Raw genomic sequence first — 144,179 nt, 5'->3', positions numbered from 1 at the left:
AAAAGAGTAGAGCACTAATTGAAAAATCATCACATTTCATGTGTTGCCTCCACTCAGAACATGCGCCCATTCATTAAGATGGAGAAATAGATGGGGGAGGGGATGGTAAAGCAAATAGCACAAGGCCAAGGATGAGAGAGTGAGAAGGCCTCCTCCTAGGCATGAGGAAGTGAGCCCAATGTATATAATCAATTTGGTGTAATAACTAAGGACCAGGGAGGGTCTGCATTTGTGTGTGTGTGTGTGTGTGTGTGTGTGTGTATGTGAGAGAGAGAGAGAGAGAGAGAGAGAGAGAGAGAGAGAGAGAGAGAGAGAGATGGGACAAAGGTAGCAATGCCACATCAGACTTACCGTGTGCAGTGATGATCTGATCATACAGGAACAAACATGCAAGCTTATCACACCCTTCAGGGCTCTTTTCAGTTTTCCTTATTGATTGAGATATTTGGCCTTCTGATGGTTTAATTTTAGCACTGTGACATTCAGCTCACTGCTGATTTGATATTATTTCAAGTTTACCACCACTCTGGGTTGCAATGCTAGTCTTGACTTCCAGGAGGACCAAACTGGTCCATGATTGTTAACACATTGAAGTATCAATTGATGTGTTCACTCTTTCCCTTCCCTGGTCTAAAGCTCCAGTGGCATATTATAGTGATCCAAGAAAGGCTTTAAAAACAACAACAACTTTGGGGAAATGGAAGGGTACACATGACCTCATGGGGTAAATGGGAAGCTTCTAATTAAGGAGGGGAACAAGTGAGACAAATACAGAAGATGGAAGGAAGAGGGTAAAATAACAGAAAGGGAGTGGGAAAAGGTCATAAGGAATCATACTATTAAATATATACCTAAAGATACCTATGATACATTATAGTCAGTGTATAAACATACAAAAATACATATATACATACATACATACATACTTACTTACTTACTTACTTACTTACTTACATAGTTTAAGTAAAACTTTCCTACATCAGCTAATGATGATCCCTCTATGAGCCAAAAATCATCTACCAAAAACCCCAACACTAGGCATGAAAAGCCCTCTTTTGAGTCATTGGCCAGGGTTCTCCAAGAGAGTCCTAAAATGTTATAGGTTATTGTTATTGTTCATGGTCACCCCCAGAAATGGAAGTTAAGTCCGTATAGCTGAAGACACCATGAATGTCATTGGGACAAAGGCAACTGAACTGAACCTGAGCTGAATACATCTTCCTCCAAGGATCAACTTTCATGAGACCTACCTGAAGGTGCCATACAAGCTTACAAAGGTTGGAGGCCACCAACAGTCCTACATAGCTATGCTGTCCATTAACATCAATGACCAGCATGTCACAAAATCCCTAAAGGTGTAATAGTGGCACATATACCTTGGCTGTAACCAACAGTACTCTAATTGGACTTAAGATCCACTGATTGAGATTGAAACCATTTTATGAAGCCAAGATGGTAACTCAAGGCAGGAAATGAAGCAGAGATCACACAGGGATGCTGCTTAATGTCTTCTTCTTCTTCATTCACTCAGCTTTCTTTCTTATACAGCCCAGGGCCATCTACACAGGAGACGCATGTACAACAGTAGACTGGGCCCTTCTAGATCAATTGTTAATCAAAAAAATGTTCTAGAGACATGCCCACAGGCCAATCTGAAGAGGGAATCTTTTCTATTCTCAGATTGCTTTACTCTGAATAAAAAACTCACCAGCATATTTTGCAAGCACAAGAAACCAATCTTAGTCTCCAGAATATACTTCAAAATCTATGTGATGTCACCATGAATACCTCTGGAGCTCACTGGACAAAAAAGGAAGCAAGAAAATAAAAGAATGAAAGAATGAAAAAGTGTGGATGATACCTGAGGAATAATACCCAAGATTATTCTCTCGCCTCTTCACATGTGCTTATTCAAACTCTCTCTCTCTCTCTCTCTCTCTCTCTCTCTCTCTCTCTCTCTCTGTGTGTGTGTGTGTGTGTGTGTGTGTGTGTGTGTGTGTCTGTCTGTCTCTCTCTCTCTGTGTCTCTCTCTCTCTCTCTGTGTGTGTGTGTGTGTCTGTTTGTCTCTCTCTCTGTCTCTCTGTCTCTCTCTCTCTCTCTCTCTCTCTCTCTCTCTCCTGCCTGGCACACAGTATGCCAACTCTAGCATTGTTGTTTCCCTAAGGAGACACCTGCACTCACACTCACTGCAGTAAGACCTTCAACTGTCATACCGGAGTGCCACCAACTAATAAAGAAGGCTGGCCATGTGACCTTGACTATTATTCAGCTGAAAACAGAACACAACCCTATCATTTACAACAGGATAGATGGGGGAGTTTTTGGATTAAATGAGTCAACCCAGATGCAGAAAGAGGCAAACACAGAATGATCCCATCACATGAATTTTGGAAGCTGAGCTCAGGGAGCCTGAGGGTAGAGTAGAGGAAGAAGCGGGGAAAGGCTGAATGATGGGTAGCAATTGCAGTCAGAGTGGGGTACCACCAGAAGTGGGGTACAGTCAGAAGATGTGGGTACCACCATGCAGCGGGGTAACTACAGACAACAGCTATTTACTGGCACCTCAGAACCAGCAGAGGGGACTTGAGACTGTCTCACCATAAGAAATGATAAATATTGGAGAAGAAAACTATGTTGGATTGGTCTAAATTATATAGGGTATATTAACATGCACAACTTTTATGTTTTAGCCCAGATTATAGGGATGTGGTCAGCTACTCAAATTGGTCTTAGTTCTGAAGTATTACTTAGAGCAACATTTTTAGTATTAACTTCCCATCTAGCAAAGTGTCTAAATACAGACAAGATTTTTCATCCAGTCATCAAATGGAACAAGATGTGCTACAATGCCTGAGGAAGGAGACTCCAGAGTGAGGCAGATCTACCAGAACTTTCCTTCTGGCCCTTACCTATGCCTTAATCCAGACAAATATCAAAGAAACACCTCTTGTGTCTAAGCAACATACAAAGTGGAGGAAAGACTCTAAAACATATAAGCTTTTATAATAAAAATCAAAACCATTATTGAGAACAAAAGATAAAGAAGAATCTAGCTATTGAAAACCACATGTCAGCTTAGCCAATATCAAGTTACAGTAATAAAATGAAGTAATTCATGAGAGACTATCAAAAGCACATATTCTGAGCCAATACACCCTCACAGCATACTCAGACCCCTATGCCACCTCCCTGTACATGTGCACACCCCTCTACACGAGAAGGAGCATTGGAAACCTTAAAGCAGCCATACTAGAATGTCTGCACCCACCCAGGGTGAAAGGTTCCCCAAGGATATGTAGATGAAGCCCATCCCCCTCATCCTTATTCATCTATATCCCCTAGTTGTTCCCCCAAGACCACATGCAGTTAGGGCAGAATTGCATACAGCAGGTTGGATAGGTGCCTGATACTCAGGGAAGAGTCCCATGATCCTCTCTGCCTACTTCTTCTATGAAGGAAGATCAAGGGTCAGCATTTCAAATGTGATGATCACTTGAAAGCAGGAACAGCCTGATCTACAGAATAGGTTTGGGGGCTATACAGAGAAACCCTGTCTCAAATAATCATCACCAACAAAAAAATGATACTTCTCTTTTGAATGTATTCTACCTGTGTGTGGGTATCCATGGATGCCAGAAGACGGTGTCAAACCCCTTAAGTTGGAGTTAAACTGGTCTAACATGGATGCTGGGAATTGAACTTGGGTCCTCCAGAATTGTGGCAAGCCTCTTGACTGCTGTACCATCTCTCCAGAACCAGATCACATTTACAAGCCCCTTGCAGAACACCCCTAACCTCTCCATCACAATAGTTTAACAGTAGGAATGCTAGTTTCTCTTCTGTCTTCACCACTGCCAGCACAAGGTCCCATTTCAGCACATATTACTAACCTGGACAAAGGTCAGAGTTCTAAACTCAGTACGATTTCTGATGGAGGCAAACTGCCTTCACACCATCATAAAGTCGAACTTCCCCCAGGCAAGACATTATAACTTGGGGTGACCCACACATGCTCACAAATGGTTGATTCTTCTCCAGTTGATATGGTTTCTGTCTCAGGGGTCCATTCCAAGTAAGATGGTCTGACAGCTAAAAGGAACAATATACCTCCTTGTAAGAGAAACTCTGAATAAAGGTCAGATGCATTTTCAACAGGACTGGGGGGCACTCTGGAAAGTACTGTAGTTTTTTATCCTGCTGTAGAGAATTCTGGGTGTTGTTTTTTTTTTTTTTTTCATGAAGAGATTTTTACACTGACATTATTTTACCATTTATGCAAATAGGCACTTGAAGTGTGATCATTTCAATTTGTGTAGCATTTCCAATGTTAATAACAAGCTTTTAGAACTGAGTAATAACATCTGTCCTTTGATTTTTATGAACAACAAGATGATTAAAAAAATAATAAGAGACAGTCCAGGCTGTTCTTCTAGAGCATTTTAGCACATTCTCATACTTCAAACATAAGAGCTATACAAGTATGCCCAGCTCTGAGGACCCACGGCCACCATGTTCTGCATTAGCATTTAAGTATAAAAAACAGGTGTGACTGTTACAACTGTTTTACAAACAGTGAAACTGAGGCACGGAAACACAGTGGGAACCATAGCAAAGGCTGTCTGCAAATAAGAGGAAATTTATAACTGATAATGCTTAAGTGATCTAAAGCCACTTCAGATTTCTTCACAACTGTTCTTCATGCTTAAAAAACATGGTTTCCCAACAATAGGGGCCACCACACCATTTGGTTCATCTTAGAGCAGGTTTCTCTATTCTGTGTATGTATTTTTAACAATGCTCTACTGCTGGTATTCCCTTGACAGGTGAGGTTTTAAAGGCCACTTCATAAATAGACGCTGATTTCAGGTGCTCGCTTTATGGATAAAATAAAATAAAAATAATTAAGAAGCCCTGTTTTCTTGTCTGTGCTTGCTTTCTTACTCAGTGAGTAATTACCCCTCCTTCACAGCCATCTCTCATGTTGTGACCACAGGGTAGTGAGCTTTATTGGATGACAAATATATATATAAATCACTAATAATTGTAAGCTGGAATTCTTTTGTATTAGTTAGCAAATTGATTTTAGATTTTGAATTAATAAAGCACTGAAGTAGAACTGTATCCTCCCAAGGCTGTAGACTCTCAGTCTACAACAGCACTTCCTTTTTTTTTTTTTATTACTGTGTTTTGTTTTTTGTTGGATATGCGTTATTTACATTTCAAATGTTATCCTCTTTCCCAGATTCCCCTCCATACACCCTATCCCATCCTTCCTCCCCCTGCTTCTATGAGGGTGCTCCCCCGCCCCCCACCCACCCCACTTTCTAACTGACATGCAGACTGTGCAGGACTTCTCACTCTGTGTATGTAAACGCACTCCTTAGGAAGGGCTAACTGAAAATACCCAAGTTGTAAGAGCTCTGAAAAGTTAGAAATTGATAGTTTCTTGGCCATTGGCCTAAATCCAAAGTTGTTAGAGACCTGGGTAGGAGACATTTTCATCTCCTGTATGCTGACAGGAGTATGTTTCACACTTCTGAAAAGATAAACACAAACAAAAACTTATTTTATATACCCACACCCTCCAGTGTTTCCATAAAAAAAAAACACCTAAATCTTGAAAATTATACAAAGAAATTGAAAAACAGTTCTGAAGAGACTTAGGAACATTGTAAGCCCACACATCCACCTATGTGATTGATCAACCCTCTGCTAATAACCCCTGTTGTTTTGTTCTTCCCTGAGATGACCTAGCCTTTAGAAGAAAAAAAAGGTTAAGAAAAATCCAGTTTCACTGGAAAATAGATACTTTGGCAATTCCTGTATCCATGCAGGGATAATCCAACGGAGGCAGAGGATGTCTACCCCTTTCCCAATGACACCAGTGCCAATGCTGGCGCTGTGGTTACTGTCATTAGTCCATCTGATGATTCTGACGTGAACTCCAGGACTTGTAGGATTAACAAAGTTGTCAGCGGGACCTGCCAGCGAGTCTGTGTCTGGACTGTTCCACAACTGATACTTGACAATTTAATAGTTTTTGAGACAGCCCAGACATATTGCAAGCTACCTTTGTCTGGTTATCGGAACTAAGCCCTTCCTCATGCTTCATGGGGCAGGACTCTGTCCTGTGGGTGTTCCAGTATGCTCTGTGGAAGTCCCTGTATGCAGTCCTGGCTTTCTCCTCTTTCTTCGGTCTCCTGACACTGCTCCACTTTGCCAGATAGGTCTCCAGATTTTCTTTCACAGAATGTTTCTAAAGCAAGAGCAGCGGGCCTTTGGGCAGACATCCTCCTGCAAACCTATACCCACCACCAGCTCAGTGGTTCTCAACCTGTGGGATTGCCCCTTTGGCAAACCTCTGTCTCCAAAATTATTTATGTTGCAATTCCTAACAGTAGCAAAATTACAATTATGAAGTAGCGACAAAAATAACGTATGGCTGGGGGTCGCCACCACACAAGAAACTGTATTAAAGGGTCCCAGCATTTAGAGGGTTGAGAACCGCTGCTCACCTTTGTTCATTTCAATGTCAGTTAGAACCAGTTAACTCCGTGTGTTTCCTGCTATGCTTCTTCAGGCATTTGAATTTCTGACCTCTTCTGATAAAGAGGCTTCTATTTTACCTCATTAACACGTATACTGGCTAGATTGATGTCAACTTGATACCATCTAGAATCATTTTTGAAAAAGGGAAAACCAATTGAGAAAGTCTTCTCACCAAATTGTCCTATGGGCATGCCTGTGGTACATTTTCTTGATTGACAATTGAAGTGCAAGTGCCCAGTGCATTGTGAGTGGCGTCACCTCTGGGCAGGTTGTCCTGGTGCTATTAGGAAGCAGGCTGAGCAAGCCATGAAGAGCAATTCAGTGAGCAGCACCCCTCTGTGGCCTCTGAATCAGTTCCTGCCTCCACGTTCCCATCTTGAGTTCCTGCCCTAACTTCCCCAGAAGAATAAGATGAAAATAAACCTTTTTCTGCCCAAGTTGCTTTTGGTGACGGTAATTGATCATATCAATAGAAAAGAAACACCAAGGCAGCATGTATTCTACATCCACTGAATCTGTGTGTGGAGAGCAAGACAGGGTCTCACTGTGTGTCCTGTCTGACATGGAACACACTATGTATGCTAAACTAGTCTGGAACTTAAAGAGTTTTGCTTGCTTCTGCCTAAGTTCTGTGATTAAAGGCATGGACTCAGGGACACCAGTGTATAAGTGAATATGGAAAGGTGTCTGACCCCAGAGCATGTCAGTGGGACAGCAGGAACTGATGTACTCATGGTGATGGTTCAGGGTGATTAGAGTTGAGTCCCCTGTCATGGATTAAAGTAGGGCTGTCCAATAACATTCCAATAGTGTGAGCCCATATTTAATTTTAATTCTATAATAGTCGTATTGAGGGGACTTTAACGTAAAATTAATCTAACAATATGATCTGGGTAAAGTAGTATAAGCAAATTAGTCCCTTTACCATATAATCAATATTAAAAACCACTATGAGATATTTATAATCTGTACTACGCCTTTAAACCAGTTTCTAACTCACATTGACAGAGTGCTTCAACTTAGCGACCCATAGTTTAAGTGTCCAAGGTCCATATGACTAGTGGCAACAAGGAAATCTAAAAGGTCCTAAAGTCCCAGAGGCAATAGATGTTAATTAAACTTGAATGCTATAGAATCATTAGAAATAAATAAATAAAACATATGTGGATTCATGGAGTTGGGATGGCTAGAAAGCCATGGGCATACCTTGATGGGGCCTAGCCTTCTCTGATTTGGGAAGCTAAGCAGGGCTAGGCTTGGTTAGTATCTAGATGAGGGAAAAACACACATTGTAGGATGAAGAAAACTAAAGCAGAACACACGTTTATAGGGTGGACAAGAGGCAGGTGGAAGAAGGGAAAGCTAAAGGCAGTGTTTGAACAGACTTATCAAGGACACTGGAAGCGTCTCTCCTCTGGGCAATAGGGAACCAGTGAAAATGTCAATCAAGAGTATTCTATCAGATCTCTGTTTAAGATGGATAGTTTACAAGGCTATAACTCAAATGAAATTAGCCAGGTCTGAACTCACGTAAATAGAGTTAGAACTCAAAGAGGGAGTCTGGAGAAAGCTGATGTCAGCTCCGCACAAAGAATACTTTTGTGAATTGTCAGTATTGCCTAAAGCCCTGTGTTCTTGCTGGGAGGCTGGAAATCCAACTATGGGAATGTAGACACAGATGCCAGATAACCACTGTCAGGAATCAGGCAGGGGAGCGGGAGCTCCTTTGTCCTCTGAGACACACAGATAGCACCCCGTGCCCGGTTCCTTTTGAGCAAGCTGTAACGTCTCGGCTTCCACTCCCATTCAACAGCATATTGGAATGCAAGGGAGAGAGACAGGGCTATTATTACCAAGATAACCTTGAGCCTGTTCTAATTTATTTTTTTAAAAGAAAATAAATCGCTCTCAATCTCTGTTGCTTTATTATTAGGGGGTGGTTAGAAGAACACTTTATTCCCTTAGTAGCTAGTATAAGAATCCGTTCCAGTGAGAGAATTGCCTTAGCTGGGAAAATGCTTTATAGCAGGCTAGCTTGGGGTAGGTGAATGCTTTGGGGCAGGAGTGTCACAGGAGGCCAAAGATTCAGGGGACAGGATGAAACCACAAGGCAGGCAGGAGGATGGGCACAAGTCCTTGATGACAAAGCTAACATTCTGGTTTCACATAAGGGAAGGATCTGGATTCTGCAGCCATGTTGACAGCAGAGGAAAGTCCTGCATAAAGCAATGTAATGGAAGACACCAAAAGACTGACCAACACTGACCATGCAGAGAAGCCACAGGGGGCCCTACTCAGGTCAGGCAGCACAGTCCCCTTAGCAGCACGTGGAATTGTGTCACTGCCAAAAGAGTTCACAGAGCTGGCACACATGGGGACATGACCCTAACTATCCAAGGTAGTCACAAAGGGCAGCCATATGGTCATCTTACTGATGATATCTCATTGCTGCGACAAAATATTTTGACAAAATACAGCTTAAAGAAGGCCATGTCTTAAGAACATAGCAACAGAAAGGCATGGTAGCCAGTTGCATCTCACCTCGGGAAGCAGAAAGACAGATGAATGTTGCTGCTGGCTTATTTCTCCTTTCTATGTAATCTAGGACCTGAGGTCATGGAGTGGTGCAGTCTACATGCAAAGTCTGCCTTGCCCTCAGTGATACCGTTCCAGGTGCCTCCCCGAACAGACCCAGGCATGCCTCCCAGCTGATTCTACATTCAGTGCAGTTGACTCTGAAGACGAGCCATCACCAGGTTGATGCCTACCTTGGCAGGTCCTCCCATCCATTCCAGACTTTAAGTGGTCAGGGCTTGAATATTCTGAACCTTGTCAGTTTCTGTCAACCAGATGTTCTCTAAGTGAAAGGCGCTGGGATGCTGAACCAGCAGGCCCTTGGGACTGCAGAAAGCAATGCCATTCTCCTGTGAAGGCTTTCACTAGATAGGAAATGGTTGATACCTTGTCACACTGAAGTAACTGTAAGTCATGTGATTTGTTGTTGTTTGCATGGTACAGAGGTCAGAGGACAAGGCTGGTTGTCATTCTTTAGGTGAGGTCAACCTTTTATGACACAGAGTCTCTCAGCAGCCCTGAGCTCACGAATTTGACTAGACTTGCTGGCCAGCAAGTCTGTGGGACTCTGCTTCTGCCTCCCTGGTGATGGGATTACAAGGACATACCACCTCACACCCAACTTTCTCAAAATTATGGCTTCTGAGGATAAGCTCAGTTCTTCTGGCTTGCAAAACTAGCCCTTCACTGATTGAGCACGCTCTCTCCCTCTCCAACTCAGATTATTAGCTATTTTTGTTAAGACTATTAAAATAAATGTTCACTGTAAAACTTGGAGACTTGGATGAATGGTGAGTGCTGGTCACTCCGTGCTATGCCATCAGACTGCCAACTTATGTGTTTGCTGTCAGGACAGGAATCATGGTGACATTTAGGAAGACATGGTGCTGGAGAAGGAGTTGAGAGTTCTACATCCTGATCCACAGGCACCAAAAGCAACTTCATCCCATACTAGGTAGAGCTTGAGTATATGGGGCCTTAAAGCCTACCCCACAGTGACATTTCCTCCAACAAAGCCACACCTACTCCAACAAGGCCACCCCTCCTCATAGTGCAACTCCCTGGGCCAAATATTCAAACACATGAGTCTATGGAAGGTCATTTCAATTCAAACCACCACTGGACAGTTTTGAGAAAAGCTAGCAGACAGATAACAGCAGTAGAGCACTTACCCAAGGAATGTGCTCCATAAATAATATCCCCCGGTCCTTCCTCTTTTCCTCCCTCCTCCTGTTCTTTTTCTTTTTCCTCTCTTCTTCCCTCTCAAATAGCTTAGCAACACACACATCCATGGACACTGCAAATAGCCATGGGCACACACATGAGCAAACCTCAGGCTAGAGATGGCCAGTCACACCAGGGAGCCTGTGGTTACCTCGAGGCAGCCTGTCACAACATTTAAAAAGTCCTGATCTGAATGACCAGGTCCCACTCATCTTCATGGTTCAGCATAGTATAGCAAATATTCAACGTAAAATCACCCCACCACACCAGGCCGCAGGAGATAGATGATCTACAAGGAAGTGGGGGGGGAGTAATAGGAAAGGTATCTGAGGAAGATGGGAGGGGCTGCGGAGAGGATTTCAGGAGAGTTTGAAGAAGGGATAGGGAGAGAGAGGCATCAGAGAAATGGAGAGAAAGAAGGAAAAATGAAAGGTTGTGTTTGTTGCACACTCCAATCCAGCCGTGGTGGTTAAAACAAAACAAAGCTATCACTGGCCTTGATCATCTTTCCCAAGCTCCTGAGTTGAGAGAAATTCCACAGGCAAACCAACTCCAGAATATCTCTGCCTGACGATATCTGTTGGGAAGGACTCAATTCAGAGACATCCTCTCTGGAAAGCCGTGTTTGCCCTTTCCACGGACTACAAAGGGCCACCCCATTCTGTGCTCCTCTAGAAACCCCAACTTGCCATTTATTACCCTGAATTGCCATCACTCACTCACTGGAGTAACTCCCCCTCACATTTTGAACTTTTTGGTTAATTATTAATCAGGGATGAAGTCGAAATCCCATCAAATTGCAAACCACAGAGGTTGAAGCAGTGCCACAGCCGTCTTGTGAGCAGACTCTGTAACCCAACTCCAGCTGAGGCTTCTTACTAATTACCATCTGATGGATCGTGCAGCCAATGACACTTTTCCAAATACAGCCAGCACTCCGCATAGGTCTGTAGTCTCAGCTTCAGGAGGCAGAGACCAGAGAATGGCAAGCTCAAGGTCCAGCCAGGCTGCACAGTAAGTTCCAGACCAGTCTAGGCTGCATAGTGAGACCCTGTCTCAGTAAACCTAAAAGGGAGATGGGCAGGGAGAGAGGGTGGGTAAAGGAAAGGAGGACAGCCTCTACTAGCACATGGCTCAATGCTTGGATGGGCCTCACTCCATTCTCAGAGTTCTAAGCCATCTGGATCCCAACTCCATCTGTTCTAGGGAATTCTCACAGGTGCAAATCCTTTTATTAGTAAAAAGGGCAACTGAAGCTTGACTCAGTACAGCACGAGGTTATAAGGAAGAGGAGGCAGGTAAGCGCAGATCAGCCTATCTGAACATACAAGAATTCATCAAGAAGATGGAAGCTGGGCATACGGCACACCCCTTTGATCCTAGGTCTCCAGAGACAATCATGCAAGTCTCTGTGAGTTTGAAGCAATTCTGGTTCCAGGCTATTAAAGAATTCAAAAGGATTCAACCCCCACACCCTACAAAAAGAGAGAAAATGGTGGTGCCTATGTATACAAAGTCACGGGTGCTGGGCTAAGACCACTTAGAATGAAAATGCCAGCTACCAAGCCTAAGAACCTGAGTTATATTCTCCGGAACACACATGATGAAAAGAGACAACTGCTTCTTGCCCATTGTTCTCTGACTCTGCACACACCATGCTGTGGTATATGTGCATACAATATAAACATAGATTAGATACATACATACATACATAGAAAAATAGTTGATAGAAAGATACATACATGCATACATACATACATACATACATACATACATACATACATATATACAAAGAGAAAGAAAGAAAGAAAGAAAGAAAGAAAGAAAGAAAGAAAGAAAGAAAGAAAGAGAAAGATATGTAGAAAAATGTGCCTTTTTAAAAAGTCATGAATGTACAAAGTCCTTTCTGCCCTGGTTATTGAATATTTTTTTAACTGTTAAGAAATAAAATTTACAATGTTGACCTTTTAAAAGTATATTCATTTTACTCTGTGTGTGATTTGTGCACATGGATGCAGGTGCCCATGGCGTCCAGAAGTGGAAGCTCCATCCCCAAGGTCTGGAGCTGCTGGTGGTTGTGAGCTGCTGGGCATGAGTGTGGAATCTGAACTCTGGTCCTCTGCAGAGCAGGGCATGCTCTTAGCTGTTGCGCCATCTCTCCAGTCCCAGTGATGGTATTTCTAAGTGTTCGACTAATGTCACTAATTACGTCCTCATTATTACATGGCCTTCAACACTATATATTTTTTCTTTCTTTCTTTCTTTCTTTCTTTCTTTCTTTTTCTTTCTTTCTTTATTTCATCTTCCCTTGGAAGAATTCTTTCCTTGTCAAACAGAGGACCTCTGGCCTCCTGGGCAGCCTCTGGCAGCCATTGTTTCCCTCCTATTCCTGCGAAGAGCATATTTGCTTTTCTTAATACTCTGTAAGATTTCGTTGTTGTTTTCAGACGGGGTCTCACTGTGTAGCCCTGCCTGGGCTGGAACTTGTTATGCAGAGGAGGCTAGTTTTGAACTTGGGGCCATCTTCTTGCCTCTGCCCACCAAGTGTTGGAATTACAGGCGTATGCCACCACATCCAGCTTGTGCCTCGTGCAACTACAACACTTAATATGTCTTCATGGCTCATGCAGATGAGAACGTGTTCACATCTGCTTCCTGTTCCGGGCTGAATATCTTATTGATTCACAGATCGAATGATGCCGATTCATACAGGATGCTGTCTGTAACGCTGCTGTGAGCACCAGCAGACATGCCATAAAGCCTGTGAATCCCTCCCATAAAGCCTTCCGGGCAGTCACATATCTACAGACAAAAGTGCTGGATCACACAGTAACTCATTGTCTTTTGAGGAATCGCCAGCTTCCTACAGTGGCTGCAGCATTTCACATTTTGACTACCCCTGCAAGAGTGCACTGACATCTCTAAATAAGAGGCAAGATCGAAAGCAACCTAAGCATCCAATAGCATCTGCTTCCGTGATGTGTGGAGCATCCTCAGTGAAATCCGTAAACACAGAACAGTGGGTCCTTTTAATTTATTTATCAATTCCTATGAAGAACAGTTTCATATACTACTTGAGAAAACAAGGTGCTGGGAGAGCAGACATGTGAGGCTGCCATTTTCGTAAAGGAGAAGAATAAATTTTTGATATAGGGTTTGGGGAGTAAAGTGGCTGCCCCTTGAACAGGGAGGCCTACGTTGAGATCTCAGCACGCACATAAGTGCCAGATGTGCCAGTGTGTACCCGAAACCCCAGCTTGCTTGGATTCTTGAAGCTCACTGGCCAGACTCTGAGCTCTGGATTCAGTGAGAGACTCTGTCTCAAAATCAAGATGAAGCGTGACTGAGGAGGACAAATGATGTTGCCCCCTGGCCTCAAGGCACACATGTGTGCAAGCACACTAAAAGTACATATACAACACACATCACCCGAGGTTAAAGTGTATTGATACATAGCAATGTACCTGGAAACATTAACACTTGGAAACTAGGAAACAGCCCTGAACCTTGGGTCGGTCTGTTACTGGGGTTAATTAAGGCAAATACAACATTCACCATAGCTAGCATTTCTTTAATGGCACCCAGTACGTTGAAGGACAAAGGGTTTTATAATTTGAAGAATATAATCTACTTGGCAATTAAACTTAAAATGAAATAAGATGCACAGAATTTCTGAGCACTATACATGTGAGCTTTCTCCACCGTGGGCATGACTACAGGGTGGTCACCCTCGGGGTGTAGAAAATCTTTCCCCTCTGTACCTCAGAAACCTCCTGAAAAGGTATTTTCTTTTTTAATTATCCACACATATTCCCTTTCTTCCTGTTTCCTAAAACAAATACCAGAGGCCCCTCTTTCCTTCCCCATAGTGAGGCATATCCTCATAAACCCTGAACCCCACTCCAAGCCTCCCGCCATAACTGTCTCCCCAAAGCCATGATATGAACTAAAATACACCAATCAAACACACATAAAATATTCACCTCTCCTAACACCACAAAATTGCAGTGGGGAAACAGAAGCCCAAGACCAAGCTTTCCTGCACCCCTAACAGCTCTTGCAGGCTGTGAGTATTTGTGGCCCTGCCCCTGTAGCACTCAGACCAGGAAGTGAGACTAACACTTTATTCATTGCCTTTGGACAAATGTAGAAAAGCCCAGTAGCTCATCTGCATAGAAAAGGCCACAGTGGTGTCAAGGAACAAATGCCAAATGCCTGTCTTTGCATTCCCTACCTAGACCAACGAATTCTGCAGACACAAATATTAAATGATCACTTCCCACAGTTCTACTGAGTCCTTAGTGAGGCCCTAACTTCCACCCCTTGCCACTGCAGGTCCTGAGTGACAAGTACCTTTGTTCAGTCTGTGCTGCTTTCTTGAGACTCCACAGATGATCATCCCACGATTCCAGAGGAGGCAAAGTATTATCAGTACTTTGAAGCACCATGTGGGCAAACACACTGCTTAGGGACATACACACTGGTGAGTCATGGACTGTAGAGGTTATTTTGAGCTTTACTGCCCACCATAGCCCAGCCACATCTGGTCCCTTGTCTAGATAGTAACTCATTAGAAGGACACTCAGCACTGACTTCCAAAGCCATCGCCCACACCCAAGCCTCCAGCTCCTCCCCCAGAGCACACAGAAGCAGGGAGAAAGCAGCCGCATAAACACCAATGTGAAGAGCCCGTGTTCTCAGCACCCAACGCAAGGTCCTGGATATTTTTCTATTTAGTGACTTTAATCCATAAGAAATGCCAATGCAGTTTTTAAAATCTATAGATTTAAATTCTTTTGTTGATGTCATGCTCCAAGTTTCCAAGATGAAGGAAACTGGTGACGCTGAGGGAAAGGGAGATAATGGAATGGTAATTGAAGCAAGAAATGTACACTAAGGGTCTGCCCTGCTTGCCTGTGTGCCCAGGATCCCTGCTGATCTACTCAGCTGCTATTCAGCTGAATTTACCCTGTGCAGCCAGTGTACTACCTGACAGCAGAAAATACATGTCCATTTCTCCCCAGCATCTTCCTACCCTTCATATGCTGGACATCCCTGCAGTCCGAGGACTTTCTGTATGCCCAGTAAAATCACTCCGGGCACACCCCACCAGTGAGCCAACGGCCATGTGCTCTGTGCTGTGATTCAGCCCACTTCTCCTGTTCTCCATCCCATAATTCTAATCCTGAACCATTTGTGGTGGATTCAAACCTTGTTTTTAAATACAAATATAATTCAAATCCTATTTTTTAAATTGGTCATTAACATTAAATGTAAATGAACGCGAGCCGCCATTTATAATTAATTTGACTCCCTACACCCATTCAGTTCAGTGTTGGGCATTTTTACTGCCAAATGTTCAGAATTAAATCCCAGGAATTCCACTATCCCTTTTAAAGGAAGCCAAATATTACACTAAGAGGTGTTTTTATTCTCTTTTAGAAAAATAGTGATAAAGTCAATTGTTGCTAACACCACGCTTTGATAAGGAGCCGAGAGAAAACATGTTCATGTCTGTGGTGCTTCCAGTGCATTTGACACCATCATTAGAATATCCTCTGGGAGCATTCCACAGAATCCGTGGTTGGAACTCACTGTCTTAACTCTGATATCTGGTGAGAAAAAGTTTCTAGGCATTTTGAAGTAATCAATATGTAACTTTAAAAAAAATGTAAATGTTATAGACCTCCGGCTTGCTTTAAGGAAAACAATAAATAAAGCCAAAGTGACCAGAGCCTCGGCTTGAGGTCAGATGTGCTGAAAATAACACATTCACAGGTGAGGTGACAGGTCACCTCTTCCTTTGTGTTAACCAAATTCAAAGCTGTGAAACGCAAGCAGAGCACTGGCCAGAGCAGTTTCTTACATTTGCATAAGCAAATCACCTTTCCACCTCAGATGCAGTTTAACTGTCCTGCCATCAGAGCAGGAACACACTCCTTCTAAAGAACAGAGGTTCGGCCGGCTACATGCCAAATAACTTACACAGACATATAAATCAAAGGCACAGCTGAGGTGGAAAAGGATCCATTCAAGGAGGAAACCCCAGCAACTGTCAGCGGAGTTTGAAGGTCGGAGTCATCAGTTTGGTGCTCTTTACGGCTTGATTTCTTTGGTTTTGTTTGCTTGCTATTGTTATTTCTTTCTGGCCAGGGAATTAGTACTTGATCACTATGGTATCTCTCACCCAGGGAAAAACACCTTTTATACAAACCACCTTCTCCCCAGAGACACTAGCATGCTTAATTCTTACCAAAACACAAAACAACTTATGTGCTTATATTATATAGGTAACATGAGATATAAATTGCATTTTACATAGGCATGCATTACATCTCTACCCTGCGCCTGATCCCAGGTGGACGAACCCACTCTAAACACACAAAGCCTCAGTAGCTATCGGAGACCACACTTAGGAAACACAAATTATTACAAAGGCTGCTACCCTTTATGGAATATGTCTTTGTAAACCAGCCTGTCACATTTTTAACTTATAAATCATCAAAATATATTCCTTTCACTTCAAAGTTCATAATTTCTAACATGGCTTGATGTTTTCTGTATAAAGTTTAATGATTTGGCATTGTCAACCAAAGACATTTCCCTGTATCCTACCGAAGGCTAAGTTTGAACCCCGACTTAAACAGTCCTCGTTAAACACCGCATTGAACACACTCTTTATACTAATCGGAGGGAAGGCAAAGAGCACAGTTAGACTTATTGAGAGTTTGCCTCCCTTCAGTGGTGCCTGTGACTTGAGAAATTTGCTTACTAATGAGGGGAAACCTTACAAGGTAAAAAAAAAAATTAAGCTCTATTCCTAACATTCAATTATTGCTCCCCATTTTTTTTTGGAGTGGTACAAACTATTAATTTACAAATACGGAGCCTTTCTCAGTGGCACGCTTCCAAAAGGCACCAGGTGTCTGATTGTATTCAAAAATCACAACCCAGGGAACACTTAGTACAGTAAATACACAAAGGAAAAGCCAAATGAATTCTGATGTTGTTTCAAACCCATCTGCAATCAAGCATTCTCACAACCGAGCATAAATTTCACCTACAAACAGGAAAGGTGCTATGTGCATACAGACACGCAACAGGCAACAGCCCTCAGAGGGATCACGATTCTCTCCATAATGCCGGGACCTGGGATGGAAAGGCAAAGTTACAGAGCAGAGATTTCGGTTCTTATCATTTCCCAGGTTTTCTGTGTAAGCAGCAGACCCTAAGAGGATCAGTCGTATTGCATGCCATCAGCGTTTTCTGAGTGCTATGTTTAAGTACTTCTCTGAAGATGCGTGAGTGTGCATGAAGATGAAAAGGCTTATGCATACCAATAAACCCAAGAGTCCAACTGCAGACCTTATCATTTTCTAAAATGCATCCTGCTAGAAACAGCTAAAGGATACTGGAATTTGGCTTTCTGGGTTCATACTCTTAAGGTACAAATACCAAAATACGCATTAAAGACTTCAGCATGCGATAGGCTAAGGAAGAGGAGGATCAATAAGTAGCCCCAATTCTAAACAACACAAAGGTCACTTGGCGCTGCAGCCTAACTGGACAGCTTCAACCCTCAAAACAAAAGTCGTCACTACCAACCTTGGTTTCTGAGCAGGAAACGAGCTATGAAACTCAGACTGCTGTACAACAAGCCTAAACTTTCAAAACTGAGGTCTGGCTGCCCTTGAGGGTTCACCTTTATCTCCCCTGAAAAATGCCAATATAAAAATTCTAAAATACCTTCATAAGCCCCAAGGAAAGCCTGTGGACAGAGAGATGATGTGATAGAATCCTTCCTTCCTCTCCTCAGCCGATTCTCCTCTGTGCGGCTGAGAGCAAATGCGTGGAGAGTCAGCCGCATATTTAATTAGAAGCAAGCTGCCTCGCTATCAGTGTAGGGATCTACCTCTCCAATCTCTTGTGAGTCAATCTTTCCCATCTCTGATTTTCTTTTATATTTATGCTAGAATATTTAATTGTAGACAAAAGGTTACTCTGGCTGTATTCACTGCACAGAGGCACAATAATCTGCTTTAAAAGGCTTGACATTTCAGGCTTTTCAAAAAGGCTGAAAAAATTATATCCCTGCTTTTGTTAATCAATGAAGTAGAACTCTCCTGAACAAAAGAATTAAATTGCTTGGTTGGTTTAATAAAACCAACAGAAATAGCTGCTTCCTCTGGGCTTTATTGTGTAGGCATGGCACACGCACCCAGCACTGTAATTCCATATGATTCAGGGCAAAACTCTAATTTCTGCACACAGTTGGGTTTTTAAATCCTATTCAGACCCTATCCATTCTGGCTGGCTCTCTAAGGCCAGATTTATCATTACGCTTGACTCTTTCTCTGAAGTGTGGCAACCATATAGCAATTTTAATTTTGTTCCTGTGCCTGTAGCCCTCCAGAAAAAAAATGTCTATTAAAATATATTAATCTAAATATCGCCTTTTTGTTCTGTTTAGTCTGGAGCTAATGGTTTTACACATCTCTCCAGTTATTTAATTTAGGGGGGAAAAGGATTGGAGGGAATAAAAATGTGGCAGGAACTTAGATGTGAACATATAAAATAGTTAAAAAAAAAAAAAAAAAACACCCCACGATCAAACCGGAAAATAACAATTTTGTTAAATTCATATTCGCAGCCTAGGTTTGCAAATAATGCCAAGTAGAATTTGGCAAAAGACCTCAAAGGTTCCAGGATAACCAAGGTGATTGCAAAAGATGATGAAGACAACCATTGTTTTATCTAATCACAAGGCAGGTCACAATTTTACTGAGAAGCCACCAGACTGTCTAGGGAGGTGGCCCTTTCTCACGTGCTTTCAGATGGGTCCTTTTGTTCTGTTTGTGTCAAACACACTGAGAAGGGATCGTGTTCTTCCAGGGTTCTAGGTGGAAGTAGCTAAGAGTTCAGACGGCTCATGACAAACTCTCAACGATGTGGGAGAAGAGCAAGGCAAGGGAGCACTGGCTGGTGAGCCACTCCACCCAACCCCAAGCTGTATGCTTTGAGAGCTACAGTGAGCATTTTTCCAAGATAATGATGGAGATTAGGGCCAACAGGCATATTTATGCCAGACACTTTGCCTAATGCTACTTCTGCCTTAGTCCTGGGGCTGAAGGTCACACAGAGGTCATCCAATCCAGTGCCCTATTGGTTTTGTCAGCCCCCGCTCCCCGTGGAGATAATGAACGGCTCGAACAAACCTAGCCATAGTAAGTGCTCAATAAATGGAGACTACCATTGTGCTTACAACCCCTGTCTAATCCATTTCACATTGGCAGGGATTTGCAATAGCTGGTCTCATTACCAATCAGTAGAAATGCCAATAAGCACGACTGGAGACACTGGTTTTCTCTAACAAAGACATTCACTGCTGCCAACATGGGGTGGGAGATTACATTGCTGCCAACATGGGGTGGGCAGGTGTAGGGAGGTGGGTGTCAGGGATTACCTATCTCAGACTTAGAAAACTACCTCCTCACACTTTCTGGCCTCAGTACAATAGATGAGGTTTTAGACTACTTGTTAAGTTATTGCAAAGTGCCAGCTTTCTTCATGAGATCTCCCCTCTGCATCTTTCCCTCCCTCCCTCCCTCCCTCTCTCCCTCTTTTGTTCCTCCCTTTAAAGAAACAGTGGTTCCTAAGCTGACTAAAGTGTCAGATACCTAAGTTCCAGCACTTAGGAGGCCAAGGCAAAAGGTGAAGAGCCGCGGACCACCTCGGAGGCATGGCATAGCATTGGAAGAGGTGGGCAGATGTGCCATGGACCCTTGGTCACATATGTTTGAACTCTCAACTTCTCATCAAATGCACTTAACTCAAAGAGCCCAGCACCATAAAAGGTTCCACTGGTTTCAGCATTCAGGCCACTCTGGTGTTAAACCTGGGGCTGCCTTTGAAGAACACGCTCAGGCCTGTGAATGGTCTGTTTCAGGACTCTCAAAACTAGGTTCCCATGACTAGCCTTCTGAACCCAGCAACCCTCCATAGGTTCTTTTCAGCCACTTGTTTAACCAACACTGTGGCTGCAGACCTTCTGGTGGTCAGAGCTACAGCAGAACTGATGGAGGCCGTCAGGAGCATACTCAGGCCCAGAAGCAAGTGTTCTGACAGTCAGCTGCTCCTCTGATTTCTTCTCTCTCCTAAGTGAGTTCTGAGTGAGTTTAGGATTCTGCAGGGTTGATGTTGACATTTGTCAGTGTAGACGTTGCTCTTATAGTAAACCGAGCTTTTAGAGGTCTCTGAAGAACAGGTTACCATTACCTCAAAATGTCAATCAAACACATGCCCACTACACAAATAAGGACATTTCTATGCCATACGTAAATCTAAAAAACAAAAATAAAGCAAACAAAAAGAAAAAATGTGCAGTCGTTCATAGCAACAGCATCTTTAAAAGTCCCAAACCACATGTTTCTCACTGAGGAGTGGCAAAAGTGGGGGGAGAGAAAAAAAAAAAAAGGAAGGAAAAGCATGTGGTATTCCCACACAATGGAGTACTATAACACAATAAAAAGGATGTTTTGACTTGTGTTACAGCATGGTGGTCCTTAGAAACACTTCACTAAGAAGCAAGTCACTGAAAACCACAACTTTATATAATTTCATTCGTCTAAAATACCCAGAATATGCAAAGTGAAAGTATATTAGTGACACCTAAGATGTGGGGAGATGGGTTGTTAAATGTGTCCTATTTTGTCATGGTCTTATTGCTGTGAAGAGACACTATGACCAAGGCAAAAGCACTTTAGGTGGGTGGGGGACTGGCAGGGGGAAGATGGTTCAGAGGGTGGGTCCATGAGCAATGGTGGGAAGCAGATAGGCACGGTGCTGGAGCAGAAGCTGAGAGCTTCACATCCTGACCCACAGGCAGCAGGCAGAGAATGAGATGCTGGTGTGAGTGTTTGAAACCTCAAAGCCCACCCCAGCAACACACCTCCTCCAACATGGACTTCCTTCCAAATAGTTCATCAGCTTGGGACTAAACATGCAAACATATAAGCCTACAGGGCAGGGAAACATTCACATTCAAACCACCACAGGTGCATGGCTTCCTTTGAAGTTGGAGAAGGACTGTGTTCTGGTATGAGGCTGGTGATGCTTTAGAACTGGGCTCCTAAAGGACTGATGTAGGCCAGGTGGATTCCATCTCAGTAAAGCCACCACACCTTCTTCTGCGTGTCTGTCTTTGTGTCTTTGTGTGTGTGTGTGTGTGTGTGTGTGTGTGTGTGTGTGTGCGCACGCGCATGTGCATGTTTTTGTGTGTTCCACACAAGAAACCACCAGGTTGCCTTGGTTTCTCCTCCCAGTACTGAACCGCTCCTTAAGAAAGAACTACCAATCACCCTCAACTCTTTTCTTTCTGCCACAGACCAAAGTCTTATACTTTTAAGTAACATTTAGGGCTGGAAAGATGGTTCAGCTGGTTAGAGCCCTGGCTACTCTCCAAGAGAACCTGGGCTTGACTCCTAGCACCCACATGGTGGTTCATAATTGTCTTAGTCAGGGTTTCTATTCCTGAATAAAATATCATGACCAAGAAACAAGTTGGGGAAGAAAGAATTTATTCAGCTTACACTTCCACATTGCTGTTTATCACCAGAGGAAGTCAGGACTGGAACTCAAGCAGGTCAGGAAGCAGGAGCTGATGCAGAGGCCATGGAGGGATGTCACTTACTGGCTTGCTTCCCATGGCTTGCTCAGCCTGCTTTCTTATAGAACCCAGGTCTACCAGCCCAGGGATGGCACCACCCATAATGGACTGGGCCCTCCCCCTTGATCACTAGTTGAGAAAATGCCTTACAGCTGGATCTCATGGAGGCATTTCCTCAGCTGAGGCTCCTTTCTCTGTGATAACTCCAGCTTGTGTCAAGTTGACACAAAACCAGTCAGTACAATAGACCCCTTGCCAACTTGACACACAAACAAATCAATATTAAGCTTCAACCCTTACTTTCTGGTTCATCCCCAAGATCTAGATAACCTTAAGAGTCCCACAGTCTTTACCAATACTTACATAAAATTGCAATACCTTTAAAATGTTCAGTCGCTTTTAAAAACCAAAATCTTTTTACAATTTAAAGTCTCTAAACTGTGGGCTCCTCTTCTTCCTTCAAGAGGGAAAGATATCAGGACACAGTCACAGTCAAAGCAAAATCAATCTCTAGCCATCCAGTATCTGGGAATCCACTTACGAACTTCTGGGCTCCTCCAAGGGCTTAAGTCACTTCTCCAGCACTGCCCTTTGTAGAACACACTTTGCCTTCTAGGCTCCAGCTGCCTGTTCTCCACTGCCACTGCTGTTCTTGGTGGTCATCTCTTGGTACTGGCATCTCCAAAACACTACTGTCAGTCCTTGGGCACTAACTGCCTCTGAGGCTGCACCTTCACTGATGGCCTTCCATGGCCTCTCACAGTGCCAAACCTCAGCTGCTCTCCATGACCCCTTCATTCCTTCAAAACCAGTACCACCTGAGTGACTCTTACATGTTACCAAGTCCAGTCACAGCACGAGGTACAACCTTGGATCTCTCTGGAATACACACATCCTTTGTGCTCTCAGAAAACACTTCCCAGAAGATTTCACCTCAATGACGCTGGTCTCTTCTTAATCACCACCAATCTCCCAGCTCCAGACGACCAGCACCAATAGTCCCAGAAAAGTTTTTGCTTTAATAGTTTTGGTATCTTGTTAATCACAGCTGATTCTTCAGCCCCAGCTAACCAAAACCACAGAATCTTCACAACCAAAACAGCAACAGCCCTGATCAAAGAGTCTTTAATCTTCCCTCTGAAATTTCACAAGCCAGGCCTCCATCTTCTGCACTGTTCTCAACATTATCTTCCAAGCTCCTACTAAACATCCCACAGAGCTCTTAATATGCCAATGGTTCTTCTAACTCAAAGTTCCAGAGTCCTTCCACAGTCCTCCCCAAAACATGGTCAGGTTGTCACTGGAATACCCCACTATGCTGGTACCAATTTGTCTTAGTCAGGGTTTCTATTCCTGAATAAAATATCATGACCAAGAAACAAGTTGGGGAGGAAAGGGTTTATTCAGCTTACAGTTCCATATCGCTGTTCACCAGAGGAACTCAGGACTGGAACTCAAGCAGGTCAGGAAGCAGGAGCTGATGCAGAGGCCATGGAGGGATGTCACTTGCTGGCTTGCTTCCCATGGCTTGCTCAGCCTGCTTTCTTATAGAACCCAGGTCTACCAGCCCAGGGATGGCACCACCCACAATGGACTGGGCCCTCCCCCCTTGATCACTAGTTGAGAAAATGCCTTACAGCTGGATCTCATGGAGGCATTTCCTCAGCTGAGGCTCCTTTCTCTGTGATAACTCCAGCTTGTGTCAAGTTGACAGAAAACCAGTCAGTACAATAATCATCTACAACTCCAGTGCCAGGGGATCTGATGGTTTTTATTCTGATTTTGTTGAATCTCTGAAGATAGTTGCTTGATTTCCTAGTGATGTACAATGTGAAGAAAGTTTCCACAGCTGCTAATTCTATGGGAAGGAAGTCAATCTGTTTAATTATTTAATTAATTTAATTTAATTATTTAATAATAAATTAATATTATTTAATGGCAAATCAAAATTACATGTCCATTTGGTGTTATGTCCAGCACAGCTTACAGAGGGACCTGTCTAGGGTGGAAGAAATGCAAACACATACAGATACCCAAACAAAAGGGATAAGGGATACAGGGATAAGGTTGAGTGGGCTTTCAGATGAAGAAACTGAAGCACCCTGGGATCTCAAGGTGTTCATTACACAGGGGAACGCAGAGAGTGGCTCTACTGCATACATACACGGAAGCAGTGTGGATCATGGAGGCAGGTTAGTAGGATGCATCTTAGTAGGAGCGGTCTCTGCAGGAGAGCAGTCTTTTAGCTATAAACATCCATGGAGGCAAAAGCTATGGTGGACATTTACTGCGCACACCATCAAGTTCCACACAAGGCCCAGAGGGAGGCTTTGTAAATTCTTTCTGAGCCTCACCTCCAGGAAGAAGGCTTGCCATTACTCCATGGATCTGAGGATTTAGTGTCTTTGGCACTGGTGATTCCAATCTGTACACATCACTCAGGACTGTACTCACTGGGTTTTTCTCTGCTTCCTACAACTTGGGAAGTACAAAGTGACATCCTGAGGTTCATGAGGGACCTGTACCAGGATGGTTCCTAACACATAGTATATATGCAGGGACACATGTATGCATGTGCAGAAGCCAAAGGCCACCTTATTTTTGAAAAAGGGTCTCTCAGTGGTATCTGTGCCATGGCTAATTTAGCTGGGCTGGGTGGCCAGAAAGTTCCAGGGTCCTCTAATTCTGCCTTCACATGTCAGAAACACATGCTTATAACACATCCAGTGATCTTTCTCTTCTTTCTCTTCTTCCATCTTCCTTCTTTCTGTTTTTTAAAGTGAACAACTTTATTTTAAAAAACAAAGATAAATGTACAGATTTTAAAAGCATTTTTGCATAACAGTATATGAATACATTTTGTCAGTATTGATTTTTTCTTTTTTTTAATTGAACAACTTTATTTTAAAATACAAAGATAAATGTACAAATTTTAAGCATTTTTGCATAAAAGTATACAAATACATTTTTGTCAGTACTTGATTTTTTTAAAGGTTTGATAGTATGCATTAAAATCTTACCAGTTACAATGAGCATAAAGTACATGTAAAAAAAGATGTAACCTGGAAAAAGTCAAAGTTTTCTTGATGTGTAAAGATTAAGCATAGTGGTTTTTTATTTTATTTTATTTTATTTTGGCCTTTGTTTTTCTTGAACTTCATATAATCTGTGAGTTGTTTCTGGGGTGTTCAGAGCTTTCTGGGGTTAGTATCCAATTATCAGTGACTGCATATTATGTCTGTTCTTTTGTGACTGTGTTATCTCAATCAGGATAATATTCTCTAGATGCATCCATTGTCTTAAGAATTTCATAAAGTCATTGTTTCTGATAGCTGAGTAGTACTCCATTGTGTAAATATACCACAATTTTTGTATCTATTCATCTACTGAAGGACATCTGGGTTCTTTCCAGCTTCTGGCTATTATAAAAAGGGCTGCTATGAACATTGTGGTGCATGTGTCTTTGTTGTATGTTGGAGCTTCTCTGGGGTATATGCCCAGAAGTGGAATAACTGGGTCTTCAGGTAGTACTATGTCCAATTTTCTGAGGAACTGCCAGACTGATTTCCAGAGTGGTTGTACCAGTTTAGAACGCCACCAACAGTGGAGAAATGTTCCTCTTTCTCCACATCCTCGCCAGCATCTGCTGTTATCTGAATTTTTGATCTTAGCCATTCTGGATGGTGTGAGGTGGAATCTCAGGGTTGTTTTGATTTGCATTTCCCTGATGGCAAATAATGCCGAGCACTTCCTTAGATGCTTGTCAGCCATTCGATATTCCTCAATTGAGAACTTTTTGTTTAGCTCCGTACCCCATTTTTAATAGGGTTGTTTGATTCTCTGGTGTCTAGCTTTTTGAGTTCTTTGTATACCTTGAATATTAGGCCTCTATCTGATGTGGGGTTGGTAAAGATATTTCCCAATTTGTTTGCTGCCATTTTGTTTTCTTGACAGTGTCCTTAGCGTTACAGAAACTTTGCAATCTCATTAGGTCCAATTTGTCGATATTTGACCTTAGAGCATGGGCCACTGGTGTTCTCTTCAGGAAATTTTCTCCTATGCCTATGTGTTCTAAGGGTTTCCCTACTTTCTCTTCTAATAATGTCAGTGTACCTGGTTTAATGTGGAAATCTTTGATCCACTTGCACTTGAGCTTTGTACGGGATATAAGAAAGGGTCTATTTTCATTCTTCTGCATGCTGAGTGTCAGTTGGACCAACACCATTTATTGAAGAGGCTGTCCTTTTCCCATTGAATGTTTACAGCTCCTTTGTCAAAAATCAGGTGACCATATATGTGAGGGTTCATTTCTGGATCTTCTATTCTACTCCATTGATCCATGTGCCTATCTCTGTACCAATACCATGAAGTTTTTAACACAATTGCCTGGTAATACAGCTTGAGGTCAGGGATAGTGATTCTCTCAGATGGTTTCTTGTTGTTGAGGATGAATTTTGATATTCTATGTTTTTTGTTATTCCAGAAGAAATTGCACATTGCTCTTTCCAACTCTATGAAGAATTGGGTTGGAATTTTGATGGGTTGAAATTTTGATGGGGATTGCATTGAATCTGTAGATTGCTTTTGGTAAGATGGCCATTTTTACAATGTTGATCCTTCCAATCCATGAACATGGGAGATCTTTCCATTTTCTGAGATCTTCCTCGATTTCCTTCTTTAGAGAATTGAAGTTCTTGTCATCCAGGTCCTTCACGTGCTTAGCTAGAGTCACACCAAGGTACTTCATATTGTTTGTGACTATTGTAAAGGGTATCTTTTCCCCAACTTCTTTCTCCGCATGTTTGTCCTTTGAGTAGAGGAAGGTTACTGATTTGTTTGAGTTAATTTTATATCTAGCCACTTTGCTGAACTTGTTTATCAGCTGTAGAAGTTCTCTGGTGGAATTTGTGGGGTCACTTACATACATTATCATGTCATCTGCAAACAGTGATGTTTTTAATTCTTTCTTTACAGTTTGTATCCCTTTGATTTTCTTTTGCTGTCTAATTGCTCTGGCCAGGACTTCCAGTACTATATTGAATAGGTAGGCGGAGAGTGGGCAGCTTTGTCTAGTCCCTGATTTTAGTGTGATTGCTTCAAGTTTCTCACCATTAAGTTTGATGTTGGGTATTGATTTGCTGTATATTTCTTTTATTATGTTTAGGTATGGGCCTTGAATTCCTGTTCTTTCCAAGACATTTAACATCAAGGGGTGTTGAATTTTGTCAAATGCTTTCTCAGCATCTAGTGAGATGACCATGTGGTTTTTTCTTTGAGTTTGTTTATATGGATTTCCATATATTAAACCATCCCTGCATCCCAGGGATGAACCCTACTTGATCATGGTGAATGATCGTTTTGATGTGTTCTTGGATTTGGTTTGCAAGGATTTTGTTGAGTATTTTTGCATCAATATTCATAAGTGAGATTCATATGAAGTTCTCTTTCCTTGGAGGGTCTTTGTGTGGTTTAGGAATGAGAATTATTGTGGCTTTGAAGAATGAGTTGGGTAGTGTTTCATCTGACTCTATTTTGTGGAATAGTTTGGAGAATATTGGTATTAGGTCATCAATAAATGTCCGATAGAATTCTGCACTGAACCCATCTGGACCTGGGCTTTTTTTGGTTGGGAGGCTTTTGATGACTGCTTCTATTTCTTTAGGTGTTGTGGGATTATTTAGTTGGTTTACCTGGTCCTGGTTTAACTTTAGTATCTGGTATCTGTCTAGGAATTCATCCATTTCCTACAGATTTTCCAGCTTTGTTGAGTATAGGCTTTTGTAGTAGGACCTGATGATTTCTTGAATTTCCTCAGTTTCAGTTATTATGTCTCCACTTTCATTTCTGATTTTGTTAATTTGGATAATCTCTCTTTGCTCTCTAGTTAGTCTGGCAAAGGGTTTATTAATCTTGTTAATTTTCTCAAAGAACCAGCTCTTGGTTTTGTTGATTCTTTCAATGGTTCTTTTTGTTTCTATTTGATCAATTTCTGCGCTAAGTTTGATTATTTCTTGCCATCTACTCCTCTTGGGTGTATCTGCTTCCTTTGTTCTAGAGCTTTCAACTGTGCTGTCAGGATGCTAGTGTATGCTCTCTTCAGTTTCTTTTTGGAAGCACTCAGAGCTATGAGTTTTCCTCTCAGTACTGCTTTCATTGCATCCCATAGGTTTGGGTATGTTGTGTTTTTCATTTTCATTGAATTCTAGAAGATCCTTAATTTCTTTATTTATTTCTTCTTTCACCATACTATCATTTAATTGATCATCATTTAGTTTCGATGTGTATATGGGCTTTTTGTTGTCTTTGTTGTTATTAAAGACCAGCCTTAGACCATGGTGATCTGATAGGATGCATGGGATTATTTCAATCTTCTTATATGTATTGAGGCTTGTTTTGTGACCAACTATATAGTCAATTTTGGAGCAGGTGCCATGAGGTGCTGAGAAGAAAGTGTATTTTTTGTTTTAGAATGATATGTTCTGTAGATGTCTGTTAATTTCAATTAGTTCATAACCTCTGCTAGTTTTACTGTGTCCTTGTTCAGTTTCTGTTTCCATGATCTTTCCATTGATGAGAGTGGGGTGTTGAGGTCTCCCACTATTATTGTGTGGGGTACAATGTATTTTTTGAGCTTTAGTAGGGTTTCTTTTATGAATATGGGTGTTCTTGTATTTGGAGCATATATGTGAAGGATTGAGAGTTCCTCCCGACAAATTTTCCCTGTAATGAGTAAAAAGGTGTCCTTTCTTATCTTTTTTGATAACTTTTGGTTGAAAATCTACTTTATTCGATATTAGAATGGCCACTCCAGCTTGCTTCTTGGGGCTGTTTGTTTGGAAGGTTTATTCCCAACCTTTTATTCTGAGATAGTGTCTGTCTTTGTCTCTGAGATGAGTTTCCTGTATGCAGCAAAATGCTGGATTCTGTTTATGTATCCAGTCTGATAGCCTATATCTTTTTATTTTTATTGGGGAATTGAGTCCATTTATGTTAACAGATATTAAGGAATAGTGATTGCTGTTTCCTGCTTTTTTTTTTTTTTTTTGCTCTTTGGTTCTGTTTTCCTCTAGTTCTTTGACTCCTTTGAGTGTTTTTCTTGTTTCCTCTTTAAAAGCTTCTATTTCTCTATGCTTTTCCTCCTGTTCTTGTTTAAGGATCTCTATCATCATCTTGATGTATGATTCGGATCCGAGTCTTTTTTTCTGGAGTGTTTGGCATTCTGCTGTTTGCTGTGACGGGAGAACTGGGTTCTGGTGTTGCCAGGTTGTCTTGGTTTCCCTGGGGTAAGTTCTTTCACTTTCCTCTTTGCCATCTTTTTGTTTGTGATTATACATGGTCTTGTTGTCAGTGATTGGTTCTCGTTTCTCCCTTGTACCTGGCCTGTATCTCTGCATCTCCACTGTTCCTGATGGCAGATGGCCTGAACGCCTGTTCTGCACTCACGGGCCCTCTGGTTGGAAACCAAGTCCCTAACGCAGAGTCCTGCTCCCTTGATCCAATCAGGGTGGGGCGCTTTCTGGGCACTTGACCCAGACCTCTCTGCACCCTGGCTACTCACAGCCCAGTCTCACCAGGCCTGTGTCCCTGGATCTCTGCTGTTCCTGGTGGCAGATGGCCTGAGTGCCTGTTTTCTCCTTCTTTCTTTTCATCTTTTTTGTTCTTTCCTTTCATTGTATTTTGTTTGTTTGATTGGTTGGTTTAGCTTGGTTTTGTTATGGGTTTTGTTTCTTTGGGGAGAAAGAGTGTTTTTTTTTTAGACAGGGCCTCTGTATAGCCCTGGTTGTCCTTGGACTCACCATGTAAAACAGGCTTTCCTTAAACTCACAGAGATCTGCCTGCCTCTGTGTCCCAAATCCTGGCATTAGGGTTATTTGCCACTAAACCTGGATCAATAGGTTCAAAAAATTAAATAATTCTTCATGCTTGCATGGCAAATTCTTTACCACTGGCTGAGCCATCTCACCTGCTTGCTGATGCATTTTTATAGCAGGTAGACTTCTCAGTCTCGTCTCCATCTTTTCTCCATCTGGTTTTGAAGCCAGAAGGAATTCTGGAGACTAAGGAGCCATAAGCATTCAGGATTCTGCCCGTGGCAGCAGGTAGTGACTGTGCCCTCCTACCTCTACCCAACACAGATGGCATCCCCTGGTCCACGTCCATACTTTCTGAATTATTTTGTGTTTCCAGTTCCTGTTTCTCAAGTCTCCCCCTCAAATCTGTATTTGATAATGCTGCATCTTTTACTCTATCCCAGTAGCTGTTGTAAAGCAGTCTCCTCTAGAATTAAAAATTGCTATCTTGGAAGCAACCTTGTTAAAACACTGAATGTTAAAGGTGAGATGAAATTACAGGATGTTTTAAGGGATGGTAAAATTCTTCACCTTGTAGGGAAACCCATGAGAATAAGGAAGTAAATAATTCAATGGCTTCAGAAAAGCCCTAAATATGGCCAGGTTTATAAGCAGTAAGGGCTGCTGAAAGACGCTCTCAGACAACCTGAGCTGCCTGGAAGAAGCAGACACCAGCCAAGGTGCCTGAAAGAAACTCAGACCAATAAGCTACCTGGAAGGACACTCTCCAACATGTTGAGCTGTCTGCAGGTTGTTCAGTGAATTCCACATTTTCAGCCTTCATAGGCTGTCACTAATGTGGGTGGGTTTTGAGGATGTAGCTATCTTTGAGTCCTTTCTGTTCTAGTAATCCTTCACTCTTGTTCCTTTAAGAAACCTCAATAAAACTCACAGATTCACCATGTTGGGCTTTGTGGTATCTATATTTTGGTCTCTCATTGGCTTACTACCTGAGGTGAGTAGACATGTGTTTATTCCAGGAATAGTGACACATAATATAAATGATGCCTGATCGTGGACAACAGAACTGATGATGAGTTGGGGTAGTGATTGCAAAATCCTGGTTATGGACGACAGGGCAACTCATGAAACGGAGGCCAAACAGCTTCTGGTTGAGTCATCTATAAGGTGGAGTCTACCTTGTCTTGCACTGCTTGGTTCTGAAAACTTAATGCGGGCAACAATGGAATGAAAAAAAGACAGACACATGTACAGAAAGCTGAGATAAGGATGATCTGTATGCTCTGAAAAAGCCACATCAATCGTGAAACAACCCAGAACCCATTTTGTGCATCATGTACTGCACAGGGAGGACGAGGTAGTTAGTTTCAGTATGAGGACCGCTCTTAAGCTGTTAAGATATGGGAAGAGGAAGCTGCAGTGGCCGTTTTTTGCACACACATAGATCAGACATCTTAGCCTATTTCCTAAACCTGACCAAAGGGAAGCTATGTCAACTCCCAAAGGTCTGAGACATGGTTCTTTGTTAATAACACACATTCCCTTGGGACATCATCCACTCCAATCTTTCTCAGTTCCCAAGAAGGATTCTAAAATGGCTACTTTTTCCTATATGGTATGAGATGATGTGCATGCTTGTTATGTTAGTGTGGCTGCTGAGACACACAACTAAGGCTGAGTTCTCCACGTAAAAGAAAAGTCATGGGGAGACCATGAGGAAAATACCAGAGAAGCTTTTTTCTTTTATGTGGTGCAGGGTGGCATGTATGATTGAGGACCAGTACTCAGTGTGTGAGTACAGAGATGTTGGTATCTAAGCCCAAGAAGGCTACTCAGTGTGGCCACTGCTATGTATAATGGACATATGTCTAAGGCCAAAATGGTTGCTCTGTATGGCCACTGTTATTTACAGTGGACATATGTCTAAGGCCAAGATGGCTGCTCTGTGTGGCCACTGCTGTACACAGTGGATATGTGTCTAAATCCAAAATATGCCAAAGGCTCAATGGTAATTTGCTTGTTTAAGAATATGAAATGAAGATGATGTCATGCTGTGGTGGTTTGAATAGGTATGGCTCCTGTAGACTCATGTGTTTGAATGGTTGACCCAGGAATAGCACTGTTACGAGGTGTGGCCTTGTTGGAGTATGTATGGCCTTGTTGGAGGAAGTGTGTCACTATGGAGTCAATTTTTGAGGTCTCAGAAGTCCAAGTCTGGTTAGCATGTCACAGTCCCTTTCTGTTGCCTGCAGATCCAGATGTAAAACTCTTAGCTACCTCTCCAGTACCATATCTGCCATCAAACTGCCATGCTTCCCACCATGATGATAATCTACTAAACCTCTGTAAAACACCTCTAATGAAATGTTTTCCTTTATAAGAGTTTTTGTGGTCATGGTGTCTCTTCACAGCAAGAAAGCAATAACCAAGACACATGCTAAGTCTTAGAGTTGGAAGGATACATGAAAGATTACCAGTTAAATCTGTACTAAAGAGCTCTCCCTGAATCCAAATCTTAGAACCCATGGAAAGAGTTTGATAGTAAAGAAAAAAAATAAGATAAAGATAATATCAAAAACAAAACATAAAAAGATCGGTGTTTGATGCTCAGTCCACAGTGTCAGAGAAGATTTCATCCATACAAAAATTGAGAAAGTGGTAAATTTATCAGGGACCTTGGGACAAGAAAAGAGTGTTTGTGTCTTTGTTGAGTCCCATGGCCTTTGAAAAGTGAGATAGCTTTCTGCAGAATTACTAGGTCAGTATATAAACAGATCTCTGTACAGTGCTAAAACAAGTAAAAGTGTTAAAAAGGAAAAAGCCAAGTGTATCACTTGGAGACTAACAAGGACAGATTTTCAGCAAACCAGAGTCTCTAGGAAATAAGCATATAACAGATCAAATTTGGTGCTGGGGAGTCTTAGAAGACCTTCAGGACTAACAGTTCACTGTAGTTGTAAAAAACAAAAACCTGGGGAAATTACAGGTGATTTCTACTACACTTCTCCATGGAGCAGGATTTCCCAACCTTCCTGATGCTGCCATCTTTTAATACAGTTCCTGTTGCTGTGTTGACCCCCAACTATAAAATTACCTCACTACTACTTCATAACTGCAATGTTGGTACTGTTATGAATCAAAACGTAAATATCTGATATGCAGGATATTTGATATGTGATCCCTGTGGTAGGGCCATTCTACCCCAAAGGGGTCATGACCCAGAGGTTGAAAACTGATGCCGTAGAGAAAGAAGGTCTCCTGGTGAGAACCTTCTTGACTCCTTTCCTAACAGTGACCGGGGCAGTCACTGAGGACCATGAAGGGTGACTGAATGATCCAGGTTAGGTTGTAGATGTATTGATCCTTGGTTAATGTTAAAAAATATTTAGTGGCTGGAGAGACTGTTCAGTGGTTGATCAGTTGTTGGTCTTGCAGAGGACCTAGAGATTCAGTTCCCAGCACCAAATGGAAGTTCACTATTATCTGTAACTCCACTTCCTGTAGATCCAATGCCTTCTTCTGAACCCTATGGAGATCATGCATCACATTGTACAAACATGTACAAACATGAAAGGAAAAAAAAACTGGATTCAGTTGATGCTAGAAGCAGGCATTCCTTACATCCTGGGGCCCTCAAAAAGTATCAAAGGCAATAAGCACCCGTTAGTAAACATCTGTATAAAACAGTACAGGCAAAAGAGATTAAGTGTGAGAATGGGCAGAGATGGGTGACTAGTCCTCTGTTGACCTAGGCTAGACTAAGCAGCCAATGCCTACTACATCAAGTTCTTCATAGTAAACAAAAAACAGAGGTCTTACACAAATACTCCAGGCTAAAACAACTGGATAATTGATACCAATAAGCAAAGTATGTTTATGCTGTGCTTGACCTCGCTAACAGTTTAGTGTATTCTTAGCAAACTTCTATGATGACCGACACTTGCTCAGAACAGATGACAAAAAGCTGAAAGAAGTGTTTCACCAAAGTTACCTCCATAATCTTAACACAGTTCCTTATGGGATGGTAGTTCAGGACTTTGCATCATTGTCCTGTCCACTCTGTGAAAAGATTTCTACATTTTATCCAGCCCACAGACCCCTGCCCAGAGAATGGCACAGACGGAAGTTTCCATGGGTCTTCCCACATCAATTAGCATAATCAATATAAACCCCACAGGGATACCAAATATCCTACTTAAGAGTTTTTATTGCTGTGATTTAAACACACACATACACACACACACACACACACACACACACACACACACACACACACACACCATCACCAAAAGCAACTTGAGAGAGAAATAGTTTACTTCATAGCTTGTAGTCCACCATCCATGAAAGTCAGGACAGAAACTCAAGGCAAGAACATGGAGACAGGTACTGATGGAGAGGTCATGAAGAATGATGCTTACTGGCTCACTCCCAATAGCTTGCTCAACCTAATTGCTTATAGCACCCAGTACCCTGGGCTCAGGAGTGGTACTGCCCACAAAGTCCTGGACATTCTCACATCAATTACTAATTAAGAGAATGCCCCACACAGACTTACCTACAGGCCAACATTTTCCCAACTGATATTCCCTCCTCTCAAATGACTGTAGCCTATGTCAAGTTGACGTAAAAATTATATAGCACACTGAAGGACCTCTCTCAGTCCTCTCTGGTAATTCTAGTCTAGGTTCTGTCAAGCTGACCCTTAACTCTAAGCATCACATTGAACACTGATGCTCTGTGCTCTCTCAGCTTTATTTTCTGAAATTCAAAGTCTATTGTATATTACTCAAGTCTGGCCCCATTCCCAACAAACATTTATGGGTCCAATATATTTAGAAAGAGAATAAAGTAAATAATATATTGGAAATAAATATATTTTGTGACCTTATTTCTCTATATGAACTAAATAATGATATTGCACTTTTAATTAAACATGCCAAAGTAGAAGGTGGATATATGATATATATACCCCTTATCTTAGTCAAAATCAAATGCAAATTTCAACAGGCAATTCAGTTTCAACAAAAAATATTGGCCACTTTTAAAATAGAGTTGCATATATATTTGTTTCTTCTGTATAATATTTTCCTGGTTTCACGTTTTTATATTTGAATAATTTTCCACTAATAAAATGTCAGCATCAAAACTCTAGGACTAGAGGTGCTGACTAAGCATATGCAAGGCCCTGGGTCTTATCCTCAGCACTGCCCAACTCAAAAATCCATATTTAGTTGTATAAGTGTGTATCAAGTAATTTTATTTCTTTAAAGATTTACTGTGTGATTCTGTATTTATTTGGTAGGTGATGTTTAAAATATTTAAAGATTTGATGATTTCCTTATGGTCTGCTTCCCCACCCATGCCAGATTAGAGGCCTGACAACCTACCATACCCTACAGGCTGTGTGTCTCCCAGGAGGTATGTAGTAACCAAAGACACAGGAAAGACTAGCTCCCAAATACTCATGCCAGCTGGGAAAACCCACAGACCCCAGATGTGGGTCCTAGATTGACCTTCCTTCTGGTCTGCTTCCCCAACTGGGCTAAATCAGCAGGTCTAATGTCCTCCACATCCCACAGCCTGTCTGCCTGCCTGCCTCCCAGGAGGTCTGAAGTAGCCAGGGACACAGGTAGCCTGCTCTAACCAGAGGCACAGGAGGCCCACCCTAACCAGACAGCACTCCCTGCCTCCCAGGATATCAGCTCTAACACAGCACAGAAAGCCCTACCTGCTTTCAAGGAGGCTAGCTCAAGTCAGAAACTCCCAGGCCACTTCACACCAGAGATAGCCAGATGGCAAGAGGCAAGGTCAAGATCATAATCAATAGAACCCAGTGCAATTCAACACCATCAGAAACCAGTTCTTCCACCACAGCAAGCCCTGGATACCCTAACACACTTGAAAAACAAGATAATGACCTAAAATCCCACTTCATTAAGATGATAGAAGCCTATAAGGAGAATATAAATAACTTCCTTAAAGAAATACAGGAAAACACAGCCAAACAGGTAGAAGCCCTTAAAAATGAAACAAACAAGTTCCTTAAAGAAGTACAAGAAAATACAATCAAGCAGGAAAAGAAATTGAACAAAACAATCCAAGAACTAAAAATGAAACTAGAAACAAAGAAAACACAAATGGAAACAACCCTAGAAATGGACAACTTACAAAAGAGATCAAGAGCTATAGATGCAAGCATCACCAATAGAATACCAGAGATGGAAGAGAGAATCTCAGGCATAGAAGATACCATAGAAGATATTGACACATCAGCTAAAGAAAACAAAGTGTGAAAAGCTCCTGTCCCAAAATATATAGAATATCCAGGACACAATGAAAAGATCAAAACTAAGAATAATAAGAATAGAAGAGGGAGAAGATTTCCAGTTCAAAAGGCCAGAAAATATCCTTAACAAAATTATAAAAGAAAACTTACCTAACCTAAAAGAAAGAGATGGCCATAAATGTACAAGAAGCCTACAGAACACCAAATAGATTGGACAAAAAGAAAAAAGAAAAAGAAAATCCTCCTGTCACATAATAATCAAAATACCAAATGCACAGACAAGGAATATTAAAAAGCTGTAAGGGGGAAAAAGCCAAATAATAAATAAAGGCAGACATATCAGAATTACACTAGACTGCTCAACAGAGACTCTGAAAGCTAGAAGATTTTTGACATATGTCATCCAGACCCTAAGAGAACACAAATGCCAGCCTAGGCTACTATACCCAGAAGAACTCTCAGTCACCATAGACAAATAAACCAAGATATTCCATAACAAAATCAAATTGAAACAATACCTTTCTACTATTTCATCCATACAGAGGATACTAGAAGGAAATTTCCAGCAAAAGGAGGATAACTATACTAAGGAAACACAAGAAGTTAACATTTCACAATAAACCCAAAAGAAATCATACACACATAATACCACCTCCAGCAGCAAAAATAACAGGAACTAATCATCTGTCCTTAATATCTCTCAACACCAATGGACTCAATTTCCCAATAAAAAAGGTGCGGGCCAACAAACTGGATACATAAACAGGATCCAGCATTTTGCTACATACAAGAAACACACCTCGGTGACAAAGACAGACACTACCACAGAGTAAAAGGCTGGCAAAACGTTTTCCAAACAAATGATCCCAAGAAACAAGCTGGAGTTGCCATTCTAATATCTAATAAGACAGAGTTTCAACCAAAAGTTATAAAACAAAATGGGGAAGAACATTTTATATTTATCAAAGAAAAATTACACCAAGAGGAAATTTCTGTTCTGTAGATCTATGCCTCAAATGCAAGCATACTCACACTTATAACAGAAACTTTATTAAAGCTCAAAACTTACAATGAACCTCACACAATAATAATGGGAGACTTCACACCCCACTCTCACCAATGTACAGGTGATAGGAACAGAAACTAAATAGAGACACAGTTGAACTAACAGAAGTTATGGACCAAATGAATTTAACAGGTATCTATAGAACATTTTACCTCAAAACAAGAGAGTATATCTTTTTTTCAGCACCTCTTAGAACCTTCTCCAAAAATGACTGTATAATCAAGCCTCAGCAGATATAAGAAGATTGAAATAATCCCATGTATTCTATCAGATCACCATGAATTAAGGCTGGACTTCAATATCAACAGAAACAACACAAAGCCCATACACTCATGAAAACTGAACTCAATGATAACTTGGTCAGGGAATAAATAAAGAAAAAAAAATCAAAGACTTTATAGAATTCAATGAAAATGAATACACACCATACTCAGACTTATGGAACACAATGAAAGCAGTATTAAGGGGAAAATTCATAATACTGAGTGCCTTCATAAAGAAACTGGAGAGATACCATGCAAGCAACTTAATAGCACATCTAAACACTCTAGAACAGAAATAAGCAAACACATACAAGTGGAGTAGATGGCAGGAAATAGTCAAACTCAAGGCTGAAATCAACCAGTTAGAAACAAAGAGAATGATTCAAAAAAAGGACATGCATGGTATGTACTCACTAGTAAGTGGATATTAGCCAAAATGTAAGAGGAAGGGAGGCATCTGGGTAGGAGAGGTGAGTGGAAGGATAAAAGTAGGTCAGAATCAGGTATGCGGTTGGGGAACAAGAAAGAAGCCCAGAGGGCCAGGAGAAGAAATGGGAATAAGCAGCTTCAGGGCTGGGGGAAGTGAGTTGGTATCTTTAGACAGTATCAGAATCCTGGGAGGTGACTCATCAGACTCAAAGAGGGTGACATTAGCCAAAATGCCCAACATCGGGGAGAGAGAACTCAAAAGAGTCTTCCTCCAGTAGGTAGACCCAAGTGGAGGGACTGAGATAGTAACCACAGTCATAATTCCTGACCCAGAATAGTTCCTGTCCAAAAGAACTGCAGAGACAAAGATGGAGAAGAGATCAAAGAAAGGGCAGTCTAGAGACAAGCCCAACTTGGGATCCATCTCATTGGGGGACACCAATTTGTGACAGTATTACTGATGCCATGAATGATGTGCTTACTTACAGACAGGAGCCTAGCATGGCTGTCTTCTGAAAGTCCCTACTCACAGCTGACTGAGGCAGCTTACTTACACCCAACCATTGGACTAAAGTAGGGGACCACTATGGTAGAAATAGGGAAAGGATCAAAGAAGCTGAAGGGGAGGGAGACCCTATAGGAAGACCAGCAGTCTCAACTAACCCAAATCCCAGGGAGCTCCCAGAGACTGAGCCACCAACCAGGATCATACATGGCCAGTCTGAGTTCCCTGGCACATATACAGCAGAGGTCTGCCTGGTCTGACCTCAGTGTGCTTAATATTTAAGAGACTTGAGACCCCAGAGAGAGCCCCTCTTAGAAGCAAATGGAAGAAAGGGATGAGAAACTGGGAGAAGGGGACTGGGAGGGGGCAATGACTGGAATAAATAAAATAATTAAAAAAATAAAGATTTGATGCCTTTGTACATGTTCATATTGTTAAATGGCTGATACCACCAAATTAATTGAGGTATCCATCAAGTAACATGACTACCACAAATGTGTTGAAAACACATATTTCACTCCCACATTGGTTACTTTTTGTTGTGTGATAAAATATCATGACCAAGGTAACTTATAGAAGAAAGAACTCATTTGAGCTTATGGTTACATCATGGTGGAGAAGCCTGGCGGTAAGCGGCAGGCACAGCTGTAGGATCTGAAAGCTGAGAGCTCAAGGCTTTAATAGCAAACACAAAGCAGAGTGGAAGTAGGCTTTATGTTGTCAAATCTGGCCCCTGATGACACTAGCAAGGGCATGCCTTCTAAATCTCTTCAAACAGCACCACCAACTGTGGATTGAGTATTCAAGTGCCCAAGACTATGAGGGGCACCTCATTCAAACCACAGCTGTCCTAGTAAGTAGCCAGCATACTATATAGGATTAGAAGCCACAGTCACCAGAGTACACACTGCACTCTCAGAACTTTTCCATCTTCTATTCCTGAAACTGTACCCATGACCAGAATCTCTCCATTTTCACCTGCCTCAGCACCTGGGAATCACCATTCTACTCCCTGCTTTGTGCACATTCATGGCATGCAGCATTTGCCTTGCCTCTGGCTGACTCCACTTAAAGTAATATATCCTTTACAAAGACTGGCCCCAGATGCATAGCCATCTCCCTGCCTCCAGATCCCATATGTACCACCATGAAAAGCTAACTTATGGTTTTAGAAGTTGATAATTTATCAAGAAACCACATCTGTTTAGCCATATGATTGATGGCATCACAATGATGGGAACAAGTACTAGTGAAATCCTATGAAAAGACAGGAAGCTAGAGGAATCCAAAGGAATCCAGGAGCCAAGTTTGCCAACATTATAGTAACCCATTCTTGAGGAAATTCATCAGAGCCCTGCCAAACTATATTAGTCACCTGTAGGGTGGGCCACCAACAACCTAATTCTATTGTAATGATTTCCACTTCTTAGACTCTCAACATTACCACACTTTAGACCAATCTTGAATCATATAAATCTTAGGGAACACAAACCTTATCCAGACCATAACAAGGTTCAGGTATATAGCTTGTAGTCCTGTTTCCATCCTTTAGGCTGCTCTTCATTTTGCTGTTCTTTGCTGTGCAGAACATTGCACTTTAGTGTTAACCTAGCTCTTTCTTTGCTTTTGCTTCCTGTGTTTGGAAGTAACATCTCAAGTATAACTGACCAATCCAATGTCAAGTAGTGTTCCCTCTACATTTCCTATAGTTTTACATATCATGGTTTTACCTCTATTTTAATCACTTTTGTACCCAGTTTCTTTCACTATTCTCTGCAGAACTGGATTCTTAGTCATGTATTTCCCTTAATTTTTTCTTTAATCATGAAAAGTTCTTATTTCTTAATTTTTGATGGATACTTTTGCTGGGTATAATAGTCTGGGTTGATGTGGTAATCTTTTAGAACTTGGAATATATCTTTCTATATCCTTTCGGCTTTAAAGATTTCTGTTGGATAATAAGGTGTCTAATTACAAGTGACTTAATGTTTCTCTCTTGCAGCTTTTAATACCCCTTCTTTAAAAATTTTGTGGGTTTTTTTTTAATGCTTTAACTAAACTACATTATAGAGAATTTATCTTCTGGCCTTGACTATTTGGTGTTCTATAGACTTTCTGTACCTGAATGGGCCTCTCTTTCTCTAGGTTTGGGAAGTTTTCTTCTATGATTTTACTGAAGATAATTTCTATGTCTTCACTGTGGCATTCTTTTCCTATTTCTATGTTCACAGCTACAAGGTTGGGTCTTTGCATGGTGTACCCGAAGTAGCTCATATTTCATTATTTTGCTTTCACTTTTTCATTGCCTCACACAGACTAAACCAGTTCCTCTACTTTGTCTTTCATCCCTGACTGTTTTGTCAAGATCCAATAAATTGGTAAGACTTTTCCCTGTGGGTTTTACTTGCCTTGTTTAGTTTTTTTCAGTTTGGGTTTCCTTCAACAATTTGAACTCTATTTTATTCTTGGGTTTGACTTATATCATTTGGGGTTTTTTTCTTTGTTATCTTTGAGTTATTGTTGTTGCCTTTCCGCATTTATAATTGTTTTAAAAAATATTTTCAGGGGAAATTATTCCATGTCATTTATTTGTGCATCTGGAGTTCTTTCTTTTATGTACCTTTCTTCTATCAGCTGAGGTCTTTACATTGTTCAAGGAGAAATTAATTCATAGAAGAGCTGAGATTTCCACCTCCTCTGTTTGTCTGGTATTTAAGGCTTAGCCTTTTTTTTCTTTCATTTTCTGCTTGTCACTTATAGTCTGGTGCCTTCAGTATCTTGGTCACGGAGAATGGAATACATTCCCCCTGGTACTGTGATCTAATTTATAGCATAGATTGACTGGGGTGTCTGAATCAGGGAGCTGGTGGGACTCTAGTTAGTCCCAAAGAGAAGAAAATGAGCCAGGAGTAGGCATTGGTCTTTGGCAAGTAGCTAACTGGGCTTTGAGGCAACCTAAATGGTGGGAGCTATAAATTGGAGTGAGGCAGCCTACCTGGGTCTCTGGGCCACTTAGGAAGGCTGACATATTTTTACTTGTGTGTGTGTGTGTGTATGTATCTGTCATATATTGACAAGTACCCACTGTAGTCAGGAAATGGCATTAGATTCCCCCCTCAGCACTCTCCTTTGGAGCTGCTGCTTTTGGACATGGTTAGCAGAAAGCCCCATTCTCTGTTAAATCCCTGGACCCAGTTGCCATGACTCTCTCTGTCTTGACTGCCTGATGCTTACTGCCTATAAATCTACTGCCTACAAACACCTTATTGCTGCCAAACCCCTCCGTATTGCAAGTGAGATGAGAAGTTGGTAAGCCTCTTAGGAAATGTTCCCATCACTGAGGACACCAACTCACTACAGTCTTAGCTTTTCCCATAGAAGAAATTTAGGGCTAGCATTAGGTCTTGTGGCACTAAGCAATGCAGCCCTGGAAGAGGGGATGTCTTTAGCCCGTTTAGTGTACCTGAACATTTGTTCATGTTCTTTTCCCATCTTGCCCTCTTTTCTCCTCTATACTCCTTGTCTCATCCAGAGGAACTCTCATCTGTGAGTGACAATAAAAATTGGCATTCCTGTGGGGAATGGGAACTAAAGACTATTCAATTTTGCTGGCACCATTCCTGGGCTCTAATACAATCATAATTCCATTTCCATTTATCAACGTGTGGCTAACTCAAACCAAAGTGTTCTACACAATTATCTTGTTCAAAAACACAGTTTCAGAAAATACAAGAATTTTGCAGGCTCAATTCGATCTCAAAGGTAGATTATTTGTCTAATATGTGTGAAACTTTGGTTTCAACCCCCAGAAGAAGAATAAGAAGAAAGATGGTGTCTTGGGGTTTTACTACTTCAAATAGACACCATGACCAAGGCAAGTCTTACAAAGGACATTTAATTGGAGCTGGCTAACAGATTCAGAGGTTCAGTCCTTATCATTAAGATGGGAGCAGAGCAGCATCTAGGCAGGCATAGTGCAGGCAGAGCTGAGAGTTCTACATCTTCATCTGAAGACTTCTAGTGAAAGACTAGCTTCCAGGAAGCTGATATCAGGGTCTTAAACCCATGCCCATAGTGACACACTTCCTCCAATAAGGCCACACCTCTTACTACTGCCACTCCTTGGGCTGAGCATATGCAAGCTATCACAGAAGGGTAGAGACAATGGAAGAAGGCTAAGGAAAAGGAAAAGGGGGGGGGAGATAAAATGAGAGGAGGAAATAACAATAGTGGTTGAGAAAAGATCCATTTCAACATCTTCTTTAACAAATGAGACTTCGAGGCAGAAGAGAAGCTTGGTCATCATTGCCAGATGTGTCATGGCAGCAGGAGCCTGCCAACCCTGCTCTCATCATCACATCAACTGAAAAAAAAAAATCAAGCCTATGGAAACCTCTCCACGACAGTACTGCTATTGCTCCTAAATTGATTCCTGGGTGTTACTCATGTCTCATTCTCTAAGTAGAAGAAAAGAAAAGTGGCAAATGGTGTTCAACTGTACTGGCTGGTTTTGTGTCAACTTGACACAAGCTGGAGTTATCACAGAGAAAGGAGCCTCAGTTGAAGAAATGCCTCCATGAGATCCAGCTGTAAGGCATTTTCTCAACTAGTGATCAAGGGGGGAGGGCCCAGCCCATTGTGGGTGGTGCCATCCCTGGGCTGGTAGACCTGGGTTCTATAAGAAAGCAGGCTGAGCAAGCCATGGGAAGCAAGCCAGTAAGTGACACCCCTCCATGACCTCTGCATCAGCTCCTGCTTCCTGACCTGCTTGGGTTCCAGTCCTGACTTCCTTTAGTGATGAACAGTGATATGGAAGTATAAGCTGAACAAACCCTTTCCTCCCCAACTTGCTTCTTGGTCATGATGTTTTGCACAGGAATAGAAACCCTGACTAAGACATCGACCTACAGAATCAGATCTGAAGACTGGCAAAGCTGTATCTGCTGAAGTCAGCTGGCAGCATATCAGCCATTAAAATCAGAGTTGGATAAGGATGTAGGCAGATTGTGGCAAAGCTTAAATGTATTTAGAGAAAAAGTCAAATTTGAACTCATCACCCTTGGTTCACACATCACCCTTTAAAGGAACACACAGATGAGTCTCAGTGACTATGGAAATCAAAACTTTGTTCTCAATAAGCTAGGGACAGACTAGCAAGCAGTCACTGCTTCTATATACCAATAGGGTTTTAAAGACACACTTGGGGTTCCATGGAATGGCTGAGGCACTGGAGCAAACAGATAAGACCAAAGCATAAGAATAATTCTCTTATGCAGATCAAACAGTGTGTTGTGCATGAACTTACGTTTAAATGTAAAATTCAAAACTAATTACAATTTCCAAGTGGCAGATGGTAATTCAGTTAGACGCACAATCAGAGGAGAGATCTATGTAATTCACTAAGCACTGTTTGAGAAAAGTGAGCAGAGCATAGCTCATCCCGCTGCATGTGCCAGAGTGTATGTGCACTTGTATGTGCACTGTGGGTTCCCAGCCTCTCTGATTCGCCCGAAGTCCTAACCCAACCACAGAACTCTTGTTTCTTCCTGAATCTGTACCAAATGATTTCAGAACTCCAAGAACCAACCCATTCCGAAAGAGGTTTCGCTCTAGAAATAGGCCAGGCCAAAAGAAGGGAACTTCTCACTGCCGTGTCCCTTGAGAGACATCTTAGGCCACCCTAACATCAAGTGACACAACATTTTATCAGAATCTCCTGACCATTTTTTCTTTTTAATTTCAACTAGATAAATATCCTCACAACACAGCATGAATGTGAACCAAGGGGGCTACAGTTTTGCAAAACAGACTTAGAATCTGGCATTAAAGATGAGCCCTGGCTAGCATTACCTGGGGGCGGGGGTTCTTAGATGCTATTTAACTTCTGCTATCACTTCTTTGCTTGTAAACCAAACAAATGATCAGTTGGAAATATTCAGTTTGCTGCTTCCATGAGATGAGGACCTGCTTTCAGTAGTGGGAAAGCAAAGCCAAAAGCAATTCTGACATATAGCTGTCACTCAGCCAGACAAATAGCCACAGGTAAAGTGTTTCCTTTGAGAAGATAATTTTAAGTTTTCCATTTTTCTTTCTCGTTTTTAAATTTTACAAGTTGCTCAGGAGAGAAACTCCTACCAGTGTCCTGATCTTACATGTCTGGCCTCTAGAATTAAAAACAAAACAAAGCAATTCTATTGTGTGAGCATCCCTGCCTGCATCCTAGAGATCCTACACATCTGCACAAGGTGGTTTCTGAAGTCTCACCTTCACCTCTACCGTTTAAGAACAAAGTGCTATCTCTAAAGTGCTGTGTCCACAAACAGTGCTTGGGACACTACTCACATGCATGGAAAATGAGGGAGCCATTTTCCCAGTGTTGAACAGAAAAGGCAGTTCCCATTGGATCACAGACTGAAAAGTACACAATCCCTAAAAGAAAACCTAGGGCAAATCATCCATGACATGGCTTCGTGTGTGACTCACAGGCTCAGGTAAAAACAAATAAGAATCAAAAAGCCAGAGAGTTGGATTTTATAAAAGTTTTAGCATGCACTACCAGCAGAGTAAAACAGCATCACACAGATGGGGAAAATAATACTACATTATATAATTAATAGGAGATACCCAGAATACATAGGGAATTCCTGAATCTGAACAAATAAAATCTCAACCCAAAATGAGCAAGGGCAAAAGACTTGAATAAACATTTTCCCAAAGAGGTACATACATATTTATTAAGCATATAAAAAGGCACTCCATATTACTGATCAGAAGAAACGCAAGTCAAAGTACCATCTCATACTCATTAGGTTGACCACAATTAAATAAGAAACAGAAAATATCAAATGTGTGCAAGGATGTGATTCGAAGATCTCATCTTCCAACTACCTTTTTTTCCAGGAATGTGAGAGTAACTATATTGATCATCTTTTATTTTCTGTGGCAAATGACTGACAGAATTAACTGACATGGAAAAAAAAAACTGGCTGGCTCACAGTCGCAGAGCTGACAATCTGTGGTCATTTGATTCCACTGTCTCTGGATGTGCAGTGAAGCAAAACTTTGAGATCGGGGAACACAGGGACTTACAGCAGAGATGAACGATGACCAAGAAGCAAGAAAAGGAGAAACCAGAGTCAAGACCCGCTTTACATAACTATGACTCAGCTAAGTCTCCATCACCTCTCAACCATGCACCAAGACAAGACCCATAACTGATCAATCCATCGATCTTCTTAGAGCCCTCATGATCCAGTTACCTTCCCAAAACCTCTAACACATCCGGCCATGAGTTTTCAATACATGCACATCCGTATTCAAGCCTCTGAGAGACAGTTAATATTCAAGCCATAACAGCAAGTAAAAGTATAATTCTCACAGGATGCATGGATTTCATTTCTGCCCACCTAGCCAATAAGTCTCAGCCTAGTTCCTGTGTGTCCATGCCCACAGGAATGACATTCCCAACAGCTACACCACAGAAACAGCCCATAAGAAATACATTCACATCAAGGACTTTTGGCTACAAAGGGGAGAAGCTTGGGAAGGCAGCAGGCAAAGACAGCCAAGATAAAATAAAATGGAGAGTCGGGAATTCTTTGGCAAAGAACAGCTGTTTAAGCTATCTTAGTTTCTAGCTTCCCCTGAGATCACATAAAGCTTTTATATCCTCACAACATGGGGCCTTTATGCAGAAAGACAGCTCCTAGTCACTTTCATTCTGGTCAAGTGCCTTTGCCATCCTTGGGACAACCAACCACATGCTGTGAGCAATACAGGTAAAAGCAGTTCTTTTAATTAGAAAAATAGTAAGCAGGCTAAAACATGAGAAAAAAACTAAACAATGAACACACAGCAAGAGCTGTATTTTTAGCAAACAAAACTACATAGCCCGAAGCAGACATCAGGAAGAAAGATGAAATAAATTAAGACTTGAAAAAAATAATCTTCCACGTAGTTTCTGATTTGTTTATAGATCTAACTACATTCCAATCCAGAAGATATCTCTGCAGGCCAAGATCAGTCTTGTGGCGTCTTGACATTTACTGACACAAAAGACAAAATAAATGTCTCATCCGAAAAACGCTACTTTCACAGGGTGGACGAGATAACCTATATAAAGCAAAGTTAGGAAGATACGTTTTAGCTGCAAAACCTGTTTTGGGGCCAGGTATCAGACTGCTAAGTCAGTTCAGAGCAGAGGGCATGACAAGTCCCGCCCCAGTCCGACCTATCAGTCAACCCGAGTTGCTAGGGCCCTTTTTGCAGCACTTTGTGCGACAGTTCCGACACACTTTACGGCGTCCCTGCCGTGTTGCGCAGCGCTGGTGGAAGTGGCGGCAGTGCTGGCTTCGCTCAGTGGTTCTACACAGACGTACTGTGGCTGTGAGCTCGAGCTGGGATGAGCGCGCGGTGCCAAGCCGCGGATTGGAGTCATGGTGAGTGGTCGGCACAGACGGGCTCCGGAAGAGCGCTGTCCGGCCTGGGCGGGTGCGGAAACAGACCTTTGCTCCGGCCTCCGGTGGCTCCCGCTAACACCTATCTGCACTGCTTACAGGCAAATGTTTATGCCTCCTGGGGAGGTCGGGCTGTTACCCCACTTCCACCACCACCGCACTCCTTCCCTCCTGCCTTAATGGGAATCTTTCAAGGACCCTTTGCAAGCACCGTTTCCTAATCCAACAGAAACCTTATTTTCACCGGTCTTGTTTAAACTAGAAAGAGGTTCAAGAGCCTGTCAGTTCTCTTCGACGACTGAAAAATCACCCTCTTACTGTTGTGGGTGAAACATACTTAACCTTCTTAGTGAAAAAACCCTTACCCGACAATAAATTGTGGGTAAAAATTGCAGTAGTTTATGAATTTTTTATTGAAACAGGGTTTCATTTTGTAGTCCTGGCTGTCGCAGAATGTACAGAAATTCACCTGCCAGTGTCTCCCAAGTGCTGGAATTAAATGCAGGCCACCAATGTGCACAGCGGCAATTTGCAGTAGTTTTAAAGGCACAATATTTCTACCAGGAAAATGTTTCTTACAGCTGCACTCTGTATAGTCCCAGCTGCTAAGAGAACTAATCGAAAGTTCGTGGGCAGCCTGGACAGTGGACAGTTTAGCAAGACTCCACCTCAGAATAAGTGTAACTTTTGACAAAGGCTGGAGTTGGAGGCACCTTCCTAACTTGTGTGACACACTAGGTTCCATGTATAGTCCTGCTAAAAAGGAGGAAAAGAACCTACCTTTCACCAAAATGAAGGTTGCAATGAATTTGGATGCAGAATGGACAGACATTTAGTAGATTTACTCTTTTCTTCCATTACCAGGCCAGTACAGTGGTAGCAGTTGGATTGACCATTGCCGCTGCAGGATTTGCAGGTTTGTTTATGATTTGGAGGTGGAAGAGACTGGTAGACTGGTTATAGATTAATTTGCTTATGCTGTTGCTTTTGGTTTTAGGACGTTATGTTTTACAAGCCATGAAGCATGTGGAACCTCAAGTAAAACAAGTTTTTCAGAGCCTACCAAAATCTGTAAGACAACCTTCTTAACTAAACCTGTATTTGAAGCCAGAAACTTCCCTATAATCTGAATTGCACAGGTCCATGAAGTTCAGGGGAGTTGTAAACTTTATAATGGTCCACACTGGGAATTGGTTTTCACACATGACAATTGGGGGTGGGTGACCTTCACAGGTTTAGTACTATAATAGTTAAAAATTAACTTTAATACATGTTGACCTTAGTATCTGTTCATCTGCCTTCCCTTGTCTGTTTTGTCACATAGGATAGCACTGTAGTGACGTTAGATGTAACTTGCACTCAAAAATCATACCCGTTGTGATTAATACCGAATCTGAACTGGATGTAATGCACACAGCTGCTGCTACTCAGGACTTCGAGAGGCCATGTGACAGATAGCATAAGACCGTGGGTTCTGGTGGCATAATTTTCCCCATTATAAAGTCCTCTTTTAGTGGTTGCCTTAAATCTTGGAGAGAAAAGAACTCTAGGTCTTCTTTTGATTTTGCTGTTTTATGAGGATCAAGTTTTTATCTGGAATATGGATTTGAGAATATTCTCAAGACATTGTTCCAGTTCAGTTGCAAGCAATGGATGTTTAACACTTCCTAATATAGTTGGATGCCACCTATCAAACTAAAATGCCTTGATAGGAGAACTTCTAGTTCTCTGAAATGCACCGTTTTCTTTCTGATTTAACCAACCTTCCATTTACATCATTAATCTTTCCTTCTCAATCAATTTCTCTTTCAGGCCTTCAGTGGTGGGTACTATAGAGGTGGGTTTGAACCCAAAATGACAAAACGGGAAGCAGCATTAATACTAGGTGTAAGGTAAGGCTTCTACTCAATTATGAGATGTAGAGTAAGGTAATTCCTATTAGTATTTGAGAACTGCAGTTGAATGAAGTACTGGGGATTGTTGTCCCGAGATTAATTTTGTTGGTCAGTGGAGCTTAATGTCATTTCCATGAACATCTTTAGGCCTAACACTCATACAGAACTCACATATGTAACAGAGCTGCCTCTATCTATTTATATGGAAATTAAGTTGGATGAAGATGGTCTTGTCAACTACATTTTTTTTTTTTTTAAAGCACGTTTAGGTCTTAGAAAATGCATTTTACATGTCTTTTATATACAGCTTTTCATACTGTTTTGTCGCTTGACTAGTTTCACAGTGTTTAATTTGGCCCTTCTATATAGTTCATTTTCAAGTAAACTAAAGCCCAAGTATGTTTTTCTTTTCAAATTAGCCCTACTGCCAATAAAGGAAAGATCAGGGATGCTCATCGACGGATTATGCTCTTAAACCACCCAGACAAAGGTAAGTAAACTTTTATTAATATGTTGGACTGCTTACTAATGGAATATCTAATTCTTGGCATTGTTAATATTTAAGTGTGTATGAACAGTCTCCCAGTTAGTTATAAATCATTGTAGTGTCTTAAATGAAATCCACCACATATGCTGACATTTTCTGCAGTGACATCTTGTCTCACCAAAACAAATGTATAATGAATAACGTAAGAACTACTGTGATTTGTAGTAACAAACATTAATACTGTTTTAGGTTTTGTGTTTATGACAGAATGTCTTCCAATAATGGAGGTTACAAGTACTACTAGATATTTTGGTTGATTTGTTTTTAGGACATCTTGGTATGTATCCAAGATTGGACTAAACTGTACAGGCACTGTGCCTCATCCCCAAAAATGGGGCTTAAAAGTACACCCCAACTTGGCCGTTTTGAATTTGTGCTCTATTTTTTGAGTTCTGCATTATTTATTTTTGTGTAGACTCATAAACAACCAAGTCTAAATTTTAATTAAGAAAAACTAAGGGGCATCTATTTATTGTGGTGTGGACACATAACAGTACCTATTTGGAAACCTAAGCTATATTTGCTTTTGATACACTTCAAAGTAGCTTTAACTGCTAAAAACAGATTCCTTGAGTGGACCACAAAAATGTGTTGTCATGCACAAATCATTTTGCTTGTGGAAAGAGGGTATTGACAAAGTTAAATACAACTTTTTAATATGTGATTTCAGTGCAAGGAACTTAGCTTGCATTCTGTTCTGGATGGTGGAGTCTACATACACACAATTCTACTAGAATCCTCTTGATGATCTTTGATAGGGTTAGGACCATATAACTCCATCACATTTGTAAACATAGAAGTCAGCTAATACTGAGAGGAAAACTGAAGCATTAAAGTATACAATGCAGACAGTCTTTTCAACATAAGCTTAGAAGCCTATGAGACAATCAGTGAATAATCCCCACATGCAGTAGTAATGAGTAGGCTTAGAGTTCCAGAAGTGTATATGTGGGAGGGGCCAAATCCCATTCTAGACTTTAAGATTTCTTAAAAATGGTAAACCTTTGTGTGAAAGTAATTCATTTCCCATTGATCTGATATTTTACCCTGTAATTTTGTGACTTACAGTATATTTGTGTTTTAGAAAATGAAGATATTTGTTATGTCCTGGGATCCTTGAAATGTTTGACAAGATTTAGAATCTGTGCTCTAAACTGTGTCTCCCCCATCCCCTTTCTTCTATAGGAGGATCTCCTTACATAGCAGCCAAAATCAATGAAGCTAAAGACTTACTAGAAGGACAAGCTAAAAAATAAAGTAATCTGATGAATTTTAAGTCCATTAGTCTACTTATGAGCATGTTTTATAATAAAATGCCTCAGAGCTGTAACTCATGAAAATTGCCTGGCAAAAGCTCAGTGTCTTGGTATATTTTGTTCAAACTTGAGGATTTCAAGACTAGTATCAGAAATTAAGATTACAGACACACACATTAGACTATAAATACGGTTCATTACTGACTTAGCAAAGAAATTTGGCACTTGTTATTTTCAAGGCCACGACTTGCTCTTAGAATACCCCACTGCAGTCAATAGAGACAGGCAGCGTAACTACTGGAAGAGGGATTCTTACCTTTGGAAGGTAAAACTCCTAAAGGAACAACTGGCCCAGGTATTTAAATGCTCTACTTTTAGCCATTTAAGATTTTGATACATTAAAACATTTTTTTTTTTAAAGACAGTCTCCATTAAATAGCTCTAGCTGTCTTGCAACTTGCTATGTAGACCATTCTACATAAAACTGTAATAGAAACCTTTCAGTGTATAGGTCCTGTTAATTTTACTACTTAGCCAGTCCCTTGAAAATACTTTAAAAGATATTCCTTTATTTTAATTTTCAGTTATGACCAAGCTTCTTTGTGAATGTAAAATTCCCTCAATTTTAAAACTTAGAATCCTAGCTATTAAGTGCTTTTGATTTTCAATCTCAACTGTTAATATTTTACATGCTATAAACCACCCAAGTTCATTTGAAGGCAAATATTAAAGTATGTAATGACCTGTACAGATCAGGAGGCAAAATCCCTAGCCAGCAGTCCCTGTAGCATTTAACCTGTCAGCACTTTAGACTGTGGACTTTCAGCCAATGAGAGGGCTTTCAGAGGTAATCAAGGTGCTTTAATTTGCTCAAAGTCACTAAGGGTTACTTTCTATCTTGCACCCTTTCGTAAAATCCTTATAGTTTGAGTGTGATGAAAACTAGGTTCTAAAGATTTTATGTAGCATTAACTCTCTCAATTCCCCTCATGCTAGGGAGAAAAAGAGGTCCAAAGGTACAACTCATTCACAGAAATACAGGAAAAAAAACTGTTCAAACTTCTGTTTGAACATGGCTTATTTAATATGTTAGACTTAGAAGCGGTGTAGCCCAATGTTGTCATATACAGCCTTCCTCGTTTTGAGAAACACAGTACTCAACCACTATAGTTAGCAAGATTAGATAAATTACAAATAGGAACAAGCACACACTCCAGTGCCTCATCTGAACACATGGCATTAGAGATGATCAGCAAAGCATATTGAGTATTGAAATGGATTTTACGTTAGCAAGCAAGTAAATGCACTTAAGGAGTCCAGAGATGAAGGTATCCAAATCATTATAGCTAACTATAATACCCCTTATTTGCCCCTTTTAACTAATAAAAAGTTTCAGTACTACAAACCTTGCCTGCTCACAGGACCCTACCATCCATATAGCACCTCAAAATCATCTGTAACCAGTTCAAGGGGAGCTGATACCATCTTCTGCCCTCCCTGGGTACAGACAGACAGACAGACAGACACACACACACACAGAAAACTAAAACTTTAAATATTTCTATGAAAAATAATATGGTAGAATTGGTTGCAAATTAAAAGCAGGCTCCTGAAAATACATTATAATAAAATGCCCACAAAGGAGTCACCGATTAACTGCAGAAAGGAATGCACTGTGGACATAAGTACCTCTGACTAAATGCTATGCATGCCTGTTAGAAGACAGGTGTGTCTAAACATTGGAAACCTTTCTTATTAAGAAGCACAGCCAATCATTCTTTGATAGCAATTTTTATTTTCTCTAGGCTTACCTTTTTCAATTGAAGACTGTATTTCATTAAAAACTACTAATCGTAACATTTAAGTGCTACATATTTAAATTAAGGGCAATTAAGATAATTTGTAAAAAGCCTTCTTAATTCTATTTTCTCAAGTGCTTAAAGTCTCTTGTATTGTGCTAAGCAACTTTTATGTTTACCACAGGAGACAAGGCCCAGTGGGAAAATACGATTCTTTTCAGATCTAGAATTCTGCACTTCCTAATTTTTGTAGTTAACCTTTGAAATCCTGACGTGATTCCTAAGCGTGTTCTTGGTCATGCACATTAAGCATCTAGTTGGTTTTTGCTGAGGATGAACTAAGCAAGCACTTGCTACAACTGCTACCAAAAATTGGAGACAATAATAAAGGGAGACAAAAAGCAGATCAGTAGCACAACAGCCCCAGCACAGCTAGAGGTCATAGGCTTCAGAGGAACAGTAAGGCTAAGGTGTGGGACTGAATAAATTCAGGAAAACCCCTAAACCTGTGAACTGCCATCCTTTGAATATACCCTGTATCTTACATGGTAAACGATGGAAATAAAATTAGACAATGTTTCACTTCAAATAACTGTTAGTAATTTGGAACCAGACCACAGAGTACTCTCCAATATGAGAATTTATAACATCTTCTGGTGATGACTTATGAAGGCTGTGTTCTAGTTCAGAGACCAAACATTAAATGTCATCATACAGGAATTATGAAAAATTTACAACTTCACTCAAGTTCAAATAGCAAACAAGACAATAGCATATGAAGCAAATCACAGGCTAGGTTTTAAAGATATTTAATATGCTCTGTGGCTAAGAACACTAGAGCAAGTAACCCTGAGTGTAGGAGACATCAATGCCTTCTATCTGCTTAGAGCAGACTGTTGCCTGAGATGGGATGCTAGTGTTTCTCTCAGTCCCTCTAACCCAACGGCAGGCTGAGTTACCTTAGCTATTAATAAGTGCTGTAGCAGTAGCCCTTGATGATAGATTTAAAATAAGTTCTTCTTTTTTTTTTTTTTGTAAAGTAACAAATAAAGGCAAGATGGCTCAATGGTGAAGTACTTACCGTCAAGCCTGACAACCTGAAGTACCTCAAGTCTAAATGAATATAAGTTTTGAGCAATAAATAGTAATTAGCTTGTAACTAGTTTTTGTTAAAAACTACAAGATTATTAAACAGATCAATTTTTATAAATTATTAGTACAACTACCAATACAGAATTAAAAATTCTGTGGCAGTGGGGCTGAAGCCAACTGATATACTTGCTACAATGGCTGCCAACCTAAGAAAGCAGGGAGCCATCTTCTGTTTGGAGCCTAACTGGAAATATCAGGGATAGACATACCCAACACATTCCTATGAATACTTTCATACTCACAAGGTTATGGGAACATATGGCTAAAATGTTACTTAGTTTTCTTATACTAATATCTGAACAGCAAGAAGCTAGCTAGTACAGTCCTCCTGAATATAGAGAATAACTGACAGAAGTATGTGGGTTTTATCTATAACATCTCAAATTTTCAAAAGGAAGAATTAGACTGGACTTTGGGAAATCACCGTCACATCTGTTTGTACTCTCAGGTACACAGAAGATTTAAAAAGTCAAAGCCAAACCTGGTCAACATCTAAATCGTTATAGCCAGGTAGGCAATGGTGGTTCATGCCTACGACCCTAGCATTGAAGGCCTGAAACAGAAAGATTACTGAGTTTAAAGCTATGATGGGCTGTACAGACTTGTTTCCAAAATTTAAAAAGCTTAATTAAAAAACAAAGCAAGCCAGGGATAGAACTCTGTGTCAAAGCCCTTCATGCACAAGGCCCTGGATTTAAATCCCTAACATCACCAAAAAGTGAATAATCGTTTTTAAGAGGTATTTTATTGCAGTTTACATGTCCCTCCATCATCCACTTTTGATGGACAACACCAAGTCCTTCCTCAATTCCTGGTACTTATACTTAAAATGTATGATTAACTTGACAAAAACTGTCAGTAGTTGGCCACTGTTGACTCCGAAGAGTACTACTACTTTACAATGAAATAACTGTCCAAGTTAACACCACTTACTAAAAGATTAACTGTATCAGACTAGAAATAATTTCAACAGATTAACCCAAACTCTTACTATATATGAGAGAGGTTAGGAGCAACACCCTGATTAAACCCTAAGTTTGGAGGTAATGAAATTGGTATGGGTGACACCAAGCCATAAAAAAGCACATTAAGACATGACGAGATTTTAAAATAAACAGCCTATCCTTCTAAAATTCTACAAAGCTCGAAGTACAAAATGTAATTCTCCTTTACTGACAACACCCATGCCTTCACACATAGCCAGTTTCCTATTTACTTTTCCTTAGCACACATACCACATCTTTACGAATCCTAATTATTTGAGCCACAGGCAAATTGGAATGTCTGTGAGGACATTACAAACCTCTCCAGACTGTCCTCAGGCTGTAATATCCAAGTCAAATTGCAGTCAGCTAGCTGTAGCAGCTGTTTTGTCTTAAGAGTGATGGAAGGATGCAGAAGAATAAAGCATGTAGTTAGTGCTTCTTTCTTCTCTCAGTGCCTAATGTGCTTGGGTTCCTTTTGCTTTAAAAGTCCCATATCATCTGCACATTTTTAAAAATAACTCATTTAAGCAAGATCCTTTGCCTTTGACTCAGCAGTACCTAAAGTTAATCCCTAAGAACCGCTGACTGACATGCTGTTTAATTCCACCAATAGAAATTTATTATTTTTATCTCTACATGGATGCTCCCAACCCCCACCCAAGAAATTTTAGGAAAACCAGATTATTTTCACCCTACCATAATCTGCATCCTCACTTCACAATCAGTTCAGGTTTACATGGAATGCCATGGTGTCCACATACTTCAGTGCTTTGGGAGACACACACACTTTTGGGACACACTTTTCTGCCTACATATATTTTTGTGTTATGTGCTAGCAAATGTTTTCACTCATAATTTAACCAGGCTAGCAGCCAAAAGCCAATCTGAATTGACAGGTTACTTCTGAAGAAATAGCTTTATATGGACATTAACAGTTCTTTGGTGCCTGTTGGGTTAAGTCACTGAGTGGTTATTTTCAGGCAATGAAACCTCAGTTCTTGAAGGATCATTACTAACTCCTGTTCCTGTCTCAGCTGTTGTTGGTTTTTAAGATAATCTTTATGACAAAATGATTTTTAATCTTTGACAAAAAAAGATCTAAGGGATTTGACATGGATGAAAGTAAAATTACACTTTCTTAGTGTCATGTTTCCCGCTTGGGGATTAAAATTCTTTGTGGGCTAGGGATGTAGTTTAATGGTAAAATACTTCAAGTCCCATCAGACACAAGATTCTCTTTGTCCAACAACTCATAGTTAAATTTGTGACCCATGTACACAGGACCAAGTAATTTAAAAAGCCAATTATTTAACTTTTCAATACTTTGAAAAATGAGATTATGGCTATTTAATCCAATATACCATGTTCTATACAAAGTGCAAGAATTTCACTATACATAATTCACTTCACAAGTTCTATTATGTGGACTTTATAAAATGTTCTTTTTAAAAATCTGATGTGTGTTATTATCAATTAGGATGTAAGTGATCGGCCATGGCTACACAAGTCTAATGAACAATGGCCCACTTATAACTATATGTAATTATCCTTCATTTATAAAACAAGCTTAACATTTTTATGGACATAATTAACAAATTATGCACATAAAAAACATAAAATGACACAAAGCACACATCCAGTAGGAAAAAACCCTAAGTCCATAAATATTTCATTTGATTTACAATCACGGAAGTATACATTTTATCACTAAACTTCCACTTGAAAATTGCTTAATAAAATTAAATCTTCTAAATAAAAGCTCTTTAAACTTTTAATTATGATTTTCAATCACTGGTATGAAAACCTTCAAAATTACCACTCAAAAAGTACATTATTGGCCTATTAAAAACTATTTGCCATACTTTAAAAATAGTTTTTAATAAAGAACTAAAGGCAAAAGTGAAAAGCATATCTTCTGCCTCCCCTATCTTCCACAAACGGCCTTTGATTAGAATTTAATACAAAGATGTTTCTCTAATGACAAAGACATACATTTCCTAAATCATTTACTAGCCAAAACTTTAAGTGTTAAGACTTTGGAGGGTCCATTACAAATGATTAAATGGTTAGATTTTAACACTAGATCTGAGGAACAAAATAAATGCTTCTGAAAAGCAAAGAATGCTATCTATGCTATGCCTCTAAGTACTCCTACTACTTTAAAACAATTGCATAAAAAGTAGAAAGTTAAAAAAAAATCAGCAAATGGAAGATCAAAGTTTATTTTACTACCTGCATACAAAAACATATTGCACATCAAACAACCAAAATCAAAAAAGGAGGGGGAGGGAGAAAAAAAAAGGGGTAGAAAGAAAATGTGAAAGATACTCTACTGAAGACTAAACATGTAGTTTATACAGAATAAACCTTCTGGAAATTGATCTTTTCAGTAGTTCAGGCTATGTCTGAATGGACATGACTAATCAGCTTAGTGTTTCAACTAAAGCTATGTTTGATTTTTAAATACTGTACACTTTAATAAATAAACCAAACAAAGCCTCAATGTAGAACAGTCACTGCCAATATCACCCAGTATCCCTGCAGATGAGTTAACATGTATTTCCAGTGGTCTGCAGAATTGCCTCTACAAACAGCATTTAAAAAACACATTAAACAGACCAGTTTCCAGACTAAACTAATGAAGAAATTACAATTCAGTGCAAAATATTTTAGACTGCTTCATTCTAGTTTTCCTCAGGTGAAGAAGTGGTTGCATATTATTAAAAATGTAACAAAAGCAGCTAATGCTTTCATAAAGAATATTACGTTAGGGACCCCCACCCCACCCACCTCCCCCCATCTCTGCCATATTTTGAAAACAAAATAACATTTCCTATAGCCAGCAACTTTTTTTAATGTTACATATACTATTCTCAAGGCACATCTGATGATATATTTTTAACACAGTAGGTGTCAAAGTATGTTTAACATATGATTTCTTCAGGATCCCTCCCCTTTCTGAATTCCAAATGGAGGAACTGAAAGTGCGATGTAAGACTGGCGATCCGTATTCTATCTTTGGCAAGCTTGTACAAGCACTATTGTAACTGTAATGTAAAAGAACTGTAAACTAGGAACTTCCTTCAGTTATGAAACACCATTCAGGACTGCTGCTTCTTGAGTGCTCTCTTCTTTTAAGGTCTTAGTCTTTTCTTCTCCTGGAGTACGCGGTAGCTTAGGAATTTCATCGCCAGAAGCGCTAGTTGGACCATTTATTGCCTTTTCTGATGGACCATGCTCTTCAATCACATCTTTTGCCTGTCAAAGGGAGACAACTTTTTCAACATCTTTATAAAGAAATCTGTAGCTGAGGAGGAAAATAACTATAAACATTAGCTTTAAAAATAGAGTAACTTTCATGTCATAAAGAAAGCATTTTATGTTTAAAACAAATACCAATGCACTAAAGTATCAGGGTTTTAACACTACATTATTTCTAGTACCTATGAGTGTCAGCATCACAGAAAGCACCTGCACTGTTCAATGAAATCTGTACCTAGTATTATAACCCTTGGGAAGTTCACCATAGAAATGGTGTAAATGAGTCAATACAGCAAGTAGAACAACAATCAGCCATTTTACTCACCTTTTAAAATCATGTAATTTCATGAAAACAATTAATACAAAATAAAACAAATTAAAAGGCCTATTCTGACTAATGACAAGAGGTTTACAGCCTTCTAATTATCAAACCAAGTAAATACTAAAGTTCTATCTCTCTAGCAAATGTCTCAGGCTCAAGCATGCATATCTTCATTTATCAGGGGCTTGGGATAGAAGCAAGGATCTTCTTTAAATATTATCTCTTAAGGGAAACAACTGACCATACAGCAATTAAGTAAAAAATAAATAAATCTAAAACAATACGGAAATAATAAAAAACAAAACAAAAACCCTACAGGTTAAATTCTCCTTACCATTTCTTTCTTGTTTTTAGCCAAAGTTTCCCTTGGGAGGTTTCTTTGTCTGCTCTGAGACTCAGCTCTAGAAATATAATCTGCAACTGTGACTGTTAAAGATGAGAAAAAAATTACAGGTGTTGAAAAATATTTCTAAATTCTATTATGGATAAAGAATAATTTCACTATAAAGTAAACTAGTAGTGGGTCACCCAATTTCAAAATTTTACTCTGGGTACCCACCTCTGAACAAAAGCAAAGCTTGAAAAAATGTGTCTATGGTTTTACTACTGACAATATAAAAATCCTTTTCAGCTGGAACTGGAGGAAATCTAGACTGAAGTCCTTTTTCCCAGGAATCCAGCTAACTCCTGGCTTATCTGGTTGTGGGACGAATGTGGTGTACACCGCCAAGAACAATCACTGAGAATGCAGTGTTCTAAGTGTAGAGGACATTTGCAGTAATGGGGACGGGGCATCGACAATTCAAATCATATAGTGAGGCGATTACAAATTTGAAAGCTTTTGGTTTTGGTTCTCTGCCCCAGGAAAAACAGCACAATCAAGGTGTTCAAGTGTGTTATTTTCTGGTTCTTTCCTAACATTTCATGCTATACAGTATTTAAACTATCTGATGTTCTGACTTTAATTATAGTCAAATTAAGGCAATGAAACCACAATCCTAAACATGTGGTGAACACTTATCAGGGAGGGAAAGGAACACTATAATATAGAGATGCTGTCTCATCAACTTTACTGTCTTGTTAGGTCTGACACATGAAGATAAAGCAAATAATGAACTAAACTAAACTAAACCCTATCTATCATTCTAATAAATGGCCTCTGTTGTATAAATACAACACTGGCCCTCAGGACTTGAAACTCAAAATTCTTAATATTGTATTATTTTCTATCACAACCTAGGTTTAAGACAGACCTAAATTAAAAATTAAAAACGAGTCAATTTTACATTATTTAAAACTAGTATGTCTTGAATTGATCCATTAGATTCATAACACATGCAGCCAAAAAATACAGTAAAAGGTTGAACTGTATTTTACAATTCATTCATCTTAATAATGCATGCCCTAACATACAAATTGAAGAACTTCAATGAACTTTTAAAAAAAAACCAAAACTTTATTAGAAAACTACAGCTACTTGAAATCTAAAGCTGCTTTCCTTCAAAATTATTAGTAATGTTCATTATGAACCCCTTAAATGGCTTCTCATTTTAAAATCACTGCCAAGAAATTTACAAACATGTTTAGTACTATGCTAGGGGATTAGTATACTCTACTAAAATTTTGTCTACTCTACAGGGTAACAGAACTGTCCTCAGAATGACTGTAACCATAGGTGGGGATAACACTCCAATGAATATTGTTTTCATAGTGCAGACCTCAGTTGACACCTGGAGAAATGCATCTACGTCAGGATGCTGCTGCACAAACAGGTATAGTGTTCAATTTAAATGTGGGCAAACAGTTCTTAGGCTCTCTCAACTATTCCTATACAGAAAAAAAAAAACTTTGTAGTTATTAGTCCAAAGTTGAGCAAGTGGTACTTAGTTCTGTTCCTTGCCCCCAAATAAGAGAACGAGTTAAGAAACTTGTTTTATAGTTCTTATACAATACAGCCCCTTAAATTTCAAGAAAAAAAAAAATTCTACTCAATTTTATGGCATAATCGGGACCCTGGGTTTAAGAATCAACCGGGACCACCAGAGTGTCATATTGTCTAGCTAGAAGAAAGACCACTGATGGTTAATTTGCATAGATGTAAGGACAACTAGCTATTTTAGTCAGAGGTAAAACAACTATCAGCTGTCTTTACAGACTGCTGCTGGGGAACAAGAAACTTCAGAGAAGAGGGAGTAAAGGAATTTGAAAAGAGAAAACACAATGGTTCCTAAGGACAGTGAAAAATCAGATATAATATGCAACAACACGTCACTGTTAAAATTACCAAACTTCCCATTAGTCATTTTAGTTAATTCCATTCAAAATCACCTAATTTTTTAGAAGAAATCTTATTCCAATAGTTTTGTCTCTGTACACATCACTGGCTTAAGTTATGTCGAGAGTCATTCCAAGTTTGTGAATGCATACTGATAGCCTGAATTCTCTAACTTGCAAAGTAGGGACAAAAAATATTCACTCCTGTGCTACCTTCAAAGCATGACCTCTTCAACTAACATGCACCTATTACATTACAAAGGAAAAGGAGTATAAAGAGAGAACATATCTCAACACTATCTTTGACAGTGTTTAGTTCTTTTTAGATATCCTTCTATCTTTTAAACACAAACTCTTCATAATGGGAAATAATGCCCTTTGCTAGATTCCCAAATGTCTCTACAACCTCTGCATTTCAAGATTTATGATGCACATTATTTGGGGGGAAACACATGAAAGAGTGTATTTTGGAAAGAATGCAAAAATTGGTTGGTTTGAAAGGGGTTTATTTCTACTATACACAATTTCTTCATGGTAAATATACAGTGATTCTCTGTACATAAGAAATGAATTCTTTTAAAAGTAATAGACAATAGCAAACGAGTTTCTTTCCAGTTACCAAAACTTGAGACAACATAAAATATTGAATGAAACTAAGTAAATACCATTTGAATGGTTAGTATGTGTCAAAGAAAAAGCACCACACTACAGTAACACAGAAACATTAACATGCAGCCTTAAAAAAAAAAAAAAAAAAACTCTACATTTTATTTTAAAATTTTGAGTATATTGTTAATTCCCACCAAAGGAGACCCCCATAAGCAGGCACCGTGTAAAAAATTGCCTAGTTTTGCCAATCAACCTCAACCAAATTCACACCATAGTCTCTGCAATGGCAGTCCCCATCTTAAATCTCAAGAATCTGCCAACTGAATAAAGTAAAGGTACTAAAATTACTTCCATGTAAGAAATTAAGACACAACATTAGTTCACTTAAGACTAGATACTAAACATTTATACTGTGAAGGAAGAATGCATTTTCTTGAGCAGCAGTATTAGTTGAATAAACTATGCAATGCAAATTCTGAATGTATACACACATGTGAACATGTAACTATATTTAGAATGCAGACACATGACATTTTTTTCATGCTTGTGACCTGACACCAACAGGCCCACTCAAGTTACCTGGCTGTCTATCTTCTGCCTGACCCCTGAAACGACGCCTGCGGCTACGATTGCGTCGCTGGGGTTTTTTTTCACTATCATCTGTAATTGCAAAGTTTACCATCAACTATTCTGACAAAAATAAACAAAAAAGAACAAACAAAAATTTTCTTTCCTTATTTAAGGGAAGAGAAACTTTTAAACATCAAAGATAAAGCATACAAAACTGACAAAGAATTATATACATTTTTGCAGCATAAAGCACTGCCCTCTGGAAATTAAGAGGGCTCTAACTCATAATAAAGCAAATTGCTTTGTAATTGAAACCACCACCATCATTCAGGAATAAGATTTCTCTCCAATATATCTTGGGTCTCAAACTTAATGACATTTTAGCCCCTTACTAATAAATGCTAGTTCTTTGCAGCCCCCACAAAAATATACTGTAATTGTTAAAGGGGGAGGGACTAAAATAGTTAAGTTTTATTTGTAGACAGTAGACCAACTGAGTATTTAGATTGATTTAATGGTATGAAAAGGGCACTTTAAGCAATCCTCCCAGTTCAGATAGTCTGACAAATATGAAAACTTGCCCCCAAGACAAGCAGCTATATCCCTCATTTAAAGTAAACACTAAAAAACCATTTGTGAATTCTATATAACAAAAACAAGAGCTCCATCAATTATCAGTACAATACAATCACACACACCTCTTCCCTAAATGCTTACATACCTAGCCCATTTTCATTAACTGAGGCTGTATCAGATTCAGTCATTCCATCCATCAGAACAGCATCTTCATCAGTCCTTCGTCTACGAGACCGCCTACGACGGTTAGTACTGTGGTGAGATTCGCTGGCGTCAGTGTCTGCAGTCTGATCTGATTCTGTATTATCAAGTAAGCTGTATGGATTGCTGTCTGGATCTTTGAGCACTATATTCATGTCAGAGGCAAGAAATATTCATTTAAGAGGACATCAGTTAAGAATGCTTTATCTACTGAACTACATGCACTAATTCTAAGTAATTACAATACCCCCATAAAAATATAGATATGATATATAAAAAGTTTTTTCCTAACACTAATTTATCTGGAAAGTAATAAAGACAATTAAGTAAAATTTTAATGGGGATGAAAAATTGTAAACAAAAATATATGCTTACTTAAGTTTCTTAAGTCTTCTACCTACATCTTCAGATGAGATCAAAGCTATAGGGAGGGATATATAATAAACATGTGGTCCTGTTTTCCCTATTACGGTCCCACAAATAAATGTAAACTGTTTATGTGGCATTTTCAAGGCATTAGATACAAGTAATCTACAGTTAATGTAAAATGACATACAACAGTGTGTAAAGATATGGATAGTGGAGGATGACTACATCAGAAAATATTACAGGACCACTCACACTCTCAAGTTAATCCTATCCAAAGAGTAGAAAAGTAAATATAAAGAGAATTATGTCATGAAGAGAACCATTGTACCTCTACAAGTTTAAGGTGACTGCTGGTATTTTGTGCTAATAGACTATTCTAAATAAAAGAAAATAAATCACTTGCATCGAAGACCTAAGAAGCATTAGTTAAGTATGAACTGGAACAACCAAAACAAAAGTCTAGAGAGGCATCTAAATCAGGCTGAAGTTGTAATTGGCTATAGAAAGGACAACACGGAAACACCTAACTTGTAACCAACTTGAAAACAAACCATAGGGTGAAGTTAGAAAAGAACAATGTCAAGATACCAATGAGAAGAAAAGTGCCCATCTTACCTAAATGTATCTATTGCTTCCAACATTCAAATTACAGAAGAAATTCACCTAATCACGATTATTCCTAAGTTTTCCTTGGTAAGTTAGCAAGCTAGTGCCTTAGTAAAAGATACTAAGTTTATCTATTAATAAAAACTAGGTAAAATACATTTATTTTGCAATTCCACAAAATAATTGTTTAATAGTACAATGTACAGTGCATTTTAATATAAAAGTTACTTTTCTAGAAAAACTAAGGTAGAATTTCCTAAATAAAACTATACTTAGGGCCCAATGAAAATTGTGTTCCAATTAGAGCCAAATACTTTCCTTTATTTGATGCTGATTTGTTCTGGTTTTTGCACATTTACATGTATTTTTAATATTCACAGACTATGCTAAAATTTTAAAATTGATTTTAAATAAGACATTTAATCGTTATAAATATTAAAAATGGCCTTCTTAAAAGACAAAACAAGTAATAACGCTAACACACAATGTTTTAAAATAAGCTAGTCTATGTATCCCTGGAAACCCTCTCCTTTTGCCTATTCTACTCAGAAAAAGACTCTGTTAACAATTACTCTTCCATGATAAAAAAATAATCAAATGATCACAGTCAACATATGCTTGCATATGAAGTCTTTAGACATCTCTACACTGTATCTATAAACATATGGTGTATACACGCACGCACACACACAGAAGCCCTAAGAGGGTACCAGATCCTCCAGAGCCAGAGTTACAGGGCTGTGAGCAGCTCATGGTGGGTACTAGGAGCTTAATTCTCTACGACAGCAGTGACTGTTCTTAATTGCTGAGCCACCTTTCCACTGTCTATATTCCTCCTTATGGTTCAATTATTCAATAAAATTTTCTTAAGAATTGAATCCCCGTCTGTCTCTTTTCTCAAAGCGTAGCAATAAAGTTTGGGAAAAAGAAGGAAAATATTACCTAATTATCACAGATCTCAAAAGGAGAAGGAATAAACATGACTGTCAAAAGTCAACTAAAAGTTCTGACCTACACATTCTTAAGGAAACCTGCACTGGGAATTAATTCTATACAACATTTTCTGTATTAATTGCTACAGTCCTCCATTTTCTCTTAAGATAGTAAGCAAAATCACAAACTTCCTAAAATGTATGGCCCTGAAAGAGGAAATAACTTTTGTAGGATTACACTGTTTACAAAGCATGAATGGTGACATAGTATGTAAAAGACTACCAGAACTGATGGAGGATTTGCCACCACGTGGTCCACCACGACCTCGTCCCCCAGAAACACTTCTGCCTCTTCCTCCTGGGCGTCTCCTGCTGTCTCGCTGATGTCGAGTCTCTCGGTCATCTTCTCCTGCCAGTGACCAATCACTCAGCTCATCTTTACGCTCAGATTCTGTTTCGGAGGGGTTAGACAGCTCAGAATTTGTACCTTTGAAAAAAGACAATATATAAGCCAATTAGATGCACATAAACTGATATGCTAAAAAATTTCAAAATAGTGTCTGCTAAATATCATTTACATAAGCATAGTAATTGTTTCAAAATGAGCAAAATTAAAAGTAAATTTTAATTTTAAATTAACAGATTCAACTAAACATGTATACATGAAAATGCAGTCAATGTAAAGTTTTCTGCCCATTTTTAAATTGATAGCGTAAATCAGTAAAATATTTTCCAATACCTAAAAATAAATTTAATGACATTAAGAAAAACTATATTTTAATCATCGTTTCCATTATTACTGACTTGAGCGTATTTTTTCTCACACATTTTAATTTCTCTGAAATCAGAATGCTGCTTGTAACTATCTTTCTTAAAAGTTAGGAATTTACTTGTCAGTTAAAATACATAAAATGTTTTCCTATTGCCTCAGATTAGCATAATGACAATGTTTCTGAGATTACCTAATAGAACAGAAGACACTGCTGTAATGAAATTTATGTAATTAGCTCTTCCAGAAGCTGACTTCTAAATTCACACCAATTTAACTGAAAACAGAACCCCCCCATATTGCCATGTGTAACTTTTCTCAACATTTTCTTCAATAGATCTACAATGAAAAGAGCTGTTAAAAGGTAAAGCTTACTAAATCTTATTAGTGTCCCAAATGTGTCATGATGTGCAGAAATTTCCTTTTAATGAGTGGCTTTGTTACACTATTTTGAAGTTTAACTGGTTAAACTTATGTATGATTTCATGAGATACCTAAAAATCAGTTGTATTTAAACTGCACGACCATGTAACAGCAGTAGTAAAGCGCTGAAACAGAAGTAATAGGTGCAGAGGAAAGGACTCCTCATACACATGTTACAGAGGAAAAGATGAAACACTTTAGAAAAAATAATCCAGTTTTCCACAAGTGTTTGTTAGGAATGAGACCTCACAGAAGAGAATAAAGTGCCCATGTAATAACTATTAGTACTGTCACTGTTGAAAGTAGACAATTAACTAAGGAATAATGAAACAAATCTGGGCTAAAATGTAACAAGCCTAATAAACTATTTTATGTTACCCAGGAATAAAAAACAAGATAATTACTCTAACCTTAACCTAAATTCAGTATTCTGTGAGACTATATCACACACAGAAAAAAAAATGTTGATGAACTAGCTAATATTTGTGTTTTATGATCAAAAAAAGTCAAGTACAAGGCTAAACCATGAGATAAGAAGATTGCCCTAAAATATTTAGGTGAGCCCAAACTAAAGCTCATGGGTTCCTAAAACCTCTCGTCATAAAGAATGAGGGCTGTGATGATGTCAATGACATTTTAAAACTCGAGGCATGCCATCATAAGCCTGGAAGTTCAAGTAAGCAGGTTCTACTACCCCCCCAAAAAGAACCAAAAATCAAAACAGAATAAAACTTCTGCAGTCTAGGTGTTATATATGAGGTTAGCCCAGTACAAGACAATGGTCAATAAAGCTGTACTTGGTCATGCCTCTAGGTTACATAAGTTATTGATTATTGCTTTCTGAAAACAATATAGCTATCTCAACATCTCAAATTTGTCGAACAAGCAGGATACAAGGAAAGTAATCCCAGAAAAGCTTTTAGAAATGAGCCATATCACTCACAATCACAATTTGCTTTTAAATTCCATAATCTGGCTTTTCTCTACAACTTCTATCACTGTTATCAAGATGCTTCCTATCATTTTAAATGGTCATGTAATAAAAATGTACATTAAAAATGCTTTACAACCAAGATGTGATAAAACTTCTAAGATTCAAACTAAATTTAACAAAAACTTTTAGAAATGTTCTACTAGTATCCATTTCTTATAAAATGTTATTACTGCCTAGTCCTTTTCAAAGTGTAGGTTGATGTCAAGGTGATACATGATTGAACAGTAGAAAGTGAGGGAGGGGCAAAGTTTTTGGTATGGTAGAAGAGAAGAACGCAGGAGAATCAAGATGGAGACAGCAGAGGAGGATGGTTCAGATCAAGGTGAACTAGACTGATTTCATCTTGTCTAAGTGGGCGGTTTATATCTTTATTAATTGGCAATGAATTTGTTTAGATGTATTGTGGATTGAAAATTTAACATAAAAACCTGATTATTGAGTCTTGACTTTACCAGGCTGTGGAGGACAATGTATGAAAGCACTGGCTGAGAGGCAGATAGAGTGTGTGCAGTTCCAGCACTGTTGCCTGCACAAAGTGAGAATGCTCGGGCTAGTGGAATGAGATGTGTGGTTGCCAGGTGTGGTGACTAATTGCCTAGAGAACAGTGTGGTAGAGAAAGAAACCGGGTGCCCGGCTCCACAATGGAGTGGAGTAAGACCCTACGGGACCAGTAGCAACAGAACCAAATTTTTTATTTTTACTGCAACATGAAAATGCTCAAGACGAGTTGTAATTAAATTCAAACGGCCCTTTCTTACAAGTTACTTCAAAAATACAAGATTTCTAGTTCCACAAACCTAAGTCTGCCATATACTAAAGGATCTATAAAGCACTTTGTAATCCAGATAATTACCTTTACCATGTTGCATATATTTATTATCTATTCTTCAGCCACTTTATCAGAGTGCCTTCCTCATCAATAAGCAGAGGCCTCAGACACTAATCAATCTGTTTAATGGGTTTTCACTCTTGCTATACAAAGCCTTATCTGATTGTTAATTTAGGGTTTAAAATATACAAATTTACCCTGTTTCTATTTAACTATTGGCATCAAGTAAACTTTCAGAAATACAGCATTAGCTTACAATTCTTTGTCTTTTGCACACTGAACTCTACACTTCATTGAAATTTCATTTACAAGCTTCAATACCATGTTTATGAAAACAAAAATACATCAAGGAAATGAAATACTTGAACATAAAGTTGGAGCACTAAAGAGAAGGGATACTTAACCTTCACCTGTACAACAAATGGAAGCTCGTACAGGTGTACTACCTTATTCAATTCCTTAGTTAAACGAGAAGTCTAGATCTCAACCTACACGGTGCAAACCTGAATTCACCTCTACTTTCTGTAAATACTTCCTAATTTGGGCTAGGTTCACAAGTATTTTCTCAAAACAAGATGAACAGAGGGAGAAGAGAAGAAAGGAACAGAAAAAGCAAATGAAGAGGGATGGGCAGGAGATCAGGTCACAGCTAATATCCAAGTCCAAATGGAGAAAGATGGAACAACTCCAAAGCTAAACAAGAATAAATGAAAATTTATGATTAGAGAATTGTTGACTACCACAAAATCCACTGATCTGTTCCTGAGGCCCCAGCTTCAAAGTGAAAATATGGCTTATAAAATTGTGCACGACAGAAGGTTAACCATCTTTTTAAGCCTTCATTTTCAAGAAATGTTACTAAACAAAATAGTTGCATACACGGCACTAAAACACTCAGATCAGTGTATTTCAAAGCTACTGAAGGTTTATTATACGCAAGGCTGATCTAGTCAATGTTTTCATTTGTGCTCACAAATGAAATCTTACAGATAGCAGTAGCACACTAGGATTCTACCTACAGCAAATGTATGAAACTACATTGGTTGGAATACAAGCCATATTTCATTCATTCTTTATACTTATTATAATCTACCAGAACCATAATTTAAAACTGTGTTATAGCTATTTGTAAAGTATATACCTTTCACTGTCACTAGTATCAGTGGGGCATATACCTCAGAACTACCTTCCACCCAAAATATATGCAACATCAACATCTAAACTAGAACCACTACTACACACACTACTACAGAAATAAAACAATGTTCTTTTTACCATAACCGGAGGTGTAATTAGGGCCCCGACGACCTCTGCCTCTTCCACTATAAGACCTAGAACCTTGTACAGAAGAGACGGTACTTTCATCAGTGGCATATCCTTTCTCTTTTTCAGGCCCTCTGGTGGAAGAAGGTCTGAAACCCATACCAATCTGTCGCAGCTGTTCATCAATCTGAAGGCGTTCCATTCTTAGTTGTTCCACTTCCTAAAATCAAAACAATGAATTCTTTCTTACTGTGTGTATGTGTGTGCTATGCACATATGCACACACCTGTCAGGCCATGGGAGACTAGGGGTAATCAAGTAACCTTTACCTGCTTGATCCATTCTCCCCAGGACAAGTCCTGTACAGCTTTGATGTATTTTGGCCTAGAGCTAGAACTATACAGTCTGCACCAAGGAAACAAACTGTGATCTTTGAAATCATCTCATAAAGCGGAAATGAATCCACGAGGTCATTTGCTGGTCAACTCAAGAAACACTGAAAGCTTTTGCTATAAGCAAACAGTATATACAATTTTCTTTCAAGTAACTGTCCTATTATAACTTATCTGTTTTTGTTATCTAATATTACCAAATACTGTCCTTTTGTTTTACTTTTGAATACTGTGTATTTGTACATGCCAACATGTGCCTGTGGGGATCTAACTGTAACTTAAAGTAGTTGATTCTCTCTTACAATGTGAGCTGTATGTATGTATGTATGTATGTATGTATGTATGTATGTATGTAAATATGAATGGAGCCAGTCCAATGGCCAGATACTGTCTCTTTAAACTGGGAATTAGAGATTCTATTAACGGTATTTTATGAGCAACATCTTCATTTATATAACACAGATAACAAGCTGACTTGGTCATTTAGAAACTAAGGTCCTGCAACATGTGATGGTAGCCAATCTAAACAGTGCTAATGGCTGGGAGGTAAGATTACAGAAGAAAAAAAGGCATTTGCTTACAAAACCAGGATCAATAAAATTCAAAGAAATCGAAGAGTGTTATCAAATGTGCTTTCAAAATATTTGTACAACAGTAATATCAGAGAGTAGAGGAAAATATACTAGAAATAGAGAGCACTTTAGGATTTATTACAATGAACAATGAAGAGGAAAACAAGAACTATGATGCTTTACTGGTAGCCACTCCATTTTCTGTAATCCTTGTGTATTATGTTTCAACTGAAACTGACAAATGGGGAATGAGGGTAGAGCTCAGAAGCTGATGCCTGTTTTGTCTACCATGCACTTGGCTCTGGTTTGCATCTCCAGCAACTCACCCCTCCCTCAAAATTGACAGAATACATTATATTGGGGGTAAAGCTGCTGACTCATATAACACCAGGGTTATCAAAGAGGCCCACACATCACCTTGTGTGCAGATGGCTAATACTTGAAAACAGAAGCAAAATGGCCCTAGTAGAGCCTGCAGCTACTGTAAATAATAAACTCTTCAAACATGAAGTATGGTCTTCTTTCTGGGGGAGGAGGGGTACTAAAGAGTCTCCCCTCCCCTGCAAAAGTGTAAGGATAAGGAACATTTTATTCTTAAGTTCTTAACAAGAACAAGAACAGGACAAAACTTAATTAAAAATATTTAATTACACAAAAAACATTACCATAATGAACAAAAACGTTCAGTATGTGGATACCTTATTTGTATTAAGTATACAGCATTCACACAGAAAATGCAGCAAGAATGATACATGAATACAAAATGAGCTGTATCCATACCTTTAAGTAAGCAATGTGATACTCTAGAAGAACTTGCACATTTCCAATACTTTCTTTAGTGCCCACAAATACAAATGGAACCATTCCCTGTAAGAAAACACAAGGTCCTCAATTTTTCACACTAATATATAATTTTTCTCCAATATACAGTAATTAATCTGAAATATAGTTTTAATGCCTTATTTGTGCTAAAATTTACATTTCAGCTTGCTAAAAAAAATTTATCAGTTCATGCTAGTTTTCTGAATTTTAACCAATGTAACATCCCAAAAATACTGACCACTTTTAACAAAATACTCAAACTGATCATAGTCTTTCAGAATAGAAAAATTATCACAGTAAGCACGGCTTGAAAAATAATAACGAGAAAACAAAATAAAAACAGACACATATTAGACAAGTTATCCCCATAAGTGCTCAGATAAGACCTTGAGAAGAGTATGCTGTCACAAGTCTGTAATTTCAGCACTTGAAAGCTGAAGCAAGGGAATATAAAACAACAGTATCTAAATAAAAGGGGAGAAAAAGAGCAAAAAGACTAAGAGTTATATATTCCTGACCATTAAAAGACAGTCTCAGGACTGGTGATATGGCTTAGTGAGAAAGGGCATTTGACACCGAGCCCAATGATAAGGGTGAATTTGATCCATGGAAGCTCAAACTCAGAACAGAAACAGTTTCTGCAGTTGTCCTCACCTCCACACACGTGCCCACATGTCATGTGTGCACACAAAAATATATACACACATACACAAGTGGAAAAAAGTAAAGATATACTGACTACAGATTATTATTATTATTTTAATCCTTTTATTTTGTTTATATGAGTACACTGTAGCTGTCTTCAGACACACCAAAAGAGGGCATCAGGTCCCATTACAGATAGTTGCAAATCACCATGTGGTTGCTGGGAATTGAGCCAAGACCTCTTGAAGTGCAGTCAGTGTCCTTAACTACTAAGCCATCTCTCCAGCCCTCAGAGCATTATTTACACAATATAAAAACAACAAATTCACTGAAAACACCCACACCTGGGCACAAAAATAAACATTGAACAATGATCCCAAACTTGTTTATTTGGTTAAACTTCAGAATAAGTCGCCTTTAAAACATAGAGCAAAAAGGGAATAGAAAGATAGCCCAGCTGTTAAGAGTACTTATTGCTCTTGCAATGGGCCCCAAGTTCAGATCCCAGTGGCCAAATGGTCCTTTTCAACCATACTCAAAGTTTCAAGGGATCTGATGTCTTCTTCTCATCTCCAAGGGCATCCGGCACACACACAAACATGCACACATAATAATTATTTTCAAAAAGCAAACCAAAATGACTAAGTCAAGATTTTCTGCCTTATAAACATTTCAGCTTTCTGCTATATGAGGAAAAAAAAAAAAATCAACTTAAACTCCCTGCCAGTTTCCATTTCCTCTCTCAAAAAATATCTTCAAGATTTTTAAAATAGACAAGCTCAATACCTTTTGGTTATAAATATGGATGTATTGTCAAAGTAATTTCTAAGAGGTGACTTATTTAGATATAGCAGGTTAAGTAGACAAACACCCAGACAGTTACTAAGGATCTAGCACAGCTCCACTATGAAGATATAAAACAAGAATAAAGTTCTGACAGTATACTAAGAAGATAGCAAACAGATAGGAGGGAATGCAGAACTTGTTGGTGTATGCGTGCGTGTGCATACTTTTATACTGAACCATGTGACTTGCTTTTACACATTAGAGCAGCATATGAGGTAGAGACTCCTAGTCATAAAAACGAAACCAAGCAGCTTGTATTGACAGAAAGAAGCAGTCTTATCCCTACCTGTGTTATATAACCAATCTCCTTACTCTTCAAATATTCAACTGCAGCCCTATGTATTTGTGCTTCTTAACCCTAATCTAGAAATAGCAGTACTAGCTTGAGCTACAAAGAAGGTAGTACAGTAAGTTTGTTTTTGTTTTTTTTAAATCAGAGAACCCACCAATAATAATAATAATAAGGTGGCAGTAAAATGAAAATACTGAAAAGCTAGTGGGGACAAGTCAAGCTAAGGGAATGCTAGAGTTCTGAATACCAATTTAAAAAGTTGTATGTAACTATCATCATAACCTTCAGGTCAGATTTTATATTGCTGGATACTAGGTGTAAGAGAAACATGAAGATTACAATGTTGAGCACCATTAGTTTTAATCCTTATCAGAAAGGAATCCTAAAAACCACAGAAAGCAACTACAAGTTACATGATACAACACATTTTAAAAGTGTGATACGTCACTGAAGTGTTCTGACTCTTGTGAAATAACTGTACAATTACTTAATAAATTCATTTTTAAGTGTACCTCAACTTAGTACTTTAATACAAAGAAATAAAAAAGTGCTATCTATTGTAGGCATCTTAGGACACCCAATATTTTGTGTCAAGACACTACAACTTTTCTCTTTTAAAAAAGATTGATACTTTCCCAGAGCAAATTCTCCTAACAGTTCTATAATGAGCAAAACTGAAGGAAGTGTTTGATAATTTTAGGGACAACAACCCTTAGCTTATTTTAAAGCCCTAAATGAGCTCTACCAATCTGACCACTAAACCCAGAGATTTAAACATCCTAATGTGTAAGTGGTTAATAACAAAATTGTAAGCAAAATGTCAACATGAGAAGGGAAAGAGAAAGCAGTCTCAGCAAGGACAGAACAGAATAGCAACATGAAATAATGCATGCCGATTAAGGAATGTTCAATGCTTTTAGATCCTACAAAAAGCCCAGAGCAATCAAGAATTGCTTCTAGACATGAAATTCTACAGCTCTAAGAGTAAAAATGATATAAGATGAAGCTTGATAACTCAGTGGTTGCAAACATTTGTTTTTTTTTTTTTTTCTCCCTTGCAAAGACCTGGGTTTGGTTCCCAGCAAAGTCAAACAGCTGACAGCCATTAATAACTTCAATACCATGGGATCCAGTGCCTGATGACCCCCACAAGCACAAGACATGCACATGGGTACACATATATGCATGCAAGCAGAATACTCATACACAGAACAAAAGGAGGGAGGACCCAAAAGAAAAAAATTTTAACAGAAACATTTATAAGAGCTGGCTTAAGTACTGACAGACTAACTAAGAAGTCACATAGTCCACAAAACTGAAAGATGATTTGTTTTTAAGTATGTAAGGTAATATAGTTCGAAGACATAGAATTTTCAAAACCAAGAATTTCCACAGTATTGGAAATTAACTGTGAAGCCTAAATAAAACAGGCAAATAAACAGCATTAAGCACTTACGTCCTCTCTAGGTAGTTTATTTTCATTGTCTCCTTCAATTCTTACTCGAACCACACCAGATTTATCCACTATTTCTTGAATAACTTTGCCATTTTTTCCAATAACTTTTCCTTTAGTAAAAGAAAACAAGTAAGTTAAAACTAGTTTGTTATCCATCCTATATACCAACCTAGATTATCTATTACTTTCCTATCAAATGGTAACCACCAAGCAAAGATGTTTTTACTTTCAATAACCTCACCTAAAGACTCTTCTCTGAAATTTTCTCTGGCATATAGTTGTCTAAAGACTACTGACTTCAGTAAACCACTACAATTCACAAGCAAGAGAGTTCTCATGCCGATAGAGCCATTTCTAATACTTTAAAATATAAACTCCAATCCATTTCAAACCCCTGCCCATGAAACATAAGAGAAAGCAATTCTAAAATTGCTATTAGCTACATCACGTCATTCATCTCATTCATATCTATATACACACCCAGATATATATTCGTGTAAGCAAAATTATTACAAGTTCTTAAGTACTTCATAGATTTACGTAAGTGCATATAGCCTCACTGTCTTGCTAAGGATGGCAGTCTGCAAAGATACAAAATTCATACCTTCATACTTAACCTGTTTGTCTCTCAAACAGCAGTTATTAAATATACAATACTTAAAAGAAAAACTCCAAAGGTAACATAGGAAAGTACTTTTTCCCTATTATTAAGATCAAAGTTTAACTCAAGTATCTGGTATACTCTTGGGATATAAGTAACAGCAATATCCTTTATTAAGTAGCAGTATCCTTGTATGTTACCAAATCCACATCCACAGTTTTGTTTTTTAACTAGACCATTTTCAGAAAAGCTAGAATTTCTGTTGAAAGGAGATAAAGTAAGTCTGTCACCTGTGCTTGAAAGAACAGTTCCATTATATAAAGTGACAATGGTAAACGAGTGGTAGAACAGAAACACACTCCACCTAATCAGATTTTTCAATCTCTTATTCTTCATCTCAAACCCCTACCCCATCAATTAGCCTCAATTTAAAGAGCAGAACTGAATAGGTTAAAACAGACATCAGAGTTCACATGACTGGGTCTTCTCAGAGAAGCCCTAGCAGCAGCACATCAAAAGCAACCTTCACAGATTACACAATGAAGCTTAAGCAGCAGCTTCATCCTCCATCCTGCTAAAAATAAGCAAATGTCTTTTCAGAAAACAAATAACGTTGATGGGATATAAGCCCTTTCCCCCAAATCTTGTTCACTTGTTTCTTGGAACTACATCAGTGGTGAGTTAAGCATCCATCACCCTTCTGGGTCCTTGGCGGGAACCTACCTTCAAGTCTTACTTAGTCCCACCAGAGACCTTCAATATTTTAAATGATCATTTCCACAGTTTAAATTCCAGAGCATATTGACAAACTGAAGCAGACCTGTAGTATAAATTGAGCATTGAGTATAATGTTGAAGGGACAAAGTAAAGAAGTGATTAAAGGCAGCTTCTTCTAAGAAGTGAATGGTTTTGATCCACTTTCATTTAGTTTTGGACAGGTGGGAATGATCAAATACTAGAATGCCTCAAACACAGAAAGTGATCCATCCTCTTTGGAACTTACCTACCAAGTGGTCCTCATTCCCTCTTAATCCTCAGTTCTGCTTTTCTTTCATTTGAATTAAGAACATATATTTCAAAAAACTGCTTAACCCATGAAGTATTTTGGAGGAATATATAGGGAATTACTATACATGACAAGCAACAGAATCACCAGAGTTTGAGCATTGTGAAGTTGCTTCTGCTAATGCATGCTTTCTAAGGAGCACATAAGCAATTCAAATCACAAAAGCCAAACAAGACAAGATAGTGAACAAAAGACATAGTATGGATTCCCCTCTTTGCACTGATAACTAGATAAAGAACCAGAACTACAAATATATCCAATTCCTTATTTCTGAAATATCAGGGGTCTTTTATTCATTATTAATACTACAAACTCTAAACCACCAATGTTTATCTTTGTAGAATTAAGCTGGACAAAACTTGATTTCCTTTTCACAAAGCCACCATCAAAACTTTTTTTTTAACAAGTGAGAAAGCCTTAGTTCAGTTAAATAATGTTATATAAAATAGCTACCAAAATCTTAGCACATCACCCATGTGAATAATTGACTTAAAGAGCACAACAAACATTTTCAAAAGCAGCTCTTGTGATTGGAGTATGGTTCAGTGGTGAAAGACCTACCTAGCATGGGCAAGGCCCTGGGTTCAAACCCTAGTACTAGAAGAGGAGAAACAGAAAATAGAATGGGGGAGAAAGCAGGATAGTAAAATCATGTATGACAGGGCAGCATGTTGTCTCAACTCATTTGCCGTACAAGCCTGGCAACCTGAATTTAATCCCCAAAACTCATATAGATGTATAAGGTAGCTCTCCCACCTTTACCCAGACAGAGATCCATCCCATGAATGTGCTCAAACAAATATACACTAATTTTTTAAAATTCAAAAGCAATTTTTAAAACAATACTCTTTTTAACAAAGTTTTGCATTTTCATGTTTATTAAAATTATGTAATATTCAATTTTATTATCTTAACTCATTCATGACATATAAAACATTATGCAGTAAACAATGGCACACCAAAAACTAAGAGTTTGTATTAACTGGCAATATATCATAGCTACTTAAATGAACCGAAAAGCCTTCTACATCCTTCTATATACCCGTTAGTAGCAGAAATACAAAAAACAAATTTTTCTGTTATTAACCTTTTTTCTGTGTGGACTCACCCATGTGGAAACCAAAGGCAACTTTTTTTAAAAATCTGTTCCTATCTTTTTTGTTACTTGTTCATTTATTGAGCTGAAACAAGCTCTCTCTTAAGCTGGAATCCATTTATTTCCAGCCTGACTAGCTGGCCATTAAACACTAGGATTGCAGATGTATTCTGCTACAACAGCTTTGTATACAATTTCAGAGGACTGAGCTCAGGTTGGAAAACAAGCTCTTTTCTACTAAGCCAGACACCTATAGCCCTCTATCGTCCCTTAAGTGTTCAAACAAGTATCTTTAAGAAGAGAAGTATATTGTTTTACAGGAATGTGAGAAATACTACATGGATAGTGAATTACCTTCTAATGGAAATGGAACCCAATGGGCTCAAAAAAAAAAAAAAAAAAAAAAAAATCCCTAGGGTCAAACAACAAGGAGACAAAGAAAACAAAACTGCATGCCTTGCCAGCAAATCCTACATTATGTTAGCATTTAATTTTACATTTATTATTTTGGAGAATCACTAAGTACTTAACATATATCCAAAGCCTTCCAATCTCCATCAAGTAGTGTACATACACACACACACACACACACACACACACACACACACACACACACAGGACAACTAGCCATGGCACCATTCAGTAGTACAGCACTTGCTACCACACATGAACAACTGGGTATGATATGATCCTCAGCTTCTCAAAGATACAAAAACAAAGACAGAGGGCACACCAACAACAGCTTCATTAGTTAACATACCTAAAACTAAGTTTAACTACCACAAACTCGAAACTGTCAACTCATACCTCATGAATACGGCAATTATCACTGAGATAAACAGTGTTAGCGTCCCTCCTATCATCCTCTCTCCTCCCTAAGACTTTTACCACCAATTATTTATTCAGGACCTACTATGTAGAAATAAGTTTATTACTCTATTATTAGCCCAAATTTATTTTTATTTCCACTCTAAACAAAAGAAAAAACTTATCACAGACACTGTAAGTCTTTCACCATCACAATTTTGGTGGACATATAAATGAAAACCAGACATTAAACAGGAAAAAGTAAAGTGCCCAAAGGATGAGAAGACTTAAGGAAACCCTTAAGAACAAATCATTATTAATGGCACAGAACAAATGCATCTTACTTTCTAAGCATGAAGACAAAGTTACAAGTCATATAAAATGCTTTCACAAAAAACACAGCTGGCTGTCTAAACAACTCATATTACACTAAGGTAAACAAATTATAAAGCTAGCATCCAATTAAATGACTTAATTTACATTTATAATATTTAACTTTTATACAAGTACCTACCAACAAGATTCCGGGGAACTTGAATAAAATCTTCCACAAATTCCAAGAAACCTCTCGCTTTTTTTACAGCCTCAGCACTCTAGACGGAGGAAAGACAAACTCCTATTAACATTTTAGAATAGTCCCAAACCCAAAATATATGAAGAGAGGAAAATCTACATTGTAATGTTATGACACAAAGTTCTGTTCAGTCTACTGAAAGTTCAGGTTAGGTTCTTTGTTAGATAACTCAGTGAGAAGCACTTGCCTGCTCTATATAAAAGCCCTGGGTTCTCTATCCGCAGCACCACAACACACAAAACATTTAAAAAGCTTTAAGCTGGACATGGTAGCAAGCAGTCTCACTCTCTTCTTGTGAGGCTAGCTTGTTCTACATGGCAAGATCCTGTGCATAAAACAAAGTTCCTTTGCCTGTCAAGATCATCTCAATCTTAAACCTTGGATGATTACTTTCATTTGTTTCTTCAACATAATTCAAAGATAAATCTTCACAAACTGTACGGTAAACATTTTACAAGAGAAAGTTTCATAAATTTCTAAGCCTACTCTAGATACAGGACTCTAGGCAGTACAGTTCAAAGCCTGTCCTCCTATAATGAGGTTACACTGGCTACTTCTGAAGACTTCAGAAACAAGCATTAAGTTATGTGAATTCTTATCTTGAAATTGAAAAATGAAATTATAGAAAAAATATGATGGAACAGACTGCTAATATGCCAAATGAAGGATGAAAGACAAGAAGTGACAACTTACCTCTCCATAGATCCTAAACGTTCCAGTGTCTTCATCCAACTCAATGGCAGTCACTCCAGGAACTTTCCTAGCTTGCTGTATATTACTGCCATGTGTTCCTATTGCCAGGCCCATTAAATCTTCTCTCACAACAAATTCTTCATGAAAAGCTGCTGCAAGCTGTTTTGTGCACTAGTGAAGAGAAGTTGGGAGTTTTCTTTTGTAAAACTTAAAAAACAAACTGATGTTCATCATCATTCTAAATAATCAAGAAGTGGAGGGGAAAATCCTTGTCAACCAACTAATAAACGCATCAAGAAAATGTGGGCTATTCACACAATGCAACACGAAACTTATGGCATAAGTGACATGAATGAAAGCCAAGAACACTAACATTTCTGTCCTAAGAGAAATAAGTTAGAAAATACATCAATTACACTGATAGAACCAGTTATCAGTTTGTTTTTTAAAACAACAACAACAGTAACAAAACAATGTGCTGATAGCTTGCCTAGCATAAGTGAGGTACTGGGATGTATCTCAGTACTTGGGGAAAAATTATTTTTTAATTAAAGCATGAAAATTGTTACTGGGCATGGTGACGGGATAATCATGAATCACATGCCAGTCTCAAAACAATAGTTTAAAAGTAGTTGTGGGGTCTGAAAGGAGGAGGAAACAAGAAGCTGCTACTCAAGAGTTTCAGTTTTTAATATGACAAGTTCTGGAGATTGATCAAGAATGCTAAATACGTTAATATAATGAGCTACACAGATAGTATATTTTGAGTACATCATGTTTATGTTTAAATTCAAGACAAAACTAAGTTTAACAAGGTCAGCAAAGAATCTCTTACAGAATATAGGAAATTCATAAAATTGAAAAATAATTTCAGTCTATATAATTCTAGTCACTGGAAACTAATTCTAAAATTATTTCCATTAATTAGATACCAGCAGTTCTCCAACTCAGATGGCTGTTTCAAAGCACATTCATATACTGTTTAGAGCATGTGAAGAAGGGCTGTCACAAATCTGAGTTATAGAACATGTCGACTTCGCCAAGGTCAAGTGTGCATACCTACTCAGCTGGGAACAGTATCATCACAGGGTGGCAGCAGAAAACAGGAGGACGTAGAGAACCCAAGGGGAGACAAGGCAGCAATGCAAGCCTATGTAAAGTATGCTCTAAGGTTTCAATCTTCAGTCCTTTTTCCTCTTGTACAATAATTGCTACCATAAACTAAGGTAACATCTGATAGGTGACAGGGTAGTAAAAATCAGATTAAAGGCAGAATAAAGAAATAAAAAAGTAGTTTTCCGGGTATGCCTAGTCACTAATTTCTAAAGATCTTTGGCACCTATCTTCTAGGACCCCAAAAGAAAGCTAAGCAGCACTTAGCAGAACGAAATGTTATGTTTGATAAAAGTAAACAAGATTTTAAGGACTCTAGGTATTAGCCATAAATACATACATCTTAGGTGGCTTTCTGTTACAAGTCATACAGTTTGAGACAAAAAAAAGTATGAGACACAAAAATCACTAACTTACTTCTAAATGCTTAGTGGCCTCTTCATTTCTGGACATAAGCATCAACTTCGTCCGAATGCTTCGCAAATGCATATCACTTAAGATATTTACTCTCTTCACAGTTGCTTCACTGGCCGACTATAAACAAACAAATCAATTACTCAGAAACTTAACTTTTCCAAATATGAAAGTAATTTAAATAAAGCCATTCTTGATTCCTTCTTGTGGCTTACTTATTTTCATCCTAAATTCTCAAAAATAATCTTACTTTCCTTTCTAATCTCCTAAACTTGCATCTATCTGTTGTTCAGAATGTGTGTTAGCAGGGGGGAAAAAAAAAATCAAAGATTTTACACATCAAGAATCTCAAGATGTTATGAAGACATGGTAGCCCACCCTTAATCTCAAAGCATGGCAGGCTGACACCATAGGACTGCTACTTGTTAGCATAGCCAGCTGAGAGTGGCTTTATCAAAAAGTCAGCCAAAAACAAACCCAAACATTTGTTTCTACTTATTAAAGAAGAGAAAATTAGCTTACAAACAAACTATTATTAAAAGTAAATTCATTATACAGATAGCTTAAGAAATACCTAATAATAAGGCTGGTCATTAATTAATTTAAAATATGGTCTTATCTTACCAGTATCATTAGCTGGGTAGTTTCAGGATGATAAAAAATTCTGCACGCTCCTACTGCTTTCTTAAAATCTTTATGGGCATTTTCATTAGCACACCTAAAAAGAAATTAATTTGGATGCAAGACTTCAGTAGTGGATTAAATCTAGGAAGAGCATAATGCAACCTCAGTTTGATATCTCCCATTAGAATTTAAAAGATTTTTTTTAACACTTACTATATTATTTCTAATTATGTGTCTTATGCCTGAGTGCAAGTGCCAACCAGAGGCGTCAGAAGCCCTGGAGTCTGAGTTACCCGATTTTAGTGTTGGGAATCAAACACTTGTCCTATAAAAGATTACTGTGCGTGCTTATCTCCTGAGCCATCTCTCAGCCCCTTATTTACTTGTATAAGGCTTTTGGTTGGTAGACTGAAGAAATGATGTTGTTTTGTAGACTGAAAGATATCAGCTTACAAACAATTCAATAAAGTTACTTACGCTTCTCTCAAATCCTCAGGAACATCCACTGTGCACTTAAAGAAGGTATTTTTTTTGACAGTTTTATTTTGATTGACAGGCCGAAGTCGTTCAAATGTGACTATTTCATTGTAAGTGGCATCACAAGCAGCATATTCAATGACATAAAACTAAAAGACAAAATTCTTTTAAAAGCTCATGTGAACAGAAGTACTGACCTTTAAATGATGTTTTAGAACCCCTCTATGTACAAACACTAAGCATACCTTTATATTATCAACATCTTACATAAGCCAGATTATAAATGTTTACAAGCATGAACCTTGGTAGTCATATAGCCTTGAAGAATACCTCTAGAAAGAATCTTTAGTGTTTGGCAATAAAAAAGCAAAATGAAATTAACAGTACAGTGAATGTATAACAAGTGATTAACTATGTTGGAGATGACAGTCACAACAACCCAGAATTAAGGCGTTTCCTTGGAAAATAGACACTCACCTCTCCTTTCATCATCCGAACTTTAGCCAGCCACCATCCACATGGCTCTTGGTCATTTGCTCTTGAATATACCTGAGAAACAAAAGCACTCCTTTATCTATCCATCCCAAAAGACTGACATTACAGATGCAAATGTAAAATCTAACTGAACTCAACCAAAATGTTATTACTGAAATGCAAGAGAAAGGCACTTTAAAAAGCAAGTGTAGACAGAGGTTATTACTTAAAAACTAAGGCTAAAACCTTGAGTAACTAACAGCTTCTTGGAAATCTATCTTGACAAATAACTGTTTAGTTTTTTAAAAATTTAAAGAAATACTTTTTACAAGACAACTGTATTAAAATATGTACAACATGTGCTAACACTTCATCAAAATTAGGAATTGTTTTCAAGAATTAAAAATATTATTTAATTTTTAAATATTAAAATATTAAAATTTAAAAATAAAGAGGCCCAGACTACCAACTCTGTTAAAAACATGAAGTATAATGTTTTACAATTGTTTGTCTAAAAAGTAAAACATAAGACACACTCAGTTCATCTACCACTATCTTACAAAAACAACAAAAAATAAATTTCTTTTCAAGACAGCTCAAGCTGGTCTTGAATTATTTATGTCAGTGTTGACCTCAATTATTCCTGATCCTCCTGCCTGTACTTTCGCAGGCCATTTTTAAAATCCCCTAACTATTCAGACTAAAACAGAAAACAACACAATTCTGAGAGTTGCTCTGTTTCTGTATGTGAAATCCTTATCTGGAAGGTTGGCTTGACTAATTAACCTGGCAGGCACAGTCAGTCAGTCATTTGTCTGACTATTAATTACTCAGCCTCTTGCTGGGCAGAATGTATGTACTGAGGAGCACACTGAAGTGCTAGTAAGTACCAATTACTGGGTTCTTATCCCTAAACTTTCCATTTGGCTGTCCATGACCCCTTACAATTAACCAGTAAATCAACAAGCCTTCCTATCTATCCCCGAAGTATATTCAAAGAATGTCAACAACCCTTTACTAATCTTCAAAAAAAAAAAAAAATGCATTTCATAAGACTATCAAACACAGGAATGAGCATATCCCATTCAGGGGTATGACATATATAAGGTTGTGCTCTTTTGTTTTCATAAATGATCTTCACACACACACACACACTAGGATTAAGTACACATGAGAGATCATGCCAGGGTTGTTACCTGAGCACTGGGACCCAAGAACTTGTCTATGTAGTTAGAAATAAAGAAGTAAATCTGTATGAGCAAACATTACAGCATCTGTAATGCCCTCATTATTAGTTAATTAATTTATACAAAAATCACAAATAGGTAATATAGCTAAAGCTGTTACAATCTAAAATTCTTTATAAATGCAAAGAAAAAGTCTAAAACACACTCAGCTCTAGCTAAATACTATATTTGTATACAAGTATTATGCTAATATTAAATATTTAAAACATATTTAACTTAAACTTCTTCCTTAAATTTCAAGTTAACAATGTATGATGACATCTTAATTTGTGATATTTAAAAAAAAAATGTAGAGTGCAAATTTTTACTAGGACTGAATCATGAAATGGAAAATGAAGTAAAGCAATCTAGGAACAATGATTTCCAAATCTCTAACATGTTTTTGTCACAACTAAGGAAACCAAGTCACATATGGTGTAAAGTCAGACTAAGCTTTCCTAGGCAGAGACTAAGAAAAAGTGTATTAAATAAAACATCCTCAGCACCTCGCCAATGAGTTGTGGTGTTTGTTGTTGATTTAGAGTGCTCCCCCACACCCTTAAACCAGAGATTTGCAATAGTATCTTAACAGCAAAATAATATAGGAACCAGGGCATGGTAATATGAAGCCTGTAATTCCAACACTAAGGAAACTAAAGCAGAAAGATCTCAAATTCTAGGCCATCTAAAAAGAAGAAAAAAACTGATTTAAAACACATCAAAATAAAGCAAAGAAACAGATCACCCAGGCGCGGTGTCATGCACCTTTGGCCCCAGCACTCAGAAGGCAGAGACAGGCAGTTTTCTATAAATTTGGGGCCACCCTAGTCTACAACATGAGTACAGGACAGATAAGTTCATTACACACAGAGAAACTCAGTCCCAAAAATAAAACAAACAAAATCTTACATTTCCCATACACACACACTTCTAATTGAGAACATTTTGACCTCTAAGTTATATTCATTTTTTGATTCCTTGATGTGGAATTCCAAAAGAGGAAAACACAATGGTAACAGAATTAGCTCTTTAAAGCCAAAATTAAGTCTGTCCTCATAGAAAAATATAAGATGAAACAATTCTGAGAAAGTCACATTTGATGAAGTATAAGGACAACATTAGCACAGACACCTGTAGCATCACTGCTATTATTGAGTATCTCCTAACTACCTCCGCTGACAGTTCCTGTCTACAAACAAGTCAACTGGCACTATTTTCTGAGGTCTCACCACATCTTTCAAGAACTCCACTATAGTATACTTTATTAGTTATTTTCCTATTGCCACAACTAAACACCATGACCAAAGCAAGAGAGCATTTCATCTGTGGAGGCTCAAGGTTCCAGAGGGTTCTTGAGTCCATGACCACCAAGACAGGGAGCATTGCACTGCAGTAACTGCTGAGAACTTTCATATTGAAACAACAACAAGGCAGAGAAAAAAACTAAGTGGGAATGGCAGAAGTTTTTGAAACCCCCAAAGCCTACTACCAGTGACACACTTCCTTCAACAAGAAATGCACTTCAAACAGTTCTATCAACTTCAGAACAAGCATTCAAATATTACTGGCCTATGAGGGCCACTGTTATTCAAACTACCACCTACAGTTATGGATCTCTTAAGTTATTGAAGCTTATTTTGGTGCAAGTTAACTATAAGAGAAGAGTGGTTGCATTTATTATTAGTACTGACACAAAATTGTAGCACAGCTTTGAGTAAAAGCAAAACAGTGCTGTTTCATTTTCAGTAATGGTTAATACTGTCAACTTGACAGGATCTAGAATCACCTAGAGAACAATCCTCTAGCTATGTCTATAACAGATTTCAGAATGGGCTGAGCTGGGGAGACTGACCCTAAATGAGAAGAACTATCTCACAGTCTGGGATCCTGGACTGACTAAAAAGGTGAAAGTGAGCAGAGCACTGGCTGTCTCCTCTGACTGGATATAATATAAACAGCAGCTTCAAGTTCCTGCTACCATGCCTTTCCTACCAGTGTGAACAGTACTCTCAAATCTGGGCCAAAATAAACCCATCTTTTAGTTGCTTGTTAGGTATTTCAATGAGAAATAATTAGTACACTATCCAGGCTCTATAAACCAGGCAAAAATGAGACTTAAAAAAATATCTTCTGTAATATCACATCAGCCTATGATAAATAAAGTAATCTAGATTCTAGGGAACCTAGAAGGATGTTACAACTTTCTTGAAAATTTAAAAGTTTATAACCGAGCCTTCCGGTTTACCCTCTTCAGATCAATGCATCTTCTCAAAGATTCTGTTTACAGTAGACAGTGATCACAAGAGACCTGGCCAAAGTACAAATATAAGACTTCGGACTGCTCAGCCCTAAATGGAACGTGTATCTGCTCTTTCCAAGGGAGCATGGTGGAAGAAGGGGCAGAAAGAATGTAAGGGCAGAGGCAGTAAATGACTATAATAAAACAGTATCTTCTGGTCTTAGCAAAGCAGCTGTATGCATGAACTCACTGCAGTTTTGACAGCTGCACAAAACCTGTACAAGCCCAAGCCAGACCAAATTCCAAAAAGGATTTGTTGACCAGGAAAAGGGAAGTTGACCAAGCAACCCTGCCCCTAGTTAAAGATCTAGTAACAACTGCTAGCTACTAGGAGAGGGAGGGATGGTTTTCAGAGAATAACTACTCTTCTTTGGAAAATCATATATCTGAAGAGTATTTGGTCCTAAAGCATAAATTAATCTTCAAATTTTGCTCATTTTTTAATGGGTAGAAAAAAAAAAGAGGACAGTTTGGTGGTTAGGTTGGGGATAGCAAATATGATCAAAAATTTTGCACAAAGCCCTCAAGGAATTAAAAAATAAAAATTTAAATAAATAAAAGTATATCTTAACTTACCATTATACTGTGATAGTATTTTCAACTTGGGGAGGAGGGTTGAAAGTACAGCATTTTATACATGGCCTAATATATCAAAGGACTACTAGGGATTACATGCATGCAACACCATGCCCAGCAATAGCAAGCGCAGTCATCAAGAGTGGTTAATACTGAAGAAGCAGACAGGGAGCAAGTTACAAAAACAGCAGCACAATGTGTTCATCCAGCAATGAAGTAAGAAGGTAAAAACACAATATGGACAATGTGCTAAGTAGTAGGATTTTGGGTTTTTGCCATTTTTTGATTTTCTGTAATTAATTTTTTAAAAGATATTCCTGCAGTATCCCACAAAGTAGTTTATATATACATAATACATAACCAAAGATATTAGAAAGTGACTAACACTATATGGTTCTACGTTAGGTTTCTTCAAAAATTCAAATGCAATTATCACATAATGATTTAAGAAACTTTTATTTTGAAAAACTTGATCAAGCCCACCAAAGCTAAAAATAGTAGCACTGACACATGAATCTATTTCTGCCTCAAGTCTCCAGTAACACTACATCAGTCACTGCCAATAAATAACAGGAAAAGGAGCATAGTTATCCATGAGCTACAAATGTGCTCACAAGAGTATTTATTTAGCACAAAAAATACAGCACAATAAAGAAAACTTAAATACACATACCTCTACTTCATCTCCTTCACTAATTTCCTTTTTTATATCAGGTGGTGGTGGTAATCGAACTTCATTAAACGGAACCTGGCGTTCTGGTTGCCAGCTGAAGGATTAGGAGAAGAATTAGTACCTTTATTTTAGCAGACCCTAATTTGGAAAAGCTGACTAATGCTATATATTTAAGTTACCCTTATCATTCAGAATGTTCCAAAGAGAAAAACAAAGAACCTTAATTCTTTAATTTATTAAGCTAAGAAACAGACTTCTGTATGATTCTTGAAAAGCTTTAATTAATACCAATAGTATTACACTCCAATTATTTATCCTAAGAATGGCAAATATATCATACCCTACAAACAAAATGGGCTGATTTAACAATAACAACTAAAGTTCATTAACAACTACCAAATTAAAGTGATGAGATCAAGAATATGACACCCAAAAACCCCCCACAATTTCAAAAGTTACAACATAATAAAATTAAGTCACTTTAGGGTACACATTCACAAAATAAGTACAAAATATTATCAGAGAAGCTGAAGAGGTGGACTTGGTGGCTAAAGAGCACTTGCTACTACTTTTCAGAGCACACAGTAGCAGCAATTCCAGAAGACACCCTCTTCTGACCTCTAAGGAGACTGGACAGATATGTGATGCAGAGATACATGCAGAAAAAAATATATACATATTGATTTTTAAAGGACATCCCTAAAATCTACAGTTCAAAATCAAGAGTTTATGTCCAGATGGGAACTTTGTGCTTAGCATGCTCACAGGGCCATGGTTCAAACTTAGCAAATACACCCTCAAAAGAGTTTTAACTTGTCTAGAAAATATGTAATTAGAACCTAGTAAAGACATAATAATCTTTATAGCAATATAAACTAACTTAGCTGCTGTTACCTGACAAGGTTTTATAGTCAACTATCATTTTCAAGTTTCCATAGGTCACCTTACACATGGGAGATATATACCCCACATAAAATGGTACTCAGAGGAGTGGCTAAGGAAGGAAACAGCAGCTTAAAGTCTAGGATTTTGATGCCCTTTCTTTTTTACCATTATTGTCTACATGGCAGCTCACAAAAAACAGAAGTGATCTTAACAACTGTCTCTCCATAGGCAGCTGTTGGGCACTTCTCCTCCTCAGGCAGTTCAGAACCATTCACAAGTTCAACAGTTCTTTGACCTTCAAGTTAACCTTCCTTCTATGACCCTTCCTAATCCAGCTTAGTACACTTGTCTTCCTCACTTTTAACTGCCTAGCCTCTAGGATACGGAGAGAATTACTATCAACTTTTAACATCAAGCAATTAAAGACTGCTGCGAGCTCACTACTGTAACCAGTTGTACCACCACTTCAACTCCAGGGGTCTTAAGTATTATGCTACTTGTGTACCTACTTCTGCAAAAAATTGCTGACTGAATCTTACCCAGACATATTTTGACAAAGGACATAAATGACAGGTAAATTACAGATAAAAAAGCAAGTGAAGGATTATTAAAACTGGACTTTGAAATCACAAAAGTCAAGCACCCAAAAGCAGAATTGTTTTCCTACTGGCATCAGTAAGAACACTCAGTTCTTAAAAGTTAACATCTACTAATAACTTACTTATTTTCAAAAACAACTGTGAGGGAGTCTTCGTGGACATCTTTGATAAATCCCTGCATTAAAACAAAAATTTGTATCAGCATTAATGTTATTAAATAATTCTAAAAACTTGTAATAGAAATTAACTGCAGAATGACAAAAGAACACAGGTAAAGGAAGACCAGGCAGAAGTATGTCTCAGCACTATGGAAGCTAAGGCAGAAGGACTGCTCCAAGTTCTAAGCCAAACTGGCCATATGGTGAATACCAGACAAGACCCTGTCTTTAGAAGGAGAAAAATAAAATACCCAGGGCTAGAAATATAGCCAAGTTGGTAAAACGCTTGCCTCAGATTTTCAAATAACTCCATCCCCAGCACAATACAAAACAGTGGGATAGACAACTCCAGGAGGATGGCAAACTCAAGGTTGGCTACACAGCAAGGTGAAAGCCAGCCTGGGATGTGGAAGAGACTAAAAGGGGTATAGAGAAGACAGACCCAAATACAATTTCCACCTTATCCCCAAACAAACTTACCAACCACAGGGCTTGAAAAGATTGTTCAGATGTGAATTCATCACCACCATTTGTAAAAAGCTATTCTTTAGCTCCCTTCAACTATGGTTCTAACAAAAATTAACATGGCAAACACAACATGTACTTATCCTTGGAGCACAAGCATTAGCTGAATGAAATAAGTGGTCTGAGAGTTTAGTAAGAGCTAATGACCCAAACTCTTGTTGCCAGGTAACATCCTAACTCTGTGACTCACATACAATTTTAATCTAATGGAGTTAATTAGCTCTCATGTATCAGAAATAAAAATTTAAGTAATATTCAACAAAGTACCTAGTACTATAACTATTACATTACATAGAAAAACATGTAATTTTTACTCATATCACAACCCTGAAAAAAAAAAATGACATTTGAAAAATAGCATTATCCTTCAGTCATATTTTTTCCCCTCAGAGTTAAAATTTTCAGAGCCAGAAAGACAGTTTGGCAGGTGAAAGTACCCACCATGCAAGTATGACAATCTGAATTTGATCCTGGGAATCCACAGTAGAAAGGAGAACTGACTCCCAAAAGTTATGTTTCTTCTACACACATGCTGTAGCATACGAGTGTCTGCACTCACATATTCAGTTATTTTCTTTCTCAAATTGGGCTATAGTTAATATACTTCCTCAAAACCATAGATTATCAATAAACATAAAATCAACAATTATTTTCTAGTCTTTAAAGGTAAATTTTAAAGTAAGTGTGTATCTTCATTTTACTATTATCAGAGACACTAGATTTACACTCAGTATTAGATGGCTAAGCAAAACAGCCTGCATTATTATAGACTCCAACCATCCAACCAACCATCATCAGACAATCAACAACAACAACAAACATAATGAATTTGGGGGGGGGGTATAACATACCACATAAAAAGATTTGTTTTTAAGTGAAACAGAACAGCAAATCCCTCCCTAGTCCACCCACTGGCAAATTAGTAAATATTTTTCTCAACACTTACACAAAATGCACTCAAAACTAGCCAGACAGACACATGTACTTGGTACTTGGGTAAAGCAAAACATAAAATTTTTCTATTCATGCTCCCTTAAAAATCCACATAACACTAAAGTGTAAGCCAAGATAAACTTGAAAAAGACAAAGACGAAAAGTCTAACAGTTACTAAGTAACAAAGCAGTTTAAAAGAGCAATATTTCAATGTCTTCCTATCAATTAAAAATAAAAAATATAAACCAGCAAAAGAAAAAAACCAAAGAGCAAGCTTAGTGCAACCCCAGAAAGAACTCTTTGTAACTGGTCAGTCAGGCCATATCAAGGAGAATCTTAAGGATTCCATAACTAACAAGATTTATTATCTAAATTTAGTTGGTGTTTTGGCTAGTGACATTTTTATGTCTAAGCCAGTTACTGGGTTGTTTTCCTGTTGAGAAATCAGCAGCATATCAAGTTACTTGTCCTATTTGATTTTCTCAAATTTTTCTTTTCTGTAGCCAAGATCTACAGGGGTCTTCCCCTGTCATATCCCATCCATATTCTGGAGGAGTCCAAAGCCTTTTCTCCTATCCTCAACATAGTCTTTCTCCCAAGGTAGCATGTTCTTGGTCCAATAACCAAAAATCAAAGATATAACATGAATTAAATTAATAGCTTGACCTCTCTCCCAGAGGATTTTTAATATCATAAATACCAAACTTTTAACCATCTTCATTTTGATAATTAAAATGACCCAAAGCAATTAGAACAATCTAAGCAAATATTTGTTGGGATAATGCTCCTCCATTATCTCCTGTTTTGTTCTTACAGGATTAATTTTTAATAGTGAGACCAAGACCTAAGTTTCTACTGAGATTAAGTTAGTCTGCATATCCCCTGCTTTCTGACCTATAATTTAAGATAAAAATACCTTGATTATTTTAAGATCAAAAACATCTATATATCTAAATTCACCCTTCTATGGAAATTAATAATTGTGAGTACATATATCCCTTTCTCTTTATTTCACTTGCATTAGCATAAGTTTATCTAAGTTTTTTATACTCATGCCCTTTCTGACTTATAATTTAAGATCAAAAGCTTCAATTACTTATCTAAATTCCCTTCTACTTACTACATAAGCATATTTCCAGGCTCTACTTTTGTCACACCAGGCTAACCCCCAGAAATCCCATGTAGATCATGTTTGAAGATTCTGAGAACTGACCTGGCTGACTTTTTAAATTGTCTTTTAGTGCATTTTTCTCATTCTCTGTATTCTCCCTCCTTGAATAGCCTGTCTTTGCTCCCAGCACCTCCAAGCTCAAACTCTTTGAAGCAGCTAAAAGGACTCAAGAGTTAATCCCTATTGCCAGTTGTGTTCCTTGTTCTAGCTTCATGGCTTGCATGGGAACCATGTAACTTGGCTTGCTGAGAAACCAATTCTCCCCTCCTCATCTTTTATTATGATGCATGTGTATTCCATTTGGGAATCTCCAATTAATATTTAAAAGTGTGTTTTTGCCCCACATTGTGTGTAATCTGTATCAGTGAGTTTGACTTTGGCTCCCAGCTGTCTAGTGCTGCTGGATTTACAAATGGAAGACACACATGCCGGCTAATTTTGGTGGTAAGTTTTGACTAGCTCAATGGCTGAGCACTTCTAAACCTCCCGGGAGGCTAGCACACACTCCCCACCAGTACTCCTGAATTAATCTTTTAAAATCTTTATTTCATCTCTGCTAAAGCAGACCCAATTGGGGGAAATGTTCTCCATGCTCCCCGGTCATGGCAATCTGTTCTTCCTCAATCCCTTGCCCACCCTGCCCAGCCATTGGCTATATGGCAATTCTTAATTACCAATTGAAGCCAATTGGGGGCAGGGACCTTTAGCATCTGAAAGAACCATTTGAGAACCAAATTAAGAAAAAGCACTAGAATCAATTCACAACACTCCATAATCCTGGAGGTTTTATTTTTGTTGTTGTTTTCAAAGTTCTTTTCACCTAGAAAAATCTAAAAATTTCAGAGTCTGTTCAGCTGGTTTCATTTCTGCTATTACATTCACTTTAAACTATCATTCTTGTCAGAATCTCCATTCTTACAGTACCAGCAAACTTTTCATTTAATTATATCAGAAACTAACAATTTCCAAGTACAGAAATATTAGTAAGTCATCTTCTGCCATCAAAAGTCAGTTCTGGTTTGAACTTTGACTAATAAACTGCCTAGTTGAACAACCTTTCAAGAGAGTTTGGCACACTTCACAATCTTACCCCTCTTAGTTTCTGTATAACTCATAAAGCAGGATTAATTCAAATCACAAATTTAGACAAATTTGTAAAACAAAAAACAGGGCTCAACGCCCCACCCCCAACATCCCTCCATAAACACCAGTGCCAAACTATACTTAGATGCACATTTTCCACAAAATTTAAGAAAAAACACAGCTCTAGGCTTCAATATCCTTACTGCTAATAGTTCTCTTAAGATTTACTAGATTAAGGACATAGTCTTTAACAAGTCTTTAAAATGTTTCTGAGCTGTTTTGAGTAGCGTCTAATGTATTAATCTAATCTCCCAAGTTAAAACACCTTGGGCAATTCTAAATTGCCAAATATCCATAAAATTGAAGTTCCTTTGACACAGGAACAGCAATCTTTGTTGTTCCTGCTTTTAGACAGTCTTGCCAAGTAATTGCTGCTGGCCTAGTACTTGCCACTGAACCCTAGAATGCCTCAAACTTGTGACAATCTACAAAGAAAGAAAAAACCTAGTAAATCGGTGTTTGTGAGTTAACGACTGACCAACGTACATGTAAATAATAAGCAGCTGGAAGAGTAAAGGGCTCACAAAAGGTGTCCACTCAATAGCAACAGAGAATGTGTCGGGGAGGTTAAAATACCTTCATAAAACAAAAAAGCACTAAAAGCACCTTTTATTTTGGGGGGAAGAGCCCACAGGTAACAATATACTATATTGATTAAGTATTAACACTTACTTTGAAACTAAATGATCATGACAGGGAAACAATTTAAAGTACAGTACACAGAATGCAAAAAAAAAAAATGCTTCTCTAACAACTAAGATATTTAGAAAAATTGGAGGGGAGGGGCAGCTGGCGTCCTGGCTATCTTAAACACTCAAGTTCAGAGTTCCATGTGCCTGTACCCAGGAAGGCTGAGATTAAAGGCATGAACCACCATGCCTGGCTTTAGAATTTTTAAATGAGGGAAAAGAGTGACTTATTTTTAAGCAGTACTGGGACATTTGAAAAATGAAGCTGGGTGTGGTGGCACAAGGCCTATAATGCCAAAAATCAGGAGGCAGAGTAGGTTCAAAGCCAACCAAGATTAGAAAGATCTAGTTTCAAATTAACCAAGGGATGAGAACTGCAGCTCAGTGGTAGAGCATTTGTTTTAGTTGAATTCCTCCTGTACTCAATTTTCAGCACCACCAAACTTGTCTCCACAAAATAAAAGTAATGGTAAAAATACTTTAAAAAATTATTCCAAGCATGAAAGCACATGTGTCTTATTCTCAATGTTCAAGAGGCTGAATCAAGAGGACAATCTAGACAACATAGTGATTTTGAAGCCAGAATGAACCAAACGAAAAACCTGCCTCAAAAGGGGGGTGGGGTGTAGAGAAATTTTTATTTAAAAAAAAATGGGTGAAAACATGAGTAAATTATTCATAATCCTAGTTTAAGGAAGCCATTTCTAATCAACAATTTTAAGAGACAAAAAAGAAAAAAAAAACTTCCCTAAAAGATGAGCCATAATAATCACAAAGGTGGGGAGGGGGGGAGAGTTAACATGAACTAAGAGTTAAATTCTGTAAATTTTCCAGTCAGTAAGAACATCAGGACAGACCGAACAATGAAAAGAGAACAAATTGAGAAGAGAAAAACCTTCATTTTAATACATGGAACTTTTAAAATGTTGCGTGTGTTACAATTTCATCTAGCTTTACTGTTTTCTTATTTCACTGTTTTCTGACCCACATTATCTACATATACAACTTTGCTTTAGTTTTCAATTATCTACCCTAAGGTGCTTGGCCGTTTTTATGTGAAAGCATAAACAGCTTAAAGAAGCTACATAGTACAATACAGAAAAGAAGCCACTGAAGATATAGTTTTGAAATGATCTTCCAAAATCTCTCTTTAGAGAGAGAAACAACTACAACAATACATAAGCACCAACCTAAAGTCTCACTTCCTGGAAGGTTATAAAGTACTTTAAAAAAAAAAAAAACTCATCTTTTAAGAGCTCTTTTCATTAAAGAGAAAAAGAGGATTAAGTCTTACAGCAAAACTACCAGTAGAAATGATGGAGACTTTCATGTTTACAGAAAAAAAAATATCAAAACTAAATTTGTAACAGGAAAGCACAATGAAGTCTTGCTAGAGCCTCCATGCATTTGAAATCTGTAGATCTTAAGTAGGGAATCAGGTATCAGATGCTCAAAGTCATCTTTGGTCAATAAGGAGTTCCATAGCAAAGAAACCAGTTCCCTCACCAAAAAGTAAAAAAAATAAATAAAAAGGCTATGGACATGCATCCTTTTGAAACCACTACCACTTATTCAGAGGCAGAAAAAAAGACAGGAAAATTAATGAGACCTGGAAAGGAGCCATCAGTTTGATGAAAGTTCCTGGCCAGCTATGAGTAAAAAATTCCAGCCCAACTAATATTTGCTAAAATTACCTACACGTTGCAAAGGGCCATGTTTAATGTCTGAATATATGCATTATCAATATAGCCACCCTCCTTTTCCAGCCATAAACTTTCAATTCTCTAAATATCTCACAAAAACTCTACTTTACAGACCGAGGAAGGGATATCTTAGCATCAAGCTAACTTCAGAACTACCAGAACTCTGTCTCTTGCTGACATGCTCTCAAGAAGTCCACACCTACACTTAGGTTCTACACTATCTTGTTTCCCTGAGCATCTCTGCAATAAAGCTGTGCTTAAGTCTATGTTAAAATCTTTAACTCAGGTCCCTGAAAGAACTCTTAAGGCTGCAGAAGGCAGTGTCTCTCCAGCTCCCAGGTCCCACTGCCACTGCCAAAACCCATTTGGAGAATTATATGACCTACGAAAATTCTCAACTGTAAAGTAACCGACTTCAAGCTCAACTATTACTTCTGGTTGTTTAAGACCTCATCACATGTCTTCTTCTTATGCAATCTACTACAAACTAATTTATACTCCTTACAAAAGGGGAAACAAACTAAAACACCCTAGCACTCTGCAAACAACCAACTGTATGTAATCAAGAACTAACCAGCTTAAAGCTACAAAACTGAATTTAGAATGGTAACCTAGATAAAAACAAACAAAACTACTGAACTTGCATGTTATAAAAACTCTTGTTAGATCTAAGATTTCTACTGCAAAACAAACTACTACCAACAAGAGAAGAGCAAAATACAGCTTTTGAAAGTGAAAACAGGCCTCAGCCTAATCCTTAACTTAAAAAGAAATAATTTATCTGTTATAGATCTGCTTTTTTTACCTGTATGTATGTGGACCTTCATGAATGTATATACCCCATATGTCAGAAGAGCTAGAGTTACAGGTGTGGTTGTGAGCTACTACCTGGGTTCTGAGACCCAAATCCTGGTCCTCTGCAAAACCAGTAAGCTTGACACCCCCAGTCTCCTAGAGTGGTTCTGATAGTTAAAGTCCAATCTATTAAGAATCCTCATTGGTTGAGCAGGCAAATGATTCTAGGGATAAAGACAATTACTGCCAAGGCTGCCCACCTGAGTTCTGTATTGGGAATCCACCCCCAACTCCCAGTGAAAGGAAAAAACTGACTTTTAAAAGTTTCCTCTGGTGTGCCCACACACACACACACACACACACACACACACACAACCCTCAAATAAATCTAATTTAAAATTTTGAAAGAGGCAGGAGAACCGGCTCAGTGTTCAGTTCCCAGCTCCCATGATTGGGCAGGCTCACAACTACTTCTAACTTCAGCTCCAATGGGATTCAATGCCTCTGGCCTCCCCAGAAACCTGCACTCACATTAACACATTTTCATACACATAATAAAAATAAAATAAAAACAAGCCAGGTATGGTAAGTAGCTCACACCCAAGGCTAGCCTGTATACATAGCAAGTTCCAAAACAGGTAAGACTACAAATGAGACCCTGTCTCAATAACAAAATAATAATAATAATAATAATAATAATAAATCAATAATTAAAAATCTCAGCATTCAGGAGACAGAGGCAGGCAGATCTCTGTGAGTTCAAGGCCAACCTCAACTACATAGCAAGCTCCAGGAATTCTAAGCCTCTATAGTAAGACCCTTTAAAAAAAAGTAATAATGTAAAAACAAAAACAAATCTAGCCTCTAGTTCACAATTATTTTTATGAGCAAGCAAATAAACTATTAACAAACTGGCACTACTACTACCACTATTTTGGAACAATTAAGTGTTCTTAGTAATGGGATTATTTTACTGTCATTTGTTAAGTGTTCTTGCATAAAATTTTAACATTTTTCTAGATTGGTACAACAGAAATAATTTTATGTATTTGATTTCTTATCAAAGGTAATTAAAAATAGGCCTAGTTCCTGACCTGAAGCAAACTTGTGGTGAAGTACTACAGTTCTAAAAAGCAATTTACTTCTCTACTAAAAGCACTAGGCTCAGTGGCAGATGCTACTGCACTTTCCCTTCATCCCATCAGTTAAAAAATCACATTATACTTTGCTTGAATTGGTAAAATTGCATTAGATTATGACTTGTCAGGCTTTAGGCAATTGATAGTTTATTCAAAGGTTCGTTTTCCAGTTCCTGTCTAACTTCCCAGTCTCAATTCTGACAATTCAGTGTCTCTGAAACCAGGATGCTTCTTAAAAAATGAGGACACCTTAGAATAGCTGACAGCCACATCACCACTTAGGCCTGCTCAGATTTTGTTTGCTTGCAAATTTTCTACGGTACTCAAGTACCATACGAAGTAAGGATTGAGGCTTTCTTAGCAGAAAGTTGTTGATATCTTCTGATAAAAATCAATAAAGTGCCAGCACCAATACTTGCAAAGTAAGTGAAAATCCATGCAAGATACCTGTTTAATGGTGTTTTAAGCAACTTTATTTATTCTGCATTTCCTATTTTGGGTGAGCAAATTAAAAATTATTTCTTGTAAGCTACTAAACGACAACCAATCCTCGGAATAATATAAGCAAGTTTTCTCTTGCAGTTGGCAACATTTTAGGTTATAATAAAATGTCATGGTTCTTTCACATAGAAATAATCTATTCCTCTGAGTTAACTGTTTCATTTTTAAAAACACACTCTGCAACCAGGCTGAATTTGAACTTATAGAAATGTTCCTGCCTCAGCCTTCCAAAAGCTGAGATTACAGGCTTGAGTTACCTACCACATTCACATTATTCCTTGGACTTTAAATCTAGCTCAACTATTTTGACTTATTGCATAGAAGTAGAACATTGCCTTACATCGTTCTCAACCTCACCCATGTATGATTCACTTTACAGGATTTTCTGAAAGGAAAAACTAAATACAACTGTCTTCTAATCAGGGTTCCAATATAGCCCAACACAGTTAGGGATCAATCCACTGTGTGTAATGAATTAATGTCTTTCTCACATTTCTAGAATATTATCTAAAACCAATGGCTTTTGTCCCAGACCTGGGAGCAACTTTATGTAAAATGAAAAATAAAACAAAAAACCAAAACAACCTGCAAAGGACTGGAACTTCTTATACTGAGGTACCCTCAAACACTGAAAGCCATGCTAAGGAGCATTTAATACTACTACTACATACTTTCAAAACACTACAGCAAATATCCCTTTAACTTCAATTTCTAGTAGCTTTTGACTCAAACCCCTGTATGTTTCTGAGCTGTCTGCAGTTACAGTTAAAGATACAAGGGAGAAAGCCCTTATGAGGACAAGAAAATTGACAAGACTGAATGGTGACACTGTAAGATAGCAATTTTGCTATTACAACTCAATCAACTCCACTAGGAAGCATGTGGTAAGCTAGAGAATCTTAAAAAAAAAAAAAAAAAAAACCAAAGATTCCTTGTGAGTTTTCTCAATAAGCAAGTTATCCTGGATACCAAATGTCATTCTTACTCCAATCCTAGAAATCGAAAAATGGATGGACCAGTACCAAAAGTTCTTAGTTCCCATATGTGCAAATAAATTCTTTCAAACTACGGAACCACTGATTATTATGTAAATACCTGGTGCTGGCACAGATGCCTATCTTTGTGGGGTTGCACTTTTACATTAAAAGGAAGGGTTAATATCCGTAATAGACAACCTCAAAAACTGACAAAGAACATCCCAATAAAAAAACAGACTAAAGACCTGTTTAACTGTATAAGAACAAGTCAAAAGGGCAAATAAACCTTTCCTGGCTGGGACATAAAGAGAAAGAGTTATCAACTGGTAAAAGAAATATAGAGGTTTCTTTTTTTCAAAAATAATAATAATGATGATAATAACATTATTAGAAGCTTTTGTTTTCTATTTAAGTTCCTTTCTAAACTATCCTATTCTTTTTTGCACCTATGTTGTATGTATGTATATGTAGGTGGGTAATGCCCACAAAGACCAAAGGTTGACATAAAGTGTCTTCATCTTTCTCTACCTCATTCACTGAGCCCAGGTCTCTCACTTGAACACAGAACTCACCAATTTAGCTCCTCTAGACAGTCAACTTACCCCAAGTTCTCTAGGACTCTAGTCCTTAAATTTCTATGGCAAGCACTTTATCCATTGAGCCATCTTCCCAACCCCTAAATTATCCATTTCTTTGAAATCTATCCAATAGAAATGCAGACATATTGGGGGGGGGGGGTTACTGACAAACACTTGAATTTTATACTTTTATAAATTGTTACGTAATCACTATAAATTATATTGTACATGAAAAGTCAAGTAGATGATTCTAGTTTTTCAACGGTACACTGAAAAACCTAACATTTGTTTCTGAATGTGTTTCCACACATAATGCTATGGGCATAGAGAAAAATCTGGAATTACATTTATCTGGCTATAAAAGCAGGCTTACCTGAAATGGAAGGGACAAAAAACACCATTAAGAGAAAACAGAAAACATTTGGACTGAACCAAGTTTGTATAGCACACCAATAATAAAACACACATGCATGTGAACACTGATACACATAGGTATATATCCTTTAAAATGTATGTTGTTAGCAGGGTGTGGTGGTACACATCTTTAATTGCAGCTCTTGGAAGGCAGAGGCAGGAGGATCTCTGTGAGTTTGAGGCCAGTCTACAAAGTGAGTCCAGGAAAACTAGGCCTGGTTACACCTTAAGAAATCCTGTCTCAAAAAAACCAAAATGAAAAACAAAAAGTGTGTCATTGAGCATTCAATAGTATATACCTGTAATCCCAACACTTTGGAAAGCTGACATAGAAGATCATGAGTTAAGAGGCCAGCATGGAGAACTACATAGTGAAACTAATTTTTAACAACAACAAAAAAATGTATCCTTAGCCAAGCACAGCAGCTTTTATCAATAACTGTCTTATGCATCAGCATTTATCACTTAACTATTTTAAACACAAAGCAATCTTTGGCTGCATAGATATCTTCCACTGCTTGCACTAATATACAACAGTTCTTGAAATAAAATGCCTTAATGGTTCTACATAGCTACCGTAAACTCCCCTACTTTCCACTAAAGTTCCAGTTATCCCTGTATATGTCAAAAAGTTTCTTTTGTGGCAATACTTTTTAAAAACAATTTGTTTATTTTATGTATGTGAGGACACTGCAACGGTCTTCAGACACACCAGAAGAGGGCACTGGATCCATTACAGGTGGTTGTGAGTCACCATGTGGTTGCTAGGAATTGAACTCAGGACCTCTGGACAAGCTCTAACTGCTCTAAATAGTGCTCTAAACTGCTGAGCCATCTCTCCAGCTCTATAATCACTTTTTTAAAAAGCCACTTAAAATGTTCAATTTGAACCAAAACAACAAAAAAAAATGTAACTTTTTATAGAAAATGGCACAACAAATCACCTGTGTCCAGAAACCAAGACTATTTCTTTTATTTATTCAAATATATACTGAAGCTACTATTGCAAAAACCATCAGTATTACCAGAACTCTCCAGTCACTCTCCCAAAATATATGTGCAAACATACTAAAAGTGAAAAAGAAACCTGATACCATAAATAATCTTGTTTTCAGTGAACAAATGAACAGAAATTTACTCAAGTCGATGTGAGATTTGTTAATAGTTCAATTTTACCATGGCTTTCAATCTAAAAGACAAATGAATTATGATCTATATATACAAGTGCATGAGTGTTTAGATTAACACAGCAATGCTCTACTTCATTGCCTAATTTCCTTATATCCCAATTATTATTTCTGAAAACCTAGTACTAGCCACAGCCGTTAGTTTTTTTCTATTCATTAGCTAAGCACCTGACTCCCCCACAAAACAAGCATGCAAACACCATTTTTTTAAAGTCTTGATGTTCAAAAACTGTATAGGCAAGGCCCAGAATTCCATTTCTAGCATGACCAGAAAAAAAGTTTCAGCAGGTTGTTCACTTAAACAAATATTTCAAAGTATTTTATATACTCAGTAATGCAAAAATAAACTATGACAAATATAATTATTTCAAAAAAATATGAATCATGTACTTAAAATAACCATATTAAAATAAGTGAAACAGGTGACGTTTTAATTGCTTAAAACCCAAAATACTCAAAATATTATTCAATATATAATTAGTATTTTAAAAACTATTATGCCTTATATTCTCTTCCAAAAGAATACTACCTCAAGTCTGACTGGTATATTTCAGCTCAATGGCTGCTAGTTACCATTTTGGAAAATAGCACATTCTTAGAAAGCAAAAGTCACATTCCCAATTGTATTAGTAATCTTTGCACAAGGAAATCCACTATACAGCATAGTAACACAAACCTGTCATCCCAACATCTAGGAAGTAGAGGCAAGATTAAAAATACAAAACCATTTTCAGCTACACACCAAGTTTGAGAACAGCCCTGACCCTACCTCAAAACAAAGTGTGGGGGGGGATGGATATCTATAAGTTAAAAAGTAAAATAAATTCCAAAGAAGCAAAAACAGACTAGGAATCTTGAATCAGCTGGATTTATATAGCTGGACAGGGCCTCAGATTTCCCCAAATGGTGTTAGCTGTTTCACTGTGACTAAATTAGAAATGCAAATGTACAAACACATTAGCAAATAGTCTGAATGCTAAGCACTAACTGTTGTTAGAGCTGGACAATATACAAAACTTCCAATTTTATCAACTTTTACAATGTAAGATAAAAATATACAATTATCTCATATTACAGATGAAAAAACTAAAACCTCACAACTTCCCACTACGAAATTAAGTATTTCCTTTTGTGGTTTTCTGATACAGGGTTTCTATAGCCCTGGCTATCCTAAAACTAGGTTTGTAGACTAGGCTGACCTTCACCTCCAAGAGGAGGGGGGGGGGAGAGAGAAGGTCTGCCTCCTGAGTGCAAGAATTAAAAAAAAAAAAAAATCACACTTAATAGTGTAATAGAGAATCATTAAGTTATCATCTAGTTAATTCAGTAAGACAAGATGGATCAGCAGGTAAAGGCATTTGTCATACTAGCTTGGTGACCTGAAGGAAAGACCTTTGGATTCTATACCTGTGCCACACACTCATACACACACACACACACACACACACACACACATAAACACACAGTCCATTACTCAAAACTACCAATTAAGAAAGTGTAAGAAAGTACCATAAACTAAGCAACTGAAAGTGAAAACCTTAGTTAAATGTCACTTCAGATACAGTGTAATCTTGGGCAAATTATATCACCGTAAACAGTTCCTTGTATATAAAATGAATTAAGTGCACACCTCATGGCTGCGTACACCTTTACATCCTAACATTCTGGAGAAAGACAAGTAGATCTTTGTGAGTCTTACATTAATCTGATCTATAATGAGTTCCAGGCCAGCCAGTGTTACACAGTGAGACCCTATCTCAAAAACAAACAAACCCCACGCAAAAGCATACCTCATGAAGTATACTGGAAATGCATGTAAAAGCCTAACAGAACATCTAATAAATAACAGGCTTTCTCCTATAAATAAAAAGCATTTGTTTTTCAAAACCTAATCCAATAGTCAGGTATAGTACTGCATGCCTGTAATCCCAGGACTGAAGAAGTGGCAACAGGAAGACATTAGTTCAAGGGCTGTCTCCAATAAACATATCAAGTTCCAGGCCATCCATCCTTCCATATTCCAGACCGTCTCAAAATAACAAAGAACATTCCAGCCTTCTTTCCTCCTCACTAACAGTCATATCTGGCTATTATTCCTAAATGAAAACAAAAATTATCAATTGGGTATGGTTGAACAGGTCTATAATCCCAATATTCAGGTTAAGGCAGGATTGCAAACTCAAAGCCAACCAAAGTAACATAAAACCCTGTCTCAAACCCAGAAGTTGAGACCATTCATTTCCACTTAAAAGTAACATTTATAAAACCTGGATTTTAAATTTGTACAATTCAAAATCATCTTAATATATCTGACTGTATTTTAACAAAGAGCTCCAATTCTAAGGTAGCTATCATTTCTCCCTCAAATAACAAATCAGGAGTTGTTGGTTAGGACTTTGAACAGGTTGTTATCATAAGTTTAGTCTACAGTAATCTGGAACTTTAAAAAAAAATGTTCTCTTTCCATCATGTGGACTGCCCAGCTCAAACACAAGACTGTCAGGCTTGGCAGCAAACACCTAGCCACTCTTCTTTTTACGACCTAGAATGCTGATGTCCCTGCCTCTACCTCTCAAGTGATGGAATTTCAGGCATTTGGCCTGACTCTCAATTAAGATTTTGTATTCACTGTAAAGTCATAATGCCTTCAGCCCTCCACTCCACTGCTTAGTTCACCGTTAGTGATAAAAGAATCTACTACTGCACACTTCGTTATTAATGTTTTGATTTTTACTAGTAAGCTTAAGAAATGAGGAATTCTTTATGGATCTATTACAATACTTGGATATATGTCAATTATATGGTTAAAGCACAATGAAAGGGCCCAAAATTTCATCTGTACAAACGGGAAAATCCCTCCATAGCAACCAGAAACTGAGTGATTACTCCTATTTAAAACTGTATTTAGCACAGAAGTATAAAGGTCAGACATACAGCATTAAAAACATGGGTTCCACTACCAAAAAACTTTAGCTGAAAACTACACAATGCAACATTACAAAATGTCATGTCAGAGTTGGGCATGACATCTGAGGCTTACACTTTCAGACTTCACTGAACTCCACCAGAGACTGAGACAAGAGGATCACATGAACCCAAAAGCTCCCTTCAAACCAGTTTTGGTGTCAAAAACTGATGTGTATGACACCAAGTTTGGTTTGGTGTCATACTCATCAGTTAAAATGCTTGTTAATGATAAAAAATGGGCACAACTGGGAGGGAGGCAAGATAATGGACTATGTGATGATTGGTTTTAATTATCAACTTCAGACATTCTAGAAATCCCCTGGGAAAAGTTTCAGGGAAACACTGTCTAGATTAGTATGGTCTATGGTTATCTCTGTGAGGGGTTATTTTGAGTAGCTGGAAGACTCACATAATGTGGGTAACAACATTTCCTGGCCAGGAATAAGACAGACTGCTTATGAGAACGATAGGCTGAGCACAAGCATGTATGCATTAATGCACTGCTCTGTGTTCCTGACTAGATGGAATATGATGAGATGCATCAAATTCCTGCTGCCTTGACTTCCCTCAAAGATGACCATAACCTTGAATTGTGAGCCTAATAAAATAAAAAACCCTTTCTCCTTTAATTTTTTAAGGCATTTTAAAATGAAACTAAGGCTCTTAATTGAAAATGGGATAGTGGAGACAGATGCACAACTAAGTATCCTAGCAAACTATCCCATTGTTCGGATGATTTATATACAATATACATTCTTACCTCTTTCTAGTCTTCTAGCTAAGAGTATAATAGTTCTACCTCTCTTAAGTTTTCTAAAAAAAAGACACTCTGCTTTAGGTAGGAAGGTACAGGAGCAGGTATTTTTTTTTAACCAAATTATCACTCTTTCCCATCCCTAGATTCAAAGGGCTTCAAAAGAGACATCTCTTATAAATACAGTTAACAACAAGAGCATGTTTAGCATGTTTATCATGCTATTATGTATGCATGGATTATTTTTTTAGTCTGTTTAATCAATGTTTAAGAGCAGTGCCTCAAGGCAATGTACTGGTTACAAAGATCAAAGCACAAGGATACCTCTCCAACTCTTAAATGACATTTACATAGCCCATGTGTGTAGTCCCTGTATTTCCGGGGAAGTAAAAGGCGTACAAGTTGGTAAAATCAGAATTTCAGAATCATCCATACACCAAAAATTACCAGAGAAAAGTACAGCAAAATAAAGCCATCTTGACTCTAAAACTAGTGATCATTTCTCAAATGTTTTCACTATTATCTTCTAAATTAGAAAAAAATCAAATTTCTCTATGCTAAACAGAAGCCAGGCTCAAAATTCTAACATTATTTTGCTTAATTCTCTAAGTATAGCAGAACTATGAAGACAGGATACCCACTACGAGCAGTGGTTCTTAGCCTTCCTATGCTGTGACCCTTTAATACAGTGTTGTGGTGACCCTCAACTATAAAATTATGGTGCTGCTACCTCATAACAGTAATTCTGCTACTGTTGTGAATTGTAATATAAGTATCTGCCATGCACCCCCTGTGAAGGGGTTATCTCACCCCCATGAAAGCTGAGTCACAGGTTGATTATCTCCTGACCTAAAGGGTCAACAAGAGAAATTTTAAAGATAGTAAAACTATTCTATCCATCATAGTGGTTGTGATTGCACACAACTGTCAGCATTTATCAAAAGTTATAATGTTTATTTAGAAAAAAGGAAACAAAAGCTTACTGCAGTATACAAATTAACCTCACTTTAAAAATTTATAAAACAGAAAATAATAAACTGGTTGTAAAAATTTTTTCAGTCACCTGTGTTGATACATGCTTGTAATCTCAGCTATTAAGGGAGACTGAAGCAAAAGGATGGCAAGTTCAAAGCCATGTCTCATTGGAGAGTGTCTCAAATGAGGTTAAGGGTATAGGTCAATAATAGATCTCTTGTCAAGCATGTATAGGGAAGGCTCCAACAAGGTTCAAATTCAAAAGAATAAGGGCATTCCTCCCCTTGGGAGATCTTTCCAACCTCAGGAGTTCTTCCTCATTTTTCCTTAATAGATCTACTTTAGGGGAAGCAGGGGAAAGGACCAGCACAACCTATGTGGATGATTTCACTACACTAATGGTATTTCAAACTCGATTTAAAGTCCACTGACTAGATAATGAAGTATGCCACCTAGAATTTCTAGTAATAAAGTTTCCCTTTTACCATTTTGATGTTCCAAGGTCCTGAAGACTACATCTTGTACAAAGTACACTACAATCAATTATAGAAGAAAAACTTTCAAACATTCAAAATGCACAAATATGTGGATAATGTCCTTCCCAGCCTTTGTCAGTAAAATGGGTGGGATCCAGTCTAAGTATAACCAGATTTGTAGTGTATGAAAAGGGGCCAATAAACTGGGGTCTGGTGGTTCAGACCTGTAACTGTAGCTACTCAGGAGGCTAAAAAAGAGAAATGCAAGATCAAGGCCAGCATAAACTACAGGGTGAATTCAGGACCAGCCCAGACAACTTACTGAGACTAGGGAAAAAGAGGCATCAGAGCTGAGCTTTATCCCCCCAACCCCTCCCCAAAAGGAAAAGCCTACTATACTCCGTACAAAGTTCTAGGCTTAATTTTCAATACAACCAAAATCAATTGCTAATACTACAAAGTTCCAACATGGAAATACTTGGTTGTGAAATAACTTTTTAAAAAAGAAAGACACCAAAAGATTGCAAGCCAACTTTACAGGAAGTCAAACTGATTCTACTGTTCTACAGACTGACATAACACAGTAAACTATCTACATGATGAATAACTTGTTTTCTGAAACAATCACTTTTCAATGTGCAAGGAAAAACTGCTTAATCTGTATTACCTAAGGAGTGTACTGAAAAAGTGAGAACTGAAACTTTTCCATAGGGTAGGGAGATGATGCATACTAACGAACTTTATCCAGGCAGGAAAAAGTAAGTCCATTCCTGTGGCACCGCTAAACATATCTGTAACCTTGCAGAGAAGGCGACCAATAGGTAATAAGTATCTACTTAAATATTGCTTGGATCATTTGTCTGACATGTTTTAAACCTGAAACACCAATAAAGCCAGTTACACACTAATAGGTCACACTAAAGGCTTCAGCAGCCACTCTTACTATTTAGTTGACCACCAGAAATTTTACCACCAAAACATACAAAACAAAATTTAAAAAATATGCTAATCATTCTTTGTCAATGAGCTACTGCCTATATTACCACGTGACAAATCAAATCCATACAGCTAATTAGCAAGCTAAAAAGAGAAAAACCAAAACATTGAAAAACTAAAAATCGTTAATAGCAAACAAAATCTTCTGGAACAAAGGAGACGTAGAAATGAAAACCCGTGAGAAACCATTTTAAGTACATACAATACTCATGTACTAGAAGACTGCCCTCATAAAAATAGCCAAGACTCTCAAACATTTGAGATGTTGGCTTGGAGAATGACTGACAGACAACAGCTGAGGAGGTTTTGTATTGATTTGTTAAGATACTCGAATACTTTGGGAGAAAAAAGAAATAAGGAGAAGGGGCCGTTACTAAGGAAAAACTGTTCGGCCTTCGTGTTCTGCTTGGTGCCCCCCTCCCCCTTTTCCAATAGAAGCGCCTTACAAATTCCTCCACTCTAGAATCCTCTTTCTGTCTCCGAGGCCAGAATCCACAGCAATGCATGGCCTCTTCTCAAAGGAAACAAAAAGAACCTCGTGGAAGAGGGCTTTAAAAAAAAAAAAACAAAAAAATCCACCTCCCCAGGGGCTGTGAAGAAACGCGTCCCTCCCACCTGCCGCCTGGCCTCGGTTCACCTTTGAACCCTTCCTTCAGAATGCGCTTTTCTCCCAGGCCGAGGGGCGAAGGGACCGCCCGCTCCCCAGGCCGCAGGCACCCCGGCCCGCCGCCTGACCGGGTTTCCACGCGGGCGCCATGGGTTTACAGGGCCCCGGGGCAGCACAACCCCGGGGAGGCCCTGGAGTCCGCCACTACGCCGCGGGCGGGGCGGAGAGGAGCCTGGCGGGCCCGGCCGCCCCGGGGTCGCAGTGAGCTGCGCGCCCCCCACCCCGCCAGGCCTCGCCGGCGCGCCCGCACCTCCAGCCCGCCGCTTCCAGCCCGCCCGCCCGCCCGCCCGCGTCCCGGAGGCCTCGACCCAGGACGCTCCGGGGCAGAAGGCAAGCCAGCACCCGCCGCCTTCTTTCCAAACATAACGGAGCCCGGGCCCCGAGACCGTTAAACCGCGCCGAGGGCAGACGCCAGAAGCACGGACCGGCTGCCCCCCGCCGCCACCTGCCACCGCTCCTCAGACCCCGGGGTTCCCGGCGCCCCTTGACCCCGCTCCCAATGCCCAGCTCCCATCCCTGGCCGCCCCGCGGCCCGTACCTTGTAGAAAGCCCCGTTGGAGCCGCGAACCTCCACCGTCAGCTCCGCCATGTTGGAACCGCAAAGGCTGCTGGGAAGAGATTCTAGAAACTTTCCAACGCGAGGGGAGGAGGGGGGAGGGGCGAGCGCCGCGGGGGAGGGGCGGGCGGGAGGGCGGGACGCTCCCGGCCCGCTCCCGGGCTCTCCGCTAGCGGCGCCGCTCTGCGCGGGTCCTTGGGGCGGCTACCCTGCGGCGGGCCGGTCCGCCCACGCCCACGCCCACGCCCGCGCGGCCCGCCTCGCGCACAATGAGGGAGGCGGACCCGCCCGGCGCGCCACACTCGCCCCAGGATCCGCGCGCCCGGCGACGCTCCCTACAGGATCTTCCCGTCAGGAGCCGCGGCCTGGCGGGCGCTCAGGCTCTTCTAGAGCGCATGGCCGGCCGAAGCTCTCCGAAGTCTCTCTTCATGGAGCCTCAGGCCCTCCCGGTGAGGAGCCTTTCCCAGGACGAACCTGGGGAACGATGAGGCTCCGTGTTTGCCCCTGTCCTCACGCCGCTCACGGGCCTCGCCCCGCGCGAAGGCAGCTCACCACCTGCCACCGACCAAGCACGGTTACCCTAATACGTTATTAAAGGCCCGGGAAACCTAAGCTAATAATTGGGGGATTTCGTTTGAGACACAGTTCTCTAGCCCACGTTGGCCTTGAACCCACAGAGCTGATTCTGCCTCTGGCTGTCTGAGTGCTGGGATTACTTTTAACATTAGAAAAGTATATTCCCCACAACCCCATGTGTACCACTTGAGAAGTTTTGCAAATAGGATTCAAGAACCTATTGGATTGTGTTGTGTGACTTGACCAAAAACTACCCCAGCTCTAAAAGCATCCTGGCACTCAACACAGTTTATTTTGATAAGTTAATGCCAACTGCCGAAAGCTAGGGTTTTGGAAATAGTACTTAAAATTCACTTGTTTTCAAAGAAATGTGACACATTTTTCTTTGCTTTATTTGGAGCTCACTGTTTAACCCAGCTAGCCTCAAATTCACCACCCTGCCTCCCACCTCCAGGTGCCAGTTGGGCTAACTGTCTTGTTTCCCTGCCTTCCCTCACAGTTACCTGTTACTCTAAGAGCCCAAGCTGGCTTCAATTTATTTACCAGTCTCTTGAAAACCTCCAGAGTACTGGCTTTACTGGCATGAGCCCCACCCCAGCACCTCAGTTTTTATAAAGTACATTTTCTTTACACAAGATTATGCTCATTTTTAAATGTACAGTTAAGCAGTTATCACCATGATCTATCTATCTATATATATATATATTGACATATAAAACATTTTTATTACAAACAACAACAAAAATAAAAAACACTTGTGCTTGCTGCTGTTACCCAATTTACTTGAATTCCCAAGATTCTAGGAAACTGCCCATCTGTTTTCTATGTATAGATTTGCCTAGCTCAGTCTCACATGAGTGGAATCTGATATAAAGACTTCTGTGATTGGCTTCTTTCGTTTAGAAAATTGTGTCAAGGTTCATGTTATAGCGGGTATGACTAAGTATCCCTTTTTGTATTACACTGCATAAGCATACCGCATTATATTGTTACTATATTGTTAATGGTTTTTTTTCTTCTAGTATGTTTGAGGGTCGGGTGCAGAGGATTAAAACAAGGTCTGTATGTAACCATATATACTCGGCCACTGAGCTGCACACATCACTATCTTCTTTAGCCCTTTATTTATTACTTGTTTGAAGGCCCATGCTTGTGATTTTGTGGAAAATACAACAGGATCAGGAATCCAAGGCTATCTGCAGCTACATTACAAGCTCTGAGACAGTCTGAGCTACATGAGACCCTGTCTCAAAGCAAAAAGAACTCCACTGTTAGCTGAGTCAAATTCTCTTTTAATGCTGCTGGGGTAGGTGCCCAAAGTAGTGGTGAACACCTTCAATTCAAGTTCTCAGCAGACAAAAGTAAAAGGATCTCTGAACTCAAGGCCAGCCTGGTCTACATACATATCGAGTACCACGACAGCTAGAAGATTCGTAGATCCTGTCTCAAACCAAAGGGCTGGGACAGGGGAGATGGCTCAGTGGTTTAGAGCGCAAGTTCTTGCAAAAAACTGGTGTTTGATTCCCAGCAGAATAGCAGCTCATAACCCTATACAACTCTACTTCCAGGATCTCCAACACCTTCTTCTGGTCTCCAAGACTGCCAGATTCACATGTGGGCACAGGTCCACGTAAACAGATGTATACTGTTGACATATTATGCCAAGGACTCCGGGGCCTCAGACCCATGGTACAATTTGGCAAGGCTTACCTATATGGACCAGGCTCAAGAGGAGTGGCAAAGTTTTCATTGCTGAGAAGTTCGTGAAAAGACAATAGACTTTGGCTTCCTCCTCCTGGAGAAACTCCACAAACTCCTACTGAAGTTAGCTAGCCCCTCTCACTGTGCTGTACCTAGTAATAAACATGTTGAGGTTCTAGGTCACAGAGATGGCAAAACCCAGCCTGGCCTGGGTGACTGTATGTGTGTTTCTGGATCTGTCCATTATAGTTTTCTTCTTTCACTGCCTCTACAAAGACCTCAGGATGCAAGGTGCACTGGTCACAGCACTGCCACGAGAATTCATGCTTACATTTTTGAAGTTCATCTCTTTACTGTATACCTAGAAAGCCACTTGCTGAGTCCTATTGTGAGAACTCAAATGTTTAACCACGGGAGAAATTGTCAGATGCTTCCAAAGTGGCTCTATGCTTGGCTACCTAAAGGCAGTGTCTCCTCTGACGTTGGTTTCCCATTTCTTTCTCTCTGACTCCCCCTTTCTTGTTTTGGATGTTGCTTGTTTGTTTGTTTGGGACAGAGCTGCATAAAGTTCTACTTGACCTAACCCAAAGGATTCTGGATGGTTTACACTCTGAAAAATATGAGTGGGTCTTCAGCACTTGTATATAGAAAGTATTTTAATTTAGACTCCAGCTAACATTTCACTACTCCTTTTAGGTAAAGTGGTTTTCATTTAATAACTGAGCTTATTTAGCATCTAGTGACCCTTGTAAGTTCACAGTACTAAGAGACAGAAGATGTAAACCCTTCATTTTCTGCTTTCAACAGTCACACTGGTAATTGCAGCTCCCATAATCGCATTTGCAATGACACATGACATAAAACATTTGAAACAATTGTATTTTAATAATAAATAATAGTAATAATTACTGTTATTTATTATGGAATCATCTGTTTCAATAGCATCTCAAATGATCCCAATGTGTAGGATTTAGAAGGAGATAGAGTAATGTGGAAGGGTTATAGGGAAGAAGATGGATGACCTAAAAGGAACTGCAGAGAAAGTCTGTACCCAGTAGGGTGATTACTTTCTCATAGCTATTGTGGTTTGAATGAGAAACTCTCCCACCTCCTCCAGAGTCATATATTTGAATACTTGGTTCCCAGTTGGAGGAACTGTTTGGAAAGGATTAAGAGGCACGGTCTTGTTGGAGGAGCTGTGCCATTGGGCTCAAGCTTTAAGGTTTCAAAGGCCCCCACCATCCCCAGTTAGCTCTCTCTGCCTCATGGTTGTGTCTCAAGATGAGGTTCTAAGCTACTATTCCAGTGCCCTGCCTGCCTGCTGCCTGCTGCCTGCTGCCTGCCTACCTGCTGCCTGCCTGCCTGCCTGCCTGCCTGCCTGCCTGCCTGCCTGCCTGCTGCCTGCCTGACTGCCTGCCTGCCTGCCTGCTGCCTGCCTGCTGCCATGCTCCCAGCTGCAACAGTCAGATTCACCCTCTGAAACTGTCACCACCACAGAAACTCTTCTGTGAGTTGTCTTGGCCATGGTGTCTTATCACAGCTATAGTAAAGTAACTAAGATAAAAGTTGGTACCAGGGAGTAGGCTATTGCTCGGATAGGCCTGATTGTGGTGTTTCAGGGGAGAATGTGGAGGACTTTGGGAGTTTGGACTAAGAAAATGGTTGAACGCTGTAAGATTTAACAGGCCATCCTAGAAGGATCTTGGAAGACACTATTGATGAAAGCAACGGACACTATGGAGGCCCAGGTCAAAGAGTTTCAGAGGGAGACAATATAAGCTACTGGGACCATTCTTGTGATACTTTGGCAAAGGATGTAGTTGTGCTTTGCCTAGATCATAAAAATCTACCTGAAGTAAAATTGAAAATTTTTGTACAGCCTATAATTCTGACTCTGACACACGGTTAGTAGCAATCACTCTTATCCGAGTATACATGAAAAAGAGCAAGCAGAGCAAAAAGAAATGCAGAATGTACAAAGCACCAGGCAATTGAATGCTGGGACCAAAGCTTGTGCTGAAAGAGATAAAGAGAGACCTGATTAAAAAAAAGAAGAAGAAGAAAAAGAAAAAGAAAAAAGGGAAGTCCCAGGCAAGACCTACCTACCTATTATTTACATAATAATATTATGTAAAATATTAAAGATTAAGCTTAACTGTCTCACTTTAAATGAATAAAGCTCAAACTATGATATTTTTAAAAATTAGGTTCTGCACAATTACTGGGGGATTACCCTTAATCTAAATCTCTAACACTAGTGTGGCTACTCCCCCAACTGTGCTCCCCAAGTACTTACTGTTTAAAATTCTCTGTGACTTCTCATCCGGCAGTCTGATGTGCCAGGAGGCATTTCACTCTGGCATGTCCTGCTGGTCCACCACGATTCATGGAGACCTCCTCTTCTCTGTCTTCTCAACTCACTCTGTCTCTTTCTCTCCTCCCTTCCTCCCTTTCTCCTTCCCTTCCCTCTCTTCTCTCTTCTCCTCTCCTCTCCTCTCTTCCCCTCCCCTCCCCTCCCCTCCCCTCCCCTCCTTTCTCTCTCTCTCTCTCTCTCTCTCTCTCTCTCTCTCTCTCTCTCTCTCTCTCCCTCTCTCTCCTGTTTCTATCTCTCTGTCTCTCCCTCCTTCCCCTTCTCTCCTTGTGGTCCCTACCTGCAACCTTAGCTTAGTAACTCAAATTCCACCTCCCTCTATTTCCCCCCAGTAATTGGCTGTTGCCAGTTTGTTTTATTTAACCAATATTTTTAAACTGGGGAGCAAGGTTTACACAATGAAGGCCGGTATATGTGAGGATCTGTTCAGCTTGGAGCAACCAGATCTTAGGAAATTCCTGGTTTCTTTGGAGACTCAGTTGTGTCATGTGATGTTTTTCTGGAAACCATCTTATGAAAGGGTGTTTTTGCTGATTCATGGGAGGACATCTTGCTGAGAACAGACACATGATGTTTTTCTGGAAACTGCCTTGAAAAGGGTCATGTGATGTTTTGCTAGAGCAGATGCTTGAGAGCACATATGATGTTTGGAAACAGTATAAATATAACCCAACAGACAGTGGACCACTCTGTATGGTATTGGTTTACCTTGCCACTTTTGGCTAACACTGGTCATCAGTGATGATATTGTAGCATTGTTTTACCTTGCCTTCTTCAATGGTCATCATTTGGTGTGACTTCATACAGAGATACGGACGAATAACTTCTGGTGGTGTCCCAGTTTCTTGCCACTTTTAGGGACTTGGGCTGATTGTAGCGCCTCTCCATTTCTTCTGACTAGAACAACTGTTGCACATTCCTGTGAACTGAACTGTTGCTATTCTGACAACATTGGGATTGCTCCAAAGAACTATTTCTAAACAGGTCTGCATCCTCTTTTATCCTATTAACTTTTCTTTTCTACTACTCCTGGTGAGTGGTGGCTTATAAGGGAGGCCAAAACATTTAAGTTCCCTTATTAAACTAGGTTTTGAAAAATACAAGTCTACAGGGTTCAGAATTTAACATTTAAATGCAAGCAGCACCAGACCAACCCCTACCCAAATTGCTTCCAATGTGTGAATAGAAAAGGCCTGAAAATGTCAGTCCCTAACACGAGGAAAAGCATATACAAATGTGATCAAGGAGGAAGCCAGGCTGCACCCCACAGCAGCAGTCAGGTCTGGCAGTGTTGTTGATGTGGTCAGGCTTTGGAGTCATGAATAAGAGGGTTGTTGTCTAAGGCAATGGTTCTCAACTTGTAGTTCTCGACTCCATTGGGAGTCCAACAACCCTCTCACAGGAATCACCTAAGACCATTGAAAAATACACATGTTTACATTACAATTTATAATAGTAGCAAAACTACAGTTATGAAGTACCAATGAAAAAAATCCTGTGTTTTGGGGTCACCACAACATGAGGAACTGTATTAAACCGTCACAGCATTAGGAAAGTTGAGAACCATTTGCTCTAAGGTTATGAATGAGGCCAGGCATGAGGCAGGAGAGTACTTCTGTGGAAGTTCTGAGAAGTCAGTTCATGAAGCTGTGAAATTGAAGACTATATTATATGGGAGACCCCAAGATATTGGAGATGCCAGGGCCATGAGACATCTGCCAAGAAGGATGGAACACAGTGGGCAGAAAGAGTCCAAGAGAGAAGTAATTGCATTAGTAAAACCCACAAGGCAGCTAAGCCCTTTCACACTGGACACAGAGCTTCAGAATTTGGTGTTTGCTCTGATGAGTTTTGGTGTTGCTTTAGTCCATTATTTTCTCATAGTGCTCACTTTCTTCCCTTTTGGAATGGTATTATAAATTCTATGCCTTGCATGTTGGAAATAGGTAAGTGGCTTTTTGATTTTTCAGGAATTAACTTAGGGCAATTAAGAGTTGCCTTGAATCTCAGAAGAGACTTTAGACTTTGGGCTTTTAAACAGTGTTGACACTGTGAAGGACCTTTGAGGACTTTAGAAGTTGGACTAAATGCACTTTGTATTATGATATAACCGTGGTCTTATGGAGGCCAGGGAATGGGAGGTGGTTGGATGAGAATGGCCAATATAGGTACATATGTTTGAATACTTGGTCCTAAGTCTGTAGAACTATTTGTGAAGGATTAGGAGCTGTTGCCACTGGGATGTGTTGGAGATGTGTCACTGGGGGTGGGCATTGAGCTTTCAAAAGCCCATGCTGTCTTAGTTGATTTTCTATTCCTGTGAAGAGACACCATGACTTAGAAAGGAAAGCATTGAATTTGGAGTTCTAAGTTCCAGAGGGTAGTAGAGTGTTGGTGATGGGCCTCTGAGATCACCATGGCCATCAGAATAAAAATCTCTGGGAAGCAAGAAGGTAGTTTGCTTCAGTGTGACTCAGTAGCTGATATTGGTTCAAACATTGGGAATCTGACCCTAAATAGTTTATTTTAGGCACATTGAAGCACAGCACAGTTTCATGAAAACGTTCTGGGTGGTCATTAGCTCAATCCCATGTGTCCAATAAAGTTTAAGATATGACTACATCTAAACTTTTTGTAAAGTACATAAATATAGGTTCTATAGATTGACTACGTGTGACACCTTCCATAAAGATAGGCTACATAGATTGACAAGTTCATGGTAAGCCTCTGAAAGTAGAGTCCATGGCCACCATGGCAGGAAGCACAGCAACAGACAGACAGCTATGGCAACAGAGCAGTAGTTGAGCACTTGTGTGGGAGAGAAAGAGAGAAAGAGAGAGAGGGGGGAGTAAGGAGGGAGGGAGGCAGGGAGGGAGGGAGACAGAGGAGCTCAAGAGCACTACCTTGGGATTTTGTGGGCTTTGAAACTCAAATCCTACCCCAGTGACATATCTCCAACATGGCCACGCCTCCTAATCCTTCTCAGTTTCACCAACTTTACAATAAGCATCCAAATATATGAACTTTGGGAACCGTTCTCAGTCAGAGCATCACATATGCCATTGCAGTTAGTTCTCTCCCTACCCAACACCAGCTCATGGTGTGTCTTAAGATATAAACTCTCAGCTACTGCTCCAGCACCATGCCTGTCTATTACCATGCTGCCCACTACGATGGCCATAGATTCATGCTCCGAATCCAGTAAAATCCTTTATAGGTTGCCTTGTTCATGATGTCTTACCATGGCAATAAAAAAAAAGTAACTAAGACAGCTATGTAGATGAAGTCCATCTTATTTAGGGTTTCATTGCTATGAAGAGACACCATGACCATGGCAACTCTTATAAATGAAAACATTTAATTTGGGCTGGCTTACTGTTTCAGAGGATTAATACATTTTTTGTCATGGTGGGAAGCATGGGAGCATCCAGGCAGACATGGTGCTGGAAAAAGAGCTGAGGGTTTTACTCTTAGAGGCAACCAGGAAGAGACTGGATTGCCCTGCCTTTGCCTTCACGGTGACACTTCCTCTAACAAGGCCACACTTCCTATTAATTAGCCCTATCTTTTTAATTGTACATTAAACTGGATGACAGTGAGATTTTATTTAAGTAAACACTGTAGGCAGCACCACTGCTTTGGACCACTAGGCCACGCAGACAAGCTGACAATCAAATTGGAATCACCCACAAGATTCCATGTCCTTAAACCAAAGCTAAGTTGTTGACTGACTCATTCAGAAGCCAAGAGGCCATATTCTCCAGTACTCCAGAGCCTGGAAGGAGGATTTCTGTCTCAGTTGTGACCTTTAATCATTATTGAAGGGAGCCTAGAACAATCTGTCACCCATTTGTCATTTGTTTAGTTGGCTGGTTTTATTTTAATCCCTCTGTACCCATCACAGGAGGGAAGTGACAGAAATGACTGATCTTTTTGTGCTTTGCTTCTGCTCTCTGTCTGTAAGGCCAGCTCATTTGCTCGGCTCATCAAAGACAGCATTCACTGTAGTTTATAGAATGAAGTAATAGTTCCCAATTCTAGAGTCAATAAAGGGGGACTGAAGACTATGTTCCATTGGCAGAGTTCTTGCCATGCAAACATGAGGACATGAGTTCAGATCCCAGCACTGGTGTGAAAGCTAAGCATGGTTGTGAATATCTGTAGTTGCAGTACTGGGGAGTCAGACGCAAAAGGACCCCCTTGGGTTTGTTGCTCAGTCGGTATAGCCCAACCAATAAACTCCAGGTTCAGTGTGAGACCATGTCTCAAAAACTAAAGTGGGGCTGCAGGATGGCTCAGTGGAAGCACTTGCTGCCAAAGCCTGAAGACCAGAGTTTGGTCCCCTGAAACCTCAGTGGAAGGACTGACCCCTGAAATGTGTCCTCTGTCCCCCCACCCCATGTATGCTGTGGCACTAATGACCCTCTACCATATATCATACACACACAGAGTAATAAATAAGTGGGAGACATTTGAAGAAGACACCAGATGTCAGCTCTGGGTTCCATACACAAAGATGGTGGTGATGATGATAGTGTTGGTGATAATGATAACTAATGATTATATGATACTGAAGAGGATGAGTATGGTGGTGGTGCTGGTGATAACACAACCCAACTTTAGACTATCTGCAGTCTTTGTGTCTTAGTTAGGGTTTTATTGTTATGAATAGACACCATGACCAAGGCAAGTCTTATGAATAACATTTAATTGAGGCTGGCTTACAGGTTCAGAGGTGCAGTCCATTATCATCAAGGCATGGCAGCATCCAGGCAGATGGTGCAGGAGGAGCTCAGAACTCTACATTTTCATCAAAAGGAAGCCAGGAACAGACTGAACACCCTCAGGCAGCTAGGAGGAGTGTCTCTAAGCCCACCCCCCAGAATGACACACTTCCTCCAAGAAGGCCACACCTTCTAATAGTACCACTCCCTGGGCCAAGCATATGTAAACCATCACATTCCACTCCCTGGTCCCCATAGGCTTGTTCAAACAAATGAGTCTATGGGGGCCATATCTAAACATAGCATAATAAAAAGTACATTTAGTCCAACTGCCAAAGTCCCCATAGTCTGTAGCAGTATCAACAGTGTTAAAAATCCAAAGTTCAAAGTCTCTTCTGAGATCTATCCAATCACTTAACTGTAATCCTTGAATTAAGTTAGGCAACCAGCTGGGCAAACTCTAAGTTCTGCCATCTCCATGCCTGATGTCAAAGTGGTCTTCAGATCTTCAACTCCTTGTCATCTTTGTTGACGGCAACAAACTTCTTTCTCCTGGGCTGGTTCCACTCCCTGTTAACAGCTTTCCTTGGTAGGTATCCCGTCACTCTGGCATCTTTAACATCTTTGGGTCTCCAAGGCAATTTCAATGTTACAGCTTCTCGTTTCAATGTCTGGGATCCACACACGGTCTTCTGGACCTCTCCAAGGGCTGGCTTCACTTCTCCAGTTCTGCCCTCTGTCAGAAAACACTTCCCAGAAGATTTCACCTCAGTGATGCTGGTCTCTTCTTAATCTTCACTAATTTCTCAGCTCCAGCTGACCAGCATCAATAGTCTCAGTGGTCTCCTTCTTCTCTTGAATAGGACGCCAGAGCCACATGACTGAAGCTGCCAAGTTCTGCTGCTTACAGAGGCTGGAGCATGCCCCCTTGTTCTATTACATTATCACAAGATTCCTCTTTTCTAACTCCTTCACTACGTAAGCTTGGCTGTCCTGGATCTTTCTCTGTAGATTGACCTTGGATTTAGAGAGCTGTATATCAATCTTCTGGGATTAAAGGTGTGTACCACCACACCTAGATTTCTTTGAGTCCTGGGATTAAACGTTTGTACTAAGTTGCCTGGAGCTAATTTGGCTGGGTGGGGTTTTGCCCCAAGGTCCTTACTTCTTTAATTCAATTTGAAATTCTTGAAAGCAGGATTTAGCTCCATTTCACTTCCTGGTGTCCCTTTAATACTTAAACCATATATTTTGTATCTTTCCTTTCTCAACTTGCTCCTTATTTAAAATGCTCTTCATAAGGGTGAGCTTTAGTAACCACACAACAGAATTTCCACCAGGCTGTTTTGAGACTTCCTTTTTCAAAGCAATGAATCTAAATCTCTTCATCTTAAACTCAGGCAGACTCTTTGGACAAGCGCAAAAAGCAGCCATGTTCTTCACCAAATTACTACAGAAACAGTCTGTTGGCCACAAACTGAGATTCCCCACTGAAACTGCTTGATCCAAGTCAAGTACTTCTCCCCCCCACCAGGGTAGAGACACAGTGAAGTCCTCAACCCAGCACAAAACCTCCCTTTTAGAGACAGGGTTCCTTTACTGTATAGCCCAGTCTGGCTTCCGGCTTGCGGTGTTCCTGGCTCAGCCCGAAGTTACTATGCACTACCATACCCAGATCATTTCCCTTTGATGCCTACACACAGCACTCAATAAACACAACACTAGATTTTGACCAACTTTGTGACGGTATTTTTACTTTTAAGTTGTCTTAATGAAATGTTACTTTGAAGTGTTACAGAGGATACAGAAATTGCAATCTTCAGTTCCGCAAAAGTAAAAGAATATACTTCACACTCCCTTAGTTTTAAATCAGCCAAAAAATGGCACACTTGAAAATAAATTAAACTTGTCTAATTGAGACTACACTCTTTTTTCCTCAAGAAATCAAAAACTGAGATGTCTAAAATAACTTTTGAGTTAAAAAAAAAAATCTCCTAGAACAAGTTGTGCCTAATTTTGCTAAAAGCTAATCAATGGCTGTGAGAGGCATGGTTTAAAATGGGCACTTCAGCTGGCTCAACGCCCTGACCTGCAGAATGGGAGTGAAAACTAACTGTATAAACACTGTCCACCTTGTGATTTGGTGAGCTTCTGAGTTGGTGACCCGTGAGTGCTGAGTGTCGGGAGCTCGGTGTGCCCACTTACCAGGACACCTGTCATTCCTCTGGTCTGGACAGTGTGTGACTATTATTAGCGTCAGTCTGCAAAGGCCTGGTTATCTAACACAGAAGGTAGAATTGGCTTAACAAATGCACGGCCTTCCTTTACTGTTTCCATCAAAATCTATTCCAGAACCAGGCATGACCTGTTCACAGTGTTAACCTCACAGAGGCAAAGTGATCTCTGAGTCTGTAGCTAGCCTAGTCTATACAGCAAGTTCCAGGACAGTTAGGGCTACACAGTGAGACCCTGTCTCAAATTTTAAAAATAAGATAAAATAAAAAACAATATCTTCTAGCAGGGACAAATATTTAAGCATAAAAATAATCATGGATATTGTACAAATAGACACAGGCCTGTAGAGCTCCTGAGAGGACCGAGTCCAGTGTACTCAAGGGCACTGCAGGAATCCCAGTACCTCACAAAACAGGAGGTACTTATATGTAATCTATATATGTCCTTTATATGTATACATTTTATCACATTTATTTTAGTTGGGTGGGACAGGTGTAGCATATAGGACATTGGTAGGGGTCAATTCTCCTCATCCACCATGTGAGGGGATCAAACTTAGGTCATCGGGCTTGGCAACTGTTGTCAGGTATCCATCAGAGAAAATTACTCAGACACAGGTTTGAGCCAATAAAAAAAAAAAAAAAAATCTTTATTAGCCAGTTGGTGACTACCCTGGAAACTACGGAAGCCAGAAGGCAAAATTAACACATTTAGAGACCATGTCAAAACCATGGACTTCGATGAATTAGGTCTTTGCTTTCATTTTGGTGGGGGGGCGGGGGGGGGTTTCTACTACTCGCTGAGTTTATTTGCCTGAGTGGTATTTGCATCATGGGGTCAATCGTACTCAGGTCTTGGGGCCTCCTCAGGTCTGGGGAGCTGTTACAGTGCCGAGCCATCAAAAGTAAATCATCTCTACAGAACGTGCAGTAACTGATACCATATAAATGCTATGCAAATGAGGAGTTGTTCCAGTATCTTGCTTAGAGAACATTGACAAGAAAATTTCTGATGATTCCAGTTATTTTTTAACTGATGTTGATTGAAACCACATGGAAGCCATAGATAAAGGGGGCATACAGCGCAATCATTTCTCTTAATAATTCTTGGGATCAAGCCCAGAGCCTTGTACATGTTAACACACAATCTTATTGACGTAGAATAAGGTACAAAATACCGATTATTGGATCCTTACTTATTGATCTCTTTAGTTACTTAAAACACTGTTTCTACTGCCTCATTTGCCAAGCCTGACTTGCTACCTGGAACGGAATGACCTGGAGAAAGAGAGGAGACAATGGGCTGTTGCCCTTGGCAACCTGCTGTCTGCCCTCTGAGCTTCTGTAAATTCTTGCTTGCTTGCCCTCCCCACCTTGGGGCTTTAGAATACAGAATGGGAATATAAATTAGACCGTGGGGGAAAGCCTTTCAGGACCTGTCCTGACTTCCACCCACCAGTGGCATCTCCTCGCTTCCACTCTCATTGGGGTCACCATGCTTATTCCAGAAAGATTCCTGCAACGTCACCACTGTCTGGGGTTGATTTTACCCTCCCAAATCATGTCCACCATAGCTTAGCACCCAGAAGCTCCTGTTCAAGACTGGATACCGAACTAAATATTTTAAACTTAACCAGGAGAAAACTTTCCATGAGCATAACCAAAACATGGCGTGGCAATAAAAATAAGCCATATGAAGGAAAAATGGTTGGTTCCTTAGATAAAATGTGCCATTACTGCTATGTGCCTACACATGATGTTTGGTGGGTGTGCATGCCATGGCATATGTGCAGAGGTAAGAAGACGACTTTGTGAAGTTTATTCTTTTCTTGTACCTTTGTGTAGGTCCCAGAAGTGAGCCCAGTTCAACAGCAACCATTGAGTCATCTTGTTCGCCCAAATGGCTGTTTCTTTAATCCTTGTTTTTATTATATTATTTTTATGTATGTGGGTATTTTGCCTGAGTGTATGCTTGTGCACCACATGCATGTGTAATATCTGCAGAGGCTGAAAGAGGGTGTAGGGTCTCTTGAGGTTGGAATGGTTGTGAGCCAACATGTGGATGCTGGGAACTGAAGCCATGTGCAGTGGAAGAGCAGCCAGTGATCTTAATGGCTTATATAAACAGTGACATTGTACCAGTGGCCATCTCCAGATAGCTCACACTTCTGATAGACCAAGTTGTGCTCTGCTCAACGATAGCTTTGATTTTAGTACTTGATCTTGGGAACAAAGATCTCTTCTAAATCATAATACACCAAAAAAAAAAAAAAAAAAAAAAAATCTCAGAAAATTGGAGGAAGGGCCTAAGTAACAGACAAAAGGTCCACAATAATGACCAATAATCATATTAAAAAGGATCACCTAAACCTTCAACGGAGAAAACACATGAGAACATCGCTCCAACTCTACTTACTTCTTTTCTTGTTGATGAAAATTATAAAAAGCTGTATTGATACACAAATGAATACTTTTGCTGAACATCTCTGAAGATGTATTTGAATTGTTCTTGCTATTTAAACCATTAATGCAACTTGCAAGTAAATGTACTCAGTATGTTTATGAGGAGTTTTCTTGGTAAGAATGGTCTTATAGTCACAATAAAGGAGGAAGCATGGGAAAATGAGAGAGAGGGAGGGAGGGAGGGAGGGAGGGAGGGAGGGAGAGAGGGAGAGAGAGAAAGAGAGAGAGACTGACAGTAAGGGAGAGAGGCAAGGAGCAAACAGCCTAACCCTGACAGAGAAAAAAATGAAAAAAGCTTGTCCCAGGGGTGCATAAGTCAAAATGCAGTATTCACATGTGTGATATTGGTAATGAGTAAAGAAAAGATATTATACTTACAAAATAAGCAAGCTTATTACCAGAATCCAATGATATGCCCCTGTTCAGAGTAAAGGACTAGAGCCACATCTGAGCAGGCACTGGGATGTGGCACAGAGCTCAACAGCAGTGCTCAGGGCACGTCACCGCTTTGAGGTAAGCAGTGACAGTTAGATTATACAAACGAGCATCTCAAGGTAGCTCAGACTCCAGTATTAGACCAAGATACACTCTGTTCAAAGATTTTATAGTTTTACAAACAAACTGTTTTAGTCCTTGAGGTGACAAGTCACAATCCAGCATGGGACAGGAAGAGGGTGTGGTTGTTCTTGTTGGAGCCTTACTAATATCTCTGCAAAACCCTAAAAACTTTGGTGACCCTAAAACCTAGTGGGGAACCTCTTACAAACAAGAACATAGTGCAGAAGAGGAATCAGAGGGACAATCTGCCAGTCAAAGTGTAAAGACCACAGAATCTACCGTTAGTGAGAGTCCATGAAACATAGCTTTAGCCAGTGAACCTTTACAGTCCCCATCTGTTTATCCACCGGTTCATTATCTGACTTCTACAAAGCCCTTAGATCACAACCAGGGCACACAATGCACTGTGCATAGGGGATGCCAACCTTATTCATTTACTTATTTGTTCTTTCCTTCCATCTCTCCTTTCTTCCCTCCCTCCTTTCCTCCCTCCCTCCCTCCCTCCCTTCTTTCTTGCTGTTTACCAAAAAGGTTTCCAGCATCCCAGACTGGCCTTGAACTCTCCTTGTAGCTAAAGATGACTTTGAACTCCTGATCCTTTCTACCTTCCTAGTGCCTAAGGCCATCAAACACCAACAAACCAGGTTAGCTTGTTATTAGAGATCTATTTATTATGTGTGTTTGTGTGTGCCTGAATGTATGTTATGTGCTTACAGGAACCCTCCGAAGCTAGATTCCCCTGGAACTGGAGTTACAGGAAGCTATGCGCCACCTCATTTGAATGTTGGAAATTGAACTTGGGTCTTCTGCAAGAACAGCAAGCCTTAGGGGCAGCAACTGCTTTTAACCAAGGAGCCATCTCTCTAGCCCCCACTCCCAATTTTTATGGCATTAGGGAAGAACAGAGAGTTCTTCTATGCTAGGTAAGGTAACTCTACCAACTGAGCTCCTGCCTCAGACTTGTTTGATTGTGCTTGGACAGGATCTTATATTATTCAGGCTGGTCTCAGATTCACTACATAGCTGAAGCTGACCTTGAATTTCTGATTTGGCCATCCCTACGTCCTAAGCCCTGGGCTTACAGATGTGTACCAACAAGTTTGGCTTTGAAAACAGAGGATCTTACCATCGTTCCAATCTGGAAGCTGTGGTCAACCTTTTAGAACGTTACTTATACTAACATTGCCGAGTGTATTTTAGCATTTACATGGAATATTTTGGATTACCTTTTCTAGAGTTCTTGAATTCTGTTTGTTATTTATCAAATAATAGTTTAAATAATATCCTTAGTAAATAATACTTTATTTTAGAATAACTTTAAATTTTAATAGAGAAGCTGAGTAGTATTTAGGATTCCTGTGTTTGTCCTTCTAATTTAACCTAATGTCAACAGATTGATTACTGTGGCACAGTTGTCAAAGCAAGAAATATAATGAAATTCAATTCTAGACTTTACTAAAGTGTCTCTAGTCAAACCCCCAGACACTTTTCCTTCCTCCTTCCCTCCCTTCTACCATCTCTCCTCCCTCCTTCTCTTTCTTTCCCATTCTAGGATCCAGCCATGGATATCAAATTATATTTGGTCATGTGTCATTGTCTCCTCTGACCTAGGACAGTTTTGCTCATATTTTGTGCATGCATGTAGGGGTTCTTATGTGTTCCTTTTTGAAAGGAGATTACACCATATAGTTCAGGCTACCTAAACTTTCTTTGTAGCCCAGTGTAGCCTCAAACCTGCAACCCGCTCCCTCCAACTCCCAACTGATAGGATGTAACCTCCATTTCTTCCTGTGGTTTTCATGACTGAGACAGCTTTACCAGTGTTGGACAATGACCTTCAACTCGGTTTTATTTAATGGTTTTCTCATGACTAGGCTGAACTGTGCTTTGGGGTAAAGACCACCCAGCAGGGAGAGGAAGAGGAGGAAACTACCATGAACCAGAACTGCACGGCCAAAAGAAAAGGCACGCAGCTTATTCACCAGCTATAAAGCTCCTTGGGACTTACTGTTTCTCAAACCTCCAGTCCCACCTTATGCTCACCTCTGCCCAGTCACAGGCTCTAGCCTTTTATTGACCAGTTAAATTGGGGAGAAGGTTCATACGGCATCATTTGAGTAGGTGAGCATCTGCTCATCTGGGGCAACCATGTCGTGAAGAATCCATTTTAGCTATAGGATACGAGCAGCATCAGATGGACCCAATACATTTATTATTATGAGACGAGGCACAGTGGTGTATGCACCTTTAACCAGCATTTGAGAGGCAGAGGAAGGCAGATCTCTGTGAGTTCCAGAGCTACCTGAGATCCTGTGTTAACCTAAAAAAAAAAAAAAAAAAAAGAAAAAGAAAGAGAGAGGAGGAAAGAAAGAAAAGACTAAGTAATGTTTATAGTTATTTATAATATTTAAAATATATCTTTCTATAACTTTGCTTATTTAAAAGGAGAGAACCATTACTATGTCCAAATAGCACATAGGCCAACATTTACTGAACACTTGAATCAGTCCCTTATGAGTGCAAAGCACTTGAGTTTACTCCTTGTTGTCTTTAAAATATTTAGGTTTTAAAATATTCAGAATGATCCAGCGAATTAACTTTATGATCCAATAATAATTCAGAACTCAGTTTCAAACAGCAGAAAATACTAATAATGATTTCAGCTAAATGAGTCTCATGCTTAATATGACTGTAACAGCAAAAGGTTTGCAGAGCTTAGTCGTAATTAAAGGCTGACTGAGCGAACACAGCAGCCATCTATATGGTTTCATTGAACCCTCTCATTACCTCTTTAACATAGACATTGTTATGCTATATTTTGCAACTCAACAAAGGTATACAGCAAATAAAGAGTCAAATCAGTATTCAACTAAATCTTTCAATTCTAAAGTTCATGCTCTTAACTATGACATGACAACATCTTAGTGTAATTACAGTTAATTAGGGGGGGAACATGAATAAGAGTTAGATAGGAGGTGCTACTTAAGAAGGAATGAAGAGGAAGTTAGTGAGGTGCAAAACTGATCTTGGGGGTGTTACTTAGCTAATGACTGTGCTTACCTAGTAGGCAGGAAGCCCTGGGTCAGAACAACTGTAGTACGGTAGTCCAAGCCTGTTACCCAGCATTGGTGAGTCAGATACGAGAGGATCCCTGGGACTGTGGGCTAGCCAACCTAGCCTAATCAGAGAGCACAGGGCTCAGCGAGAGACCGTCTCAAAAAATAAGGAGAGCAGTATCTTACTAACATCATGTAGTGTTGACCTCTGACCTACACACACACACACACACACACACACACACACACACACACACACACTGGGGGGGGTGGGGAGGGAGAGAATGGTGTGAGTCTGTAATAAGGACTCTAAAAACAGAAACCAAGCCAAGCCTTGGGAGTGGAAATTGAATTTGTTCTACAACTCAGCCCCCAAGATCCTCGGTCTTGGAGAGTACATCTCAGTCTACATACTTTATAGAGTACACAGCAGACTCTTCTGGAAAAACTGCATCTCTCCTTTTCAGCTTTTATTTTTATATAAAAAAAAAATTCTACCAACAAGAGAAGCAGTGGATTCTCTGAGTATTTTGCAAACACTTGAAATGTCCATCCCTAGCCATTTTTCACTCAGCCAGACAGGACTGACTAACTTGTGATGTTGCCATCTCTCATGTCTCTGGATAATCAGTGCACGTGTTCTGGAGGCTTGGTCCCCTTCCTTCCTTGGTGCCTTCCTCGGGACTACTTCCCATGGTGCCTGATGTTCCCCCTACTCACCATTGCTATCCCTGCAGTGCCCCATTGGGAATCTTGATACATCGATATTTTATGTAGTTCATTCATTGTGAACTGAGCTATTTCCGTGACGGCCTCTTACTTTCTCTGTGTTCTGGTATTTTTCATATTTATTTACTCTTTTTTTTTTCTCTTTCTTATTGCATGTCTAGGCTGATTTTGAACTCCCAACCCTTCTTTCTCCACCAGGGAACCCAGTTCTGCCCGCCACACCCAGATATTCTTTCATTCTTACCAGGCTTACTGTCTGGTTGTTTTATTCTTTAGGCTGCTAGTTAATGTTTCTTTTTTCTACCTTAAAACAGTGCTTTGCATTCTCTTCTAACAATTTCTTCAATTTCTTTATTTAGCTTTTCTTTTTGTTATATTACTAATTTTTATAAGTGCTGTAATTTTTATCTTTCATTTGTTATTATTGTGTTTGTGTGGTGTAGTGTGGTATGTGTGCATATGTATGTGTATGGTATGTGTGATAAGGGTATGTACATGTGTATGTATATGGTGTGTGTTTGTGTACTGTGGTTTGCTATGTGTTTAATGTGTGTGTTTATGGTATGTGATATGTGTGTATGTATATGTGTGCAAGTGATGTATATATGGGTGTGGTATGTGATATGTGTATATGTATGTGTACAAGTTATGTGTGTGTGTGTATGTATGTGTGTATGGTATGTGTAATGAGACTATCCTTGTGTCATGGTGAGTGTGTGGTAATCAGAGACAACTATAAGGAGTTGATTCTCCTTACATCATGTAAGGTCAGGATATCAAACACAGACTTGGCTGCAAGCACCTTCATCTACTGAGCCATCTTGCTGGCCCTACTTTCAAAGGTTACCTGCAAAACAAAACAAAAAGAAAAAGTAGGTTCAATTTTACCAAATATTTCTTGTTTTGGACATTAATCATCTTTGATAATGTCTATAAAGGTAACTACAAATGTTCCAGACTTTAAATTTGTGTAAAGTATTTAAGATAGCAAGTAAAATGACTTAGAAACTCAGGCAAATTTATTTGCACCCACCCCTAACTCCTATATAAAAAGAATTTAAAGCCAAAAATAAAAACATAAAAATAACTTAAGAAAGTTTTACCGACTAATGCCTTCACGAATTAATAAGAGGATAGGAAATTGGTTTTCTTAAACATTTCTAAAGGTTGTATTTTGTGATGCTATGAAAGGTGCATCAAAGAAAATTATTCTAAAATTACAAAGCATGGCATAAGTCCAGCTCTGGTTGATTATAAAAAGAGAAATTGGGTAGAGTCCATCTAATCTGCATGTGAATCTGTTGAAAATGTTTTGCTTTAAGTTCACACCCAGTGACATTATGAGGAGGGGTTGCTCACACAGGGACATGCAGCTGGGCAGAGACAGAGTGAAGATGGCTGCTCCGCTTGAGTTGCTCGGGCATTCTTCTGTCTTGATTTTTTTTTTTTTTTTTTTTTTTATTATTTTATTTTTAGATTTAGTGAAACAACTCACCTGCTTTAACTAGTGTGCTTGTTTTTGCTTGCTTGCTTTTCCTTTGTGAGTACTCTCCGAAAAAAGGATGAGTTTGGAAGTAGCCCTGATGCACACCTGTGATTTCAACACTTGGGAGGTGGAGGCAGGATGGTCTGGTTCAAGCTGACCTGTCTTAAATGAGACCTTGTCACAACAAACAGACAAATGCAGCCAGCGTGACAGTCTACTGCCATGAACCCCTGGGAGTGGGACACATATGGGAAACATTGAATGGAGTTAAGCACTTATCCATAGTAGAATTACTTCAGCAAGTGTAGTTTAGCCTGTAACTCCAGCACACTGGGGGCTGAGGCAGGAGAATTGGGAGTTCATGACTAGCCTGAGCTATTTAGTGATAGCTAGTCTCAAAAAAAAAAAAAATAAATAAAATAAAATAAAATCATACCATTTGTAAGATACTCTTTTTAAAACTTATACTCTTATTTTTTAATGAGGATTAGCTTAATTTTTTTAATATAATCCAGAAAAGCAGCTTCTGTAGGAGAATGGGGAGAGAACTCAGTGATGACCGCATATAAGCAGCTTCTGTAGGAGAATGGGGAGAGAACTCAGTGATGACCGCATATAAGCAGGACTGTTATTCCACCCCAATTGGTTTTCTGAAAGTCACATGACATTACATCTTTCTTTTCTGTTCTTGCTTTATAAACAGATTTCATGGAGGTTGTGAAATTGAAACATTTTTTTTTCTCTTCTAGTAATTATTTTCTTAGGGAAAAGTGTGCCCTTGGTAATGGCGTCTCTGGAGAACAAGTATGAATTTTGGCTTCTTGATCCTTTATGCAAAGGCACTGGTTGAAGCAAAGCTCCAGGTTTGGTGCTCAGCCCTTAAATGACGGCAAACCCCACAAAACACCAATGACTACAAAGGTACCTGTTTTCTGGTAAAAAATACTGTGAAGGTTATTGTTTTGTTTCTGTTTTCATTAATGCAAAAATATCCATATGAGGAACAGAGCCCTGGGAGCTGGGTGAGTATTCTTCATTCCAAATGGGCTCTGGTTCCAAAGCCTTAGGATTCCGTAATACTCCTGCTTTGGCCTCTCAGCTAACAGGTTATGTTGAATACCACTATGCCTGGCTTCTAAGTATGTGTCTTTAAGTGATAATATTTAATAGTGAAAAGTCACAAAAATGTTGAAGTTCAGCTGTCTGTACAAGAATTCCATACTTGTATTGTATGATAGTCATGTGTGAGATATAGAGAGTGTCTGATTTTTTTAGCTTGTACATGACTAGTGATTAAACATGGGATTCATCATATAGTAACGAAGGCCTCCAACAGAAACAGACTGTGCTCTACTATATTCTGGAGCAAGGCACACTCACATAGCCCGAAAGGAGGCCCTGCAGTCTTTCCAAGAAGAAGCAACCTTCATATTTATTTATTTACTTATTTATTTATTATTTTACTTAAAAAGGAAGGCAGTGAAAAAAGGTCAAATATTCAATTAACTTTGGAAATCCCAAAACACAGCGAGGAAAACAAGGAACGTGGACTCTTGTTATCAACCACTAATTGTAGAATTCTGAAGTGATAAATACCACCAGCAAGTGTCATTGCTTTGCTTGGTTTGGCTTGGCAAAGCCCACTGACTCTGAACTTTCAAACACTTTCGTATGGGAGATGGATCAGTGGATAAAGGCGCTTGCTGCCAAGCCTCCAAATGCACATGCCCACCATGGCATATGGGCCTACACACACACACATGCACTCTGTAATTACTATGATAAGAAACCACTTTTTCAATTCATTTTGGACATTACTATATTACTGTATGTGTGAGCATTGGTATATTGTATCAACTTGGTAGAGCTACAGATGGATAGGAAAACATTGGGTCCATGCTATCACCAGCAAGTATATGCATACTGCCCAATCTAGAAACTTATCAACCAAGCTCTCCTAAGAACCTGAAAACTATAAAATAAACAGGGTGAAAATGTAAGAACAGGCCAGCAGAGTCTTTGTTGAGAAACAGAAGACAGTAGACTTCTGGGAGGCATAACTGCTCATGAGGATTAGCAACTCTGTCCTCCAGTAAAGCACTTATAAATTATAAATCTTACAAATCACAGGGACCATGTATTAGTTACATATCTATCTGCCTTAAGTGCAGAGGAAACCTGAGGTCTGCTCTATGACATGGACCAAGTTTTTAATTTAATTCACTGGCCTTCAGCAGATGTAATGGGTTTCTATAAATAGAACAAACTGGAGAGTAAGTCAAATATATTTTTTTTTCCAGACACTTTAGGCCAGCACTAGCTCTTTTCTTTCATTGTAGAGATGTCAAGATGGTCGGCATTCCTTGGGTACTTAGTGGATTTTGTACCTTAAAGCTTTCAATAATGTTTGCTTCATTTTGTGGACCTTTTACGTCAGCAATAAATGGAGTCCCTTCAATTTAACTTCTGATTGCCATGAAATGTTCTTGTCCTCTGGAAAGGTCTGGGAGCAATTTCAAAGCCACAGATAAGTAAGCATGACTGTTTTCAAGCCTTTGAGAGTCTAAACCAGGAGTCAGAGTATATTTTTCAAGGTGATCTAGCGCATACATATAACAGTAGGTGAAACTGCCCAACACACATAGCTCTTGGCTTGTAAATACTTTCCTAATATTTATTCCGTTTTGTTTCATTGTATCTTTTCTAATAAAACAAACAAACATCTGAGATCTGCTAACAAAACAGTTGGTGGCATACAGGGGTCAAGGCCTGCCATTTGAAAAGCATTGGCATTACAACATTACTAATAACAGTCTTTGCTGATCTATGATAATGAGCCCAGTAAACTTTTACTTTTTAGTTCATGAACATTACAGACAATACAAAACCAAACCAGCAAAAACAAAGAACACTCAAGGGACTGGAAAGGCAGCTCAGTTGGCAGACTGATACACAGTTAGAGCTTATTCAGAAACTTTAGTGTGGGTTTTAAGCACCAGGGTTAAGGGACAGAAAGCCATTTACAGAGAAAGCACCCAAGGGCTGGGTTTGGTCTTGGCAAGGGAGAGTCGCATGTATTACGTTTTACTTATCTATTTGGTATAGGGGAATGAACCCAGGTCTCATGTCTACTAAGCATTCAGTGTTAACTCTGTGCCACAGTGCAAGACATTGTATAACAGTATCTTATCTGAATGTTAGTAAGAAAACTCTGAGCATAGCTAAGTCTTTAAACACAACAATTTGCTTATTTATATATTACTATTGGGGGGAGGAGACTGGCTGGCCGTCTTCATCCACCTCCATGTGAGACACAGGGATAAAATTTAGGTTGCCAACCTTGCACCTACCAACCATTTAAAAGCAAGCAAGCAAACAAACAAACAACACATTTAACTGAGAGACTTGAACCCTGTTTACACTTTTGTAAGAAAATTATTTACAGAACCTCTGAAAATTTGCTTTCTTTAGCATGGTGAAATTGAATTCAACCCTGTAGGAAATATTGTTCAACAAATTTCCTTAGACACAAATAGACGATGTTATCTTCAGCTGCCCTTGTCTGACTCATTACCTGGCATTTGTGTTTGCTGGCTGTGTGCACAGGTGTACATTCCTCCAAGCCTAGCAGGCCAGGCTACGGAAGCCTTTACAATTAGCAGCTTGGGCAGACCTAGGACACCACAGGACACAGGTAGAAACACTAAGGAATATAAACCTGGGATTAATTCAAACATTGCTGATTACAGAGGGGTCCCACCAAGTGGGTGCTTTTCACTAAAATTATTTCCCAAAGGGTTTTGATGAAATTTGGAAAACTGATCACTGAATTTTAATATGTGAAATCCACACCTAAAAAGAACGGCTCATGACTCCACAGACATCTAAAAATACACGCTGATGCCTTTGGGCCTTGGTTCTCTTACAATTTTCTTCTGTTGCCAGGTGGAGAGTTGTGGCTAAGGCTCGCTGTGGTGCTAGAGAAGCTTGGAGTGCTCCACAGTGACCCTGAACCTTATGTAAAACTTATCGTATTTCTGCTTCCTTTCTGCTGAATGACAATGTCTATTTATAGACCACCTAAGAAGCCAAGCGAGGTAGGGTTTTCTTTCAGCTAATAAAATATGTAATGGAAGTCTTCCCTTGTAATGAAGCTCAACCGTGGCTTCCTTTGGTAAAGAGTGTGGCTTAAAAGAGCTGCTTATGAACCCAACCTTGGGTCTTATCATATGCCTGGGGAATCGACACCCCCCAGATCTGAGTGCAGAGGAACCAAAGCTGGAGAGGTGTGTCCTGACATTCGGAGCAACTGGAACATGCAAGTGCGGGAGGGAGAGAACTGGGGAAAGGGTGAAGCAGAGGAGGATGGAGAAACTGCTCCCAGAGCCAGCTCACAACTACCCAGGACACAGGAACCAGGCTCATTGCTCAGAGTTGGGTTCTAAGGATTGTGAGTGCTGTCTGTGCACTAAATGCTGTGCTGGCTCAGAGGTGGTGTCTGCAACCACAGCTCTCCTGTAAGCAAGCAGATGTGCAGTACTAGTTAACACAATATTTTGTTGCCTTACCAATACACTGTTGTTGTTTTTAATTATGTAGAAATAGATACTGTCAGGCATCTGTGCATTCAGCACATGGGGAGGGGGCCTACTGCAGGAGAATTGTGAGTTTGAGGACATTTTGGCTCAACAGTGATAGATGCTATCTCAAAAAAAAGCAACTATAGGAACATCTGTTTTTGCACTGTTTTGCATAAAGCCTAAAAATTCAAAGGAGTATAAGGATTCATTAATAGTTTGAATGAATACATTTTTTTGCAGTCCACTGGTGAATATTATGTAGTTGTTCAAATGAGCTCTGTTCATTGCCTTTAAAATTTCTCAGAACAAATTATTAGCTCAGAGCACAAGCCATAGGAAACTGTGTTCTCAAGAGATTATTCCTATAAAAATCTAATGCTGCATAACTGCATGTGTGTGTGTGTGTTGTATGTGTGTGTGTGTTATATATGTGTGTGTGTGTGTGTGTGTGTGTGTAGACTTTGGAATTGTTAGAATATTCTATAAGAGAGTGTATTAATGATATATTTATGACATTAAAAAATCAGAAAATAGCAATTATTTTGAAGTTCATCTTAGCTCATTATGTGTTTAGTTTAACACAAAGATTAGCCTTAAATCACTGCTCTTAGTTCTAGATTTTTAACAAATGTGTTGTCTGTTTTGCAAACAGAAAGATAACTTATACTCACTGTCTAAAACACAGGAGCCATCCTATTTAGTTTCCAAAATAGAGTGAAAATAAATTTGCTAACTCTAGAAAAAAAAACAAAAACAAAAAACTGAGGTTCAAAGAGAAAGGTTCTGAAAATGTTTTGCCTTTGACTGGGTTTGGTTAAAGGCCCCGACATTCATGCGTGTACTCTGCATGTTCTGCCTGTTCACATGCATGTGGAGGGCAGAGGTTTCTTTTAAGAGCTTCCACCTTATTTTTCTGAGGCAGTTTTGGCCAGTCTCCTGGAGCTCCCAAAGGGGATCTTATGGTCTCCATTTCCAAAAGGCAGTAAGTCTCCTGATGTGTACTCTGTACATGGCTTTTACATGTGGTGGCTTGAATGAAAATGGCCCCATAGCTCATATATTTGAATTCTTGGTTCCCCGTTGGTGGAACTGTTTGGGAAGGATTGGGAGGTATGGTCTAGCTGGAGGATAAGTGTTACTGAGGGTGGGCTTTGAAGTTTCAGAAGCACATGCCATTCCAAGTTCTGCCCCCCCCCCGTGCTTGTGTGTTGATTGAAATAATAAAAATTGCACCATCCTATGGTACTTTTGGCTACTCTCTGGTCCCACCTCTTCCATGGCTAGTCCCATTTAGTGACAGCCCACCTTGAGGTTCTCTTGTATGGATTCTGCTCACATTCCCAGCCATCCACCCTCTGTGTTTAGCTGTCACAAATCCCTATAACCCAGTAAAATCAAATCTCTAGAGGCTTGTAATTTATCAGTCAGATTTATATCAGTAAATTCTCACCCCACATAATGTCCACACAATGAACTCAGAGCCAATTGATACTGATATAAACTGCCCACCTAGATAAGACAAATTGTCCTGTAATTGTCCATCCCTTATAAGATACTTATAGCTAGCTACCTGTGTCTATAAGCCACTCGAGATCTAGATGTCTTTCTCTTCCTCCATCTTCCCTCTTTTCTCCTACTCTTTGTCTTATCTCTCCTGCCTCTGAAAAGCTCTCAGCCCGCCCTCCTTTTCTACTGTCCAATCACAAGCTCTAACCTAGTCTTCCCCTGCCCCCACCTGCTTACAGACAGCAACCTACACGTGTGGGTCAGAGGTAAGCTTTCAGCTATGCTCAAGTACTACGCCTGCATGGACTCGCCTTCTGAAAAGAAAGTCCCAAGTAAATGATTAAATTCTTTCTTTTTGGTAATGGCGTCTCTTTATAAGCAGCAGAAAAGCAACTAAGAGAGGATGGAAAAGTCAAGTCCATGGTGTTTGTCAGTTTACCCAACTGAACCATCTCTTCAACTCCTGCTCTTAATATTTCAACAAAAAATTCATTATCTTTTGTGTTTGTTTGGTTTGAAACTGGGCAACATGTAGCCTAGGCTAACCTCAAACATGCTGTGTAGTCAACCTGGAACTTCTGATGACAGGTTTTTGTGGAATTGCAGGTGGAGGGCATCCAGGGCCTCACGTTGCTAGGCAAGCGTGCTAACATCTGAGTTATATTCCAACCTTGTTGTTACACTTCTTATTAATCAATTAATCAATGAGCCAGCGGGTTTTCTGTTATTCTTCCCCTTGAGGCTAGAGGAACACCAAGCTTCAGCTACAAAGCCAGGACCACTGACACCTCCTAAAACACCAAACCAAACCAAACCAACCAAACAACAACAAAAAACAATCAACAACCCCCTTTTCATAAATAAAAGCAGGACAGAAGGAAGAAATAAAACAGGGGACCACCCAGGGAGACTGCCTTTGTCTTATAGATATCTTAAAATTATGGTTAATTAATGTAAGCAATAAGGAAGTATATAATTAACATTTTATACCAAATACATACTCTCAAAATTGCCTGGGAAGGTGCAGGCAGGTCTCCATACAGATTCTGAGAAATGGGTTTCTGTTTCCAGCAGCCACAGAGGTGCCAAGAGCATTAAGAAAAAGATGGCTGAGTCAGGAGAGCTGTGGCTACAGAGACTTCCAGGGTGCTCTACACAGAGCACAGAAGACCATCTTTAAGAAGGACTCGCCCAGCTTTCAGCACCTGCTAAATCAGAGCCTAAAACCATCTTAAAATAGTACCAGCTGCTCAAGAACCTTCTGCTTCCTGCTCCCCCCTTTGCCTGGTGCCCAGGGAGGAGTGAGGAGAGCAGCTGAGAATGTGAGGAGTTAAATGAAGAAATAATTCCCCAGGAAGGATAGGCGTGTGGTCCCCCTGCCTTCAACCAATCCCGGAGAGCAGGAAGCAGGGGACTCCCATTTTACTTAAATTTGTATTTTATATTTTAGTTCCCTTGCTTAGTTGAATTTATTCAGGTCTCATGTGGCCTATGGTGGCCTTGGACTCGCTATGTAGCTGAGGATAGATGTAAACTCTTGATCCCTTTGCTCTCACTTTCCTGAGTGCTTTGATCTTAGTTACTGCACCACCACACCCAGTAATAAATCAGTTGTTTGTTTGTTTGTGGGAAGTACTGTTGGGGTGGGGTCTCTATGTAGCCCTAGCTATCCTGGAACTCACTAGTAGACCAGCTTGACCTTGGACTCACAGATACCTATCTGCCTGCCTCTGCCTCCCAAGTATTAGGATTAAAGGCAACACCATCACAACACATAGACATCTTATTTGTAATGACCACTGTGGTTGTTAGCATAACAACTTAGGCATTGAAGTCTTGCCTTGTAGACTATACTGATTTACGAAGATGACTCAGCTGTGATACCTAAGCACAACAATAAAGAGCCTGGATTATTCCAGGAAGAATGTATTCTGTATTGAATGCATTTTTCCTCAGGGAATACAAAATGGTGTGGGTGTATCACTGGGCTCCATTTCTTTTATGTATTTCTGGCTCCCCACTTGGTTTACCTCTATGGTCAGGCATGGAAGCATATTAAGCGACTCTGTTCTCTTGGACTGCTGTCTCCAAGGGAAAGATGCTTGCTTCTAAGCCTGACAACCTGAATGGGGTCCTAGGTCCCACACTGGAAGGCAAGAGCTGACTCCCACAGTTGTCCTCTAACCTTCACACACAGGCCTTGGTGGGCATGAACGCACAGACCTACACATGCGCACAACACACCAATCAGTGTAATAACTTTGTTTTCAATCTCCTCCCCCGACACTATACTGCCTTATCCTCTCTGCTGCCGTGTGTGTGTGTGTGTGTGTGTGTGTGTGTGTGTGTGTGTGTGTGTAGTGCTACAGATGGAACCTAGGGCCTAGAGCATGCTAGGCGAATGCTTTGACAACATATCATACCTTATTCCTTGCCTGTCCATTCAAACTCATAGAAGCCGTTGATTGTCTAGATGACAGACTGTCTGTTCCAGGACCCTGAATTCCTGGCCTTGGTGGTAGGCACAGGGTTCTGATAGAAACAATGGCTGAGAAACCATTTTCTTGAGAAAGAAGCTCAGAACCTAGGGACTGTAGGGTTGGGGCTCAGTGTGCCCTTGTGACACTGAGTACTGCCAAAGTCACTTACTGCAGATAACTTACCATGTTATCTGCTGCTATTTCTGTACTGTAGAATTCTAGGCCTGGGGCATTAGCGTAGGGCACATTCCTGCTTTTAAAAGACAGACTTATTGGGAAACATCCTATACCACATAGCTCTCTGCTTTACAGCTAATACTCCATGCATTTCAGTAGATTTTTATGACTGTGTGGTCAACACCACAGCACACTTTAGAACGTTTTAAAGCACCGGAAGACACCCGGTGTCCCTCAACACTCGTTTCCTGACCTCCTTCCAGCCCCTCCCTGTTATTTATTTTTCTGTCACTATGAACTGACCTATGTGCAGTATTTTAAATAAAAAAATCATGAAGTGTAGCCTTTTATCATGGCTTCTTGTGTTTGATACAGTGCTTTGAAAGTTGAGCTGGAGTGGAAAACTCATCCCTTCTTGCTGCTGAGAATGTTCTGTCTGAACTACTTTTTTTGGTTGCTTCTACATTTAGTGTTAGACCTAGGAAACTACTTAATTAAACAAATCATCTATTTTAAGCTTTTAAATTTATTCTTATTTTATGTGCATTGGTGTTTTGCCAGCACGTAGGTCTGTGTGAGGTGTTGGATCTCCAGGAACTGGAGTGACAGACAGGTGTGAGCTGCCATGTGGGTACTGGGAACTGAACCCCAGTTCTCTGGAAGAGCAGTCAGTGCTCTCCGCTGCTGTGCCATCTCTCCAGGTCCTACAAACTATTAACAAAACCAATCTGAAACAAAAGTTAATAAAATGATTAAAAAACAAAGGTCAGACACTCTCATGTTTTTACTCACAGTATAATGTAGAATTAAAATCTACGGCTATGGTATATTTTGTGTGAAGCTTTCTCTATGATGTGAGGGAGGGTTCTAAATTCTTAATTTTAACCTGTCATTATTTTCTTTTTGAGGCAGAGACGCAGACATTCTAGATTAACCTCAAATTCACTTTTTAGCAGAGGATGAACTTCTGACTTCCTGCCTCTACCACGGAGTCCTGGGTTTCCATGTTTGGTACAGGTCCTGTTGGGGATCAAACTCAGGCTTTGTACACGCTAGGCCAGAACTAGCCCATCGATTCTTTACCCTCTTACAGGCAGCTATATAGTAATCCCAAAATCATTTATAAACAGTCTATCTTTGACCCATTGAATAGTCTTGGCACTCTGTAAAGAAATCACCTGACTGTAGTTAGAGTCTATTTCTGTCATTTCTAGTTCACTAAACTATATGCCTCTCCTTGTTCCATTATACAGTCTTTATTACTATTACTTAACATATTTTTGAGTTTTATTTATTTTATGTGTGTAGATTGATGTCAAGGTGATACATGATTGGACAGTAGAGAGTGGGGTGGGGACAGAGTTTTGGTAAGGCAGAAGAGGAGGAGAAGAGGGAGCATTCAAGATGGAGGTGGCAGAGGAAGGTGGTTCGGATCAAGGTGAATTAGATTGGTTTTATCTTGTCTAGGAGGGCGGTTTATATGTTTATTAATTGGCAGTGAATTTATTGTTCGGATATATTGTGTATTGAGAATATGAATCTGTTTGATAAGTTATTGATTGTTGAGTCATGTTTTTACCAGGCTGTGTGTGAAACAGTGTGTGAAAACAATGGCTGAGTGGCAGCTGGAGTGTGCAGTTCCAGCTCTGTTGCCCATGGGAAGTGAGGAAGCACGGGCCTATGGAATGATGTGTGGGTACCAGGCTTGGTAACTAACTGCCTGGCTCTACACTGGAGTGGCTCCTGAGGAGTGAGACTGGAGTGAGACTGGTAACAACAGAACCTTAATTAATTTTTACCGCAACATATGTGTATGGGTGTTTTGCATGCATAGATATCCATGCACCACATGTTTGCACAGTGCCCCTGGAGGCCAGAAGAAGTGTTAGATCCCTTGGGCACTAGAGTTGCAGACCATAGTTAGCAGCCATGTGGATGCTGAGAACCCTGGTCCTCTGCAAGAGCAAGTGCTCTTAGTCACTGAGCCATCTCTCCAGCACCTATGTACAATAAATTTATTAAAATAATCCCACTGTATATTGAGAAAAATCTGTTAATGATTTTGTATCTTACATTTTTTGTTGTTGTTTTGTTTGTGTTTTGTTTTGTTTTTCTTTTGAGACAGAGTCTCATGTATTCCTGGACGGCCTGGCATGTGTTTTGTGAACCAGGCTGGCCTCAAAATCCCAGAAATCTACCTGCTTCTGCTGCCAAGCCTAGAGCAGATAAAGATGCATGCTAGGCAAGTATTCTACCCCTATATCTCCTACTCTGGCTAAATGCAATAACTGGTACTTTGTCTTTTTTTTTTTTTTTTTTTTTTTTTGCAGCTTTCTTAGAGTTTTCTCTGTATGGGATCAAAATGTCTTCAAATAAATAGATTTGCTTTTTCCTGTTGAGTCTGGGCATCTCTCACCACCTCCTTACCTAATTGCCTGGCTGGAACCTCTTGTATATTCTTTATTTTTCATTTATTTTATTTTTATTTTGTTATTTAATTTTTTTTAACACACTAGATTTATTTCCCTCCTGGTCCACCCTCTGACTGTTCCCCATCCCATACCTCTTCCCAGGTACCTGTCTCCCCGAGGATATCTTCACCCTCAACCCCCCTCACCAGACCTCTAAACTCCCCGGGGCCTCGAGTCTCTTGAGGGTTAGGTGCATCTTCTCTGACTGAACCCAGACCCGGCAGTCCTCTGCTGTATGTGTTATGGGACTCATATTAGCTGGTGTGTATGCTACCTGGTTGGTGATCTAGTGTCTGAGAGATCTTGGGGGTCCAAATTCATTGAGATTCCTAGTCTTCTTACAGGGTTGCCCTCTTCCCCAGCTTTGTCCAGCTTTTCTCTAATTCAACCACAGGGGTCAGCAACTTCTAACTGGAAATATCTGCATCTGACTCGCTTAGCTGCTTGTTGGGTCTTTCAGAGGGCAATTATGTTAGGTCCTTTTTTAGTGAGCACTCTGTAGCTTCAGTAATGGTATCAGGCCTTGGGGCCTCCCCTTGAGTTGGGTCCCACTTTGGGCCTGCCACTGGACCTTCTTTCCTCAGGCTTCCCTCTACTTCCATCCCTGCAGCTCTTTCAGACAGAAACAATTATGGGTCAGAGTTTTTGACTGTGGGATGGCAACCCCAGCCGTCACTTGATGCCCTGTCTTTCTGCTGGAGGTGGGCTCTACAAGTTCCCTCTCTCTACTGTAGGGCATTTCATCTAAGGTCCCACCATTTCAGTCCTGAGAGTCTCTCTGGTACTTTCTGGAGGGACCCCTCAACCTCCTACCTCTAGAGGTTGTCAGTTTCCATTCTTTCTGCTGGCCCTCAGGGATTCAGTCCTTTTCCCCACCCAATACCAGATCATGTTCTCCTCTTTCCAAACCCCCTGTTCCCTTTCTCACCTATGTTCCTCTCTTCCCCCCACTTGGGTCCTTCAACTTGTTGACCTTTCTTAGTTCTGTGGACTATATCTGGGGTATTCTGTACTTTTTTTTTAATGGCTGATATCCATACTATGCATGTCCTTTTGGGTCCAAGTTACCTAACTGACGATGATATTTTCTAGTTCCTCCATTTGCCTGCAAAACTCAGGATGTCCTCATTCTTAATAGCTGAGTAGTATTCCATTGTGTAAATAAACCACATTTTATATATCCATTCTTTTGTCGTGGGACATCTGGGTTGTTTCCAGCTTCTGGCTATCACAAATAAGGCTGCTATGAACAGGGTGAAACACTAGCCCCTGTGGCCTGGTGGGGCATCTTTTGGGTATATTCCTAAGAGTGGTATTGCTGGGTCTTTAGGTAGATCTATTTCCAATTTTCTGTAGAACCTCCAAATTGATTTCCAGAGTGATTGTATTGGTTTGCAATCCCACCAGCAATGGAGGAGTGTTCCTCTTTCTCCACATCCTTGCCAACATGTGTTGTCACCTGAGGTTTTGATCTTAGCCATTCTGATTGGTATGAGGTGAAATCTCAGGGTTGTATTGATTTGCATTTCTCTGATTACTAAGGACTTTGAACATTTCTTTAGGTGCTTCTCAGCCATTTGAGATTCCTCTGCTGTAAATTCTTGGTTTAGTTCTATACCCCATTTTTTTATTATGTTGTTTGATTTTTGAGGGTTAACTTCTTGAGTTCTTTATATATTTTGGATATTGGCTCTCTATCAGATATGGGGTTAGTAAAGACTTTTTTTCTCAGTCTGTAGGTTGCTGATTTGTCTTATTGACTATGTCCTTTGTTTTATAAAAGCTTCCTAGTTTCATGAGGTCTCATTTATCAATTTTTGATCTTAGATTGGTATTGGATTGGTAGATAGATAGTTTGAATTTAGTTTTGTCATGGAATATTTTGTTTTCTCCATCTATGTTGATTGAGAATTTTGTTGGGTATAGTAGCCTTGGCTGGCATTTGTGTTCTCTTAGAGTCTGCTTGACCTCTGACTTTAGTGTCTCTGTTTAGAAATCTGGTATAATTCTAATAAGTCTACCTTTGTATGTTACTTTGCCCTTTTCCCTTTCAGCTTTTAATATTCTTTCCTTGTTCAGTGCATTTAGTGTTTTGATTATTATGTGATGAGAGGATTTTCTTTTCTGGTCCCATTTGTTTGGTGTTCTATAGGCTTCTTGTACCTCTATGTCCATCTCTTTCTTTAGGTTGGTAAATTTTTCTTTTATGATTTTGTTGAAGATGTTTTCAGGTCCTTTGAGCTGAAAATCTTTTTTTTCCTCTATTCGAATTTATTCTTAGATTTGGTCTGTTCATTGTGTCTTGAATTTCCTGGATGTTTTGGGTTAGGAGTTTTTTTTTTGGGGGGGGGGTTAGGAGTTTTTTATGTTTTGAATTTTCTTTGACAGTTGTGTCAGTCTCTTGTAAGTTATCTTCTAGAGCTAAGATTCTCTCTCTTTATCTCTTGTTTTCTGTCCATTTGTGTGTGTGCATGTGCGTGTGCATGTGTGAGTGTGTGTGTGTGTGTGTTTTATCATTTCTACTTCCACCTTTATACCTTGGACCATTTTATTCAATTCCTTCACCTATTTGATTGATTTTCCTACATTTCTTTAAGGGATTTATTCATTTCTACTTTAAGGGCTTCTACCTGTTTACCTGTGTTTTCCTTTATTTCTTTCAGTGAATTATTTATATTCTCCTTAAAGGACTCTATTATCTTCATGAGATAGAATTTTAGGTCAGCTTCCTGATTTTCAGGTGTGTTGGTGTATTCAGGACTTGCTGTGGTGGGAAAACTGGGTTCTGTTGATGCTCACATATATTGGCTTCTGTTGCTTACGGTCTTGTGGTTGATTCTCACCATGCGGTTATTCATGGCGTTTGCTGGTCTGTCTGGAGTCTGCCTCTTAGGTCTCTGGGTTACTTCAGTTCTCCCCGTAGGTCTCCCCTGGCTGTAGCAGACCTCCTGTGGGACCCTTAACTGTGGGGATCTTCAGAGGGGCGGAGAAGCTGCTGATCTGTTGCCCTGGCTGCAGTAGATCTCCTGGGAGGCCTCAGACGGTTGGGTCGTCAGAGGAGCAGTCAACCTGTTGTCTTATGTGAAGCTGTTCTGGGGGTGGGGAGGAAGAGTGTTACAGACGGTGGTTTCTGCTTCCCTGTGTGCAGCAGAACTCCAGTCAGGCTTTCAGTCTGTTGGGTCTGTTGCCCTGCATGTTGCAGAGCTCCTGGAAGGTCTTCAGACTGTATACAGAGAAACTCCTGGGGTGCCTTCAGGGGAGCAGACAAGCTGGCAATCATTTGCTCAGTTACCCTGTGTGCAGCAGATCTCCTGGGATGCCTCAGGATGTGGTGTCTTCGGTGGAGCAGACTAGCTATCAGTCTGTCCTAGCAGATGGGACCGGCCAGAGGACTTGTATAGTCTTAATAGGAGGAAAGTAGAGTTAGTTTTTTGTTGTTGATCTTAAGAAGAGTCCTGCTGAGCTGTGGAGCTGCTATAGCTGCTCTCCACCTAGTTCAAAACTCCGCTTCTGCGGCCATTCTTGTAACTGATGGCCCTGGGTTTGCATCCTGGAGGGCACAAATTGAAATAAGCACAGCTGAGACTGAAGGTACAGCAGGCAGGGCAATGCTCTACACAGAAGCCTGAGATCTGAATATTCGTATGGGTCCCGCCCACTCATGAGCATGCTGAGCTAAGGAACACACCCCTGAACACATTGAGCTGCAGGTCATGCGTAAGCTTAAATATTTTTCAAAACCTACTTTACTTAGAGTTCTTAAATGCTTCAACCTCCCTTCTAACCCACCGGCAAGGGAGGTAAGGAGAAAAGAAGGTTAATAGGAAAAGGGTGTTGTGGATCTGTTTAGAAGTAGTTTCCAGGGACGGTTTCTTTTCTTTCTTTTCTTTTTCTTTTTTGTAGTCTGCAGCATAGCCCAGCAGAAACATCAAGGCTCTGCCTAATCAGCACAAGTCAGCAGAAGTGGCCAGAATCTGCCGGAACACCATAAGAAGGTCTTTGGTGTGGATCTCTCTATGAAGTGAAGACATGGAACACCAGGGAAGACCCGTGAACATTGCAAGAGCCCCCTCTCTGTGTTTGTGGGGTTCTATCTGCATTCGTTCTAAGCATCACGTGCCATCTCTAGTGTCTGGTTTTAGCAAAACTTCACATGTCCTCTCACAAGACAGAAAACACCATGCGATACAGCCGTTGCAACCAGAACTTTCTTCAGTCAGGAAACACATTTAGAATACTGTTCTAAATTAGAATACTGATACTAGAAACCCCTCTGAGCATGCCCAACTTTACAATAAGTTTAAGCTGAAAATGACAAGTACTGTGAATGAAGTTGTATTAACTCTAGTGTATCCCTGAAGGTGCTGGTCTCACTTGATCGTTTGTTAGATGGTTTTTACAGTGAAGGGGCAGTTGGCTTACTAGCTCTTTCTTTCTTTCCTTCTCTTCCTTCTTTCTTTCTTTCCTTCCTTTCTTCCTTCCTTCCTTCCTTCCTTTATTTCTTCCTTTCTTTCTTTCTTTATTCCTCCCTCCCTCTGGTCCTTCATCTCTTTCTTGCTTGTTTATCTTTTGAGGCCTGTTATTAGCCATGTAGCCCAGGCTGACCTCAAACTCACAGCAATCCTCCTGCCTCAGTCTCCTGAGGGCTGAGATAGAAAGGCCTTATCAAGTGTTTTTTTTTCCCCTGAATCTCTTTAAATATTCATAGAAGTGTTATCCTGTATTCTGCATATTTATATTACTTTTAAAAAGCCACAGCAATTTATATTCCTGAGACAAATGGTAAAATTTCTTATTTAATCTTATTTTATATACATATATATTCTTTCCATTTTTTGAGATAGCATCTCTCCATTGTGGTTCAGGCTGGCCTGGAGCTCAGATTGGACTCAAACTCAAGAGCCTCTTGCCTGTCTCAGCTTTCTGAGTATTTTTTTGAGTATTTGGATTGCAGGCATAAGCCACCATGTGTGGCTAGTATTTTCATGATTTATTTTACCTGTGGGCTTGGAGTTACACAGTTTTTACTTATGAATTGCAGTCAATATCTTTTGATAATTTGTCTGCAACCTTATTAACTTTTTACTAGTTTGTGAAAATGCTTTATATACATTGCTACTTGTTCTGTGTCATTTACGAATTGATAGAGGTTTCCTCCCAAGTCCAGAAAAAAGAAATTCTTAGACCAGTGCTGGAGGCAGAGACAAACAGATTTCTAGAATTTATTTCCTACAGTGTGTGTGTGTGTGTGTGTGTGTGTGTGTGTGTGTGTGTGTGTTACAGGGTCAAGACCTTTGGTTATTTTGTGAAGCATGGACTCCAAAATATGTTATTATTTTTTGCTTGTTTAGTCAAGGAAGATGGCTTAGAACATAAAATGCTTGGCACACAAGCAGGGGAACCCAAGTGTGATTCCCAGCACCTTTGTAAAAATCTATCATGGTAGAGGCTTCCTGGTCAGTTCCAGCTCAGGGTCTCTGGGTCCTGTGTCTGAGGTGACTAGTGTCTTCAGCAATACCTACCGCCTCGGTGGGGTGCGGGGGCGGGGCATAACATAAGGCAGCAGCAAATAGCAATAGTCAGTAGTAGTTTGCAATTCTCTTGGACAACCCTGACCAAACACTCAAAAGAGGGCTTCTCAAGCCTAGTGTTAGGGTTTGTTAGATGGTCTTTGTAAAAGAGCATAGGCAGCCCATGTAAGATTTCATTTAACCTGTATACATACATTTATACACAGACTTGTGTGTGGTAAGTGTTTCTCCCCCTTAGGTAGATAGTTAATGGTACTCTTATTTCAGACATTCTCACTGTTGTTTTATTCTCCTCCATTACTCTGTGTTTACCGCCCTCTCTCATCCCTGATTAGAGCTCCTCTGTCTTCCCACTTCCCAGATCACTTGTTCCCTGCTATCCCTCTCTGATGCTTTGCTTCTTAGTTAGGGTTTTATTGCTGTGAAGAAATACCGTGACAATGGCAAATAAAGGAAAGCACTTAATTGGGGCTGGCTTTGAGCTTGGAGGTTTAGTCCGTTGTCAGGCATGAAGCAGAGCCTCATGCAGGTAGACATGGGGCTGAAG

General features: G+C 39.5%; 2 protein-coding genes and 1 long non-coding RNA gene across 6 annotated transcripts; 2 read left to right on the top strand and 1 right to left on the bottom strand.

Annotated features, from left to right (window-relative positions):
- Positions 1-46,671: 46,671 nt before the first annotated feature.
- DNAJC19 (DnaJ heat shock protein family (Hsp40) member C19) lies at positions 46,672-50,609 on the top strand. The gene is made up of 6 exons (XM_080929496.1): positions 46,672-46,810; positions 47,693-47,744; positions 47,826-47,899; positions 48,641-48,720; positions 49,143-49,213; positions 50,456-50,609. Exons 1-6 carry the CDS (start codon positions 46,808-46,810, stop codon positions 50,524-50,526), a joined length of 351 nt encoding a protein of 116 aa, XP_080785622.1. The 5' UTR covers positions 46,672-46,807; the 3' UTR covers positions 50,527-50,609.
- Positions 50,610-56,669: 6,060 nt separating this feature from the next.
- FXR1 (FMR1 autosomal homolog 1) lies at positions 56,670-107,070 on the bottom strand. 4 transcript variants are annotated; one of them, XM_080929492.1, is made up of 18 exons: positions 106,972-107,070; positions 87,807-87,859; positions 86,201-86,294; positions 81,430-81,501; positions 80,953-81,101; positions 80,476-80,569; positions 79,855-79,971; positions 78,325-78,495; positions 77,572-77,650; positions 73,488-73,597; positions 70,207-70,293; positions 68,625-68,682; positions 68,475-68,537; positions 64,467-64,670; positions 62,221-62,421; positions 61,509-61,589; positions 58,381-58,472; positions 56,670-57,721 (listed from the first exon to the last, which is right to left on the bottom strand). In XM_080929492.1, exons 1-18 carry the CDS (start codon positions 107,020-107,022, stop codon positions 57,551-57,553), a joined length of 1,947 nt encoding a protein of 648 aa, XP_080785618.1. In that variant the 5' UTR covers positions 107,023-107,070; the 3' UTR covers positions 56,670-57,550. The 4 variants fall into 4 exon arrangements, with proteins under 4 accessions (XP_080785618.1, XP_080785617.1, XP_080785619.1 ...); XM_080929491.1 differs by having other exon boundaries at positions 68,475-68,682; XM_080929493.1 differs by lacking the exon at positions 58,381-58,472 and having other exon boundaries at positions 57,557-57,721; positions 68,475-68,682.
- A 23,960-nt stretch (positions 107,071-131,030) lies between these two features.
- On the top strand, positions 131,031-142,510 carry LOC308430380. Its single transcript, XR_013975346.1, has 3 exons — positions 131,031-131,173; positions 137,756-137,872; positions 142,005-142,510. It is a non-coding gene; the product is annotated as an uncharacterized lncRNA (long non-coding RNA).
- The last annotated feature ends 1,669 nt before the right edge of the window (positions 142,511-144,179 follow it).

This window comes from Micromys minutus (genome assembly GCF_963924665.1).
Source record: "Micromys minutus genome assembly, chromosome: 15".
Lineage (NCBI taxonomy): Eukaryota > Metazoa > Chordata > Mammalia > Rodentia > Muridae > Micromys > Micromys minutus.
This window is presented reverse-complemented; position numbering and strand designations above follow the sequence as displayed.

What these genes read in the sequence shown, in the direction of transcription:
- DNAJC19 (XM_080929496.1), top strand. An exon ending in TTCAGAGCCTACCAAAATCT is followed by an intron (nt 47,900 to 48,640) that starts GTAAGACAACCT and finishes TTTCTCTTTCAG; the next exon opens with GCCTTCAGTGGTGGGTACTA. An exon ending in GCATTAATACTAGGTGTAAG is followed by an intron (nt 48,721 to 49,142) that starts GTAAGGCTTCTA and finishes TTTTCAAATTAG; the next exon opens with CCCTACTGCCAATAAAGGAA.
- FXR1 (XM_080929491.1), bottom strand. Translation starts at nt 107,022, where the DNA reads ATGGCGGAGCTGACGGTGGAGGTTCGCGGCTCCAACGGGGCTTTCTAC. An exon ending in ACAGTTGTTTTTGAAAATAA is followed by an intron (nt 86,295 to 87,806) that starts GTAAGTTATTAG and finishes CTAATCCTTCAG; the next exon opens with CTGGCAACCAGAACGCCAGG. An exon ending in CCTGAGGATTTGAGAGAAGC is followed by an intron (nt 80,570 to 80,952) that starts GTAAGTAACTTT and finishes ATTTCTTTTTAG; the next exon opens with GTGTGCTAATGAAAATGCCC.